This window comes from Pipra filicauda, unplaced genomic scaffold (assembly GCF_003945595.2).
Source record: "Pipra filicauda isolate LSUMZ 115617 unplaced genomic scaffold, ASM394559v2 scaffold99_size2403431_pilon, whole genome shotgun sequence".
NCBI classification, from domain to species: domain Eukaryota; kingdom Metazoa; phylum Chordata; class Aves; order Passeriformes; family Pipridae; genus Pipra; species Pipra filicauda.
Window position 1 is genome coordinate 335,068 of NW_024105197.1, and position 144,179 is coordinate 479,246.

Genomic DNA, 144,179 nt, shown 5'->3' on the forward strand with positions numbered 1-144,179 from the left:
GTTGGTTCTGGACCCGTGTGACCAACCCTCTCTGACATCAAGCTGCCTAATCACTTTCTGAACACATTTCTGTTCTGGCACCTAGAGCATCCTGTGCCAATGAGCTCCACAATTCCCTGCTACCCTGTGTGAACAAGCACTTCCTTTCACCTCTGCCAGTTCGGTGGGTGCACTCTGCCTTCTCTGCCACAGTGTTGTTCCTCCTGTTCATCCCTGTGCCATTCACAGATGTGATCAAATCTCTCCCCATTAAGTGTCTTCTCCAGGTGGAACAGTTTAAATCAGCACATCTTTCTTTACACAAGTGCCCTCTCATTCTGTGTTATCCTTCTCTGCACTGCCCTTTTTGGCTCCACCTGAGTGGATCAAGCAGACTGCACAGACTATTCAAGATGTGGCTCCTACCTGGATTCATTCAGTGACCTAACTACATTCACTACCTTCTCGGTTTCCTTTCCCATCTGTCCTAACCTTCCCATTGTCTTCTGACCCACTGCTGAGCACTGAGCTTGTATTGTCAGAAATCTGCCCACTGACCTCAACATCTTTCCTGAGAGAAAATAGGTCACTCAGAGCTCAGCACTGTATAATCAGAGTTATCTTTCTTCTGGTGGCATTTACCAATACCCACTGTTCTGCTGACTGCAGGCTCATGAGGGTGTCTGCAGCTGCTGTTTTCCATGAATATCTGAGGCTCCCAAAGATGCAGCAAGGCCAACCAAAAGACACGGGGCAGCTTTGAAGCTGGCTTCAGTTGTCGGGATGTGAGCAGCCAGTAGTTGGTTAATTGATTTCCTGTTTGTTATCTGAAGACACCATCCAATTCTGGTTTATTGCATAACAATACAGCACAGTTACATTACACACAACAGAAACACACACCTTTTTCACAAGGCAGCTTAATTAGTTAGTAGGCAGCAGAGCACTTTGAAGACCTAAAGCACTACGAGAGTGCTCCTTATTATCCTCGGGTCTACTTATCATTAGTGGCACAATGTGAAGGCTAATCTTCGCCCTATACTCACCGGGGATGTGCTGCTGCCATTGTCAGCAGCACCAGTCCCACGGGGCCGGGCTGGGGATATGAAAGCCCGAAATTAGGATTAGGCTCAGCGTCAGCACAGGCTCCTGCAGAGTTAAACTTCAGAGACGGCAGAAAGCCTCAAGTATGCAGGCGGCTGCCAGGCGATGGGAGGCTGTTCGCTGCGGTTACGGAACAAATATTTTTATACACAGATTCCTGGAGAGAATGGCTGGGAAAAGGCATGCAAGCCCCTTTTATGGAAACCAGCAACATCAGATCCAGGAGCCTGCCTCGCCAGCACCCTGGTTAGCCTTTTATTACTGACTTTGTTCCTGCATTAGCAATTAATAAACTGCAGTTTGGTCAGGAGGCTGCTCCATGAACTCTGGCTCACAGATAGGCACAGAGCAGGCAGCTGATTCCTCCCAATGCTCCAGCAAGTATTCTGCTTCCACTTAGTACTTGCTGAACTGTTTGCTCTGTTCCCTGCTTTCTTGAATACCAAAGCATTTGCTCTTGCACTCCATCTCTCCCAAGCCCAAATATTACATTTAATTTTTGCATCTTTTGCATCCTTGTTCTAAGATGGAGCAAGGCTTTAAGTTAGTATTTTGAAAATCTGTAGGGCTTCAAATTTACCTGGAAGAGCAAGGCAGAAGCAAGGAAGATGGCCCCCTCATTTTCGGCCTGGAAGAGTAGGATTCTTAGAGTCAGAAAGGTTTGAGCAAATGCAGGTGGCAGTCAAAAGTCAGAGCTGCCCTGGTGTCTTTCCCTGCAAAAGCCTTCCATTAGTATCAAGAAGAACTGGGGAGAGGGCAGAAATCTACAGGAACTATCCCCTGACACAGTTACCTGCGTGAGAACAGAAATTGAAAAGCTATACCAATGTCAGAGGAATGAGCCTACCTACATTTCTGCACCCAGGGTAGGCTTTACCCACCGGCTAGGACACTTTGTAAGGAGACATGGATCTCCTCCAGCTGTGAGGGAATGCCAGGGCCCGAGGAGGTACAGTTGAGGCTAAACACACACCTGCCCTGGCTCCATGATCTCTCTCACTGGAAACTTTCAGATCTCTGTAAGTGTTCAGGAGCTGATTTTGACTCTGATTCTCTGATTATTTTGCCTTAACATCTTAACAAGCTGCTCAGGGAGCTGCAGTAGGGTGAGGTAAAAATAAGACCATCAAAGCTTTTATTTTGTTATAATGACCCCAAATTACAAAGATTATTCATCATATCTCACTGACTGATACAGAAACAACAAACCTTTCATTCTGTCTTCAGATTATGCATACAAGGTAATCTGAGAATGCTCAACTCCATGGTAGAGCATGTTAGAGCATAGGAAAGATTTAATTTCACCCTAAATCACTCCTGCTCACTGAGGCTGATAAGGAAATAAGGAATACAAAACATTTTCACCCTGTTAGACACTCCTGTGCAGGGTTTAATTAGTTAAGGTCAAACACCAGTGTAGATTTTTCATTCCCCTGCCACAAAGAATGTAGTTACATTTCAGAACTTGGCAGTTTCTTCTTTGTGCCAACTGCTGTGAACCTTTACTAACACTTATTACATTCCTTCTTTGATGCTTATGTCCTGACAGCAGGATCAGAGAATGGACAGCTGTATAGCAGTGCTATCACATTTCTGTAACACACCATTTCCTATCGATAGGTTACAAAATGTTTAACAAAAAAACCATTCAGGATCTAGATGGGAAGTTACTCAAGGTCACTCAGCAAACAAGCAGAAGAGCAAGAGAAGGTGATACCTCTTCTGAGGCCCAGCAAAATGGGCTTGCCTTGAAGCTACACTTCTTTCCCCGCTGACAGATGAAGGGTAATCCCGGGTAAAAGATCAGCAGTGACATGGAGGGAATTGCAAAGGTACAGGTGTCCAAATGCCGTGTCTTTACTGAATGTTGAAAGCTGTAATGCTCACATTAAATCCTTCCTGCTGAACAGTCATCCAAAGAAATGAATACCTTCATTTTTGCAGACTTCAGAATAATTTTATATATTTACCTCGTAGGCTCTTCTGGAATTCATAAATCACACTTAATGAGAAGTATTAGCACACACTTACTGCAATTACATGATGAATGTTTGATTTCTGGCTTACAGCCTGAAAAATACATAGATTTCTGTGATCTCTAGAAAGGTAGAGATGAAACCTCATGTTTTAATTAGGGGCTAATAGCTTTAGTTCACTGTAATGCAAAGGCCTTTGGTTTTTTAAAAGCTTTCTAACCCAGCTGAAAGTCTGCTATTCAATTAGTCTGGAGTTATACATCAGCTGATCAAGCAATGACAGCCTAAGAAGTTATTGCTTTCTCTGTAAGAGCTTTTACTTGGGGGAAAAAATGCATGGCTTTTACATCCTGTGGCTGCACAAGTGCTGCTAAACTGCTGATGAAGACTGAGCTCAGCAGGTCCTACCACTGCAGCTACACAGGATCAAACCCCTGAGCCTGCCTGGATTTCACTAGTGAGCACTGCTGGAGCTGCTGCAAAATTTAATCTCCACATGAACCTGCAGCTTTTAACAGAAATATTAATATTGCAATAAATGATGTATGACTGGAAGCATGTGTATGTGAAAGCACCAGAACAACAATTAACAGAGAGGCCTATCTGGACAAGGAGGGATGCCATTCCATCAAATGGAGAATGCATGCCTGCTATCCAGCCCTGGAGGCCCCACACTGGTGAGAACACAGCACAGGGGCTCCTGAACCAGACCCTGCACTGACAGCAGGACAGTGGTGGAGGTTTCAGCAAACCACATGTGCCAGTCCTCCTTCTGTCAGCCCATCAGGCTAAATGGCTGACAGAAGATTAACAGGAAGGCAATAGCAGTAGGATGTAAAAGATTTGCCCAAAAGGTTAGCTGATCATTGACAATCAAGAACAACCCAGGAGATGAACGAGGATTTGACTGGTCCTCCATGCACAATCAATCCTGGCCAGAGCATTTGAGCAGGTATGCCATGAGAGTATGGCTGTGCAAAATCAATTTGTTTAATAACTATGACTATTACAATCCCCTACCCCTTCCAGAAGATCTTGCAGTGAGTTTTGTAACCCTAATTTCCTATAAACCAACCAAAGTGAGAAAAGACTGACCACCAAAAGGCTGGGTTGCAATCATCAGAGGTATCATCTGAAAGAAATGTGGACACACTGGGTCTCAGTACCTTTATGCTGTGTGTGCTAAACAGAATTTTGCTTCAAAAGAGCAGCTATCCTGGCCCACCTGAGAGCTCTGAAACACAAGGTTTCCTCCCTACAGACGGGAGTGTCACTGGGAGCAGGTGACAACAGCTATTCCACCCCTTCTGTGCCCCACACCCTGAACCACATATGGCAGGAGCTATAAATTGTGACCTATGAGAGGGGAAAGCAGTTCTGCCAGGGCACAGTGGCCTGTGATCAGGCAACAGTGGACGGTACAACACACCACACTGCCAGAATTACCTTAAATGATATGGTGAGAAAGAATCAAATAACAAAATGCTGGTAGTATCACACCCCACTGTTACCATCAGTCAGCAGCCACCACCTCAGACAGCCCCCCATCACCAGCTGGGCACTGCCCTCACCAGCTCACATAAGAGCAGCTGATGGGGAAGCTGGGTGACTGTCCAAAGACACCCAACAAACGACTGCTGCAGGAGATCTTCTGGTTTCCTTAAACAAACTGCCCATAGTCAGGCAGTAAAGCACCTCTCCCACCCTGCCTGCACTTCAGAGCAGGACAGGCAGGGGACAGCAGCCTGCAGAGGAGCCTCAGCCTCTGGCTGCCCCTGGAAAGGAGGACAGAGGTGTGTGCCCTGCACAGATGGTTGCACAGCACCCCCTCCTGCCAGCAGCCCTCGGGAGCCCTGAGAGATTGAGACTGTCTCTTTTGGGGACGTTCTTCTCCAGCAAAGCTCCTCCATAGGTGTGGGTGTGCAGCCCTGGAAGGACAGAGGAAAAACTGCCCATGAAATACTAATCCCTGTTACTTTTCATACTGGACTACAAAGTGAGAGATGATGTGACAAGTACGACGTAAACAGGCTCAGCCACCAGACCTTCCTTTCCAGGGGCATATTTCACTCTGCAGAACCTCAGCTCTGAGGTTCACAGCAGCTCTGCCTGCTCACCTTTTGGGCAGATAACTGATGTTGGTGAGGTTCTCACTGCCTGCTGCACACTCAGCATCAGCCAGTTAATGGGATCTCAGGATTGCTTCCAGAGCTCTTGTGCACTCTGGAGGCAGGGGGTCAATACAGGATCTCACCACAACCCTGTGAAACCTCCAGCTAATGAGAACTGTAGTATCTAACCAAGCAGGGAGATGTGTACCACACCAGCACTGTTCTCTGTGGAGTCATAGAGTATGCTGAGTTGGAAGGGACCCATCAGGATCATCACCCAACTCTGGGCCCTGCACAGGACACCACAAGAGCCACACCATGAGCCTGAGAGCACTGTCCGAATGCTTCTGGAACTCTGTCAGGCTTGCTGCTATGGGGAGCCTGTTCAGTGCCCAACCACCCTCTGGGTGAAAAACTTTTTCCTGATATCCAACCTAAACCTCCCCTGACTCAGTTCCATCCGTTTCCTCGTGTCCTGCCACTGGTCACGAGTGAAAAGATTGGTACCTGCCCCTCTGCTTCCCCTTCTCAGGACAGTGAAGACCACAACGAGGACTCCCCTGTCACCTGTTCTCCAGGCTGAACAGACCAAGTGCCCTCAGCATCATATGTACTCCTCATACAGCTTCCTCTCTAGGCCCTTCCCCATCCTCATGGCCCTCCTTTGGATGCTCTCCAACAGTTTAATGTCGTTTTTATATTGTTCAAGGCCTCTGCTGCAGTCCTCATGCTCCTCCAGAGGATCAAGCTGGGGAGCCCCTGCCATGCATTGGGAATGGGGCCTTTAGGAAGTCTGTGCTTTGACAGTGACTAGCAAAAGATGGGATTTCCTCAGCCCTGCAGGATCCAGGCGAGCAGCAGTTACACCTGGGCCACTCCAAAGGCTGTGTGGGCCCAGGCAGAGCTGTTGCAGGTGCAGACTCGAAGGTGATAGAACTGAACAAGGAAATGCAGCCCTCCAAGAAACAAACTCCTCTCTGGCTTGCCAATTCTACTGTGGTCAGTCCATCTTTGCAAACTGGCTGCTGCTCAGCTCTCAAAATCCACTTGTCCTCCAGTAATCAAAAAGTAAACCGCCCTCCTTTGCCTAATTTTGTATTTTCTCACTATAATTAAACGTGACATGCAGCTGCAGTAAATATTTGTGCTTTCATAGCTTACATATGATTATGACCAAAAGACCAACTTCAGCAGGGAATGCATATAAATTCTACTCTAGTCTGTAGCTGGGCTAATATTTGTAGTCTAATACAAATTCACTAAAGCCAGGAATTTGACAGAGTAAGAGCAAATAAAGAACTTAATTTTACTTTTCATGGAAAAGGTAACTGTTATCCATATACTGAGGCAGCCTTGAAAGGCTGAGTTTAAGAAATAATCTAATTGCCACTAGGTGGCACATCTCAATTACTAATCTATATTTGAATTCAGGATTGCCTTTTAAAAACATATATTCCCTCTCTTTGCTAACATAACACTCTGTGTTGCTTTCTATTTTGAAATCAGAAAGCTTAAAAAAAAACACATAGAAAAAAAAGGAATTGTAAAATAAAAATACACCAACTGCCAGTAAAAACCTAGCTTGGTTCTGTCACATCTACAACCAAACTAGGTTAATAACCAGCATCACCAGATGGTTTCTTAATATAAATATGTACATCTCCCCATAGTGACTCTTTCAGCTGCTTCCCAAAACTGCTGGCACTGTTACCTTGTTTCCTTGGCAATAGCTGTGCCTTACGCTCAGCCTGAACATTATACATCTGGAATGGATTTCAGAAGATGCCATCCCCTGCCTGTGGCTGTTTCCAGCACCAACAAGGGATGCAGGGGTGGACAGCCATGTCTTTACCAAAGACCAGCAACAGATGGATATTAAGACATTCTTGTGCAGCTGGTCTCTTCCTCAGATGATCAAATCTGCTGAAGGGTTTTAACTTGCCCAAATTCCCACATAAGGCTACACACCAAATATCATGGTGACCTTGATATGGTAGCACAGGGCTGCAGACAGAGCAGTAAAGGTACAATTTGATCTTTCTGCAGCATTCAGCAACATCAATTGTCATAAACTACTAAGACACAAACAACAAAACCACTGTGGGGTGCCATGCCCGTTCTCCATCCGTAGTTAAGTATCAGGGTCTCCACAATCAAAAGTCATTATTTCCTAATTCTCATACGTCCAAACTCACTTGAGATGAACACTTGAACTCATTTCTCCTCTTCTGTTACCAGCAGTAAAATGTGTCTCACACCAAGCTCCAAACCTATTGCCACCACTTGGAAAACCTGCCACCTTCCGAGAAATTTCAAGAGCATCAAACCCGTTAAATAATGATACAGAAAACAAACAGAATCCAATTCATTTTTTCTGATTCTACTTAAGGCATCTGAAAAACTCTAGAAGTTAAATTTAATATAATGACTGAGACCATGCCACTGTGGCACGGAGTCTAAAGCTTCTCAGGAGCTCAGCAGCAGTGGGGTTTGACATAAACTAGGTTAGCAACTACACGGACATGATTTCTCTTGGTATCCATATGGCACATACCCACTTTATACCACAGTAAAGGCTAAAAGATTGTAGTTCTTGCCAGTTTATAATTTCTATGGGGGTAATAAAAAGCATTTCAAGGAGTACTCTAAGAAACAGAATAACAAAGGAAAGCAGAGGCTGAGACTCACATGATGACAAGTTCCATCCACACTGATACAAGTGATAAAAATCAATTCACTGCTTATGTTTGGGCCCAAATTTATGAATACTTGTAAAATGAAGGTCATGATATTGATGTCTGAACTACTCTGAAACTTGTAATGATCTCTTTAAATACTAAATACTATCACAGATGAACTGGAAGCCCCATCTTTCCTATGGCCTGCTCTACACTCAGATGTCAGCTCCTCATTCTGGGTTTGAACAGCTGAGCAGAAGATGGCAAGTTCCATCCCACTGGATCATTCAATCATCTGCCACTGTTAGCAGTGTGTTATTTTGGAAATACTAATTTAATATGTGACATAACCAGAAAATTGCAAATAGAAGTAATTCCAGTCATAAAAATAGCATTCTAAGATGGATATACAAGGTTTGTAAAATCTTGAAAAAGCTACAGTGTGTGTAATCTGTCAATGAAACTGAAAACCCACTGATTTCAGACTTGGCATTATGAAACTGTGACAAGGTTAGGAGTGCCCACTTACCATTCACTTCCTCTTTCACATCTCTGAAAAAGTGAGAACAATCACTGCCCTGCACTCCACTGAATTTATCAACGGCAAATGGTACCTGCAGAAGCCAATTAATCAAATGTATACAACAGCGACTTCTGAGTTCAAAGCTTTATCATTTAAACCTCAGCTTCTAGAAACCTCACCACACACAGAGAGCTAGACCTTTATTTTAGGCAAAAAATGAACTATCAGAGCAGTTTCACTTTTTTTTACATAAAAAGAAGGCACACCTGCACAATTCTCTACTTAGAAACTTGTTTTACAAGTGCCTTGAAACCAAATGTGAACAACTGGTTGGGACATTTAGCAACATGGCATTTGATGCTTACAGTAATAACTGCAGCTGGCACATCCCTCCACCCCACCACCACCACTGCTGCCAACTGCTGGCTGCCCAGTACAAGCCTGGCTTAATTCTTAAAGAGTTCATTTCATTTAACACAAAACACAGATCACTGTGATGCTTCTTATGAATATTTTAATGAAAACAGAGGACCAGCTGTTCAGATTCAGTCAAGAAAACAATGCTGAAATGACAACCCTGATGCTGGGGCTAATATAAAACCAGCAGACTCAGCTCCCCATTTTTTGAAAAGAATATTCTTGCCATGCTTTCCCATTCTAGGGCACCAGGAACTCGGTGAAAATGAAAGTGAAAACTGAATTGAAATTGTTCACAGTTTGTTTTCCTGTTGCTTGAAATCTTGTTTAGGCATTTGCTTCACTTCTTACATAAAGAAATAAATAACTCAAGAATTGCAATAAAAATGTGACAAACAACAAAGTAATGATTGAGTCCTTTGAGTTCACAGTAGAAGAACATATCTTCTTATAATTTCCCTTGGCAGGACTGAAACAGTAGGTAAAATCTTTTGAAGTGCCCTAAGCTACTTTGGCACCTTATTGTCATTCACAGAAAAAAATTAAAGCACTTACACAAACAGAAATAAATTTCCTAAATAAAACACAATGACTTTGAAAATTTTCACTAGTGTTACATTAACATAAGAGAAATATAATTCCCTTCAGCGATTTGAATCAGTCCTAGTGCAGAGTAATTCAAAATTACGTAGGGAGTCAGTGTCAGGTTAATGCTTCAATCTAACACTATCCTTAAAAATCCACATAAAATAAAAATAATAAAAAAATCCCAAATGCCAAAACCCAACACCCAAACAATACTTAGATCTGCCTATATTTATAATTGGTACTGCTAACTAATAATTGCTATGTTGCAGAATCACAACTGCCAATAAAACCCACTACGGTGTAAAAGGCCTGCTCTGTAAAGGTTCATTCTCCGTACTCTATCTGTGCTCTCAGCTCTTTGGAGAGATAATTGACCAGCACCGCTGTGAGCTTCTGCTGCAGACCAGCATTGCCCATGACCAGAGCAGTCAGCTGAACAACATCCGTCCAGTCTAAGTGCCTGATAACATCAACAGCTTCATCATAGAGTTTCTGCTGCTCAGTAGGAGGCAATTCCAACAAAATCTGAGGGACTGGTTTGAACTGTCCAGAAGTCATCCAGGCACCAAGCAATCCACCAAATGCTCCACCTAGAAAAGACAGAGAGTTGTTAGCCTTTACCAGTTAAAACCTGAAATCCCATCCACAGCCTTCATCAACAATGTGTCTTCTTTAACTAGGTTTATACACAATACTCAAAGCACCAAGAAGGATTTCTAAGGCACTTTACATTCACAGCAATCACAAAGAAACTCTTTACATAATCAATGGTAACAGCTTCAAGCTAGAAATCAGAAACACAAGGACACTGGTCTCTTTAGGATAAGTTCTACTACTAAATAAAACCACGCCCTAGGAAAACACCAGACCAACAACTGTCATTAACACTACTCTTACTAGAGATCACCAGACTGATCCAAGCTTTCTGCTTCTTTAGAATCACACACTGCAGCCTCATACTCCCATGAAGTCCAGCCCTGAAGATGCTCAGAGACTAAACCATTGGACACGTTCATGCTTTCATCTACTAAACCCATGGCCCACTCACACCAGCTGGACAAGACATGCTCGGGGTAAGTAGAGGGTTCCAGGTCATCAAGGTAACAGCAGAGGGATCCTCTACAGCTGCTGTGACTGTGGCTGCTGCTGAGAAAGCAGCCTGGCAGTCCTACACACTGTTCTCTGACACCACTCTGACCTGCACCACAGCAACTCACACGACTGACACCGCTGCCCAGAGCACACACCCTGCTGGAAGGAAGGAGAACCCTCACCATGGAGAGGTGTCAGAACCCACCCTGCCCCCAAAACTGCCACCCCCACAATTGCTCCTAAAAAGTCATTTACGCACTCACAGGGATGCAGTTTTTCATTAGACAAAAATTCTGTAATTTGCAGCTTTTACTCAGTTGGCAATTTTTCCCATGATACCACAGAAATACTTGAAAGCCTACGATGGCTGAATTCATCTTCAAGGGACTTTTATGAGAACATCAATACCTGATTTAGGGGCACTTAATGCAAAAGGCACTAGAAGTATTGATGTCTAAGCTCCACATCCATTGGCACAAGATTTGTTACACATCACACTTTTCCCCCCCAGGCAACACACCCACAACCCATTCTCAGAGCAAGCAGTTCTTAAAAAGCAGGATTGCTGCAAGTACCTCCATTTACTGTTGCAGATGGAAGGTAACTCATCCTCTAATTCTTCATGCAAGGCAGCAAGAAGTACAATGCCTGCTACCCAGTCCCACAGCCATCCAGGCTGTTTGTGTAAGTGAAAGTGCTCTTGACTGCAAATGTTTCTCTAACTGTCCTAAATACTCAGGGTTGTTTATATATACTTGGGACTGGGAGACATTATGAAGGTCTAAACAAACACTTAAGAGAAAACACATCCAAGAATAACTTCAGTGTTTCTCATCACCTCACTCAAGAATCAGGCCACTTACATTATAACATTATTATCTTTACTTCTGATTTTAAGCTTACAAATCTCTTACAAAAGCTTAATTTCCCTTCTTTGTTCCTAATAGCTTCAGTCATGTTTGTCGAAACACTATTTTGGCTATTAATTAAGCTTTGTACTTGTAATAGGAGTAAATACACAGCTTCACTTTGCATTTTCTGTTATCACTCCTCACACATTATTTCCTTATTTTTTTGTAACTCAACCTTGCTAACCCTTACCCAGGAATATTGCAGTTCACTCCAATACCAATAAGCCTGTGAAATTGCTGGAACTGCCTGCAGGACTAAGGAGCATTCAAGGACCAGGACTGACAGGACAGTGGCAAGGCAGCTTTTAAACTAGACAACTCTTAATTCAAGAGTTATAGAGGAGAGACAGCTCTTTACTATTAGACTTCGGCTTTCCTGTAATTTTCCATGCCAGGAAAAAAACCAAAGTGACAGGGAATAATGAATCCCAGAGGACAAAAAAAAAAAAGTTCATCGAGAAATTAATAGCAGGAACTTTTAAAATAAAGAAATAAACATAACTTGTAATAGGATCGTTTGGAAGATGCTCCTGTCTCGTGCTAAGGCTAAGAATGCTTACTCACCTCACTCCACACCCCAATTTTCATTCTTCTGTGCCACCAGGTACCAACATCCCCCTGACTTCTACCATCATCTCTGGGCTCCTTCCTCCCTGTCTCACCCCTCTCCTCTTTATTCCCCACCAAGGCACGAAATCTCAACACTGAATGCTCTTTTCCTTCAACTTACACCAACTACACAGACTTCCTAGTTTCTCCACTCAGGGATTTAACCACCCTCTTGTTCCCAAAGCAAAACACACTTACCTACAGCGATTCCAGGGGGACCTCCCATCAGACCCCCAAGAAAGGCTGTGGCACCTGCCAGCAGTGCTCCCCGACCAGAGTGTTTGACAGCAGCTTTCATCCCCCTCGCCTCAGAGACGTGGCAGAGCAGCTGCATCACATCATCAACAGGGATGGGCATCTTGGCGAGTTAAGATCCTGGAAAGAACGTTTTAAGTTAGCATTTGATCACTGTAACAGAGATTAAATCTGGCTGCTAAATGAATTTTAGGAATAAAACCAGTGTTCGTGAGTCTGTAAGACAAAAAGGACAGACACGCAGAAAATACTGTGTGCAAAACTGCTTTCTCTTTCACTTCTTGGAAAACTAACCCTACTGGCAAACAGCTGAAGGTTACTGAAATTGCAAATGAGACCTCAGAGCAGACCAGAGAAAACTGGTTTCACAGAAATTTCACAGAATATTCTGAGTTGGAATGGACCCACAAGGATCATCAAGTCCAGCTCTTAAGTGAATGGCCCATACAGGGATTGAACTCACAACCTACATGCTCTAACCAGCTGAGCTAACATGAGAAATTCAGAGATTCTACAGTATGTAGTACCTAATTCTACAGTACATTGCTTTTGCCTTGAGCAAGTCCCATGTGTGTTCAGCATCACGCAACCACTCCGAGAAAAAGACAAAGCAGAGCCTCACTCTACCACAACCAGCAGATTGTAAATGACAAATCTATCAGGTATTTTCTCCCTGTCCTAATTCTTGCCACAAATCAGTTGGTTGTTTTCACACACCAGTTCTTCTCCCTGTTTTGTTACAGGCTTAAACACTTCCATGCTGATTTCTGAAGGTGGTAGGCTCTCTGTAGCAACCAAAGAGCCTGAGGAAGGGAACAGATTTCAGAAGGAGTCAGAGGAAAAACCTGGGATTGGGAAAAAATGCTCTGGAGACAGGCCATCAGAAATGCAGGGGTGTATGTGTACAGCAGTCAGGACTCAGAGCAGACACACCAGACAACTCTCATGTATGAAGAGGCAGAAACATGGGACTCCAGCCCTGTTACACACTGTGACATGTCCTGAACATGGAGCAGAGACCTGTCCCTGAGAGTGACCCCTCTGAGACCAAAACTTTTCCACACCATTCACTTGCTGCTGCTGCTCATTTAGCAAATACCTCCCATCCTGCACACCAAATGAGGAAAGGGCTTGCAGGGATAAAAAAAAAAAAAGTATTCGATAGGATTAAAAATATAATAAATATAATCACATATACTCAAGTAGCAGATTTCTTGTTGTACATGTAATGTCAGCACTACAGAACAGATGAGCATTTGATTTTCAGCCCCTAGAACACCTCTTATCCCAGAGCATGTGCAATATATTCTCAGCCCATGCCAACTTGTCTTCAAGTCTTTCTTGAACAGATCTCAGTGCAAAGTGAAAGTGGAGCGGTATCACACCGTTTTTCATATTAAAAATTAACTACTGTGACAGCGGAAGCTTTCTTTTGCAGTAAAATGGCTGACTGCAAATCATCCATGTCCCTGCAGTATCCAAGTGCTGCTGACACTAAACAAAAGTCTGGGTTTTGGGAAGGGACCGCTTATGCTCCATAGCGGCAAAGAGGCACAGTAGGAAATTCATCAAATAGTTGATTTCTCTCACTACTTCATTCATCTTCGTGCCAGTCTAAAGAAAACATCCAAGTGTCATCATTTTACCACCGTTGCTTTTGGGTTTTTGGCAGGCTGATGACACAGCAGTGGATCAGCATGGCAGTGTGTGCTGGTTAGAGACAGCAGAGCGACACGCTCTGCTTCCAGAGTTACACATCATCTCATTCAATGTGATTCAAGCTCAGAGTAATAAAATAACAGCTGCTCTGTCTGACCAGTATGGGAAAAAAAACCCCACCAAATATACAACTGGTACAGCTCACACTGTCTGGGAATGATGGCAAATGAGACGATTAAGTGTTTGTCTTTACCTTCCTAGCAAAGGGTTTTGCCACTCAAGAGTAAGCTTCTCACCGGCACCAGGCAGCCTGAAGTGCTGCAGGATTCACTTCCTCCCTTCAGTGAGACAGAAGCTCAATTGTGCCTGTCCAGCACCTCCTTAGCATGCCCTAGGACTAATCCAATGTGCTGAAATGAATTTTCATCTCCTCTTTGGGCTAAATCCAACAAATGTCTCACATGAAGCTCTACAACATGAAGGCTCTGCAGCACGGGTGGGACAAGACAAGTTGGAGAGCTGACAACACACACAGCTCTCTCTGAGAGTGATATCATCTGCTTTCCCCCAGTCAAACCGATGGAATTCCACAGTTTCCTAAACCAATCTAACTGTAATAGATGTGAAATGATGTTTTGTGAGCAGAGACACCCAAAGCTGAAGCCCCAGGTTCCTGCAGCAGGCCAAAGCTGGCTGCCCATAGAAAACAACCATGGCCAACACCAGGACGTGTCCTTACGCTGACCTTACACTGACGTGGCATTGCAAGCAGTGCAAAGGCGATCAGCTCTACCCTGGGGTTCCTCTGAATAAATAAAACACCCTTTCACCACCAGCTTCAAAGTGGCTTAAAGGGGAAAAAACCCAGACCGTAATAAAAACAGAAGTCACACTGCTTTCTGGTGGTGTACAAAGCGTGGCAAACACACAAATTCATAACTGCCTACTAAGGTAAAGCAGAAACATGCTGGAACTCAAGCAACTATAAGTAGCCTTTCCATAGTAAATTATTTTACAGTTTTACTCCCCTCACAACTTCCCTGAAGGAAATCTCCACTCGCAAAATTAACATTTATTTGGGTTTTTCTGGCTTGACTGAATAAAGTTCTTGGCATAGAAAAGCCATTCCTGCTTAATTCTGGATGTGAGCAGAACACTCAAAACTCTCAAAGACATTACAAGCAGCATTCATTTTCTCTCAACTCTTGTAAGTATTTCTATGATCTCTTAGCATAGTCACTATATTTTAAGTCCTGCAGTGAACCTTAGTGAATACAGTAGCTGATGCAGAGCACATACAAGTTGTCTTTTTTAAACTGAACATACAGAGCACTAGTGGGAGCCACTGAAACATAAACCACGTATTACAACATGTAAAGTAATCTCAGATTCCTACATTCAGCACAAAGACACAGATGAGTGGATCAACATCGTAGGGATCTTTTGCAAAGTCATAGCATTACAAATTTCTGAGAAAATTTCAGGTTTCAATGAAGAATCAAGGTGCTCAATGAGCCAATTTTCAGTGAGCAGTACTTTTTTAATCATACACTGCAGGCCATCAAAGCGGGATATTTTGACAATACAGTAACAGACAGAATAGAACAAACGGAGCTCTAAGTTTGGTGTGTCAGAGGTAGAATCCCATGATAGCCAAAAATATTTATAGACTCTGATTGTGTAAGTGACAAGTAAACAAAAGCACAATTTGATCCTATTACCAAATTATTCACTACGGAATTCACCCAGATGTTAAGAAACACCAGGATCATGAAATACTGGATTTGCTCTAATGGAGAAACAGAAATGTCAACAACATCCTTAAGACTGTGCCCAGCTTTCAGAGGTGCTGAGTCCCCACAGCTCCTACTGACTTTACATGGCACTGAGAATCTTCAGCACTTCGAGAAAAAACCAAAACCAAACCCAAGAGTTTTGGAACATGAAGCCACTGAGAAATCAAGATTTGTTGTTTAATTGACCTTCCTTTGTTGTTCTACTGCATTCCTTCTGTACTTGTGGTCTCCCCAAATACTCATCTGAGGTATTAGACTCTCTACTTCTCTCTGACTAAATTAGATGATGCTCTCTCTTTCACCCCAAGGATAGGGGATCAAAGTGAACAATGATCCTGCTCTCCCTATCCAAATATTATGTGTTAGTATCTCAACTTTGAACCTACAATCAACAGGTTTTCCTAAGAAGAAAAATGCCATGTGAAGAATTAAAATAACATTGTACCCAACTCACTCAAAGTCCTGCTAATGCAAACGATTAAAGAGGGTCCCCAGATTACCCTGTGGTGTGAACCTTATTTCAGCTCTTCTCAATTTTACACTCCCATCTCATCATCCTACTTCCCCCTTTACAGAGTGATGACTTTAGACAAGCAAAAGCACTTTTAATCCTTGGGCTCACTGTCCCACAGGAGATATTCTAACACAGCCTGGCCCACCACCCAGCTGTCCTCACTGCTCCTTACAGCCTCTTACTGAGTTAATTCAGTAAACTCTTCAGTAAACATCCCTGCAAATGTGCACAGCACAAAAAAACACCCACACAACAAATTCCAAACCTAACAAGCGATGAGGACATAGGACTAAGTCCTCTTACCTGCAGCTATCTTTATTGTGGTGGACACCATTTGGTGATAAGCAAGGATGTGAGGTGAGAATCTCCACACAAGCGCTAGAAAGCATACAAGTGCTCTGTGTAGATCTTCAAACTGTTTCACTTCAAGGGCTCAGCAAACATTTATACAAGCCTGTGTGTCCAGGAGATCACACAGGACAATTTCTTGTCTCAGTTGTACAGCAACAGCTCTATCTGTAGTGCAACTTCTTACAAGGAACATCAGAACAGCACTGGAGCAAAACCAAACACAAGGTACTCAACAACTGAGGCAGACTAAAGAACATGACTTCACAAACAACAGTGTGCACAGAGATGTGACCTGATGATTGACCAGGCCAGAAGTTCATTAATTATTTCAATAAGAGCAGGTGGACAGACAGTGAATCAACATATTCCCATCCACAAAGGAGGACTGTCTCATCACTGGTCCATACACATACTGTTGGCTTGAGGAGCACCTGTGCTCCTAAATCATCACTTTCAGAAAATCCCACCTTTAGAGCCCGGTCTAGTACTTGATATCTGCAAAGCAGGTGGTCTGTCTGATTTAAATCATGACTGGCATTAGCAGCCAGTAAAACTTGGTTTCAATACATCAGTTTTAAACCTGCTCTGCATTTGTAATTTTCAGTTATTTTGCTAAGAAGGGTTTACTCCTACTTAGTGGTGTAAAGATTAAAACATGCTGATTGCCATTCTTATCTCAGCTTTTGGTACTCTTCTTTCCCAACTGTGAGGATTCACTACATCTACAAATATTTACTGTAATAATATAATTATGTTGCTGACTATACATTTATTCAGATGTTAAATTTTTTTAGTTTCAATTATATTAGGAGAGGGTAAAAAACTCTTGTATTTGTTAGACAATCTGAATTCAATTGAAATGCATAAAAGAGCATTTTAATATTGGTTTGTAAGAACTGGGACCCTAAGAGCATGGCTTACTTCTTCTGTGTATTTATCAAAGCATTTAATTGGTTTATTTAACACAAGAGACAACAAATTTACTCATTAGATGAACAAACTACTTCTAGGAACACAGAAGCTCATTGTACAAGGCTCCTGGATGCCTCAAAATGCAGGTAAATATTCAGTGGGAACTATGTTATTCCACTGAAATAAAAGGAAATTTGCCACCTAACCTGTCTAGGCACTTAGGGTATCCACCTTACCCGGTCTGCTGAACTACAAAGTATCTGTGAAAGACTGGCCATAACTCCTTCCACCCCTGAATTTTTATAGACCTATTCAATGTCTTTCTAATTTATAACTTAAGAGTGATTTTTTTTCCATTTCCTAGCCAGTTTCTCCATCTTGAAGGCAGTGTCCAACAAAGTTACAGGCCACTTCCATCAGCTAGCTGATAGTGGAGCCAAGGATCAGACTTATAGTCAAGAAAGAAAAGAGAGATGACACTAAGAAAACACAAATAGCAGAGCTGTTCCCCTGTAGAGGTAGTTGGCACAGCACACTGCACTGGTATCTTCAAAATCTAAACTAAGCCTGAAAATTAAAGATATTTTCCCTGACTCACTGCTAAAAAACATAAAACTTCACCTCATTAAAATTAATCAACATGTTCTGAATGTTTCAAAATTTATTAAAAACGTTATGACTAAAATAGGCTGAGCATAAAATGTAATTATGAGCCCTTTCAAACAGACGAAATTTAATTACATTACAGCTAGTTTTTTATTTATTTTCCTACAGCGCCCCATTCCAGGTTTACTATTGCTGAAGAGACACTCCGGCCTAAACGTGACTGGGGAAGAGAAGGGGAAGAGAAACCAGGAGTTCACTCAAAACCCACCAAAGTTCCTTCAAAACAGACCGAAGTTCCTCTAAAACCCACCCAAACCCACCCGGGGCGTTCCTGGCTCCCCTGCTCCGGGTGACCCTGCCCGCGGCCGGCGGGTCGGGCTGGGCTGCCTCCCAACCCTAATGGTTCCCTGAAGCCAAGGGGGCGCTCGGTGGGGTCTGAACGTCTTTAAGGATCTTATCCCTGGATCCAAAGGATGCCCCCGGCTCCAGGGGCGGCCCCGGGGGCTGCAGCGGCTCCGCGGCCCCGCTCCCCGCAGCCCCGGCGGCCTCGCCGGGCCCTCCCCGGGGCCGCACACGCGAACCCCGCGGGCCGGGCCGGGGCTGCCCGGGGAGCGGAGCGGACACAGCGGGGCCCGCTCGGGCTCCGCTCCGTCCGCCGCGGCCCTTCCCTCCTCCACCTCCTCCTCCCCTCCATCCTCCTTCCCCCGCCTACCTCCGCCGGCAGCGCCCGGCTCCGGGCCCCGGCCGGGCACGACACTGCGGCGGCGCCGGAGGAGGGGCGGCCCCAGCGCAGCCGCGGGCCCTGCCCGCGCTCGGCTGGGTTCAGATGGGCTCGGTTCGGCTGGGCTCGGTTCGGCTGGGCTGGGCTGGGCTGGGTTCAGATGGGCTCGGTTCGGCTGGGCTGGGTTCAGATGGGCTCGGCTGGGCCGGGCCCGGGCAGCAATCCCGGCCCCTCCGCGGGTACCGGGCTGTGGAGCCGCCGCCTCCTCCCGCTGCCGGCGGCGCCTCCGGGGACAGGGCAGGCGGGCCCCGTGCGGGGTGTGACACTGTCACGGGGGCAGGGGACAGCACCGAGGTGCTCACAGGGATGGAGCGCCTCTCCCGCGAGGAAAGGCCGGGAGTGATTCAAATAAACCTTTGAACAATCTGAAAAGCACTTTTATTACGGCCGGGGAACGCGAAGTGCGAGGTGTTTTTCCCCGGTGCACTCCACTGAGCAAAGAAATACCATAGCTTTTTATACAGTTTGAAAGTAGCAAGTTTAAAATTATCTATACACACACTCTTTTTGCAGTCTGCCTTATCTAAATAGACACTTCCTATTCTTACCCTTATAGAGTAGTTACATAAAGTTTTATCATTTCAAACAGTTTCAGATTCCCCACCCCTTTTTACCTGCTAAAAAGCCTTCCCTATTCTTTAAGCTATTTTATCTTAATTGCCCACAGTTTGGGCAGAAACTTATAAGCAGTTTTACATTTTGCAGAGTCACACTTACATAGCTAAATAGCTAAATTTTATTTCATTTTCTATTTCAGGAGGATTGAGATTGTTGAGACGGCTTAGGGGTGACCTAATTGCGGCCTTCCAGTGCCTGGAGGGAGCCTACCTGAAAGATGGAGAGAGACTATTAACAAGAGCCATAGTGAGAGGACAAGGGGGAATGGATTCACACTGACAGAGAGTAGGTTTAGATTAGATATTAGGAAGAAATTCTTCCCTGTGATGGTGGTGAAGCCCTGGCACAAGTTGCCCAGAGAAGCTGTGGCTGCCCCATCCCTGGAAGTGTCCAAGGCCAGGCTGGACGGAGCTTGGAGCAACCTGGTCTAGTGGAAGGTGTCCCTGTCCATGGCAGGGGATTGGAATGAGATGATCTTCAAGGTCCCCTTCCAACTCAAACCATTCTATGATTTTATGAACCTGGTTGTGGAACAGCACATCCCAATCCCAGCTGAGCTGGGATACAGGATGAGGAAGAGAGGGGCTGTTAGGACATCCTTGACCCTGCTCTGAGAATTTAATCTCAGAATATTTTTGTGTGCTTTTCACCCGGGTTTGTTTCAGTCACCAGCTCAGTAAAGTGCAGCATGCCAGCCTGATAGAGCACCACGAGTAATCAAACAAGCATTACAACAGCTGTGCCACATATGGCTCCTGAAATATCACACTGGTTCATAATACCAGTACAATCTTGGAAAAATTACTGCCTAATGTTAAAAATGCTGCCATTTCCCCAAGAATGGATTATTAACAGAGGTTTTTGGTTTTGTAAACTAAGCCTTCATTATGAAATCATTTCTGATTTAAGGTAAACCATCTCCCCTCTGTTTCATGTTGAAAAGACAAAAAAGCAGGATGAGGAAATGAAGGAGAAATACAACTCACAAGAAATTTTTGTCCCTTTCCTGTGGCTGCACTGGGGACTTCTTAACCTCCCCATGCTTTATACAACCACATAAAATAACTCTCTGTGTAACAACTCAAAATGTTACAGGTCTACTGGTGCTCTTGATTTTTACGATTTGGATGTAAAAGGCAAATGTAATTCCTAAAATGAACAAAGAACCTAAATGCCACGTATATTTTAAAAAGTAACACCCCAAATTCCAGCTGTAAGCAGCCTTCCAAGGGACAATATTAAAAGCAATGAAGTTTGCCAACCAGCAAAGGAGGGAATTTTTATCACTCTATTCCAAAACTGAATCATTACTTGACTACTCCAGTTAAAAATAAATATACAGGTTTTAGAGCTACATCAGCAGGTATTTATTAGGTCTATTTTTTTAATATGATAAAAGTTACTAAAATGAAAATGTAAGATAACAATGGAAAGTGTATCCTTTAAGGATATACATAAATCATGCTACACTTATACAAACTCTGACTCTGTCAACGGGAATGTGCTGCCCGGCGGCTCCACCTGGCGGCTTCCCACTCCTCGGGAGCATCTCCTCACCTGCAGCCTCAGGAAAGCCCGCACCTCCTCACCTGAATGCCAGCAGGGACAGCTCTGCTCCGTGTATCTCCAGATATCTGCGTGTTCTGCCTGGATCTGTCACTTCTTCCACAGTGTATTTATGCACCTCAACACGCACCTTTCACAAGTTATTAGTACCTGAGATAGATGTTCACATGCTTTTTAATTCCAAGAGCTGGTGGAGTGAGAGCAGTTCAAGGTGGTCCTGCTCCAAATCAGATCCTGTCAATCCCTCACTGTATTCTCTGTATATTAAGGGACTGCAGCATCTCTCTTATGAGGAAAGGCTGAGGGAGTTGGGCCTGTTCAGCCTTGAGAAGACACAGCTGAGAGAGGACCTCATCAATGTGTAGAAATATGTAAAGGGGGGGTGCCAAGAAGATGGACTGGGCTCTGCTCAGGGGTGCCCAGCAATGGGACAAGAGGCAACGGTAGGAAATGATGCCCAGGAAGTTCCACCTGAACATGAGAAAGACCTTCTTTCCCGTGCAGTGACTAAGCACTGGAAGTGATTGTCCAGAGAGGGTGTGGAGTCTCCCTCACTGGGGTAGTCAAGAACTGTCTGGACACAATCCTGTGCCATGTATGTGCTCTGGGATGACACTGCCTGGGCAGGGAAGTTGGACCAGATGACCCACTGAGGTCCCTTCCAATCTGGCCCATTCTGTGATTCTGTATTCACTGCAGCGTGCTGGGCTCTTATAAGTACTAGATGTCATGCTCTTCCTACATCCCTTTTATCAGCACTGATTCACTATTTAATTTCCTGTATCGGGATGTTTTACATATTTTTCCTCTTCAGGTTACTAGGAACTCCATGCTTTTAAAAACCAAGAGAAAAAAACACATTCCCTTTCATTCCCCCAAATCCTCAAGTCATCTGTCAAAGGCAGGCATCAGAAATCAACCACAGCAATGCTGCACTGGCATTCTGGTCTGATGAACCACTTGGCAGGTTTCTGTCAAGTCCTTCCCTAACATATAGCAGAACCCAAAATAACTGCAGGCCCATTCAGCCTGTCCTCAGTGTGCTGCGTTCACTGCATATTTTTCACAGCTTTTGACATACTAAGAGATAGGCCAAGGGGCACCAAGAAGGATTTCAGCTGGAGATGGACTGTTGCCACCAAAACAATGATTCATTCTGGCTTTCAGCTTGCTCATTACAACATCTCAAGAAAATGCCTATCAGAAGCAGGCTCAGTCTAAAGGAACTGGCCAGAAACACCTGATCCAATTACCTGAAATACCTACTACCTTCACAGGAAACCATGACAGATTCTTTTTTAAGATGAAGCACTTAATCTTGTTGGACAGAAAGAACCTGTTTCTCTAAATTTTCTTCCATGCTAGAGATTCACAGAGAAACCAGGAGGATTAGGCAACTGTATGTGACAGGCTTAGTTTCATTGCTTCACTTAGTTACACTTTATTTTTCTTAAAATCTTTGGTTCTTTTTTTTAATCACAATGGCAGGACAAAAGCCATTCCAAACTTGGGGCATGCATTAAGTAATATTGATCCATTTGCCTAAGTTTGCAAAGCACCTAAAAATACCCTTGAGGTTTCCCTTTGGTATCAATGCATTGCTTGGATATGGGTGAGGATGATTTAATTTACAGTGTTAGATCAAACCAAGGAGAAAAGAGGGGAAAGGAAGAAATGTCATATGTTCTCCAGAACATGTTGTGGGAGTGGTTCACGGAGAAGAAAGGAATGGAAGATGTAACAAAGCAGGTTTCTGATCACATCTGAGTTTAGAAGGGTATGAGGTTTCTGTCATTTTGCCCTGAAATGTGGGAAACCCTCTGCTGCAGTGATGAAAAGCTGTTTTGCTTACATCTTTCTGATGTCCAGGGCTCCAGACAAGCTCCATCTCTCCCTTGGTGCTGTAATGCCCTGGTATGTGTGCTCTTACAGAGTCACAGCCAGAACAGCAGCTCTTCTGGAAGGTCTGCTTCATATTATAGTGATAATTTGAACCTTTTCCTTCCTGACAACACAACAGTTTTGTAACTTCTGAGTTCCTCGTATTATACTCTGGATTGCCAGGAAAATGGCGAGCCTTCACAAGATCAAACGAGGCACAACTGTATCAAAAAAGAAAATGAATATGAAAGTAATGCTGCAGCATTTAAACCCTTAAACAGAGCCACTTAGTAAGGAAATTTTGCAACTGCAGAATGGGTGATTAAAAGGAATGAAAAAAGGCAACATTTCTAAAAGCAGGAAAATAAACTCTAATTGTCACCTATTAACACTCTTCACCTCTGAGCTCGAAGGTGTAAATAATGCAGCAGAAATGACCAAATCACTACAGGAAGACACAATAGCAGGTTACTGAGACCCACTACAAGCAAACCATATGCTTGATGGCAAATCTTTTCCCCATTTCCTACATTAGATATTCATCAGGGTCTGACTTCTAATTGAATGCAAATAAAGAATATAACAGGTTTTTGCATATGAAGTGAAGCTATAGAACATCTGCCTCTTCACAGCCTTTCAATGTACCTTATGTGACATTAAGCAAAGAAGAGGTTTGCCTCATCAGCTTGTAGGAAACTGTGAATTTCAAGAACAGTTTGACTGAACTAAATCATTCCACTGCTGCTGTAAAAGGTGTCTCTTTGATCTCCCAGTGCAGTCCTAGGTGATAAAATGCCAAGTTGGGCAAAATCCGTTTCAATGCCAAAAAGATGGACTACTGGTGCAGAAGGTCACAAAACACTATTAATTGCCTTATATCATCTCAGTCTTGAAAGATGATCCAGAAATATAGGCTGGTGCTTTGGAGTGGAGCACACATTGCTAGCTAGAGCTATCCAAGCAAGCTGTTAAAGGTACTTAAGGTATAACCTTACCTATCTCCTGCTTCTTTAGACTCTCTTACAGCAGTCTTTTATTCTGTTTTTTAACTTCCTCAGCAGCTTAATTCATTAATTGTGTTTACTGGTACAGAGTAGTCATTTTGTGACCTTTTCAGAACAAAAAGCTACAGTAATTCTGAATGTAAAATCAGTGTCCTGAAATTAGCTTACATGTTTATATATTATAACATGTATAAACACTGAAGTGGAAATAAAATCCTGGCTAAAAAAATAGCTACACAAAATACCTGCAAGGTTTCCAGAGAGGAGCTAAAAAAAAAAAAAAAACCACACTACAATCTCCTACAGCCACTCTTTTGCAGAATGTATCTAAGAAAAGTGCATCTGAGGTTTCTTCAAACCTCTAATTAAAGGGCATCCATAAGGTAGACAAATGTCAAAATCAGATCTAAAATGTCTGTTGTAAATTCAGCTAAGGAACAAAGCATTCTAGTGTCAAGGATGGATGACATTTGAAGGTGTCTGGAATAACAGCAGTGATACATTTCCATGCTTGGTACTACTTGTGTACTTGGTACTACTCAGTGGCGTGAGAAACGTGTACCATAATGTGTATTGGTGCTTGTCTGAGAATAGTAAATGTTCAGCTACGTGTAATTCTGGCCCCAAACATACATCACTTTGGAGATGCAGAGTAAGCACAAAGAAGCTGATTTCAGTCCCATCAAAATCGAGGGTCATTGGCTGACTTCACTTCCAACCTTACACCCACTCCATGGGTGCTGAATGAGTGCCCAAATTTTACAAAGGTCTTAGATAGAGTTTCCTGTTCTTCTAGGTACATAGACCAGTTCTCTCCAGCATTCCTGGGTCTGAGTTCTGATAATGTGGCAGGCAGGAGAGGAGCTGACAGTCAGACAGAGAGTGGGGTGGAAGAGGCAAGCCTGTACAGATTGCATTGCCTGATTTTTTCTCATATGGTAAGCTGGAGGCAGGAGGATGAAAAAAGTGATCCCATCTACAGTGATGGGCCAGACTCAAAGTTTCCAGAAGTCACTGCAAATACTCAAATGTGCTATAATGAGATTTTCAGACTTACACAGTTTATATTTTAATATTGTCTCCTGGGTCACCTCTCAGCATCATGTGCAACCACAAAAGTATCACCATCTGGGATCACATAATGTCTATGTGGCTGCAACAGAGTTCTCTGAAGAGCTAAGCCAAACGAAGAGCAGGACAGTGTTTATACCATATTTATAGTTGTTCTATAACATGATGTAGACTTTGGAAACAAAAAGAACTGGAAACTCTTTGCAAACTACAAAGGGGACCTTTGCTGGTTTTCTGTAGCCCTCATTTTGGGAACCACTGCCTTAAAAATGTTACAAATGACTGTGTCAGGAATAAAATTATGTGCATTCAAACCCAGTAACGGGCATAATTTATACAGAACAGCTAATGGCAAATGACTTTACCTACAACAGTATGCATATACATAATCACAAGAGGTAAGTGCCTACTGGAGTAGAGCGCACTGCCCAAGCAGATGACTGAATGCTAGAAAGGAAAAGAACTGGGCAGCCCTTTTTCTATGATAAGTTCCAGGGGATTCTTCATTCTGCCCTAAGCTGACAAGCATTAATTTCTCAAAAGTCTGTTGGAAAGACTCACAGCAGGATGTGCCAATCCAGCTATACCATGGAAGGATAAAAGGGCAAGATTTTGCTGCAGTCAGAATAAACAACTGTCCTTAATTCCTGTCAAACAGTAGCCGTGTCTCTGCTAGTATTTGAAACGTGTGTAACATGTTGTTAAGTTACACCTCCACAGCCAGCACAATTACTCTTTTTTTTTTTCAGCCTATATTCCCATCAGGCCTCATAGAAAAACCCACAGGGGACAAAAGAGAACCCTGAGTCCACACCCAAGAACAGAGCCCCATAAAAGCAAGAAATCATAAAGTCTACTGAAGAGATTTTCTTCAGGAAGATCACAGGTCTCATGCTTTAGCTGTGGCCCGTTCCTTTGGCAGCAGGTTCAGAGAGAGTGATCTGAGCGAGCTAAGTGATTTCTTTCACGTAAGCTGCTCAGGATGACTACGGAAACCTCAAGGATTACAGTGCACAAACAATGGGAGAAAAGCTGCTTCAAATAATACACCCAGACAATGGAGTTGCCATTATGGTAGCAATGCAAAATATAGACGGGGATTTAAATGAAAGGGGTGATATCTGTATGCTTTGGAGGGCTCACGTGTGCCAAATTTGGCAGCATGAGTGTTCATATTGCTTGTTGCTCCACCCCTTGAACAATGAGGCTAAACCCCATATGTGCAGGAGTTGGTAGAGCACAAGCAGTTTTGCTAATCATGCTGCATGCAAAAGCAAAAAGACAAAGGAAACTAGTAATGCTTAGACTAGCATTGGGGAAATAATTAAGCATGAATGAAATATTGTATGTGGATTTGAAATGAATGTTCTTGGAAACAATTGTGCTGTTTTAGTTGTGCTGCTTTCCCCCCTAAGTTTCACAAAGTAATTTGCATGTCATTTAAATAAATACCATAAATCACTGCAAACTTTTTGTTTTTTATTTATATAAAACAAAGTGCTCATTTCCATTATTGTTTGGATTACCTGACAAGAGTGAAATGCAGAGGTCTGAGAGGAAACTTGTCTCTCCCCAAAGTGTTACAGGTTTCTCATGCGTGAGAGAGCCAGAAAGCAGGACCCCATCTTCAGCTTTGCCTTACATAGACAAGGAATGCTCTGTACATAAAACAGATATGGGATCAGATCCCCCAGTTGATCCAAGCTGGAGCTGCAAGCTGGACAAGGGTACTGGTATCAGCTGCCTAGGTTTCATGGCCCTTTCTAACAGCCTCAGCACTGCCTGTCTGCTGGCCAAACCTGCTTTATCTGGGGTACCTTAGTTCTTTGCAGGTTAAGCACACACAGAAAACAACACTCCAGCCACACAGAACTGCCACGAGCCACCTGAGTGCTCAGCAGAGTCCACAGAGGATGCTCAGTACAGCTGTCACACACTTAACTTGTGTTTCTCTGATGAATCCTCTGCCTCTCTTTGAGAACTCGTATGAGAGTTACCTTCAGCCACCACAACTTACAATTCCATTATTCTGCACTATTCTCTGATGCTCATATTGCTTTCACTTTCTTTCAGTCTTATCCACACGTCACCAATTTGATTTCACCTCTGATAAATATTTGCCTTCCTTCTTGACTATGTAATTACACTTTCTCAGAGTCCTCCTCAAAACTGCTTTCTCCTCTCACCCCATCATGGGGTCAACAGCAGCCAATTCAGAACCCTTGATATTCTGTGTGTTCAGACAATTCAAAAGAAATCAAATGACTGAAATACACAAATCCAGGATAAAGTGAGGGCACAGTAGCCTTAAATGTTAGGAAGGTGCACATCCCTCTGCAGGATTATATGGAGCCTGTTGGCTACTGAAAACCAAATACAGGAACCACCACCTGAAAAACCAAGTGACCTAACATTCTGCAAAAGGGGAATTTAATATATAGAATTTTAGTGTTCTGGCTATAAGACAGTAAATGATCATTTGAGTTTCTGCCCTTTGAAGCCTCTCTGAGTGTTTCCTCCACAATGCTTGTATTTACATCTGGTTGCTCTCTCCAGTCCAAATGGGAACCCAATAAACATTCTCCTCTCTTCTCACATAAGTCTGGGCTGCTTTTCCCCATGATCTGTTGTTAAATATGTCAAACGTTGTAGATTGCAAGCCAGGTAAACTCATCATACAGACATTCTTTTCACAGAGGAGTTGCCTGTAGTCTCAATTTCTAAGGCTGTTTTTTGTTTTGTAAACTCACTTCCCATCTTGGATATGAAGGCATTTAGGCACTTACTTTTCTGGCTTTACTTACTGGAGTCCTAAGATGTGCTTTGACACAAAGGAAGTAAAATTGACTGGGTCTAACTTCATGGTTTCCAGATATCACTAGGGTGTGCTGTAGATCATGAAATTTCAGTAAAGCACAGTTAACAGGGAAAAATCTAGCTGCTGTACTAAATATTTTAAATTAATTACAAACACAGAAACAACACTGACTCAAATTCCTTTTAAAACAACATACACACTCAGGAGACATAATATAACGTTTTTAAAATTTAAAACATTTTTGTACACGGGCTTGGTCAGCACAGTGTGATACACAACAGAAAACTAACTAGAGCCAGGCAGATAATCACACACCTAAACTGCACGTAGATAACTAAAATTCAGGCATGCAGTCTGGTGGGAATTGAAAAATTGGGTCTAGAACCAATATCCATAACAAACCAGACAACAAGATAATAAGGGATCCTTTGTGGAAAACTTCCTTTGGAAAAAAAAAATTATGAGACTATATAAGCCACTGAAACACACAGAGGTGAGGCCTGGGGGTGCAGAGTCAGGGGATGAATTGTAACTACCTACAAAAATTGATTTATATAAGCAATGTTGCTGAAATTTCTAGCGAGGAGAACAGTGGGACTGGGCCAAATTCATCCCAGGAGACTGGCACCTCTCAGGTATCAGCTCTTAGTACAAGGGTGCCCAGACAGCAGCCTGAGGAGGAAGGAAAGTGCCAGCTCCCATCTCTGGGCTTCCATCCACTTCCAGCCCCTGCAGGAACTGGGAACACTTGGTACAACCTACACTCAACCAGCACCTGTGAGAAAGCACCTTCCTCTTCTTGCATCTGTAACCTCCAGCCTAGGGAAGAAAAACACACCCTGGCAGCCCATCCTTCAGGCCCATTGGCTCCCAGGATGGTCCTGGAATGATGGTGGGATCATGGACCCAGCACATTAAGGGCGCTGAATCACAAGGGGTTTTTAAGCACAGCTAACTTTAAGCACATACTTACACTGACAGCCGCAGACTCAAATGCAAATTTAAAAAGAAGCACCTATTGAAACATGAACAAAAGCTTAACTGGGGCCCCAACTGTCAAGACATATCCAGCATGCCACAGTTAGTGGTAACAGCAAACAGGATTATCAAGTGATGCTTCGGCAATCTCTATGAACTGAGTTTGGTTGTCTTACACCATGAACCACATATTCATTATTATAACAATTTGTATTACTATTTGTAGCATCTAGGGAACCCCAATCAGGGCTCTATTGTGTGACAGACTGTACAAGCACACAAAAATAGGATGGCTTTTATAATGAGTACATCACAAGCCCCACTACCATAATTAACATTGATTAGCATCGATGCAAACCGCATGGGAAGACAAAGATTGAGCCAGTTTGGAAGCTGAGGTACTCTCTCACCCTTTAAGGTGGCTCCTCTGGTTCCCAACTGCAGAACAGAGGGGAGGCTGTTTCACTGGGGAAGACTGCAGCCTCCAGTGCTCCCAGCTCCCAGGAGCACATTCTAGGACCCAGGATTCAAAGAGGCATCTTTGTCACTTACTAATCCAGTTTCTACCACAGGCAACTACATGGCAACCACCACCATCAATTCTGATCAAAAAGGACAGTTGGCAGCCTCTGATATACTCAGTGTATTAGAAAAGACCCCAGAAAGCCAGATCCACTTAAAACAAAATCTCAGAAGAGTGATCTTAGTGGACATGGGATGTGGAGCTGCATGTAATAAACTTCCTCCCTCCTATAAACAGCCCTTGCTAGGTTTTAACTATCATATGCATCTTCTCATCCCAAGAATATAGGATATTGAATATGTTGTGTTAATGAAATTACCTTCACTAACCAAACTGAGATTTCAGACCCAAAACCTTCCTAGGAACCCTCCTCTCCTCCAAAATGTTTCTAAACTTTTTCTATTGCATAACGTGACAAAATAGAGACATCTGGAAATTTACTGCCATATTCAGCACCATAGAAAATATATCCACAAAAAATACCTTCACAATAGAAATTCTGTTGAGTTCCCCATGTCATAACCTAACTTGCAGTCTGCTGTCTCTTCAGACTTGCTGCTTGTTTCAAGAATTCTCACATGCTTTAAACTGAACATGTATGTAAATATTTGCAGGATTAAACTGTAGCCACAATTTCAAATGCAATCAGGATACATTTGCGTGCTCAACTGTTATTGGGGTCCAGTGTTTTACTATTTTTTTGCTGTTCTGCTAAAGTTTCTTAATTTTTTTTTTTTCCTAAGATACTTCCTACAATTTCACTCACAGGGAAATGAAACATAATTCTATAAAGCCTAAAAATAAACTTGGATCTGCTAAAAAATTCATCATTTCACTCCCAGGCTTCAACCAGCTGGGCTTGTCTGCTTTAGGTTTGACACCCCTGAGAGCTACAAGAATGACTTACAAAGATGAGCAAGTTTACATGAGAATGATGAAAAGATCCAATTTTTTTTTTTAATCTTTACCTTGCCAAAATACTGTCCTGGGCACTTATTACTTGAAGACCTTTATTTTTGGCAATTTCTCACTCTCCTTTAATATGGTACTTCTGTTATTTGCAAATTTGGAGAGGTAATATCCAAATACATATGCTGCCTTACATGTACTTCTTTCAGGTTTGCTCATTACATTCGTTAAACTATTTAATTCTCAAGGATCTACTGGAGATACAGTGAAGACCCCCTGAACACCAGTTAAGAATAAACCAGTAATGAGAATAAATTACACACGCATATCAATTGCTACAAGTCCTGTAAGGAGTGAGGCCTTTCTACATCAACATCTGCTGCAGAATTAAAACTGATACATTAATAAAGCTCTCCCCATCCAAACCAAACAATGGAAGTGTAACAGTTACCCAATCAGTTAAAAGAATAAACCTTTTAAATAAATAAATTTGCGCTTCACCAATTTATGTCACTGTGGTACTTAAGGCGAAACCTTTTAAAGGAATAGATTTACTGTGCATACAGATCTCCACTGGGTATGTGTAATTATGCAAAGGAAAGGCATTACTTTTAAAGTGGATGAATGGCTGATACTTTTTGATTTACTGCTAGAAACAGAAAAATGGTAATGGCATGAAATAAGCATTTGCAAAACCGTTGTGGCAGACGGAAAATGTTTGATTTACCTAGGGCATCCATCAGGTTCTATATTTTAGATCAAAGTAGATAAATGGAAAGGCAAATGGATATTTGGAAAAAAAAAATCTACTGCTTTTCTGTCAGCCCTGCAAGTAAGTTAAATGTTTGGATGAGGAAAAAGCCCAGGGCTCTTTGGATGGAAGGAAGTAATGATTCATCACTGCTCTGGCAACTACAGCTTTCTGTATTTACCTGAAAAGGTGACATGGAAGTCATTGTCACTGTCTCATTCTGGGCTTGGTTCTTAGAGGTGGTTTGAAGGCAGCTGGCAGAGCTCAGCATTTCCACCTGACACTGGAGACAGACAATGAGTATCCTGGGTCATGTTTTCCTCTCAAGTTCTAATTGTTCACTTTCTTTTTCTCTCCTCTTCTGTTTGAATTTACATTAGTGAAGAAAATCTGTTCCAGTTAAGAAACACATCCCCAAAATTGAAACCCATTGCCTTCTCAGATCCTGCTGAAGTCTGTGCCATAGGAAAGCACACTGAAGGTGGGGTAAGGCTCATGCACAATTACCTGTGACAAGTCAGAAGATAAAAAAAAAAATCAGCTTCTTCCTATGGCAGAATTCTTCCTAGAGGTTCCCAGTGAAAAGCATGATGTCTGATTGTGCCATGATCCTGTTCTGAACTCCTGCTATACCACAGTGCATCACCAGGAGCTGTATAGTGTATGCATTGTGTCCAACCCTTAAAGCATCACCAGCCCGGTGGTACATGTGTTGCACAGATGGTCTGAAACATGCAGAGTTAATCCAAAATGTTTGGGACACATCCAATTTGTTGTGCTTGTGCAAATCCACAGGAGGGTACATGCACAGGAGCCCCAGCCACATGGGATGCACTGTGAGTGTGCACACCACGTGCAGTGGCCATTTCCAGTTAGTGTCAGATTTGCTGTTCATGCACAGTAGAAAGGATTTGCTCATGTGCTGAGAAAAGGCTGGGAATACTAGACATCTGGAAATCTTGACAAACATACATAATCCTTGAACATAACCCTCTTGACAAAATGTCTGGTGTGGGAAGGACACATCTGGAGAAATTAAACATATGTCCCTCTGCCTGCTCCATCAGGAAATAATGGAGAATAGGGTGTGGCCTCTCCAGCTCTCTCCACAGTATTTGGAACACAAACAGCAAATCCATCAGCTACTTTTGCATCAGTTTATTCTATGGAAGGGTCCCCCAGCTCTTAAAAAGGCCAAAGACTAATCAAGACTCACATATTTTGCCTAGACAGGTAAAAAGCCAGCAGGACTTGTAATTACACAATAACAGGGAGCTGCTCTCTAGGATGCTCATTTCATAAAATTATCATAACAAAATAAGCAGACTTCTGGTCCCTGGTGACTTACATGGCCTATGTTTTTTAACTCAGTAGCTTATCCTTGACCACTGAAATACTGGAACAGGTTATGCAGAGAGGTTGTGGAAACACCATCCTTGAAGATATTCATAACCTGTCTGGACAAGATCCCGAGCAACTTGTTCTCATCTGAAAGTTGTGCACTTTGTCTGTAGAAAAAGCCATTGAAAGCTTCCATGCAAGGAACAAAATAAGCATTAAAATACTGAGCTGGAAATAAGGCCAGACCATATTTCTCCTCTTGTAATAAATCAGCACTATATGTATATATTAAATCCAATCCCTTGATGTGTCCAGTTTCAGTGATAAAAACTTAGTGAGCAGGGCAAAAGTTATTGGGTAGAGATCAATATTCTTGCTTGTTGTCCTTGATTGGCAATAATGTGACGCTTTCTCCTTGACTGTAAGAGGCGCTTTTGTGATTTGGGAGCATAAAGAAATTCTGTACTTGACAGATTTATATAGTAGGAATACGCTAATGTCCTTTGACCCGCTTAAGAATAAATACGACCTACCAAATTGTCATTTTTATGGGTATTTACAACTGAGGCACTTTGTAAACCTTAGAACTAATATTTCCCAAAGGAAATCTGTGCTCTCGAATCTTGATAAATTATTGAAAAATACAAGCCACTACCAGCCCTACAAATTTCCTCTTCTATTTCTCCTATTTTTAGTTACACAGGAGTTGTCAAGGCAGATTGGACCACTGAATTATTTCACCAGGTATGTTGCTGCAGCCGTGGTTAGTCAGAGGAATCCTGTAATATTTTTGGCCATTTGATCAAGGCAGTGTAAAAAACAAACCTATTTCCTGAAACTTGAAGGTTTTTTGGTGTGCGACTGAAATACTAGTTGTATAATTCTTTAAATTCTCAAATTACTGTTAGAACAGTATTACAGACTCTAATTTCCACAGCTCAAATGCCACCAGCTGCATTTGCTGTCATGAATGCCTCAGCTGATAAACAGGAGTAAGAATAAGCAAGGAATAGAATAAGTCATCCCAGTTCACCCAAACTCCAGTGCTGTCTCATGGGTGTTGGGCAGATATTCCATAAATTTATTAACTTGTTGCTGACCAACTACATCCTTAGTCTGCAGGATGTAAACTTAACAAAAGTTAAGTAAACGACTTAACTCTGCAGGCCAAGTGACCCAGAAGCCTTCACTTGACTTGTTTGGTGTATCTCAGCTCCATTTCACCCCACCTATCCACCCACTTGCCTCACAAATTTCTCCCACTACCTTTATGCTGTCTCTGCCCACAAATGCTCTCAGAAAAGACAAACTAACTCCCCACAGAGGAGAGATGGAAACTAATGAGATGAAGACCTCTGCCCTTCATAAGCCTCTTCTGGAAGATGACAGCACATGACTATACCTCTATTGCTTGGTCTTAAGGAAACAGAAGGTTTTGACACAAAACTGGTTATTAACATTGTCATCCACGACAGAACAGTTGAAAGCTATTTCCTTTTATCCTTATTTGTCATCTGAAAGTTGACAAAAGTCAACACTACTCCGGGCAGCGTCTAAGACACGAGACTTACAGAAGCTTATTGTTTCACCTCTTGGTTATATCCCTGTACAACAGTACAGAAGTTCTCAAAGGTTTTCAATACATCAGATTTTGACTAAAGCATCATGACGTGGCACTCAGCTCTACTTTTACTCCATTTCTAAGGGCAGCTGCTTTTCTATTTTTCTTTGCGCATCTGTGGACAACAAAATCTTTTCTCTCTCACAAGAATGTCTTCATTAAGTCAGTTTCTGCCTTCAGCTTATTCTTAGTCTTCTGCATACTATAATCTATGTATATGCACAAGAAAGGCTTGAGAAGCAGACTGAATAAGCAGGAAGCTGGAATGAACAATGAGGCAGGAACTGCAGGAAACTTAAGCATCTTTTCTTGCCTTTACTGCGCTGCCTTCCTTTTCATCCTTGTTTACTGCTGAATTTGGGATTCCTCCCACATTTGTATGAAATATGATTTCAGTGTCCTCTGTTCTGTGACCTCTTTCTGGCAGCAGCATGACATGGCACATCTAATAGAGTGACTGTGGCACAACATCAAACAATTCTGAGTTTACTATCTTGAACACATGTTTTCATATCAGATTTGGCAAATTTAGATATGTAAAATTTCTTGCACACTTAACTTACACTTTTACACTTTATGTTGTTCACTAAGTAATAAAAAGGTCCTAAATGCCCACTGATTCATCAGCTCCTACTCCCTACACTGGATATTCCATTTCCCTTTGCACAGGTAGTAGGACAAAAGCAAAAATTGCATTTTAATAAACAAAACACTCAATAACCCAGTAATCCATGCACCTAGCAGCATCTCTGTCCCATTCATTTCAAGAAGAGTGACGTCCTTTGAAAAAAGAAACTATGAAACACTAACATTTGCTGACACTGAGATTAATTTGTGAAACAGTGAAAATTTGAAACACTGAAATTAATTTGTGAAAAATTTGACAGTGGCAGGAAGGAGAGGAGTTAAACATAGATAGGGAATAGTAATTTTAGCCCAAATCAGCAAATCCCTTCTTGACACCTTGAAAAATACCTGATATAAGATGAACAAATTTTTTAATCAAGATAATTACTCTCACACATCTTTTCCTATCCTTAAGTGTTTAACAAGGAACAGCTTAGCTCTACTACTTCTAAAGATCCAAACTGTAAGCAGAGAAACAGATTATGTCGTGAATTGCAACCCTTCTGCCTCATGAGAAAGGCTTCCCTGTTTGCATTGCAGAAAGACTTTTTTCTCCCGAAAATTATCTGTGCATTTAAAGATTAGGGTGAAAAAGCATCTACTACTCTTGAGATTTCACTAGAAACCATCTGGCCTTACTTTTAGTTCAGCTGCACCAGGGAAGGTTTAGCTTGGATATTACAAAAAGTATCTTCACCAAAAGGGTGGTCAATTCTACTATACACCATGGCATTTCAGCCCAGAACAAAAATATCTCAGCCAAATTCTCCATCCTTTCTGAGAAATACATCCTTTAGGTCACAGAGACAAGCACTGTCAATGTGCAACAAAAAAGCCATGGCCAGTTGTGCTCCTAAACTCAACTTCCAAGTTCCTCAGCACAGCAAACACTGTCAGGGCGAAGGCACAGGTAGTGAGTGATCTTTAAAGGTTTCTTTTTAAAGATATATACATCTAAATCTGTTCTTGATCCACGGAGCTGAGAATTCCAAGCCTAGATTTTTCTACAGGTCTCACCTCCCATACTGCCATAATTATCCTGCGAAACATCAGCTTTCACTCAGGAAAAAGTGTCTCCCAAGCACACAACAACAGGGATGATCTTGGAAACACAACCCAGGTGCAAACTCACAAAGTCTTAGCTGAAGAGGCTGCAAGCAACCTGAAAACTACAGCAAACATCCCCATTCACTTCTCTCAAGAGAGCCCTGCAATGCAGCAACTTGTCATGGACTTCAAGATTTTGCTAAGGCCAAATATTTTGGTTTCCTTTGCCCTTCCTGCTCTGCCAGGACTTGCCCTCAAGTTCTTTACATTCCTCAGTCTCCCCATAGTGAGGAGTGCATTGGAATAGGTGCAGCAAACAAGAATTGGACTCTGAGTTGTCATTAGGGAGTCTGCTGAGTCAAAATAATGGGATGAAAGAACACCTTAGAAGCTGGGTAAGTTGCCAAAACGGCACTTAAGAAAATCTCTGAAAATAATCCACAAATCATACAAGTTTATACATTTTCAGCACCAAAACAGGTAAAAATCCATTTGTCATATTAAGTACAGATAAAAACATTCAAGTTTTATGGATGGAATGAGAGTTTATGAAGATTTATACATTGATTTAGACCACAAAGTCTATTATTACCAGTGAGTTTTATTTACCTATAATTTCATTAAAGAGACCCCATTGTACTAGGTATCTTTCCCGTTGTAAAGGTGATACTGAATCTTCATGCAAAGTCATTTTGCTACACAAATGGACACTTATCTTCTCTCTGTTGGGATTATAAGTGAACGGCAGGAACCACACCTGAAGTTTGGGCGGGCAACTACTGTTATATTTTCACAATCTATTGCTGTTTTCCTTTCTGCTCAGCACAGAACAGACAGAAGTAAGAACAGAAACCATGCAAGAGCAAACTGAGAGAAAGAAGAGATCCAACAAGAAATGGAGGCTACTGACATTTTAAAAGGGCAAATTGAAAGCAATCAACACCCAACAGAACTCAATGTAAGATGAGGTGATAGCTTAGGCTATACTTAGGGTAGTGTAATGAGGCTAACAAGTGCTGTGTGTTTTAATGTAAATTAACACAAGATAATCTCTTCACATATTTAAGTGATGCACTTCAAGTTAATTAATACATATTTAATAGAAGTCTTCTTGAACAGCTGTTATTTACTTCTGGAGTTTCTACACATTAGCACTGCCTGCTTTGTTCTGCTCTGAAGTTGTTCATGCTCCAAAGTACTTTAACAACTTGGGCTGTATAAAAATTGAACAGTCTTCCCAAAAGAGACAGCCTTTCTGATAACTTAATATTTTCAAGTTAAATATTCAAACACTTTCTGAACAAAAGGTCAAATTCTACTTACAGCATCTGTGTGAAACAGGCAAGCAGATGCTTTATGCTGCTAGACAAATACTTTTGGCACAAAGAATGATATAGAGCTGGCGATCAGTCACATTTTCAGGCTTTAAAATCAGCTTTCCTTTACTTCTGTTCCCTAAATTCTGCACTTGCCATTCATATGTAACAATACAGACCCAAACTAAGGCCTCTTTCCACAAGTATTACACAGTGGTGTGTTAAATGAAATCCTGACAGTGAAAGTGCTGTCTACAGCACTGGTTGCATGTTATGAGTATTACACCAACTCATTAGGGCCTCTGCCTTAAACAACTGCTGCACATGACATTACTGCCCTTACACCTTGCATACAGCACTGAGGAAGTTCTCACCCCCGTTATTCAGGTGAAAATCCATTTGAGTTTCAAGCACTTTTGAGTTTTTAGGAATAAGTAGAAACCGGTTCAAAAAACATGCTGGTAACACATTTTCCCTTTTGACAACAGTCACCAGTTTCTTTGAAAACAACTATCATCACTGAACAACTATCAATACACTGAACAAGCAGTGTATCAGTTGTTGTTTTCAGCAGACCTTGAAGATTTTTACTCTTCTCACGGATGGCAAGTGCTCATTGCTTGCATGTCAGCCTTTCCAGCTTACAGGTTTACTGAAAATAACTTTCAAAACTGGCAACAATTGTATTAGTACATACCTGCTGGGACAACCTTCATTAAATCTTCTGTGCAATGATGTATGGAAACCTATACAAATTGTGAAAGGCCCAAAAACAGTCCTAAATGCACAAAGATCAAACACATTTACTCACTTAAGCACACTGATATTACTGGTATCTAAATTGATTTTTTAATTTTATGTGGTCTTTTTCACAATAGAGGGCATAAAATGGCACTCATTACTCAGGCTAAGGATTTAAAGACTAAACCAAATCAATGTTTTACCTGGTAAATAAGCTGAGGCTGAATGAATGTGTGTAAGACAGATTCAGAAGGCATCTTCATGATCCTTAAATAATTTTGCACCAGTAGCCTGGAGTTAGAGTTGCAGATGCAAGGAATGAGGAAGATGACCTAAATTCTCCACCCACCACTCCCATGAGTGGGGCTGGTACAAGACTGGGTTGGGTGTCAGGTAGAATGAGATTCCTGACCCCCATAAGGCCACAGGAGTGCTCCTGCTGGCACCAGAGGAATGGTGAGGACAAGTGCTTGGGACCAGATTAAAATGCCTGTCAACAAAACAGCAACAGCCACAATAACCAGGCACCTGAAAGGATTTCTAGGCATTGAAACTGTCAGTGTATTTAGGAGGAAAAGGGAGAAAAGCCATGGTTGTCACAAGGTCTAAAGAATCTCTTTTCCAGCAGGTCAAGACACAAAAGACATTTCATTGCTTTTGATGGGAGTCGTGTGGGAGACTGACTGGCCCAGAAAACAGAAACCTGAGAAGACAATCTCAAACTGTGGTGCTCTAGAATCACCATTATGTAAACAAAACTAAATTTCTTGGAAATCTTCTTGCCTTTGGAAGGAGGGGATGTATCTCTTGTTCAGAGCAGCACGGGCTCTCCGCCAGCTGACACAAAAACCTGTTCGTATACTTGCTTTGATATTTACAATATAACTTCCATCAGCATCAGCAGAAACTTGATGCATAGACAAAGGAAAGAGAGAATTCCCAGAGGACAAACTTCGCTCCAAGTCCCAAGGAATGAAAACATTTGCCCACATTTTATACAGCCATGACATAACAGGTATTCTTTGGGTTCTTTGACTCTTCCTTAGAGCTGAAAGATCAAATTCATGAGGAATCTCTTACAACATACACAGTGAGAGTGAGACTAATATTTTTCCTCCACATTTTACAGGAAAAATTAAAATCTGTGTTTACCTATCAGCTTTGGTAGAAAGGTTTCTATCATACTTATATCTCACGTATTGGAAGGAACCTGGCAGTTTTTAACATCACTAATGCTAGTCTGGAAAGGCACAAAGCTGGAGGCACTTGCTGAAAAATAATAAACTTTTATTAAAATTTCCAGTTTTTGCAAAAGCATTTTGACTACATTCCAACTCTACTTAAAATATAATTAAATATTTACATTTATTCTCTAATAAGTATTGTAAGTAAATCAATATCCCAATTATCTTAAACTTCTGTGTTTCATACAATTACTTCATTTTTGTAATAAACGCACAATTTTAATGAAAAAATAATGATCTTGAACTTTAAAAGAGCCCTTCATTTGAAGAGATGAAAGTGCTGTACATCCAATCATTCATTATGTCTTACAGCCCCTGTGTGATGCAGGTACTATTATCGTTTTACAGATGGGGAAACTGAAAGGCTAATTAACTTGTCCAATTTACAATACTTTTAGCTGTAAACTTAGTGCATCCTATTGTACTTAAAGGCAAAACAGAACTCAGCTCTCCTGTGATGAATATTTACTGTAAATTCTTTAACTCCATAGGCATTTCAGTTATAGGAGAGGACATATCACACAAGCCTTCAGGACTGGGTTTGCATTGGTGATGGCTTTGAGCACCACAGAAATGTGCTGCCTAGAAACAAACATCAGAGCACCAGTTCACTGCAAAGTGTCACCACGTTTCCCAGCTAGTTATGTTGATTATGTGCATTTTTATTTGATGTTATTCACCATTCAGCCACACATTTGTGCTTTAATTCTGTACAATGTACCATACTGCATTTATACACACACACAAGCAAGTACTGTTTACTGACAAGCTCATTCCCTCAGTGGACTTATGTGCTCCATAAATTTCTTTACTCGGTCAGGATCAACAGCATTTGCCCAATAACCTTCTTTCTTGAAATACGAACCAATTATCAGAGCATCTGCATCCAAGTAATTCCCCACATTCTCCAGAGTCACTCCAGACCCAATCAGCACAGGAATCTTCACAGCATGCTTAACCTCTGAAGAGAAGAAAACCAAAATTAGGGTTAAACCCTGTCTTCGAAACTCTATCGATAAAGACTTTAATTTGCCTAGTTTTTCAACAAAAAAAGGGATCAACAAATTCATGATCACAGCATTTATTACTTTGCTACAGAATGAAACAAGTTCTCTAGAAAAAACACCTTTAGCTCTAAACAGGTGTTAAGAAAAAAAAAACCTCACTTTTTACATTATGTTCTATGAAATACTTCATATATTTGCTTGTATGAAAAACAGCTGTGATCATACAGACACCAGTGACAGCTCCAACCAGTGTTCCAGAAATCAAAAGCCAGAAAGACAAGTGGTCTTTATCACTACTAGGAATGTCATGGAACAAAAAAGCCACTTATTTTTCCTTTATACAGTGTTATTTAATTATCTGACCTTTTACCTAGCTCCAAAAGGAGAAATAGGAAAAAAAGAGGCTCAAAATATTATAGATTCACTTCATCTGTCAGGCAGAGGGGTGGATCTCAGCCCATGGTCCTGGTGACCATGTTCACTGTGAAATGTGTGTGTTCTCACAGACCTGACTGTGCAGAAACTCCTCCATGGCTCAGTTACGAGAATTCACATCTTTTGGAATAAAACCAAAAAGGGATGGTTGTTTTGAGCATGGAAAGGTTCTCCATAGATAAACGAAATGTTGTTACAGTATTTGCTGCAGAACTTGGGTCAGTACTAGCTTGAGGGGAGGGAAGCCCAGTTTAAGCATCCTTCTCATCCTCTCATTTCAAACTGACCATCCTAAGAGTCACTCATAGGGCTGGATGCTTCATGCCTTAGAGAAACGCTGTGAGGCATTATTTCTGACCGTTAAAAACATATAAATTGGCTTAATTGGTGATTATCTGATGGAAGGTGGTTATAGCTTGAGGTGACGAGAGGAAAGTACATAAGCAACAAATAAAAGTCTGCTTCAAAACACTGCTTAAATGAAGTTTCATCAGAAGCCTAACTTATTAATTATGTTTCAGGAAAGACTAATTATTTATCACCTTCCTACTTCACTGAAGAAAGAGGATCAATTAAAATGCTCTTGAATCTCTTTTTAGGTCATATGCCCTACCATTTTTCCATCTAGGAACAATAACCCCTTCTTAAAAACATTTTTACACAAAAATGAAATCATTCCACACAGCCCTTCCTGAAAATGTAAAACAGATCAGATGGATCATGCTAATATGATTGAAACTTTAGTTATTTCTATGCATATTTGATATTCTTAGTCATTCTGCTTACAGCAACAAAACAATTCATTTTTAGTTATTTATAGCATGATTACTGATATCCTGTTCTAGAAAAATCAGATTTTTCTTTTGTATAATATCTTTATGCTCTCTGAAATATCCTATCTGCTTCATACTGACACCAATGCAAAATTAAGGTGCTACAACTGACCACAGATTTGTGCAGCAGTACTTCAGTGTATCCCCAGAGGAACTGGGCTTCAAGTCAATATTTGTTTTCGTGACAAGTGCGTAAGGCACATTAGCAGGTAGTGGATTCGTAATTATTTCACATCAGCAGGAAAAACGAAGAGCCAAATAATTAAACAGAGCACGTTCACATGGGTCTGAGGCAAAGACTCAGCCCCACTAGGCAAAGGGGAAAACCCAGTGAAAACTGAGACTGATCTGAAACTCTGAAACACCCCAAAGCTTTCCAAAGTAGCAAGGTATCCAACTGCTGCTGTGATCCACACATGACACATGGAGTCCACACACATCTCCTGTGCTGGAGATTTATTCAGACTGACAACGTGAAGGACGGCAAAGGGAGCGCTCAGTGTGCAGCGAGACTGCGTTACCTCATTAGGAATGCTACAGATGCTACTTTAAAGTCCTTTCCAAGCACATCAAGCCTAAAGTTGATTAGTAGAAGGTGATTTGTCTATTGGCTGTGTTAGTACAAACTCTAACCTGTAAAAGAAAATAAAGCAACAGCAGTGAGATGTGCTTTCGTATGGCAATGTTCAGTCACTGTCAAAATGTCTCTAAACACAGAGCTTTGCTTTAAATCTCTCAGCTTTCTTGGCGTTCTTTTTCTGGTTTGTTTGTTTGTTTTTTTTGACACAGTGAGAAAAAGGAGACAATTTTGTGATGTTACAGTAACAAGACTGAAGTTTACACAACTCGCACGTTTCTGTTTCAATGGGCTGTAACTAGAGGGCACTGTGCTCTTTCTTGTGGCAGCACAGCTGCAGATAGGTCTTTAATAAAATCCAATGAAATAGTGCTTGGTTGCAAAGCACAATGAAAGCATTTGAACTACGGTATGCACAAGTTTCATGAAATAAAGGCCAAATGCTTCTAGCTTGAAAACAATGACAAAGAGCAGTGTAAAAATAAGCACCACGGTGCCAATAACTTGCTCGACTACTCTTCTTTAACAGCTTTTTCATTGCAGTGATCACTGTACCATACACAACACTATGTTTATGGTAATGCTCCACTGTAACACATTTTTGGTTTTTAATTCAAAGGACTTGTTCTCTGCCATTAAATCTAGGGCTTAGAAAAAGTACTGATCACTCACGTCTCCTGTTTATCTCTGAGGGCACCACAAAGGCAGCAGCCTCTATTTTGACCATCAAAAGGTGAGAGGGTGAATCAGTCTTGATGCCCCTTTTATGAACAATAATTAAGGAGGTGACAGTCATAGCCAGCTCTTGGATTTCATTATGTACCTGTCTTCCACTGGTTACTCAGCTGAGGCACTTTGCTTTGTGCAAAGAGATAACTGAGCAGTCATTACACAAAGCTTTGGTCACTTAAAATACAGACTGAATGCAAAGCAGGTATTGCAGCAGTTATATCCAAAGGAAAAAATCTGGTAGATTCACACACTCCAACCAAAGAACATTCCACAAGGCAGCAAACTGGAACAAACTTTTACAACCTCTTAAATGAAGAGATGGTTTGTTAATGAATTACAATTGAAAACGCTCAGCTATAATTCCTGCTCCTTAACAACATGAAGTCTGGTTTACAGTCCTCATACTCCATGGACCACTGGTGCCCTGGTGTGCCCAGGCAGCCCTGGAGCAAAGCCTGCCAGCCTCTGCAAGGAGAGGTGCTGGAAACTGCCTGCGAGAAAGCAGCGGCACAAAGTACCAGCAGAGTTCTCTGGCTTGACAGGGAAACACTCACTTCCCACAGCCCATCACAAGTCAGTCAATTCCACACAAAGACACAAAGGCAAAACCACTTCTGTATTACTGCACAACAAAGCTGAAAAAAAAGACATGACAAAAATCTCATCTGTCTCTCGGTTCTGCTTTCAAGAGATGCTTTGCAGTGTGATGAAAGGTGCCCAATTGTGTGTATCACTAACACAGCACTTCCAGGGCTGCATAAATTCGTGAAATGCAAAATTTCACTCACATCAACACCAACTTTGTAGCATGTAGATCTGATCCCTTTTAAGAATCTCCTGACATAGATATGCCTAATTTGTCATTTCCTTATACTGTGGAATATTGATTTTTAAGTTATTCTCTTAACTGTTTTAAGACAACATCCTTCTCATGAGAGGGCCTGCTAACATCGAAAACGCTGTGATCTAAATAAAACAAACCCACGATCTGCAGACTCTTGCTTTCATAACACAAATCCAAACACAAAATTAATGTGTACTTCATTACAGCTGCCAACTCTGATTCATTTTGTTCTTTGGATCCAGAAGGAGAACAAGACAGAGACTGACATGTTTGTTCACATGAAAGAAAAGCAGAAGCCATGGTACTGTCTGGTTGAAAGTTCTGTGACAAAAAACCTCTGGGCCTACAGGTCAGGTTTTGCTCTGTGATGCAGCAAATCAGTGGAGGTTCCACATACACATGTGAAAGCAGAACTTAACCTAGGATTTTGCCCAAAGACTTATCAAATCCTTTTTAAAAATTATTTAATCTGCATTAATACATTAACTGCAGGCAAGTCTGGAGCTCTAGATTAAGGAAATTTTTTAGTCTCTAAAGGATGCTTAGCTTTCATCATCACCTGTTCAATGTATCAACATTCATTTTAAATGCTCTTAAGCACGTATGATAGATATTAAACCCTGAGAACACTGAAAGATTTCATGCTTGAGGTCCAGGTTATCTATGGCAAATAAAGTAAGTTTTTCGTGCTGATCTGTTAACAAAAATTGAATACAATACACTGCACTGGAACTTCAAAACTTTTTGTGTTAAAGCATGTCAGAAAGAGTAAAACCTTAAAAACAGACATTCTATTTTATGTAGTGAGACATTCAAATTCAAGCCATTAATCTAAATTAAAATTAGTGATGAAAATTAAATGTCCCCATGATGGAACTTTAATTCTAGCATGGGAGCGATACAGTTTCATAAAGACAGGCCAAACTTATGCCAATATAAAAATATGAAGAATCACAGCACTTCTGCAAAGGTCAGAACTCATAGGTCAAATGAGTCTCCCTTGATAAGAAGTCCACACCACTTAAAAATTATTTTGATGTTAATATCCTCCTATCTACCAATGAACTTGTATTCTTTCTGAAAATCTTCCAAGCAGTACTTTCCCTGGTATTACTGTTTGGAATGCTGCCTGATCAAAATGCCCCCTTCCTCGCAGGACTTTCATTTTCACTGTGAAAGGTTAAAATGCTCACCTCTTCAATGGAAAGATTCATAGTTAGTTAGATTCCTAACAAAGCTATAAAGTAGCTTTTTCTTCTATTAGGACCTTTTAGGAATTAAATAGCTATTTTTTTTTCTTCAATTAAGCTTCAGCATCACACAAAAGCTTGAAATAACTGTCATTTTTGTCCTGCCAAACCGCTGTTTAGAAACATACCACAGCCAATCTGAATTGAACAGCAGCTCAAACCGTGTAAAACCAAACCCCACAGTGAAGAGTTTCTTCTCGTTCCCCTTTTTCAACTCCCCTCTTAAGGAACGTGCAGGTTTCCCCTTAAGTGAATATATGGATTTCTACACGAATTCAGAGTTCAGTGCCTGCCGGGCAGGCTTTGTGTGACACCCCTCACCTTGCAGCTCCCGGGGCTCCGCAGGCAGAGCCGTGGCCGTGCCGGTCAGCACCACCCCATCGGCCAGGAAGAGCTGGGCAGCCTCGGCCGTCTGGGCCACGCCGACATCGGCCGTCAGGGCGTGGGCACTGCAAGAGCAGGACCTGGTTACTGTCAGCACACACCTGTTACACACACCCTGCAGCACGGACTGCGTTTCCAACAGAACAACCAAAGGCAGGCTTTGCGAGCGAGGGCAAGTGTCCTGGTTTAAATCGGGAAGAAACGTCACAATCCAAGCAAGAGTTAAAAAAACCAACCTCAACAACCATTTCCATCAGGGAAGCAGAACTGATGGGCCTGTTGCTCCGGGTCTCCTGCCTCTAAAGAGTGATTGCTGAGTGTGAGCCACCAAGTGTCAATTGAGACGGCTGCTTACACGTCGAGCACCTGTGTTTCAGAAATGTTGAGCACACAGAGCTCTCTGACTTCAAGTGGGAGCTGTGGTTGTTCATTCATAAATCAGATCCTGTTGCCTAGAACAGAATCAACAGCCTCCACGTCATTGCACAAGTCCAACTAACTGAAAGTATAGTTATTACCTATGATATAATCACAGGAATCATCTTACACAGCAATTACAAGCATCAATTACCTGCAACCCAGCTGTTCAACAGCAGGCTTTGATGTATGGGTGACACACTTTGAAACCTATAGCAATAGCAGCTATTAATTTAAACAGTCCTAAACTTGGAAAGAATTCCAGCCATTGCTGGTTCAACATCTGACTGTTGTTTCTGTATTTCCATCTAAATAGAAAACAGCAGCTATGGCCAACATGTTACACTGCTGAGTGGTGAAGGCACCAACCTCCTCATGGATCAGTCTGTATGGACAACACTTGGGTCTGGCCATATTCAGAGGCAGCACATGTGGCAGTGTATGGAAAAGGAAGTAATTCCCTTTCTGCAGCTGGAGAAAGGCAGGCCTAAGTACCTAACACATACAACGACATTGAAAAAGGGCTGAAGAGTAGTTGGCATCTTAAAACTCACACATGGAAAGTGGCTGCAACACAGCAAACAGACTACAAAAATAGTCTGTCCTCATTTAAAGAACAGGAACATAGCAGCTCTCAGTGGCAGGTGTATTTTTCTACATTAAAAACCTCAACCAACAACATTTTCTTCTGAGCTTATGAATCTGCCAGAAACAGGAACCTCTTCTCCTTCCTTAAAAAGCACACCCTTTGAACAATGGGAAGTATAATCCAAATATCAATTCACCAGTTGTCAAGACTAAAAAAAAAAAAAGTGATATGATGAAATCAATTTCTTTTACAGAAAAGTCTAATGAAATGTATTTTATTTATGTATATCAAAAATCATTAGAAAGAAAACACCCTGAAAGTACCTGAAAAGCTTAATTTGACCACACTGCTTGTTTACTTTCTATTTTGAAATTTACTACTTGCTTATTATATATTTAAGATCTTTCAGACTTGGCTATTCTAATGATTACTCACATACTACACACAAACATTTTAATTAGGTTATTTAGCATGTATAATACATAGCACTTGAGCAGTTCTTCTGGGAAAAAAAACACAAAGAGTGACATCTAAATTGCTGAAAGTACCATGTGACAGGTAAGATAAAGTAGCAGTAGAAAAGAAACTGGATTCGTTTGTCATAAGTTCCTTCTGTTTGATAATCACAGAACATAACCTGTACATAGACAGCACTGATTTAAGTAGAAGAAATCAGTATTATTGGCAGGAAAGAAAAGAAAGATTTTTAAAATGCCAAAATATTATGATTTGGATGCTTTTATATGGCACCTGCTTACATGACTAGAAAATAACCTTAGATACGTAACCTCCAGAAACAAAATTTCTTTACACATAATAGGCATATACACAAGTGTATAAAATCTCACTCAATACCAGATGCAAGACTTTTACAGTCTGCATTTTTAAATCCTAGAGGTTAAACAACTACGAACTTCACAGACAGACCAACCAGCAACTTACAGGTGCAAATTTATTTTTAAATGTATCCCTTAACAGCACTGCAAGACCTTGCTTAAATAATAAACTCCCTATATCATTAATGGTCCTGACACTAAATTTGCGCTAATAATCAGAAAACGGGGGAAAAAATCACAATTATATTCATATTTACGAAAAATATTGTTTATATTTACCTATGTTTCTTTTTAATATCGGCAAAAATCTGAATGTTCTCTGCTCCAACTTGTTTTCTGTATCGTAGCAGGTCACCTGCACAGGCATTTATAATCCCTTCATCAGCCACATGAGAAAACACAAACCCTTCAGCCCGGATAAAATCAAGACCTGAAAACAACCAAAAGCAGTATTTTAAAGACTGGAAACCAGAAGTACTAAATCCAAACAAAAATCCACCTTACTGCCCTTCTTATTTGATCCCAGCACAAGTTCCTCCATATGTTCTAGGACTAACCAACGTCGCTTTTCCACAAATTTAAGTTTTACGTGCTTTATTTTCACCCATATTCTGACCTCTTTCCATCTTACTACTTTTAGCTCTGATCTCTCCCATAGAGCACACCAATTTTCTGTCTATCCCCATGGTTCCCTTCTTTCTCAGCCCCTCAGTTTGTTCCTGAGTGGCTCAGAAAAGGCAGCTGCACACCCTGCCCTGCCTCTTGCCCTGACGTGCCAGTGGGCACACGCTGACAGAGGAGCAGGTAGGTCAAAACACGGCTCCTTTGTCCTTTTCTCTCCAAAAAGGGTCATTACCTTGCATCTCTTCCCTCTTTCAAGAAACTCTTTCACTGTATTACGTCTTTCCCAACATCTACCCCCCTGTTAAATGTGCCTCAAGTTGGCCATCAGGTGAAAAACCATCAAGGACATGGACACAGAGGAATAGCACTGTCATCTTTCTTTATGAAATTAGGCACGGAAACACAGCCTGAAACACAACCCATCTGACTCCATCTCAGTGTAGCATGTTTTCTACACAGCACCACATCAATAAATTACTTGTAGAGCTGTGCCAAAGGTACGAAAAAAGGTAAGGTTTGGGAAGAGCAAAACGTTTTCCACTGTACTCCAAACTTACCCTGATCACCAATTCTACCATGTCTTAGCAGCACGGCTTCCACCATATTCATTAATGTTTTGCACTAGGAAGGTTTTGTGGGGTAGATATTTAAGAGGAAGATTACAAATAATAATTATTTCACACAGGCCATTCATTGACTATCAGGGACCCCTCCCACAGCCTTGAAATATCCGTGTTGTAATACTGAAGCCTTGGACCACAATGTAATAAGCCTGCAGTTGTAAGGCACAAGATTGAATCCTGATTCCCTTATTCCACTTCCCTCTTCTCCCAAGTCTTTCATAGCACTGAAGTTTATTTCACCTGTCACTTAACATCTGCACAGAAGCTCTGCACTCATCTTGTGCGGTTTTGCTGTTATTCCAGTTTGCTTTAGAGGGCTCTTCCAAGCCCTTCTGAAGCTCTGCTGCTGCTCCAGCTTTGGAATCAGCTGCACGTTTAATTAGAGCTGACATCATACCAAGGAAAGCAATGCATGTGGAAGCAGCTATCGAGAATGCAGTCCCACCCACCAGAGAACTGAGGCATCACCCTAGCATATTTCAGATACAAACAGAAATGATCTTGAAAATGTATTTACCAAATGACAAGGTGCCTGTTTATTTTAAAATTTCAGTTTCACTCCCAAAGCCCTGAAGTTGCAGAAACAGAAGCTTATGCCTGATAGAGAAGAGCCTGTATTGCTTAGCAACACAGACTCCAGCTAACAAGAAACATCACAGATGGATGCCAAATGAAATGCAAGCTGTCCTGTGCCTTGAGATTAGCGGCTGAAAAGCGTGGAATATTCTCAGGATCCAAAGTCAAGAGTGTGGCACAAGTACAGCTACAGGTGTTTGTAGACACTGGGTAATAAACACACTGCAAACAGCCTGATTGAGACTTCTGCATCTGGGAACAAAACCTACAGATTCTACTACAACACCCAAGCTTACAGAACAATTCAGAGTTAAGTAAGAAAAAATATTTCTCTAATCATAAGACTATTGAAGGGTCTAGAGACATGTTACACTTTCACAGCAATCAATGTTTAACTCAAGACAGGAGCTATTCACTGAGTAATTTCATTTATTAAGGTCACTGCTTACATGTTTGTTGACACTTGGTTTGTGTTTCCTTAATGTAGTAATTTAAGACTTTTTGCTGAACATTAGTATGGTACTTAGTTTAACAAGGCTGCACTCTTGATCTGGGTTTTTAGAGGCCATGAAAATACAAATTTTAACCAAGTGTAATAGGTGCAGGCACCATATCATTATCCTTCTGTTTTATGAAGCCATAATCAGATTCCACTAATGAATTCATTTTTACGCTCATAAAGTTGTGAGAATGATACTACTGCTTACTTTCACATTTGGCAAGCTGAAAAGTAATAGCTGCTGAATAGTTACTAGGCAAGTCCCATTTCTGACTTATATGGGAACAAAACATTTTGTAATCTCACTGGAAAACAAGAGCAGGAAGTTTCCAATGAAACCTAATAAACAGAATTTTAAGATAATGTTAAGAACATGGAATCAAGTAACCAGCCACAGCAAAGCCTGCTCAAGGAACTTGAGCTTATGTCTTCCTCAAAAGCGAGTCCCCCACTATTCTCCTACCATTGGCCCACACCTTTGCTGAAGCACCCAGCACAAACACAATTTTGCTGGCATTCCATTCTTTAATGCCTAATTGAATAAATAAATGTTTCCTAAAGAATCAAATTAAATGAAAAAAAAAAAAAAAGAAAATCCCGACCTCCTCAGATGCCTCATCCCCTGATTTATTACTGTTATTTTCAGATCTATCTGCCAAGCTGCTGGGAAAATTCAGTAATTTCATCTGTTACTATTTGGCTACCCACAACACATTTATTAGCACAACCACATGTTGCTGAAGTTGAGCTTCTAGTCACACTGTAAACCTGCTGATTTTCTCCTGCCCTTTACAAAATAAAATCATTACCTTCTCCTAGAGACCATTTATAAATTCCCTGTGTGGTTCTCTTCAGGGTGGTTATTTCTACCAAAGACAGGAATTTCCACAGGGAAAATGAAATGACTGCATAGTAGTCATAGTACAAGATGCTACATATGCTTTTTAGCTAAAACACCTTTAGCAAGTTATTTTTGTAGTGAAAGCACCCAGGACTTGCTTTATTAATATCTACCTATTAAAATTGTATTGACACTAAAGTCACTACTAGGTTCCTACAGAAAAACTACTCAGATTTGCTGCCTACAAAGTAGCACTCACTTTACTATGATTTTGCTTAAAGTGATTTTTTTTTTTTGCTTTCCTGTTCAGTGAACTTGAGACAATCATTTTTAGAGAAGTGCAACGAAATGCATTAAACACAGGCCCTTCCTGGCTGGTGTTCTCCAGTTACAGAGCAAATAGTGCAGAACAGTAGTAGAGCTGAGCAAAACTCAAGCCCTCCAGGAATTCTCTCCCTCATTAATAATTGCTGAGAAGAGAAGTGCATTGTTCCCGCACTATATCCCTTATTTAGTGATGATTTTTGCTCCTCAAAGGACGCATAACTCGTTAACAATCTGACCATTCCTTTTAAAAATAAGGTGTGTACTATTTTTGCAAACACCTATGTCCCTCAAGTATCCTACATGAATGCAATCTCCAAAACAAACTGGATTCTGTTAGCGTTTTTATTTTAGGTTTTCATACAGGTTCTGCTGCAGCAATAAAAATCAGGTTTTGTCAGTTTGTCAAGTGGCTTATAAAATGGCAACTTCCGATTTCAGAGCACACAAAACAAATCTGAGACCAAAACACATCTACTAACAAGAATGTAAACCTTTCAGAATATATTTGGCATAATTAAAACTGTCACTGCAGGTAGGTTACCCTATATTATTTTACCTGAAGTGTGGTTTTCAGTTAACACCAGCATCTTCTGTCTGGTTCTATAAAATTTTTACATTCAAAAATGTGCATCCTTACTGCAACCACATAAGCAATTTGGGCAAAAAACATGCATTAACCCTCAATTTATGAATTTAGGAAGTACAAGCTTTCCACATTAAGCCAACCCCCATCTTTACATCACGGAATGTTACATATGAAAAACTAAAATTACTTCAGTAAGCAGTAGGAGCAGAAAGGTTAGCAAGTCTAGGATTCATGCAATAAAGACAGATTAATTTATATTTAATTCCCCCAAATGCAATTTAAGTAGTTTGGTTATCTGTACATTCATTATTTGTTATTATATAAAAAGCTTCATTCCATCCATTCATTAAAGGAGACAATGAAAACTTAGTTTTAATGGATAACAGTAGTAGCAACAACATATTATTAGATGCTGAAACAGGATGCTTAACCACAGTGGGTTAAATTGATCCTCAAATACAATTTAAGTGAAGTAAATAGAGTTACACCAAAGGTAGCTTTTAGACACGAGTAGGTTTAAACCAATCACTACATTTAGACAGGTTTCACCTAGAAAGCTGCTGCAGCGGCCTTGGGATTTTCAGCTGCCTCCAACTGAAGCAGTGCACAAGTATCATCTATTACAATCAAGCAGGCATCTTCCTCAAAAATCTAATTTCTGCTTTTTCAGGGTACAGTGAGCTTTTCATGTCTCATTTTTCATGGTATCTATGTTAGCACAATGCGCAATTTGCGGAGAGTAAATGCCATGGCAAACAGCAGTAATAACTGATGAGTCATTTCTATTTACCTGCAGCCAGAGCCACTGCTATTGCCTGCTGGTTTGCAGCACTCAGGACCTGGACACCCAGTGGGAGCCGGGGGCAGCTCTGTCTCACTGCAGCACCAACCACTGTCATTGCTGCCGTGACCTCTGGCCCGGGACACACCGTGTACGGGAGGTCGTGCATGTTTTCCACTATCAAGCCATCCTGGGGAGATTGTTATACAAAAATACGATCACACCGCGCAAAAAGGAACTTTAAACACGTGGCTAGTTTACCCTCATCCTGTTTTGCATGAAGAGACACGCAAGTTTAAGGGTTTTCCTTCAAAGGCAGGACTACCTGCAGTAAATTGTGTTGATGCGTTTGATGCACACGACCACTTACAAAAAGTGCTTTCATCAACAGCACGGTATTCGCAGGGAAATCATGAGGAGAAATAAATGTGGTTTTAATTATGCATTCATCAATTTGGTTTCCTTTGATCCATCCTAAAATGTGAACTATGGGCAAATGAGTTAAATCTTATACTTCATTAAAAATAGTGTAAAGTCAAATTTCAGTTATCCAAGGGGAATACAGGATATTGAGTATATTTGGATAACGGAGGATTTGGAGATAATCAGGGCAATTTTCAATTCAATTAATGTCAGAAAATAAGTGTTATTTTGGATAAATAAAGGAATTTTTTGTTTATTGTGTGTATTTGTAGTGCGTCTAACACCGAAGTATTAACTATTGATATTTCTCCCATTCCACATTCAGAATTACTGGAAGAAAGATATTGCTATTTATTATCTATTAGACCTCTCCTTCCACATGGACATACTCTCAGCAAACACTGGAGTGATGATAAAATACTCTGCTAATACAATTTATGCAATTTATTGAAAATCTTTGTACATTACCTGCTACCATGCACTTTTCCAATCATTGTATTCCAGAAAGTTTGCAACAACAAATCACATATAATTTTGTCAAGGACTAATAACAAAAGTAAAAATATAGTCTTGAAACATATTCCAGGCCTGATATTTTGCACTTGCAGTGAGAATATTAAAAGAAACTAGATATTTGTCATGAGCTTCATTCTAAAAATTCAAAAAGTTTAAATGACAAACTAACTGCACACATAGAAAATAAATTCTGCTTTCTGGAATCTTATTACACAACTTAATCCTTTAAAATGAGAGCTTTACATTTCAAAGATACTTAACTGAAACAGAATAGAAAAAAAACATTTGAGGGGGCGGGGAGGGAATACAACTAGAGATCAAACATAGCATCTTGGTTAATAATAACACAGAATGAGGAAGAGGAAACAAAATAAAAATATTTCCTTTTTCGTAAACTTTCATATGTAATGCTTCTCTAATCTTTGTTGTAGTGTAGAGAAGCCCTTTTGGCAGGTAAGACAGTATATAAAATGCAGTCAGCATTTAATGGCTGAATTACAGGCTGAGCCACAGACATCATAAATGAACACCTAACACAGAGGATGAGGAGAACTTAGAATGGACATAATCTGATGAAACAACATGGTCAGCCCAAGCACGTGACACACATATGTTCAGTGCACCAGGGCACAGCTGCCTTTACCAAATTACTTACAGTTGAATATTTAAACACACAAAATACATGCTACCTAAAAAACAAAGGGACACAACCTATTAATGGGCAAGGTGACCTGCTATGATGAGCACTTCACATTAGACCTATGCACTATTTGGTGCTTCATCAACATATTTAATTACATAATTCCAGTCCAAAAAAACCCTGAATTAGGAAAAGCAGATATGACAAACAACCAAAATATCTGTCCTTGACTTTGTTTCTACGTCCAATTCAATATGTAACACCCACACTTCTGCACCTGTGATGGGAGGTAGCCATGTGACAGAGATGACAACCTGCCCTAAGAAAACCCACAGCATTTTCAGAAATTGGAAGAAAAAAAAAAAAGGACCAATTTTTATTCAGTTCCTCTAGGCTGAAGTCAGGGCTGTTCCAACCCAACTGAACTGACCAAATGGTCGTACCTCAGGAACAACTACAGAATCCTTTGTGTACCAACAGAAAGAGAAATCCCACGGTCTTTTGCCCTCTTTACATATAAATAATCAGGTCAGGCTGAGCAAGAATACAAAGTTGGTCAGTAGTTGAATGTGGCAAAAGGATTAATGCAGAACTATAATATTTTAACAAAACAAATTAAAAAAATGCAATGAACCATCAAACACAGGTAATTCCTTGAGACCACAAAATCTGGAAGCCTTCGGCTTAAGAATGATCTGCTTGGCAGACTTCACCTAAATCTGGTTATCTGGGAAACTCCAAGCTTATCATGAGGGCCAGGAGCTAGGATCTGGAGCTAGGATCTGCCAAACAGAAGCCCCAGGCTTTCAGGCAGCCAAGAATCCACCTCAACAGGACACACAGGAAGAAAGGTGACTGGGAATGGGACTTCAAATGTTCAGATCCCAAAGAGCCACACAGCAGCCAAAAAAGCAAGAGAATGGGTTGGCAGAATTCCATAGCAATTCCACAGTGAAACGGAGCTTTCTGGGAGTTGCTCCTGCTTTGATAGTTCAGGATTTGCATAAAGCAAATTATTCCATTAGATACGTTAATGAATTAATTCATTTAATAAATTATAAAAAACCTAGCCATAGTACTATGCATAACAAGTATCTGATTGAATTCCAGCTCAAAATGCAGGCATATGGGAGGATTCCAAAATTTCTCTCTTCTGCCTCAAACTTACTATCTTCACTTTTCAGCAACTGTCTCTTCCTATGGCCTAAAGGTCCACTATTACAGTGAATATTTTTGGTAGTACTTAAGAAATGTATTATTCTTTTAGTACCATCCAATAGACTATGTTCTTTTGCATAGTCTGTTTTGTTTAATTAAAAAAAGAACAACATATGTTCTGCAATACAGAAAGCTGAATTACAGAGGCATTAAGTCAAAGCTTTCTTTTACATTTTATATAAAAATATAACACCACAGATTTCTGTGTTTACTGAATTGATATGTATATAAGACAAACTTCTGTACTATCAGACAGCTAATTAAAATGGGGAGGAAAAAACAGTTATGCCAAATTAAAGTTCTTCGAACTTAAGCTTATAGTTTAGAAGTCTGTGGAAACAGCTACTGCATTATATCCTCCAAAGCAGAATTTATTTAGATAGTATGAGACAAAACTCTAGCAAATACCTTTTGTGTTCCTTTTTCACTCAATATTAAGATAACTTAAGTGTTGCTTATATGTAATAGCATTATTATAAGTAATTCTCAAACCATATGTTTCCTTTTTAGGTTGAATTACTTCTAAAGTGCTACATATGTGTGAAGTGCCCTTTGTATCACAGTCAGCAACTGAAAAATAGGTCATCTAAATAGCTCTCTGATTATATAGAGAAATAATTTCCTTAGCTTTATTCCACTTACAGAAACAACCTCTTAAAACACTTCAGCCCCACAGGCACCACAGAAGAAAAGCCTCAAAAATAGCCACAACATTATAAACCACAACAGATGCAACAGTTGTACAAGTTTTAACTCAGCATAGACTTAACATAACTTTTCCCCAGGGAAACTTTAATCCCAGTGTTTCCCCCAAAAACAAAGGTTTTACCTGCAAACACGTGCACACCAACACACACCTTCGCAAGCTCAACAGCCCTACTCTGTCCTGCAGGAAGGAGAGGGAGAGTTTGCACCACACCTCTTATTCTACAGGCTCAGGTGTGTAATAAGGCTATTACAGCTTTTCCCCCACCACAGACATGTGCCCCTTATAAAGGAAATCAAGTGCCTTTGCAGAGCATTTAATTGCTGTATCTAAGCACAGCTTCCCAACAATTCCTTTAAAAACCCACCTCCAGAGCAGATCACTGCCTTAACGGAGGTAACTATCTTATGTTCTCCTGCACATACCATAGGAGGCAGCTGTGAGGAGGTTTGTCTGCTGTTTTATTTTACTGTAATATAGTTAAGATTTGAAATGTTCACCTCTGTAACCCAAGTGATAACTACCTATATTCTTCCATACAGGAATGCTAGTTTATTCTGTCTCGACTGTTATTAAATTCTAAGCATTTTGAATTCCACTTATCACTGTAGTTATAAGAGTAACAGGCTTAAAACTCTCCATTTTTTAAAAAAATATCAATGTAAAACATATGCTGGCAACTGTTTTTAATGTCAGCTACTCAAGTAGCTACAGTTAGGAAACAGCAACCTGTAGTCAAATAATCTTTATCACTGAAATCAGAGGCAACTTGTGCTCTATTTTCTGGCTAGAAAGCAAGTGCCAGGCAGGTTGAATGGAATTAATAAAAGTTAACTTGAATATATATTGTGCATCTTTCTTAAACAAAAGCATGTAGAAATTGGAGGGATTATAATGCCCCATACTCTGCTGCTTACAAAATTTTGTCTAGGGAATTTCATTGTTTAGCAACACAGAAGTACAAAGCATATACATTTTGAGCACAGATGGCTTCCTAACTGAGCACTCACTTGTTTTCATTACTGTGCTCTAATATCGCAAATCTTCCATATTTATTATGTTAAGCTGCTAATGTGTCAGACAAGTCACCTTCCTCTGAATATACCAGGATTTACTTCCAAGTGCAATGCATATGGAGTGAGCAAGACCACATACTTCCTTTCTCCACGTTAACAGCAATTCAAGCAACTTAAAACAATATGTAAACATCTAATAGCAGCAAATGGTTATGTATCTTCTTAAAGGCTACTGTAGGCAGCATTTGGAAACACTGTCAGTAGAAACATCCATGGAAAAAAAAACCCTTTAAGTTTTTCTTCCACAAGAAAGACAGACAGTTTAACAGTTCATTTGGAATACTGAGCAAGAAACACATAAATATTCTCACTACAAAAGCAGGACAGTTTGGAAGAGTGGTGATCTCTGTGCAAAAGCTGGGAAGGTCCTGAAATATTTATCATGAAAACTCACATTTCTCTTAAAGTACCAGAAGAACTAAAGAAGTGAATTGCAGAAAGCATTAGGCAACCGTACCGAAGTTACAGAAGCTCCCCTGATTATCTCTGACATTTATAGCATTAATAAAGGATTTGTTTGTTATATTGCCGTAACACTATTCTGTATAGACCTTTAGAATGAAGATTGCTGTGGAATGCATAGTGCCTTTTACAGGAAATAAACTAAGCATAACTTTAAGCCCTGAGTTTGTCCAAATGTGTAGAGAAATGACTGCATTCACCTCATCTGACAGGTAGGTTTAAAAATATATTTAAGTTCAAAGGATTGCCCAATTTATTACAACCGTTGAAAAGACGAAGTTTAAAAGCCAAAGTAAAGTTTTGTGTTAGTACTGTTTTTAAAGCTTGTCTTAAAGCTGCTCCAGCTTTGTGCAGGCCAACAGTGTAAGTAACTGCTTCTGTACCCTCCCTCACCTTCGGGTATACTTGGTGTCTTCCCCTTGCTGCTCTAGGATTCAATGTGTAATTATTACATAAGGGAAACGGGTAAACAGGCAGTGGAATGTGGGGCAATGGCTTTATGAGCTATAGATTACTTGTGCAACCACTTCTTCTGACACAGGAAGACAGAGACTAGTATTTGCCACTCTTCTGACGTAGATCAAATCACATTATACCTCATGGTGATACTGTAACAACAAAATATGAAGTGACAGTACAGAAAACAGAGCTATTTCACACCTGTTCTTTCAGCTGGCATGAAAAGGAAGAAAACTTACTCATTCTGTTCAACTTGCAGTTAAAGACTATTCTAACTGGGTGGACATCTTGCATGTGCTAATCTGGTTCACAGGCACTGAAGCCCACCTATGTAAACATCATTCTACCAGAAAGCTGCTTGTCCTTTCAAAACAATTCTATTCTCAGCATTCTTGCCTAATTTAGCCTTACTAAGTGCTCTGCCCATAACCTACTTTGTGTGACTCGTCTTGCATTTTGACCTGGGTCTTTTATAATTTAGACTAAGCTCTTGCATTCAATTTTGTTCCCTCTGTAAAGTATCACTCTAGTGATACATTAAATTGTTTCAACTTGCCTGTTATTGAAGTTTTGCTGAAAACAACAGCGACTGCTTGTTCACTTAAGACATTTTCAATCTTGTACACCACCATAAAATGTTCACAATGCTGTGAGCAGGTCAAAGAAAAAGCACATCAACACCCCTCGACAAGGTGTAATGAAATGTTTAAAACATATCTGACCTTTCAAAAGGACACACACCCTGTTAAAATCTACTGACCTATGAACATTACTATAGCACTTAAGGTCCAACAGCAATTCTGCCTCTTCTTGCCTCTAGCTGAGACTGGCCTTTCAGGCCTTCTCCTCTGGATGTGCAAAACAGAGGCATATTTGCTACTGGGGGCCTGAAGAGTTAAAGAGGGCTGAGAAGGGCCTAAGCTTTACCTTTTTAGTCCCTGAATTATCTGTGCTGTTTTGATACAGACACAAAGGTGGGGTGATCCTGCACCCTACAGGTGCCTGAGCTATGGATGCAGTGTATCCCCTGTGCACATGGCAATCCTCCAGGACTCCCTGAAACCAGAGTGCTGTACAGACCCCAAAAATACAGTTGCTTGTCAGACTGGATGGATGAAGCATTCTACAGCCTAGAATGCCACCAACAATCCATGCTGCAGCCCACTTTCCTTTTTTTTCTTCTTACCCCTTCAATGGACTTGACTCTTAGAAGTTGACAGTCATTCAACTTAACTTGAATTGTACAATTTTAATCTAAACTTTTTTAATTATTTTGGGTGCAAGTGATACTTATGTTACGGTTTTCTTTGTAATCTGGAAGGCCTACTTACTATGTTGAAATAAAAGACGTGTATTTAAACATCTCCCTAAACCGTGTGGTTTAGGATGCTTTTGATGAAGTACAGGACCAATTTAAAATATTGGCTATGCAGAAGTGGTTTTGTTCAATGGCTGCCACAGGAAGAAAGAAACAAAACTTACAATTCCAGCATCCCTGTAAGCTTCTGCTTCTTGACAAGCTTGATCAACGATCTGGGTCAATGGAAGAGAACTTCTTGGTGTCCCTGCAAGAATAACGCTGCATACTCCAGGGCACAAATCAAACACGTGGGCAGGGACAGCTCTTGGGTAGGACAGCTACAGGGATTGGCAGGCTGAAATAGGGAGATACAGGGTAAACTTGCTAAAAGGCTGCTCTGTCTCCTTGTGACACACCTTAGTGACTTCTCTTTCCTTAGCTGAACTTGGCACATCTGCTGTAACCATTTAGCTCCTAAATCTAATTCATAAACTTGAGGAACGTCTGTTATAATCCCTTACTGCACCAGGTCTGCTCTTAGCTTGCTATTCGTGCACTTATTATAATTTATCCTGCATTAATGATGTTCTGGACAGTACAACCTATGGGCAAGACCAACCCCTAGGTCTGCAGAATACCTGTGCTAAACACCAGTGAGTTTAAAATCAGTTAAAGCTATCTTGAATCTGCAAGGCTGATCATATCTGACCTTCAGCATTAAGTGTTCCATAGCAGAAATGAACACACATGGATTCTGTTGGAGTTCCATGAGTTTCCATTAAGATCAACTCCAAAGTAGCTTCTGATATTTAGGATCCTAAATCAGGCAGTGAGAGTCTGAAATGGGGGCTGTGCTGAGCCCTCTGACAGCTTTGTCAGATTTCACAGCATGGGGAAGGCTGGACAGTGCCTGGGGGCTGCTGCTGGGAAAACGTGGATCAGGGTGAGCTCTGGGCACCAGCCCGTCAAGGTTGCTGTGATCAGCTCCACTCCCTCTGAGTCCTTGGAAAGGGGGACGAGAAGGCCAGCAAAGACCTGCCTGCTGTCCGAGCTTCCCACTGTGGCAGCTCTATCCAACCTGCACCCTGTCCTAATGCTTATTCGTGCAATTCTCTAACCACTGCTTCTTAAAACACTGAACTCATCAACACCAAACCTTGGTTTTCTCAGCCTGGCTCCTTACGGGGAACCGTCTCCTGCCTTCTTTTACCTCTGAAACGGGGAGATGCCCAAACTTAGGGCACTTCACGAGCGGCCCGTGGCGGCGGCTGAAGGGACTGAAGAGGCTCCCAGCGGCGCGGGCTTTACTCGGGGAGGCCGCAGCCGAGCCAAGGGGCGACACCGGCGAGTGGGGACCCGGTCCTGGTCCCGCTTCGGGTCCGGGTGCGGATCCCGCCGGCCGTGCCGCCCGCCCAGCGCTTACCTGGCAGCGCTGCCACGTGCACCATCCCAATGACCGCCGCCTTCAGCCGCCCGAACAGCGCGGGCCGCCGCACGATCTGCGGGGAGGGGAAGGAGGGCGTGAGCGGAGCGGGGCGGGGCCGGGACCGGGACCGGGGTCGGGGTCGGGGTCGGGATTGGGATCAGGATCGGGATTGGGATCCCGGTCTCGTCCCCGCTACGCTCACCCCGGACATGTCCCACGTGCCGCGCCCTCCGCTTCCGGGTGCCCGTCGGGGCCCCGCCCCCTGGCCCGCCCTCTTCCGACACAGGCCCCGCCCTTCTCGTCCTTATCCCCGCCCCTTTCTCCCCGGCCTCGCCCCTCTCGTTCTTGGCCCCGCCCCTTTGGGCCGCGGCCCCGCCCCTCCAGCCCCGCGCGCGGGCCCCGCGCCTCTCCCGCGCGCGGGCGGCCCCGCCCCGCCCGTCCCCGCGCGCGGGGCCACGTGCGCGGGGGGGGGGCGGCCCCGCGCCGCCGCCGCGCGTTTAAATGTCCCGCCGGGCGCGGCGCGCGCTGCGCGCACGGAGCGGAGCGGCCGCGCCGTGAGGGGCAGGAGGCGCCCGGCGGAGCCCGCCCGCCCCGCGCTCCCGCCTCGCCCTGCCCCGCCGGCTCACCCCCCGCACCCGCCGACCACCCGCCGACGCACCCGCTTCCTCCGGCCGGGAAAGGGGCCGACGCGGCGGTGAGTGAGCGCAGCGCGGGCGGGCGGGGGGAGCCGGCGGGGCCGGCCCGTTCCGCGCCTCCGCCACCCTTTGTGGGCTCCGCGTCCCGCCCCGGCCGGGCCCGGAGGGCACCATGCGCCGGCAGAGGTGAGTGTGCCGGGCCGGGCCCTGCGGGCCGAGCGCCCCGCGGGCACCCCCGCGAGGATTCCGCGGCCGCTCAGCTCCCCCTCTCTCGGCAGTGACCGCGCGGACGAGAAGGGCCCCGCCAGGGCGGACGGCGGTGGGGACGGGGCCATGCGAGCCCGCAAGAGAAAAGCTGATGTGGCCACGGTGAGTGCGGGCCCGGCCCGCTGCCCATGGCTGCGCCCGGGCCCTCGCCGCCTTTTGTTGGGGTGCGGGGCCATTCACCGCGCTGGGGGTGCGGGGATGTGCCCCTGGGGGACCAACAGCTGCTGGTCCCGCGGTTTGTGCTCCGGAAATTATATACTGCTTTTTGTAGTTCTTACAGGATCCCGATGAAGAAATTGCCAAGATGGAGCTGACTAGAAAAAAGCAGTGTGCAAACCAGGTAATTGATTTGGCTTCTGGTAATCTTATTTAGCCCTGTTATTGTTTTGCAGTGCCTCGTTATTATTGCAGACGTGGTGAAACATGTACGCAGCTGCCACATGGTGCATAGCAGTGGGCAAGGGGGACTGTAGGCCCTGGTGATGGAGCCTGCAAAACACTTCAGCTCATGCACGTTGCTTTGGAGTCTTTGCAAGAGACAAGGCCTGGTGTGTTGGTCTGAAACATGATAATACTTAGGTATGTTTAAATGTCCTGGGATTGCAAGGGTGCACTTGAGAGAAGTCTTTTTATGCATTTAGGCCTACTCTGCCCTGACTTCTCTAGAGAGTTGGAAAAGTACAGTGGTTCTCATATAGCTTGCTGGCCGAACAGGAGACACTTAAGCACGTAAACAGAATCATCTCTTGAGATGGTTTTCTTTGCAGTCACTTTGTCACCTGGCAGAGTGAAGATTCCCATTGACAGGGGTCATTATACTGACAAAGTTCCTGATTAGAACTTTGAAGTGTATACTAGGTGCTAATGACATGGTAAAATAAGCTTCATTTCTCTGTAGAATGAAGGGATAATTTCTGTAAAGTCACCGGGAAAATCAATCCTGCAGTGGAGGTTGATAATGACCATTGCCAGTTCTCTCAGTAAAACACTTGGAATGATCTGAGTTATGAACTGAAAACTACCTTTAGGGGTGTCCTCTAGTTCCTTTTATGTTCTTTCTGTACTCTTCAAAGCAGAGATGCTTTTGGTATCTGTCTTGCATGCCACGTTGGTGTGTGGTATTGAAAGCATGTACGTTGAGATGCCCACTCTAAATAAAACAGAGTAGCCTGTGTTCTGGAACAGGTTTATTCGTTTATTCCCCTCCTTTTTTTTTGTCTGCATGCACACACAGGCTCGCTCAGTCACTGTCACTGAGACTTCAGCCCGTCACTGCACACACAGGGTGATACTTAAGTTGCAAAAGTCAGGACCGGGGTGTGCAGGCTGCACTCATTTGGTACGTGAGGCTGTGCATAATGTGGCACATCTAACCAGAAGTGGCAGCTGGAAGTTCTAAGACTGAAGTGGTACCATAACAGATGGGCATCATTGTTTGGAATGGCCTCTGCTTGTTGCAACTGCGTACACTAGTTATCAGTCAACATATTAAGCAGGGCTCAAATGGTGAGCATTTAATGAGGGGATCTCTCCTTCCCTTCTGTCTTTCTTTTGCACAGTATATTAAACTAATTTCTCACTTCTGACAAGGAAGAGCTGCCTGTCCTTCACCACAGCTTTCTCCTTCACCAAAAGATTCATTCTGTTTGAGCTCAGCAAGGCCTTCTAGGGCATATTTATTGCATAATAATAAGGTAGCATTGAAAAAATCTCAAGAGGGACTCAATTTTACCTTTTTCCTGAAAGACAGTGAAAAGCAACTTGAAATATGTTTTGCATACATTGACCTTCCACTTTGAAAGTAGATAAAGATTTCCAATTTTGTCTTCTTGTTTGTGTCCTTGGCTTGGTAGCCATTTAGTGATACTTCAGGAGTGATAGGTAAGCTAAAATTTATATAATTTAGGTGGTAGGCATTAAAAATGTTTACTTGGGAATTTTTTGAGTTAACCATAGGATGCTGGTGGGATTTGACCCCTTGATTCTGTAAACCATAAATAATACGGGTATCTGTGTATCTTTCTCTTCATAGAGAAGGGGTTTTTTTTGTTGTGACAAAGTAGCCAGATTGTTACAGATCTGGTTAAAAAAGCTAACATTTGGCTGCACAGCAGCAGCTCTTCAGTCTATGGTGTGACACAAGCTATTCTCTGATATAAATTGCCATGGACCACTAATGAGAATATGTTTACGGTTCCAGCAGCAGTATAGCAGGCTTGTATGATAGCCAGGGTGATAGTTATTCTGTTGAGACATGACAATTCTAAAATGCAAGCAGCTATAAATCCACTGCAGCCCATACCACATGACTTGTACATTAAATAAATTGTTTACTGACACTAGTTTATCCACAAAGCAAAATATCATGGTCACATCCCACTTTATGACATCTTCATAGTCAATTCATTAGTTTGCTTCTGTGGAACATAAGGCCTGAGTTCTTAATTAGGATGCTGTTACCCTTTATGTGATGAAGGGTGGCTATATCATCAGGTCTGTGACAGCAGAATATTGCATAAATTCTGTGTTTGATTTTAGAGAACTAGCACTGCTGTAATTCTGCTAGCAATTCTCATATTAATTCTGGCTGCTTTCTGTGGATGAGTACACTTCCAAGGCTCCATGTAAAACAAAATTCATCTAACTAGATTAGTCTGTGCACTTGCGATACAACTTACATGGCCACCTCCATCTAAAGTAGAGAATTGAATCTGGAAGTTAGTTTGTTTAGATGAAACCAACTAATGTTTTCATGTGTAAAGGTGGAGTAATAGGAAATAGTGTTGATCAGTTTCTCACTAAATATTTTTCGGAATCTGATCTCAGTGTTGTCAAAATACTCCATCCAACTGGTTTGAAAGTATCTTTGACTAATGCATATTAACTTTAGAAGATCCAATTTAAAAAAACAAAACTTGCAGACAAACAGCTTACAAGTCTTCAGACAAACAAATAAAGAATGTAAATACCCAGGCTGAGAGCTTGACTTGAGCCTAATCTGAGTCAGGACAATATTGTAGTAGAAGTTCCTGTGCCATTGAGAAAGAATTAGAACAACTTAATAATGTCAGTTGCTCTTCTCTCTCCTGTTTATTAATTCTGGAATCCCTTTCCGATGGCAGAGAAAAACCCAATACTTCAAACTAATGCATCCTGTGAGTGAAAAATGACTGGAATTGTAGGTCTTACTATTTCTGATGGGCAAACTAGGGCTGTGGTCTAGTGATCGATACAGATGTCTCTGTTACAAGGTGCTGCTTTTAGGGTGAGATAAACAGGCCTGTCCATCTCCTGTTCCCCTGCCTTTGATTTTCATGCTGAAAATCCTCTGACTTAGCTGTTTGAATTCAGTTCTGAGTCATCCTCTTCCTCTTCTGCTGCCCTCCTTGACCTGGATCTGTGGAAGCTGCTTCTGGTGGCTCCTGGCTCACATTGAGACACACGAGTGTCTCAGCAGCTTGTGTTCTTACAGTGGTTTCTTCACTGAAGGCTCTGCCTGGCCTGTAAGCAATGACCCCAGTGGTCATGACCTGCTCTGTTTTGTGTCTGTCCTATATCCTGAAGGTTGCTCCTAAGATGTGTTTCTATGAATGTTTGATGTATCAGTGAATGGTGACATGCTGCAGAAAACTGAGGCCTGGTAATGTTTGAGCTTTAAAAAAACTTACTACTGAACTCTCACGTCTTTGTTGTTTAGAGCTGTATGGGCTTTACTGCTCTGATGGACTTCATGTCACCTACCTTCTGCCCTTCTTGGTGCTCCTTCTCCTGAGGAGCCTTCTCATGTGCTCAGTTTAATTTCTCCAACCTGTATCTCCGATTAATTGTTTCTGTATCTGGAATATTAGTGTGAGTGTCACCAAGCTTTCCTGCTGGGCTCCATATAGATTTGAAGAGTCACTTGTCCCCACTGATTTTTTTGCTTGCATCCTACTTCAGCTCCTGTTTGCCTCAGAAATAAGCCCAGGACTTTAGTATTTCCTCTGTTAGGCTGCACAGACTCTTGGTAACATCTTTGCTTTCTGACGGGTCCCTGCTTTCAAATTGGCTCTGTGCAAGCCTAGAGGAAGTTCTTCGTGGTTTCCTTACACCCTCTCCATCTTAAATTGTTTCTTTTTTTCAGTGGTGGCTCCTATTTCCTTACAGTTACGGTGTGATGTAATGCAGTTTCTTGGTATCATGTTTTTCACTTTTGATTGAATGTCTTGCTAAATCTGCTTCGGAGGCTCAAGAGTCTGATAATGCTTGTTCCCTCAACCATAATCTGTGCCAGAGTTATGGTGTTCCTTCACCTACACTAATTCAGACTCCTGTCACCCTCCCCAGTAGCCTCTTTCTTTTGAGGGCCCTGTACATTAGTTTACTTATTGTCTCTAGCTAAGCTATATACTTTTTGTGTATATAGCATTTTTTCCCTGGTTGTCTTGTAAAGTGACATTATGTAGTCAAAAACTTGGTTTTCCCCTTCTTCTCATAACACCTAAAAGGCTCTTGACCTTTACTTCTGTTTCATTGTAGAAGATTGAGGGTGGTGAAATCTTTTCAGTAACTGTTGTTGTATGTGGTGTGTGAGGTGTCAGCCTTGAGAACTTTGTGGAGCAGATCTCCGGTCCTTCAGAAGCTGCTGGTGTAGTAGGCACCTTTAAATAGATACTATACAATATACTGCTTTTCTGTTGGTTTGCTGATTAACTGATAAGACAGCACTTCTGCAAAGGCTGTTGGCAGCTGGGCTTGCTGTGCAATTCGGAGAACAAAATGTGACTAAAGTCTACTTAGGAGGGAGGACAAAAATTAACTTAAAGCAATGCTGATATGACACTTTGATTCAAATTTTCTGTTTGTAAGGAGTCTGTAATTTTTAATATAAAGATTCTATTCCCTCTTCTTGCCTTCCCCCACTCAGATTCAATTGTGGCATGGCTGGGTTTGCATGCAGAACTCTAAGAAGAAAAAGGACTGATCTGTGTGTCAGTAACTCAAAGTACAAAGCAGCCCTAGCTGTGAGCAAACTGTGAAATGTGGTTTTGGTTTCATAAAGCCAGTGGTTTCTGTTTTTGAAGCTGGTGCAGGAGGTGGCCATTTTGCTGGAAAGTGATGTCATTTGTAGGAAGGACAGGGCAAGAATCAAGTGTGGAAGCTTCTATGTGAGAGGCAAAGTTTCATGTAGTATTTTGCTTGTTAGCACCTAATGATTCTTCTGATTTTTTTTTTTAATTTTTTAAAAGCACATTAGAAATCTTGTCAGGGAGTTCTGTCCTTTTAGTGGTGCAGAACAGATCAGTTTGCAGCAAAATGGCTGACCTCACTGTTTAGCAGAAATGCCAGATTTTAATTTGCTTAGGCATGATGACATGGTGCTGGCTTTGTATTCTACTGCAAATAAAACCAGTAGTATTTTCCCGGGGAACTGCGTGACGTGTACAACTGGATCTTGTTTGAGTTAGGCAGGAGAAAAAGCAAACCTAAACTTAAGTTTTAGTCCAAATAAAAGGACATGGCAGGTGAAGAGTTGGATGTCTGTTTGCAGACCTTAGCAGAATTCTGCGTATGAAATTGTCAACTTGATAGTTTAGTGGCAATTGCTTAACATGCACTTTCTTTATTCTGAAAACAGTCGGATCATAAGTGCTTTGGTCTTTTATTTTAACACTGCTAGATGAATAAGTAAGAAATTCTATAAACTACTATTTTTCTGTGTTCACTGTCTGAGATGGTTTACATGTAACTGTGATTTCAGGCATCCTATCTACATGTTCCTTACCAGAAATCCCAACCTCACATTTGGGTCTTAAAGTTCCATCTGCTTGTTCTTTAACTGAGGGCAAGTATGTTTTTTGTAAAAACAAAATGCAGCATGACAATAGGAGACTCTGACTTGGATATTCTTCCATGAAACAGTTGTGGTCCTTGAAAAGGAGAGCAGGGTAAATGTTCTTCAGCTTTAGTTGCAAACTTTCTCTACTCTAAGCAACACCCAGCTACTCAGCAGTGGAGAGGCCACACCTGTAGTGCTGTGTCCAGTTCTGAGCTCCTCAGTACAAGAGAGACTGGAACATACTGGGAAGAGTCCAGAAAAGGCCCACTAAGATGAGTCAGGAACCAGAGCACCTTTCCTCTAAGGAAGACTGGGAGAGCTAGGACTGTTCAGCCTAGAGAAAAAAGGCTTATGGAGGTTGTATCAATTGTATATAAATATTTGAAGGGAGGATGTAAAGAAGATGGAGCCAGGCTCTTTTCAGTGATGGGACAAGAGGAGGTGGACACAAACTGAAGCACAGGAGGTTCCCTCTGAACATCACGGAACACTTTTTACTGTGAGGGTGACCAAGCATTGGCACAGATTGCCCAGAGAAGTTGGGGAGTCTCCATCCTTGGAGATGCCCAGGACCATGTACAGAAGGCTTTTGAGTAACTGGCTCTTGGTGACCCTGCTTGAGCAGGGGGGTTGGACAAAATGAGCTCCAGAGGGACTTTGCAGCCTCTACCATTCTGTGATTCTATGCAATTTAAAGAGGTAATCATAGTGCTTGTCATAGTTTCATACCAATGTCTTTTCTTCTACTTACAACTAAAATTAGTATCTAAAAATGCACAGTGTCAAATCTTCTATTTCATTTATTAGATGTCCTGGAATAACATTCACGAGAATATCCATATGCTAATTCCTACTCCGGATAAAGATGATGATCCAGTTAGCCTTGATTACTCTCGCTTTGTACATCTGAGTGCTGTTCCAACCAGAGCCACCCCATTACCAGCTCTAGGGTAAGTGTGCTGCTTTCTGCTGCTGCTCTACCTTCCTCTTGTCTGATGATTCAAGACTAAACCTTGATCTATCTTAGCTGGGCAAACAGGGACGACGTATGGAAAAACATGATAAACAAAGAAGAGACCTATGTGAGAGATAAACTTTATCTGCAAAGGCATCCTCAGCTACAACCTAAAATGAGGACAATCCTTCTAGACTGGCTAATGGAGGTAAGCTTTCCTGTGGTTGTGAGTGTTTCAAGTGTGCTTTTGTTGAAGTGCACTAATAACTGTCACGAGTGCACTTCACGATCTTTGCGTTTAGCTCCAGATACTTGTATTCATCTTAAATTTTGTCAATAAATTGCACCAAACTTAAAGAGTATATGATGTATTGAGTTGGTTTGCAAACTGACAATATATTCTGTTATTCATTTAGATTGATAGTGGATAATAATCAATTTTTGCCTAACACACTGTAAGCTTCTTAAGGTCATGCTGCAGATAAAAGTTGGACAAATGATTGTGAAAGTCACTGTAAGAACGAAGGTGGGGTAGGTTAGAGATCATCTCACAACCTTTTTATCGGTTTTTGACATGTGGAATGTGCTACACCTCCTCTCTGTGTGACTCTTTTTTGCTGTCTGGATGACTTGGTGGCATCATCTCTTACTTCTAAAGTACTCTGAGAATTTTCTCTTTTGAAATGTTAGAAAGATGCATCTTTGCAAAAAATGAGGAAATAATGTTCTGACATTGTTGGAACATGTGCTTGCATTTCCTAAAAGGGTTTTCTCTATGATCTATTTTTTTTTCTTGCAAGTTTCTGTAGTGGCACTCATCTTTATCCAAAGGAAACTGTTTAACTCATGCTCTTAGTTAACATGTTACTTCACAATAGCAGTGAAGCAAAAAACCAGTATGAATTTTATGTCTATCGTCCTTTTTTTTTAATACATCTGTAGCATCTGTTTTTGACTCTTTAACACTCCTCTTGACCTTTGCAATCTCTGTTGTCTCTCCAGGTTTGTGAAGCCTACAAGCTTCATAGAGAAACTTTTTATTTAGCACAAGATTTCTTTGATCGGTTTATGGCAACGCAACAGGATGTTGTAAAAACACTATTGCAGCTTATTGGTGTCACTTCTTTATTCATAGCAGCAAAGCTTGAGGTAAGTATCTCCAGCTTTACTCGCACATAAAAATGTGGATGCACACACAGCACACTCATTGTACACTAGGCATGTTTCGGCAGATTTTATGGAGTTTGTTGCTATGTCTTTTTAAGCTGAGGGATAGGAAAAAAAGACCTTTATTTTCAACACTCCTGTTTTTTTAGGAGTGGGTAAAATTATATTGTGATGTTAGCTAGTTTTATCTCATTAGAGAATTCAGTGCTAGAATAAAGTTTTGACTGCTGTTGCTAGATGAATTTTTAACTGGCTGCTGTATACAGAGACCACTTGTTGCAGTTCTGTTGTCAGTAGAATACCTACTGCATGGTAGTCTGAGCTATTTTTTAGTTACTGGAACAAATTGAACTATTAAAATACACAGTGCTTTTCAGGTTCTTACTGTTAGTCATTTAGGAGATCTATTCTTCAATCTACTCTTCTCAAGCAAGAGATAAAAGGCCTTTTCTTCAGGATGTTTAAAAAAATCTGGATGTCAGTTACGATACAGTCACAGTGGTGCTGTAGTCAAGCATAATGCAGGTTGTACTGATCCATCCAAAGTGAAAGTTGAAGGGTATGATGAACAAAAAATCTGTGTCTATTAAAGGTAGAAGAGAACATCAGGATTAGGAAATGGCAGGTGGTTCTTTCCCATCCCCTGCTCTCTTCTGAAAGGTTGAAGCAGTGGTGGGCTGTTCTTTTTATTTCTTTTTTAATTTTTTTTTTAATTTAAGATGAGACTAGTTACAACCTATGCCGCAAATTAGATACATGATCTCCTGTCTTCCAGGAAATTTATCCACCAAAGTTGCACCAGTTTGCCTATGTTACAGATGGAGCCTGTACAGAAGATGAAATCATCAGTATGGAGTTGATTATTATGAAGGTACTATTTAAAAGTGGAATTAGTTCCACTTCAGTTTTTAAAATGTATAGCATGATCAGACTAAAAGCAGAGCACCTCAGTTAATGTTATGTGGCGCTAAGAGGTACAGTTTCTCTTATTCATTAGAAAAGTGTTTTCTCTAGGTAACAAGTGATCCAAAGTATCCTCTGGTATGTGTGTATTAACAAAATGATTTGATCCCTGACCCTGTCAGCAGGAAGAGGTACAGGAGAGGATTTGATTAGTGTGTTTCAAAGATCCCTTAACCTACTGGGATTAGAGCTTCTTATCTAGAGTATACAAAGTTGCATGGTTTAAGTTAGGAGCTCTTTATTGACACTGAAGTCTTGTGTATGTCTACTCTTTCAGGCTCTTAACTGGAACTTAAATCCACTGACAGTTGTATCGTGGCTAAACGTTTACATGCAAGTTGCATATTTAAACGAGCTTTACGAGGTAATGCTGCCACAATATCCTCAGCAAATATTTGTACAAATAACAGAGGTGAGACTGATTTCCTTCAAATGCTGCTTCACCTGGAAAAAAGTGTTCTTGTGCTATGCTCATTAAACATCTATTGTCTTGTAGCTCTTGGATCTCTGTGTGCTGGATATTGGCTGCTTGGAATATACATATGGAATACTTGCAGCTTCTGCTTTGTATCACTTCTCTTCATCTGAGCTGATGCAGAAGGTTTCAGGTACTGGCATTTATAAACTATGTCTGATGTACTGACAAACATTATGTCTTCCTTCAGGCAGATAAGCATGTGCCTTGTCTTCCAGGCTATGAATTCTGTGAGATAGAGGAATGCGTGAAATGGATGGTCCCGTTTGCGATGGCTCTGAGGGAAGTAGGAAGCTCCAAACTCAAACACTTTAGCGGAATAGCTCCCGAAGATTTGCACAATATACAGACGCACATAAACAGCTTTGATTTGCTGGTATGGATGATCATGATGGGGACAAAATCTGTCTGTGAAATCTCTGAAGTCTTGTTTCTTCTTTGGTTAGAACATACAGTAAACTTAAGTGAAGTATTATCAGATTGATGCTGAGTGTATTTGGATGATAAAAGGCATAAGGTTGTACTCCAGTTCCAAATTTCTTGGGACAGAGACTTGTCTTGGGACTGACCTGTTCAGTATTTAGTTTAAAAAGAGGATTGTGATTTCAGCCTCTCATCTGAAATGTCAGATAATTACCCTGGAAATCAGAAACATATTTCTACCCTTTAGGATATTTTAAATACCATGTGTTAGACCCTTCTCTATAGGAAATACGGATAATCCAATCTTCTCTGATAAAGAGAAGAATAAAGACTGATCACTTGAGACTGATCTTGTGGGAATGTTGTGCGACAGTGGTAGTTGACAAGCAGTTGAGCAAGAGTGGTTTTTCGTGTGAGAAACTTGCAGAGGATCAAAATCTTGTCCAACAAATTGTGGTTAATCTTAGCTGTTGCAACTGTTTTTCTCATTGGATTCTTTAATTGTAGTAGAAGTTAAAGTTCGTCCTGTTCAGTTTCTGGATTTTGCTTCCTTGAAGGTACCAGAATGTTTGTATCTTATGAATACCTAATGCTAATCATCAGATTCCAAAAGTTAATAATGATCTCTTTGAGTTGTACTACAAGACAACTACAAGTCACTATTTTGTACTATATATGATTTATCAGTTACTGTTAGGGGGGTTGTTACAAACAAATGCGTTTCCAGATGGGCAGTCTATCAAGTTATGAAACACTGAATTATGTTGATCTGTTGCATAGACATACCAAAGTAAAGATTTCTTTTTCTCTTTTTCCTGTACTTTCAGGACAGAGCTCAAGCAAAACAAGCCATATTGGCTGAGCAAAATAGGACTTCACCTTTCCCTACTGGTGTCCTTACACCACCACAAAGTAGTAAGAAACTGTCTTCTGGACTACCATCAGTATGACTTTAGAAACTGTTGACAAACAGTTTTGCTGAAGTGCCTGTTCTGCTGGTTTTCACTCCTGCTCCATTACAGAAATGCTGCCAGTGAAGTTCATAAGCTTTCATGGAATCTGAAAAGGAAACCTTGCTTTCATGTGACAGAAGAGTCTCTCTATTTGAAATAGTTTTATTGAATGTTAAAATATTTTTAAAGAGATGGATCAAGTACACCAGCCACTTGAAAGAACACCGAAGTGTGCTCCAGATGCTGCTACGGAGGGTGATGCTTGATCAACCGTTCAGAAAAAGGGCTTGAAGTTTAAATTAGTTCCTGTCCCAGGTTGTCCTTTGGGTAATCTGTCCCCTGGTGACAAATGGGCAAAAAATGCTGTGGAAGACAACATTTCAAAGCCTCTTTTTTGAATGGCTGGCTTACAACTTGATGCCTTTTAAAAAACTTTTTATTGTAAAAGCTGCTATGTGTCTGTGTATTCATTTTTAATAAAAATGCTGTCTAAGACAGCTGATTTTATGTATACTTTTATTTTTCTTTTAATTATGATCAGCTAAGGTTTTTTCAGACTGTGACCACTAATAGTCTGGGAGTTGGGGATGAATACTGTGGTAACTATTGTTTTATTTATTTACCGCTATTGGCTTATCAATTGAAACTTTCGTTTTGGATACTAAGGTAAAATTGTCATGTTGGGCTACTTGGATTTTTACTAGCCAGATGCAAGAGGCTAGGGAGGGGATAATAAACATGACAAGTATATGGGGAATCCTTCCACAACACACTTGTAGTCATCAGCGTATTGGGAAATTCTTGAATCATTGTCTGGCTTCGTTACCCTTTTGTGATGGTTAGTGAGAGGTGACCAGCAGGAAGAGTCTACCTCTTAAACATAATTATTTAAACATTGGGATTTTGGCATAGTATCTGTGAAAATAATCATAATCATCTGTGCAAAATGAAATTCTGGAGAGCTGTGTGCCTTTTTTACAGGAAGGTCCTTGACCTTTGCAATGTCTGAGAACCTCAGAAGTCCTAGCAGGACATTGTCTGGAAAGCCATGGTTCTGGAGAAGAGGGGAATACAGAAATAAATGGTTGCCTGTTTTTTCTTGTTGTGTTTGCTTTGAAGGACTGTTCAACAACACTTAAAGCTGTTATGAGACTACCAGGATTCATCATGACCTGCTGCAGATAACTTAGGTGCTACAACACTTAATACTTCAGGAAGCTCCTACTCTGTGGGTTAGTTTTTCTAAACATTAGTTCCCAGCAAGCCTGCTTTTTATTATATTTTTGTTATTCTCCTTCTTTCTCTTCCCTGACCCAATATTCTGATAAATGTTAAAGCTTTAATGTAATAAAAATGCCTATGGTAACTAATGGTAAGCAAATTATTTGGTGCTGCTGGCTTTTTTTTTTTTTCCTTGCAATGAATGGTTGTAAGTTCTGTGCTAACAAAGCAAGTGTAAATGTGAGCTGAACAAGTATGCTCGTTAGGGTTTAATTTCTCAGAATTACATGTCCTAGACAAGGAAATGTATTTGTCAATTATTGAAAAAGTTTTTAATACTGAAGGACTTGTCAAGACACATTTTGGTACTTTGTCCTTAAATTTAGAACACAAAATAGGGGTGGGTGGGGGAAACAATGACCCTCCTGAAAGGTAGTCTCTAGGTTTAATTCCTAAATCACCAGGCAAGGTTCAGTACTAGTCCTTTTGCTGTCACTTTAAAGTTCTTGGTCCCTTTCATCTGTTTCACCAAAAAAAGTGGAATTGTAACTGGCAGACTAAAAATGAGGATTGCATTTTTAACTTTTAAGAAAGTATTCTGTAGTAATGTTACAGATATGGTGAACTCTAACTTCCTGTTTATGCTAAATATTAACTATGGTTAATACCTGTGCAAGAGTGAATGCAGGTGTTCCATGTGTTCTCTGGGCTGTGTGGGAAATCAGGATCTGAGATACATAGATATATCCATAGGAATGAAACTGTTCAGAAAACAGGCCTCTCTCTAAATTTGATCTCTGCTTCAGAGATCTGGCTAATTTTATAACTCTTTCTTTTCTGAAAGGTTGACTTGCTTTTATTCCTATGGGAAGCAGTCTGTTCCGAGCATGGAGATATGGGATTTGCAGCTTCCCAGGTAAGAGTGCAGTCACGTGCCAGAGATGCAGCACTTTCCATGTGGGGTGACTTACCTTGAGAGCTATTTTCTTACTTTCTCTTTAATCTCATGTTTAAGAATCTCCATTTCTGGTTGTCTTGCAACACACGTGGATGCTGTGTCTGTCTGAGAGTGGTTCTGTCTTTCTACAATAGCTTAAAAAAAATTATGCAGGAGTTACCACAGGCTGAGAAACACTTTAGGGAGGAACAGTGCAGCTGATTATAAGGAAGATAGTTGTCCCTACTGGAAAAAAACAAACAAGAAAAAAACCCAAGCAACTGATCCTGGCCCAGTCTGGCTGGGGGAGGAAAGGGGGCAATTGTGCCTGGCTAGGTAAGAGAAAAGGGTTTGGTATGTTTACAACTGGGCTGAAGTTTGTGCAGCAAAGATGAGCTAATATCAAATGATGTGTTCCTGCAAGCTGTCTCTGACTCCTAAGTGTGTTACCCTGAGAGGTGGGAGGGGGCTCCAAGGGAGGATGGCCCCAGGGTGATGAGGGAGGCTCGATGGCACTGGGCAACCCTGAGAAAGCAATTTAGCTGAGCAGTGCTGCACACTCCAACTGGAAAATGTCTCTCTTTAATAGCTACGGACCAGCATAAAGCATGCTCCAAAGTAAATTGAATTTCCAGTAACCCAGGTGGCATATGATTATCTTCCTCCTCCTGAAAGGTTTGTCGTAACGATGTATCAAACCCTCACCTTGGTCTGAAAGCTGGGGACATTGGAGAAGCTGAACAAGAGAAATGAACCCAGTGCTAATTTTGTATCACTGCTACTATAGAATTGGAAGCTGGTGGTGGCTGTGTCTGTACTGAAGGAAATGGCCCCAAATGAGCGAGCTGAGGCTGCAGCTGGGGAGGAGGAGTGCTGGTGGGCAGAAATGATGGAGGTGTGGCAGTTCCCACTATGAGTCTGCCAGAGACTCTGCTGTTGTACGTGCTGTAGCTACCTAACAGTAGTTCATGGAAATAGTTCTGCATAGCTTGTCTGCTGTAAAGAAAGAAGATGGTCTCCCTCTGGCTGTCTGTCCCTTTCTAGGTCTCAGGTCAGCATCTCCTCTTGGTTGTCAGGAATTACAACACAAGGGGTTTGTAACACCCTTGATTGCATGAGGTGGAGGCAAGCAGCCAGCCCATGGGAGCTGCAGGTCCTGCAGGCTCTCTGGATTTCCCTCCGTTCTTGGGTGCTGTTGTCTTCCTGTTCAGCACAGCTGCCTTCTCTCCCAGCAGCAGCAGCCTGAATTCAGGCTGGGTGGAACACTCCCTTTGACCAGGCTGTGACATTGGACCCTGGGCAAGTTACAGCAGCATCCCCTCCTGGGGGAGGAGTCAGGGCACCTGAAGGTTAGTTTGGGAGTTGCCAAAGGCTACAATGGGCTTTCTGCCAGGTTGTAATGGAAGGAACACCCACTCAGGGCACTGCAAGGTAAAAGTCTTAGCAAATAGTTCGGGGGGTCAATGTGCAGTGCAGCAGGAGATTGGCAAGTGCACAGGTTGACATTGGATGGACCCACTTCACCTTGTTTGTTGGCATAAATCTTCTCCTGTTCTGGGAATTGCTTCCTCTAGGTGTTTAACAACAAGCATTTAAAGCATCAGATTACTCATCCTCATCTTCCAAAACTTCCTCTCCCCTCACAAAAAGGGAGACACCAGCACATACTGTGAAATAACACGGGTTAGCTCAGACCTTGTCTAGCCTTGAATTTGTTGGGGATTAAGGCCATCTCCTCCTTGCTGGCAAGGCCAAGGTCAGCTTGTATTCTCTCTGGGGAGATTTTTTGCTCAGATTTGGCATGTAAATAGGTGATGCAGCTCCATTATGTGCTGCCTGTGGCAGGAACCAACACAGCTCTTCCTCCCTCTTCTGGTCCTCCTGCCTTCACACCAGCCACAGGGTGGGCAGTCAAGGTGGAGTAACTGAGAGGTTTGGGGGTTTTGTTTTATTTTTTTGTGTGTCTCTGAGATGGCAGGACATAACTGTACAAATGTGAGAAGACTTTAATATCTATTCTTTGTTACAACAATTTGTGAAAGTTCTGTGCTTTGAAGTTAAGAGCACAGCACTTGCTTGGCTTAGGATATGTTTGCCTGGAATATAAGAAACAATTAAGTGCAGAGCTTCTTCTGTCTGGTGCCTGTACAGTGAGATGTGCCCCAGACCCTGCTCCTGGGATGGAGGAGAGCAGGTGCCTGACAAGATCTGTCTTTGTCTGAGGGAAAGGATTTTCTTTATCAGCATGTACTCCTGTGATGTCTTATTAGTCTCAAATGTTATATTTCTGCCTTGGCTTTGGCTAGAGAAGGAACTCTTAAATTCCCATGAGCACTGGAAAGAGGAGGAGGTACTGTGTTTATGGACAGTGGCTGTGGAGAGGAAATGGTTCTCTAAATGCACTTAATGTCTTTCTGGCAATATTGCAGTTGGTCTACACTTTGTTTAAAAATAAATATTCAGCCACATATACATTTATACTATAAAGGCAAAATCAAAGGATCAAATGTTTGGGTTTCTTACAAACTGTATATGATAACATTCCTTGAAACTGAAACGATAATGGATTTAATCAAGAGCTAAACAATTTTCCTGACAGAGAAAAACAACAAGCTTAAACTTTTCCTGTAAAATCATGCAGCTAATGGCCACCCCACAGGCATAATTTTCCTGGTGCTAAAAGCATAGCTGGTATATCATATTTTCTTCAATTTGAGGCAGATTATTTTATTTTCAGGAGGTTCAGGGGCCCAAACTTGTGTACAGATGTGAGTTTCTGGAAAGAAACTGTTGATGGCGTAAGGATGCAAAATCCACTGAAGTTGAGAGTGTGAGACTGTAGTTGATCTGTGTGAGCAGGCAGCATACACTGCTCTGGATCTAAGATAGTTGCTTTTTTTCTTAAATTGGGATGGAAGAGGCCTCACGTAGAACTAAAAATAAGTGGCTTGACCGGAAATTAGGCATTCACCACAAAGAGAGTAAAAATGTAATAAAACTGTAGGAACGGGTTTGGGCTCACCCCTCCCAAGGCAAAAAGAGAAGTAGGGACAGCTGTGATTTGCCAGGTTATCGTGTTCAGACTCCAGTTACACGAACTTACCTATGGCGTGCTCTGTGTGTAACCAGGATAAATGGGCTGAGTGTTCTTGGATTGAATCCCAGAGCAGCAACATCAGACAGAGAAGAGTAATACGGTGCTTTATTTTGCAGTTCTGTGTAAGGTGTTTGGATTTATTTTCTTTTCTGAGGGGGGTACTCTACCAAGACACCAGCCTCTGCAGCTCAGCACCTCAGCCCAATTCTTCTGTGTGTTAACAGTTATTGATCATGACAAGAGTTAAAAGATAACCTTTCTCTTTTCACCCCAATATCCATCTTCCAGTACTTACCAGATGCCAGTGTAATATTTGGACCGTACGTCTCACAGTGAGGTTTGGTTGTTACACTTGGGTTTAAGATCAGTCTGAGAATAAACAAGTTGCTTTCTCACCTCAGCCAGACCTGCCAAACACTGCTGTCTGACGAGGGTAAAGCTGATGTTTCTGGGCTTGTGGGAGGCATCTCTCTTACCTCTGCCAGAATGATGATGATTTTATTTGAGCACAGTGGAGGGCAAGTGAAAACCTTTTACATGTCAGATTGGGAAGTCTGGTTGTCAGCCACAGGCTTGTGAGAGCAAAGAAAAATGTTTTAGTTTTGCCCAAAATCTTGCAGAATGAAGAATGCTGTGAGGAAAGGTTAGCTGATCCTGCATGGTGTTATTAGTATTCTGGGCTTCAGTCAGGAGATTAATAATAGCCACAGACAGTGTCTCTTCATATTAAAGTGTCTTCACATGAGTAGTTTGGGTGAGTGCAAAAGGACTGCAAGGCACAAGCAAGCTGTCTTGTCTCGCCCCAACTGACAATGAGTCAACACTTTAATATAAAGAAGAGACAGTTGGTAACAGTCATTAACATAACAAAGTGCCCTATAGATCACTCCAAATTCATCTGACTGTTTTTAAGCAAATGTTTTCCCCTGAGAAGTGGCAACGGAAGAGTTTGTTGAATGTTTTGCTGCCTGGGCCACCCTGTTCTGCTGGGAGTGGGAGAGGTGCTGCTGTGGGATAGCTGGTCTGGAAACCCCCCAGCAGGGAATGGTATCTGATTGCAGTGACAGTGCGCTGATTTTTTTTTTTTTTTTTTTTTAGCCTGATTTCCTACCAAAGCTGGACTCAGGGGGTGCTTTTTTCTTTGTGGTTCCTCCCCCCATTTCCCTGTCTGTTGGCTTCCTCCACTGGACAACTTAAAGGAGATCTGACTTCTTTTTATAAGGTAAGAAGAAAAAAGAGTCAGACAGGCTGGTGATCTTCTATGTGAAGGAGAGGCATAGGCTCAGCCACTCTGCTCTATCCTTGGCCAGACCATAGGTGAGTGACAGCAGAGGCTCTGTGCTGGCAGGAGGAAAGGTGGGAAGAGAGGAAGAAGGAATTGGGGCAGTCATGTGCATCTGGCATTGAAGAGGGATGAGCAGAGGCTAAGAGTAGCTCCAAGGAGGAAGTGCCATGCACAAAAACAGGTCTGTTACTGGTCCTCATGGAGAAATTTGCTTGACTTCTTTCCCTACCATCGTGCTGGGACGATGCATCGAATTCTACATACCAGGAAGCCATTGTGCATCTGCCCAGAACAACCTGGTTTTGTTGTTGCTGTAACTTCCATGTGCTCCCCAACTATGGTAGGACTCCAGGTTTCTCCTGCCATTTCTGAGGGCTGCCTGCCAGTGGCAAGAGGGCTGAGGTTGCTGGCTGCTGCAGCAGGTTTGGATCCCGCTGCTGCCCAGTGGACTTTGCTCCCTAGCTGCCTGCCGAAAGAGAAACCACCTTTCCTGGGGCTGATCTTATGGGAAGGATTGACTCTGAGGAAGGGAAAATACAGGAGTCTGGGATATGTTGCTGGCTGACAGCTGAATGGCACCATGAGTAGAGATACTGGAGCAACCCAGGTGGGAGTAGCTTTGAGAGGCATCACTTCACCACCATAAATGCTCACATGACTTTGAGTGCCCACAGATGGGTCGTCACCTCGAGGGCAGCAGCAGGCACGTGGGACACTGTTTTGGAGATGGCTGTGTGTGCTTTGGGACTTGTTGCTCACAAGCAGAAGAGAGAAACCCCTGATTCTCCCCAGCTGTTGTGTCAGAGGGGACGTGGAGGAACCCCTTCCATGCGGGGTGTCCGTGGGTGCTGGGCGGCCATCTCTGGGGGCGTGTGAATGCGTCCCTTTGTGGGGGGCTGTGCCGGGGCCGTGAGCTCCTTCAGGGATGAGGAGAGCACTGGAAGATGTCCGTGTGGGACGTGGCTGTGCGAGGGGCAGTGGCCGTGGCGGGAGCAGCTCGGCGGCCCCACGCTCATCGAGTTAATTGGGGCCGCGCTGCAGGGCCCGAGGAACGCAAGATGGCCGGGATTCTCACGGCGTGGGGAGGCCGCGGCCACGGCCGGGACCCCGCCAGATCATTAACGTCAATTAAGTACAGAATGTGTAGATTACTGACATGTTATTGTTAGGGCTCTGAAGGAAATATAATTAATAAACTCCCCCCACCCTCCAAGAGGCAGCCCTTTGTGCTCCCTGCCGGCAACGTCTATCTCCTCCCGCAGCCCCACGCTCCTTTCGGCAGCCCCGGACAGCATTAACATTTGAATTAACATAAAATCACTTTCTGAAATCTGTTAACATTTATAATGTTGCTGTACTTTGCCTGATCATTGCGTTTTTTCTGTCAGTTTGAGCTCAGCGAGTTTTTTTTCAAGTGATACCAAACATAGACCCATTATGCTGCAAAAATCGCATATTTGTTTAATGATTTCCCATTGGTATCTTTGTTGCTATGAACCAAAGCATTAAATAGAAGCCAGCACGTTAATGCTGTGTTGTTCTACATAATAAATTTGAGTATCCCCAAATGAATATTTTTAACAGGGGTTTTCTGAATAAAATGCATATGTGCCAGGGTATTAGTAATTACTTAAAATCAGTTTTTGACATTTAATGTTGACATCTAAAATATTTCCTTTAATTTTTGGTTGCCTCTGCAAACAGAAATGATGGCATTCGTCCTAAGGAAGGCTGGATGGACAAATAACACTTTTACTCACAATGAAATGAAAAGCAATAAAGAAAATGTGCTAAATGTCAACAGTAAAGCATATCTTCTCTCCACGTATTATGAGGAGAATATACCCCAAAATATGCGTACACACACAAAAATCCTTCAAGTGACTTAATATGCTTGGATATTAATGGTTTGAGCATTAATCCATTGCGATGGTTCCATTTTTTGAAAATTGGCTATTTAAATACATTATTACCTCAATAAATTCTCTATGGTCACTGTGGTAGCCATAGTATGAAAAATAATCATCATAAATCTGAATTTACAAAATATCTCCAAAATTGCACAGTTTTGCTGAGAGAAACAGAAGATGAAGTGTATATTATTTAACTCGATATATTTTGTCCTTGCAGGAGTTGCTTGTCTAAAAAAACCAGCAGATGGAGTCTGTTGGAGGACATGAGGGTCTGGCAGCAGCCTGAGAAACCAGCTCGATTTTGTAAACAAGTGATGACTGAGAGCCTTTACTGTGTGAGATGTGGCTGGAAACCTCTGCTGAAGAAGTCGGTGGATGCTGAAGCCCCTGCCTCTGAAGAAAGCAGCTTTTCTGGACACTCAGGTGAGTCAGTATGGGATCCCCACAGAAGGGATCCCGGTAGCAGGATTTGGCAGGGAGTGGTCAAAGAGGGCTTGTGCTGTTGCTGCGTCTTTCTGCTGCATGGTGGAAAACCCAATGGGCTTTGATGTCAGCCCAGCCAGCTGGTATTTTTCAGTGTTAGCAGCTCTGCATTAAACTGCACAGCAGCACCAGAGCAAGGCCATCTGATGCTCTGGGCGATCACTGCTGGCCCTGTGGGGCGGGAGGGAGGCTGAGGATGTGGGATGGCTCATCTCCATGGGCCCTCAGGGGCAGGAGAGGCCAGGGCAGAGCCCATGTGCCAGGCTTGTGTGTGCCATCAGGTGGGCTGGGAAAGCCCTTGTCTCTCCTCTTAGATTTCCCTACTTTTTTGTTAAAATAATGATGAAGAAAACCATGAAGCACCTCTGCACTTTTGCATCCCTAAGCGTCTCTCATTATGCACAAACACACATGTTGGTCCCTGAATGTCCTGGGATTTTTAACAGGGAGAGCCTTGTTATTTGCAGTCAGCAGTTGCAGGGATGTTCCTTGGACAGAGCTGGCTGTTCAGACAGCAGTGTGGGAAAGGGTAGAGGAGAGGATGCTGTGGTTCCTGAGTGCTCCCCTGACACTTTGACAGGACAAAAGGAGGCTTGTGATCTGGGACTTTGCAAGCAGTAGTGGTCAGCAGGGCCTGCAGAAGAATCGTGGCATCACTTGTGTCCCAGAATGGTGGCATTTGGGAGGTTACACGGTAACAGCAGTCATTTTTAACAGAATGGGTGAAGACTGCTCCATCTCTGACTTTCCCCATTCCCAAGATACCTATTCCTTATCATCATTTTCAGCTTGTGCCCCTTCAAGACTGCTCTCACCCACACCTTAAGATCCTTGTGCAGGGATGTGGGGATGTCACCTGCTTTTGGATTTCTTTGGCTGTGTTGTCACTCAGCTAATGGTGTTCAACAAGAGTAGACCTTGGTGAGCCAAAGTTTGCAAAGGCTGCTGAAATACTGACCCTGTTAATCAATGGGAAAGTTTTGTCATTACTCTTTTCCCTTTCACTCAAACTCTTACAACCGGAGTAAACTGTACATACTGTCTTAGAGGATGTATCCAGGTTGTTCAGCCACACACATGTAAGGACAAGGAAAGAAAACAAGAGACTCTCGAGTCCCTCTTGAGCCCCAAGACACTGCAGCAGAATGTGAAGAGCATGCCCAGGCAGCAAGCACAGCACAGACACCCCCTTTCACAGGGGGCAGAGTCCAGACCTGTGTATGCAGAGACCAATCGCTGCCTAGCTCAGAGCCAGGCATCTCTGTAGGTTTAGGAATGTAGCAATGGGATTAGCTTTGCTGCTAAACCCTCAAAAAGCTGAGCAGCCTATGAATTACAGCCTTTCCTTTCATATCTGCAGCTGAGTTTGACATGTGTAGCTGCAGCTGGCCCTACCTCTACAGTTTTATTTGATAAATCTGATTGATGGGGGTTTTTTAATTCCTCTCAATCTATTTAAATTAAAGAAAAAAAAGAGAGAAGTTGAAAAGTGCTGTAATTGCGAGCAAGCACTATAGAAACCTACAGCCAGCAGGCACACTTCAAAGGGAATGGGGCCAGCCTGGACCCTTTCGTTGCTGGCTAGGGAGGGCTTCAAATATGCCTGCAAGGTAGCTGTGTTTTAATTTTGATCTGTACCAAAAGAGCTTAATTGGAAGATGCCAGGTGGGTCGATGCACACGGCCTCTTCAGTGTGATGAGTAGAGCCTGTTGATAGAGCAGATGCCAGAGGTGGATCCCTGACATGATGGAATGGGTGTCCTGGCAGCTGGGAGCCCTCTTTCAGGCTCCCTGTGTGCAGGCAGTGTCTCCTCTTCTGCCTGTGGAGCTCTGTTTTGTGTTTGGTCAGTAACAAGGAAAAGTTCCCTCCTCAAGGAGCATGATGCATGTAAACCCTTGATGGTACAGAGCAGCCTGGCTGCGCTTCGTGACACTGGGAGCCCACCTCCCTCAGGTCCTCAGGCACAGGCCGTGTGCTCTGAGCTCCCTGGGCAGCAGGAGGGGCACTGCTCTCCTTGGCACTTGTACCTCACTGCTCTGTGCCCTTGTGTCCACTCACACAGCGATGTGGCCACTGCCTGGGCTTCTGGGCACGCTGAGCCAGCAGCCTGCACGCCCCTCTGCCGCCTGGCTGCATTAGCACTGTCCTGTCCAAGCCTTCCATGCCTGAGGAATGGGGCTTGGAGAGCAGCAGCCTTCCCTGGCTTTCCCGCCACCTTCCCCAGCAGGCTCCCCTGTGTGGCTGGTGAATTAAGCAACTAATTTTCATCAGTGTCAATGCACCTTGCACCTAACTCCAAACTACCAATTAAAGTTATCGATTCTGACCAGCAAAGGTACTAAATTCCCGCTGGAACTGACAAAGCAGGTACTAAAATGTACAGAGACAGTCTGTTTAATGCAACCACAGATTAAAACAACTGATTCATCACCTTTGTACCTTTACAAACACTAATCCTTGGGATGTGAGTCTGGACACACTCCAGTGTGTTTGGAGTCTTCTCACTTCATCTGACCGGGACAGGTTTGAGCTGCAAACCTCCAGCTGCCCCAACAGCTCCTCAGAAACAGGTTGGATTTTTTTTTTTGGTTCAGCTGATTCATTCTACAGGATGATTAATTATTGTGTAAAGATAATTTTATGTTTATTGGTTTGGGACATGAGAATTTATCCCATTATTTCCTGATGCTGCAAACATAGACAGTAGCAAAGGGTTACTATTTTTCACCAACCTCTGCTGTGGATTCTTGTGTGGCTTTTCTCAGCCTGCTCACTGAGTTTGGTCTTTAGCTTGCATTCTCTCCATATATCTGTGCTCTGGAGAAGGTATTTAAAATTTTTATGATCTAATTTCACCTGACTGAAGGTTGCATCCAAACCATCATTGATAGGATAATTTGTCCTGGAATATACAGAAAAGATGTTTCATCCTCTGTTATTCAGTCTGAGTTGATTCAAGATGCAGGAATGTTGGCATTCCTCTGCAGCAGGAGTGACCTATGTCTGCACAATGCATAGCAGTAGTTTAAAAAGGTAATAGTGTGTTTGAACTAAGAGTGAGGAGAATAGGAAAGAATATTATAATTGTGCATAACAGAAATTTCTATAATTAAAAGTGGAATTTTCTGGCATTGGAGCAGAAATAGCAATTTTCTACCCAGTGAAGCTCCAAATTATTTTAGAGGGAATTAGATGTATTCTCCTGGACTGTGATCACTCTGAAAGATTTTTTTGATGCTAAACTGTCTCTTAATATTGTAAAGAGCAAACTGTGTTGTCCTCACCTGCTGCCAGCTTGGAAGTGGAAACATCAGTGTCAGAAGTGTCATGGCTTTTGGATTTGTTGTACAGTTCTCTTTGCACATGATTATAACCTGAGAAATATGTTTTATAGCCACTATGTATTTCATGCACACACTTTTTCACTGTTTGAGCTGAGACGGCTATTGGCTTTATATGCAGCTGCATCCTGAGGAGCTACTTTTATGGATTAGTAGTTGAAAGATGCAGGAGGTTCTGTGCTCAGGACAAAGAGCTCTGTGTGAGCAGAGACCTTCAAAGCAGGCTGAGATAGCAGAGTATCCAGGAGCTGTGTTGCCCAGGGACTCCCAGATGTGCCATCTCAGTCCCTCCAATGCAGTGCAAAACTGAAGAACAGTTTCTTTTTCTGGTTTTTTTTCCCCCCCTGTTTGTTCAGAATTGGCTTGTGTTGTAATCAACCACTTCAGCACAACACCCAGTACCTTTCTGGCTTTTTTTGGCTTTCCCAAACTTGATCTTCTGCATACCAGAAGGCTGGCTAGATGTGCTCTGGGGATAACGGTGATGAAATATTTGGGATATGCCTGTGTGAGCACTGTCACTAGGTTGCCCTCTAGTTTTATTTCCACTGCAGCTGATTCAAGGCTGTTGCCATCTAGCCCAGGTTTGTCCCAGCAGTGTTCCTGTGTGTCTTCCAGACTGGGAGCCTCATGTGGTCTCACATCAGGTATCAGCCCTAGGGTAAGCTACATTTGTGTGATTTGTTTTACTGAAGGGGGAAAAAATTCAAGTGTTTGCTCACATGAGAAAACACCCTGCAGGCTGGCTCTAGCCTGGTCCCATTGGTATGGAATGCTGGTTTAGCTCCCCTGGATACGGCTGAGCATCCTTTGGAAAAGTGGTGGAGGGATGGGCTCCTCTGGCTGAGCTTGGCTATGGTGTGTTTGGTGTAACTCATAAGACAGCGATGAGTGTTTGCCTCCATTAGCTCTGATGTAAATACTACTGCTCTACCCTGACAATTGACAGCATTTTCTGCTCAGCAGCCCAGTGCCAGGCGCTGAGAAGCTGTTCCAGAGCAGAGGCTGCCTGACCTGGCCTCTGACCTGCTGCTGTGGAGAAGATGGTTGACTTTGTGCTTAATGTACTGGGTGGGCACCCAAGGCAATTCCTGGTTCTGCCACTAACTTCTACTGTGACCTAGGATAAATCATTTAATCTCACTTTCTCTCTTCCTTAGTCTCTCTAGCTCCCCGTTTGGGGAGAGAGGTGGGAGCAGCAACAGTAACCTCCTTTGTCTCATCTTTAGGGCTATATTTCTAATGAAGTGTGGCACCAGACATCTTCTATTTAAAGGGCTGCCTTCTGAAAACAGCTCTGTTTTTACTTGGTTGTGAAGACTGAAACCCACACTGACCAGGGCTTGTACCTCTGTTGCATTATTAGGTCTTTGCTGTGATGCAGCAGGTGGTAACACACATTGCTGCAAGAGCCTGGTGGTGCTGCTGGTCCCTCCACCTCTCCCTTCACTGGCTGTGTTCTGCTTTTCCCAAGGAAACTCTCCAGCTGTCCTCTAATGTCTGTGTTAAAGCAAGAGCCAGCTAAAAAGTGCCCTACCTAACAGCATGAGGAGGTCAGGCGAGGGAACATATTTTTTCTTGCAGAGCTGACATAATTGTTTAAAGCAAACAGACAGCTCAACATTTTTACTAACTTAGAAAATCTGGCATCTTGGGAGAACGTGTTTGGACTCAGCAAGGCCATTTTCACAGGGAAAGCATTGTCATTAATCTGCATGTTTGGCATTGCTGCTGGAGAGCCTCCCTTTTTGCTTTGAACGGGATGTATATTCATGGCCTGAAAGTTGCCTGGTTTTGTTTTCATGCCGGCCGAGTGGTTCTGCTGGGGAGGGATGTCCGTGCGCAGGCACTCGGCTCTCCCAGCTGCACCAGCACAAAAGCTCTGGTCACTGCTGCTGGATTGTCGAGCAGAGTGTGAGCTGTGATTGTATCGAGGCCAATGCAATCATATCACCTGCCAGTCTGGGGAAAAATAGGGTCTAAATAAGATGACAAGTGAATGATGTGGTCAGAATTAAAAGGATAAACAGCATCTTTCCCTTAATGAGCTCTGTTTAACATGTGAGAAGCCCACACATGCTTTATCTGTATTCTGACCAGCGAGGAGCCTTGCCCAGACTTCATACAACAATTCATCACGGCTGATTTGTGCAAGGCATATTTGAGATGTGAGATGTGTGACTCAACCTCTTTTATTCCCTCATTAATTTTCTATTCTGCCTGAAATGGGTTCTTAGAGTGCTCATCACCAGGGTGTAAGCTGGTGAAAATGGGGCATTAGGACTTCTGCTCTTACTTTTGTCACTGTGATTAGATAAAGGGGCAGATGTACAAACACCTGGGGTAGGACAGGCTGGGCACGTGTGTCACCAGCACCTGCTTCCACCTGCAACTGCTCCCATGAATGTGCAAGTCTGAGAACAGGGGCTGATCACTGGCGAATTGTTGACAGCCTTCCCAAGAAAATTGGTGGCTGAAAAGTTGGGAGTTTGAAGTTTTTATCTCAGGTTGATATTTTTGAAGACCTCACCTGAAAGTGCTTGAAGATCTGGTTTGTTTGGTGAACTCGTGTGTACATCTGTGTCTCTCACGCAGATTTGCTTTCCTGCTCTGGTCCTTCTCTCCCTTTCAACGCTCCTACACATGCCTCTCACTGTGTCTTTGTGTTGCATGCTTTATATATCACTCTGCTGTGATGTGTATTAACTACTCAGACTCCCAAGGGCCTCAGAAGATGAATGGCTTTATCTATAGGATTCCAGTAATAATCCATTTGTGTATGAAATGTGCTCCTCAGTATTAGTGCATCGCAGAGGGCTGGCATTATCTGATAGCTGCAGAGGAGGCTACGGGCAGCAACTGTGTTCTGAGCAGTGCCTCGGGCTCTCCCGATAACTCCTGACAAGTCACTTAAATCCTTTGTAGTTCACTGTATCCAAAGGCAGATGTCTCTCAGCTCCATGGATATGCAGGGTGTTGTGGCTTCCCGAGCTAACACCTGTGAAGCACCTCAGCCTCTGGGGAAGTGCAACCAGTGACTCCAAGCAGTGAATCCAGATACCTTCCTGGGAGATGTCGTAGTGTAAGAGGGCTCAGTGACACCCAGGGCATGTTAGAGAAGAGCCCACTTCACCCACCCTCCTACAAATGCCCACCTCAGATGGAACTGGGCTTTTCCAGTCACTTCAGGCAATGCCTGTAGCAGCATGGCAGCTCGCTCCAGTGTGCAGGGTATTGTCCACTGGCTTCAGATTTAATTTCAGATGATCTTAGTCCACCAGGCAAAAAAATGCAGCCCATGCCAATCAAGAAGTACAGAGCACACAGTAAGCACAGTTCAAAAGCTGCATTACCCTTATCTATTAGTAATGATCAATTAGCATGAAGGTCAGTGGGCAGCCTGGAAATGAGTCAGATAAGAAGGGCAGAAGGAGGACTTGAATGGAAAGGAAATTTTTGATTCATATTCAGCGTTTAAAGTCATAACTCTGTAACAGGGGGGGCGGAGGGTAGCGTTAAGTAGTCCTGCTGTCACACTGACTCAAATAGAGTGTAAATCACGCTGGGAGAGTGCTGTGGCTTTTCCCTGGTGCTAGAGCATTATATTGTATCACAGAAGGTATTGCAAGTTGCAAGAAGTCCTCCTTGCCCTCCAGCTCACCCTGAAAATCCCTGGCCAGTTTGACCACCCTGGCATGGCACAGCACCACAGGGCTGGTGGCTGCCATCAGTGCCACCAAAAGCTTAAACTTCTGGTCCCTGGCTTGCACCAAAGTGAGAAGGATTGACAGTGAAGGATGGTGCAGGACAGGGGTGGTGCCTCAGCGGTTTCCTGGGCATCATCCAAGCAGAGGGTACCATTCAATGCAATGGTAATGTTTTTGGGGAAGAAGAACAACTTGTAACTGATTAACTTGCATTTTTTGCACAGATGATCCAAGTGTGCCCCAAGCACAGGAGCCTCCTGCCAAGCCAGGTAAAGGGGATCTTCCTGATAAGATACATCAAAGCTGTTGCTGAGAAAAAGAACTGATGTCTGAAGCAGCTTCTCTGCATTAGAACAGACAAGCGAACTGTGGCACTTGCCACAGATTTCAGACAGCGTGATACAATCTTTCTTGTTTTCTCGTGTTTACGTATCCCAGGTTTTCTCTGTTGCTGCAGGGCAGGTTGGAGGATGGGTGGAAATCAATCTGTCACTTTCCAGTGTGTGAAGTTTATTTCTTCCTCCCCTTCTCCCACGCACACGGACACTTGCCTGCGTGCCAAGGCTTAAGGAGACACCGCACCTCCCTCGGCGCTGGGTGTGCACAGGGACACATGTGCACTGTGCTTCCAGCTTCTGTTCCTGAAATACCATATGGTCTGGCCCACGAGCTTGAAATATCCTGGTGAAGCGATGTTTTAAAGCATGAGACCGCTACATGCAAGGTTTCTTCTGTTTTCTGGAGGCTAATTAACCCCTTAAACAGGGAGACAGTAGTGAAATGGGTGATCCTGGTACCAGGCAACTGCACTGCCTGTTGAAGTTGATGAAACATAAGTACAAAAGAGAACAGGTAGGGGTAGGTTAAACCCGGTGTTCCTGCCTCTGACAGTTTACTTTGAATGCACTCATTCACTCAGCCTCACCATTTGGATCCTGCATAATCAGAGATAACAGGCGGATGGTTTGCATGAATAACTAAGTTTGTCATGTTTAATTTTCTTTAAAAGAAGAAACAGCAGTTGCTGTACCCTCATCCTTCAGGCCCAATACATATTTATAAATTGTCAGGGAATGAAAAGCTTTTTAACAGCACGCAACAAGCATGCAAAGCTACCAGGAGAAATAACTGGGGGAGCAGTGAGTGTGAGGAGCAGTGCAGCCCACCTGCAGCTCCTGTGGGCTCACCTCATGTCACCTGGGAAGGTGGTGTGGGCAGAGGATGCTGAGCAGGCTGTCTGAATTGTTAGGAAGCGTAGCACTGATACTTGTTTTGTGTTCTGCAGACGCTGTCTTCTGACAACTTGACACTGTGCATCAAGTTGAAACTGAAAAATAGACCTGTGTTTGGCAGTTAGCTAGCTGGCAATTCAGCATCTGACTGTGCTGCTTAATATTTGATAGGGTGCTTGCTTTATTGTGCCTATCCCATCACTGACAAATTCTTAAAACCTACAGAAGGTACAGCTGGAGTTTGCATGGAGCAAAATGTTGGAGGAATGTCCTCTGTGGAGTGCTACTCCCAGTAACCACATCGTGCCCTCCAGAGCTGCTCTGGGAGCTGTGCACAGAGGAAACATGAAGGTGAAAGGACTGACTCACTGCTGAGATGGCTTTGATCCAGGACCAACCCTTCCCAGCCTGTGCCAGGCATAGGTGTGGGCATCGTGGCTGCTGTTGAACACTGCTAATATTACAATTAAAAAAAATCCAGTCTCTTCATTGAGCAAATGATTTCTGCAGAGAATAGTGTGATATATTAAAATGTCTGTGTAGAAAGCTCCCAAGGGAGAAATTCAGAAGAAGAAAGATTGGATCACTAAAACTGAGAGGGAAAGCAGGACTCGCTAATGTGACGCTGAAAGAAGAAGGCCAAATCTAGTTAGAGGGTCTTCTAACCAGCATGGCTTTTTTCATAATCATCCTATCAAGATGATCTTTGCAATAGGCGACCTCTGACTTCAGTACCAATATATATGTCACCAGACACAAATCCCTCAAGAGCTAACTCAATGATATTTCAAGTAAAAACTACTAGGCAGAAGCACAATCTGATTACTGGCGTGTATGCAGCCTGGGAGGCACGGAAGATCTATGAATGTTGAAGCCAGGGAGAAGCACAGGGGCAGGATCACGTGGGGCCCCTGGCAGTGGTCCTGCTGGCTGCCCACCACTGCCCTTCCACAAGTCCCACTGATGGCATGTGGCATGTTACCACAGATCTCCAAAGAAAAGGATTCTTGAGCTGATTAGGGATCCCCCTGCTGGGTTTTAATTTGACTTTAGCATCATTTAAAATTATCTCAGAGTTGCTTTAAGTTACAGTCACTTCCTGAAAAGCCCCAGGTTGCTGGTGGGGTGGGTGCTGGGATTGCTTGACATCCTTAGGGAGCCAAAATCCCTTTTGCCCCACCTGTGTGGGCTACAAAACCCCCGCTGAGCAGCCCAGTGTTGAAAGGCATTATGAATGTGTGCTTGAATGCATACTGGATTTAATGGTAAAAATGATAAATCTTACCAAAAATACCACTGAGGTGAAAAGTATGAAGTGTTTGCCACTAGTGGTTGTCTAGGGAATAGAGAATAATGAAACAGCAAATTCAAAACCACAAGGGCCTCTAAAATGTTGTTTCCCTGCTACAAATATATTACAGAAAAATCTTTAAAGCATCAGTCCCCCTCACTTTTATAGACCATGTTTCACCAGGCGCTTGTGCATGTGCTTGGTTTCCAGCGTGTGAGCTGTTCTGGATGCTCTGGATGCTCTGGGAAGAGCGTGGGCTTAGAGTGCTGGCATGTGGTAATGTTTGGCTGGATCAGCCTGCGGGGAACGCCCGTGGGAATCTGGCAGAGGGTGGTTCTGTGGAGCCTGATTCTCATTTACATCAAGGTGGCTGTACGTGGCTCCCTGGGTGAGCAGGGCTCTTGCAGCGAGCATAAGTGTGTGTGAACACTAAACCATGTAATTAATTTAAAATCCCCTCAAGTTAACCCCAGATAGTCCCATATAGACATTGTGGTGCTGGTGGACCACAGGCAACGCCCTTGTCCTTCCCTGCAAAGGTGCCAGCAGGCATCCCACAGCCAGAGTGGGGCTTTCTCTTGGTGCTACCTTCCCACCCTGGCCACAATCCTGTACATGACCAGAGGAGCCACATCCCACCCCTCCTTTCTGAGCATCTCATCTGCTGTCTAGACTGGAGAGCCTGGTCTCAAACAGAGACGTTAACATTTCTGTTAATAGGGATCTCTGTGTTGCTACATAGTCTGAATTGGCCTCTATTACTTATTAATGAAGATCCAAAAGTGCATGTACTTAAGACCTTGCTTAGCTAAGGGGAGTCTTCTAGGGCCAATTTGAGTCCTATTTAATGACTAATGGCTATTGAGACATAATGTCCACTAAGCAGATATCACATCCTATTTAGTATTTAATGTTTAAATATTTAATTAATTAAACACTGCCAAATATTTAATTAAACGCCATCAGAGCCATCCCGACACTTCCACTATGCATAATGCAAAGGAAATCAGGGCTGTCCTTACCAGCCCCACAAGTGATGCAGATTCAGCCTTACTCAGAAATAGCTGGGGTTTGTGTAGCCAAAATACCTGCAAACATACACAACACAGAGGGTGGGTTTTTAAAAACCTCTCTTTTTTATTTTTTCCCTTTTTTTCCCCCAAATGAGCTGAACTAAATGCTTTGCTAGTAAATCAAGCTCTGAAGTGACATGTAAGGCAGAGCGGTGGTACCGTGTGCCGCACTGCAACAAGAATGCTATGCTTGTATATTGACTTTTAATTATTTAAAAGTAAATGATTGCTACTTAGCATGGCATACCTGCCAGCAGTTTACACTAGTTTTGCTTAAATATTTACTCTGCTATTCAATAAAAAATGAGTCTACTGAAGCAAAAAATGAGAACATACCGTATCACGTGACCCTTCTCCTACCTGTGGCATGCCAACTTCACAAAGATTTATTCACAAAGAGATGCTAGATTTTGATGGTTTTCCTGGACTAAGCCAAAATACGGGTTGAAATTATCCAGTTTGACTCCCAAGTACAGCCGGGTCATAATTATCAGCTTTTGACATTTGATTTCATATTTACCTATGGAAACTTGGCACTTAGAAATATAAAGATATTTAAATCCCAGTTTCAGAATCTGGACACCCAGCAGGTACAGAATCATTTAGGGCTGAATTGCTTATTTGAATATTTTATTACCAAGCTCCATCCTCTGATGCATGCTGAAGCTGCTAGGTCGTGTTTCATCACTCCCAGCCTGTGTGGGGATGTCTCACTTTAATGTTCCCACATGGGATCTCTTGCTAACAAGGAATGTGGCTACCAGTTGGAGAAACCATTAAAGTCACATCGTTTTTATGCTTGGATTCAAGCCATTTATTAGTGAAATGAGAATACATATTTTGGGCTTTCTTTAGGGGATCTTACATGACCTTATTGGCTGCCCCAGACAAATTGTCTTTCACTGTAAAGAGCTGATGCTCCAGTTGCTCAAATTGGGTTTTACTTATATAAACACGAAAAAAAATTGGACTCAATGCTGTAAAAAGCCTCTATTGTTAGGGGACCTTTATCTCTCAAGTTCAGTGATGCTTTGCTTTGTCCATTTGCATTTATTGAACAATCAGTTGCCTGAACAGCCAGGAGTTTGCCTACATCTACAGGCTGCTGGGATGTTTTGAATTTTCATGTTCTCCTGCCCACTCAAGCAATAACCTCAGATTCATTCCTTTCACTTCTCTGCTCCTTACAGTCTTTTAAACAAAGTTATATTGCTACCCAAGGTATGGGGGGAGGAGGTAAAATGCCATTGTGCCCATGCTTTGCCCAAAAATAAACGCTAAAACTGAGCAGGATGCAGGACTTATCCACCTCATTAAACGTGACAGGCACTTGATGGTCTTGCTTGATGTAGGTCATATCTTTTAATTACCTTTTACTTTATTCTCATGCATGTACATGTAACCTCCTCAGCTCATTTAAAGCCGACAGTGGTCTGTGTATTGGAGACGCAAAGGGGGCAGGGGAAGTGGCTGCTCTGAGCAGAGAGGGGAGAGATGGGAATGTTGGAATGCTTGGGTCTTTGGGCTGGGTGGGAAAGCAAGGTGGGATAGATGAGGGAGAGGGCACTGGCTCTGGTGAGAAAGCCCAGCTCTTCAGAGACCAGCTTCCCTGGCAAAGCCGTGGGCTGGGAGCGCTCTGCCAGCACAGCGTGTGCCTGCTGCGCTCACCGCAGCTACGCGGGGACTCTGTCCCAGCTGCAGCCCAGGCCTTTCTGTGCTCATTTATTATTCAGCACGTCTTGACTGCTTAATTGAGGAGATGTGTAGCAGTCTCTATCAGCGCGTGAGCTCTTTTGGGGGGAAAACCAGTGTGGACGGCGATTCCACTGTCTGCATTCTCGGTTTATAAAGAAAAACTCCTTCCACCACCTGCCATCACCCCGCAGGTCCCCGGTTACGGGTACCAGTCGCTGAATTTTGATGGTGCCCTCTCTGGGTTTGCGTCGCTGATCGTGCCTTGTGGCTGCAGCCAAAGCCAGCCCCACTTGTCGCAGCCAGGGCCGGGCCCTCCTGCCTGCTCGGGCCGTGTCACAGCCCCGTGTCCCGCTGTCTGTGCCGCCTGAGGACACGGCTCCCAGAGGGGTGGCTAGTGCAGGGCTGGTTGGTCCCTGGACACACTTCGTGGGAAACGTCTTAGTTTTGCCCCAGCTGGCAAATAAAAGAGGAAAAGAGGAATCTCTTTCTGCCTGTGGCACATGGGGTGGGTGAGGGACCATATAAACCCCAGCGTCCAGCTAACCCGAGAGCCTCTCAGGCTGCCCCCCGTCCCCCCTCCTCCGAGGGTCTGTTCTCGAGAAGTAAAGGTATTCCAGGTACAATTTTCTCCTGTTGTGACTTTTAAAAGATCTCAACAACGAGAAATTCCTTCTCGTACCGGCAGCCCCGCAGCAGCTGCGCCGAGCGCGGCAGCGGGAAGGGGCATCCCGGGGCGGGTGGCAGAGGGGGCTGGAGAGCGGGCAGCGCTGAGCCCCCCGCGGCCCGCAGCGAGCCCCAGGGACCGCCTGGGGATGTTCCCGCACCGCCCCAGGGACCGCCTGGGGATGTTCCCGCACCGCCCCAAGTACCGCCTGGGGGTGTTCCCGCACGTCGCCAGTACCACCCGGGGATGCTCCCCACCGCCCCAGGTGCCGCCCGGGGTTGCTCCCGCACCGCCCAGCCCTGCCAGAGGACCCCGCCGGTCCCGCTGCACCGCGGAACCCCCCGGGAGGCGGCTCGTCCCGCGGGGCCGCCGCTCTCGGCGCGGCGGGGGCCGGGCTGTCCCGGCAGAGCCCCCGCCCGCCGCCGGCCCCGCCGCCGCATTCCAAAGGGTCTGCTGCCACCTCGTGGGCCGCGCCGGGCCCCGCCGAGCCCCGCTTCCTCCCCGCGGCACCCGCATCCCCCCCGCGGCACCCGCAGACTCCCGCCTGCGCCCTCACCGTTCCGTCCCCACCGCCCCAAAATTACAAGTTTCTCGTGCAGGAAATTGCCCGGCCCCGAGAGCCTCACCCGGGGCCTCCGCACGGACACCCGGGAACTCTTGGTCTCTGACGTGATTTTGTTCTCCACGTGAATGAAGTTTGGCGTGAAAGCAACTCACTGAGGCACAACCACTGCGTCCATTAGAACAGCTGGTGCAGCTGTGGATTAGGATTCTCCCCATTACAGTGACTAAACCAAACCACTGTGTCCAGTGTCAAAACACAAAGCTCAAAACCACTTGGCTCAATTGGGGTTCATCTTTTCTTTTCCTCCCAGGTATGTGAACTACTACTGCAAACACAACGTTTTTGGACATATTTGTTTATGGTCATTGTTTATGGATTTTCTGCTTGCATAAGGACTTAAATAAATGTGTAGATGGAAAAGGCCCTTTTTTTTCCCCTCCACGGTCTCAAAATGTATATATTACATTTCATTGTTTCACATAAGATTTTATCAGGCATGTTGTTTTCACTGCACATCCTGACTTAATGCAATGTGGCCTACAAAAATTAGTCATAACACAGCACATCAGCCAGGAAGAGACAAACATTTCCATAAACTGCATGTTCCATCAGTGCGTCAGTGCAACCTATAGGCAGATGGTTTTGTCCAAATTCAGAGGAATCACATGTTTTCCAGATGGCTCCATGTTCACAAATAATGTATTCCCATACAACTCTGACCCGGACATGGGTCAAACTCAGTCTTGAAGCAAAGGTATATTAGAAACAAATGTGCTGCTCTTCCTCCCTGCCCCATTTCTGGGTGAGCACACTGCAAATTGTTGGGGAGAAATGTCCTTAATCCCCAAAATAGGCTTTAGAGTAGTTGAAGATTCACTGGCTTCCATGCTGACTTGTTGGTTAGTGGCTCCTGTGGTTGTGCACAGCGCTGACCACACTGGGCTGTGCTGCAGGGGCTGTGCTACCCCTGGGCTGCCACAGCCCCAGGTGGCCCCCTGACCTCTAAGGACAGGGTGAGCTCTTGGTGGGATTCAGCCAACATCCCATCACTGTGAAGCACATCTGGCCACAGGTTCCTCTTTGCCCTAGGGCAGTGCTTTCCACGCACAGTGCTCATCTCCTGGCAGGTATTCCTGGGCACTCGCCTGCCCTCCGGCTTTGTCTCCCCTTTTCACAGAGGCAAAAAAAGAGCTGGTGAGCTGCTCTGGTCATCACTCACCACTGTGTACCCTGTTTCCCAAGGAAGCTGGGCTGGTGCCCCAGCAGGGCCAGCAGGATGTCCAGGCAATGCTGGGAGGGAACACGGGAGCCAGCAGCTGTGGCCCCCCATGCCCGACCCCCCGTGCTGTGTTCTGCGGGTCAGCTCCACTCCTCACCGCGGAAATGATTGTCAGTTGATCCTTCACTACTTCAGTGATGCTGATCAGCTTTTGAACTGCTGCAAATGAGGCCAATCAGCATTACTTTCGTTTCATTACTTCAAGAGCTTACTCATAAATTTCCTCTTATCCTGCTTCCCCTTTGGTCTGGAATTAGCCACAGCACTTGCTACAAGCTGCTGTACCCAGTTCTCCTCCACTGGAGCCGTTTGATCTTTCCTAGGTTTAGTAATCAACTGGCAAACACACCTTATCTTGTTTGACTTAAAGCAATACACCTTCTTGCCCATTTTTCTGTGCACTGCACATGTGGTGCTGCTGGGGAAGCGGGGAACTAACTGCAGCACTCGACTGACCTCAGTATAACACGGGAGAGAATGAATTGGCAACGAGTCCATAAAATAATTAACAACATCTTTCATTTAGCTGTGTGAATTTTATTACTTGGATGTTAAAAATGGGGAGGATGGATTTCATTGCAGATGAAAGGGTAGCTCCCCCTGTTCCTACCAAGCAGCCCATGGCTCAGTGCGCAGTGGGGATGGGTTTGACAGAAACACACTTCTGGGGTGAAAGTCAGCATGTTCCTGAAATGGTACAACTGGAATGTAACATTTTCACACTATTTCATTGGTGTTGGGATAAGTTGAAACAAGGCGATGGATGGCTCCAACCACGCTCCAGCCCAAAGTGTCCCTTACTTGGATGGTTGGTCCAGTGAGCTGCAATCGCTCTCCCAGCCTACAGCAGATAATTAAAAACACTGTGGGTGTAAAGTAGTTGTAGCAAATGCAAAGTCCTTCAAATATGTTTCCCTGTCAAGAGAGAGCAGAAAAGGGTCATTTTCAGAGGTATTTTGCCTCAACTTTCCTGATATGTAGAGTATCAGGAAAGTATCAACCTGCTTTCCACAGAGAGCAAGTGGCAACTCTTTCTTTCTAACAATTAATTTTTCATAAAATGCAAGTTAAAAAATTAGTTGCTTTTATGATGTGAGAGTCTCTTTTAAAGGTTGACGAGTAAAGTGAATATTGAAACTGCTGAGACACGTAAAAGGCAGCAGGGCAGACTATCTGTGCAGCTGGTGCTGAGCCCAAGCCTCCCTGGCTGCCGTGGGCAAGAGGGTGAGGGAGCCCTGGGGAAGCACCCACTCCCTCCAACCTCCATCCACCTGCCTTTTGGGATGGGCCATTTCCTGATGAAACACAAATAGCTCCACCTGTCATAAATTACAGATTTTTCTTGGGATGCTGAAATTCATGGCACCTGGAGGGAACCCAAGGCATAAAAGAGTCCTGTGTGCATGTGAGCCCTTCTGGGGCTTGAGCTCTTGCCCTACACCTCTTTGTTTTCCAATCCTGGCCTTGGAGTAGACCCAAGGCAAATAATTATTGCTTCATGCTGTGCTGCTGGCTGGAGAGGTAAGGTGAGACCTCATCTTCCCTTTGTGTGTGGATCTGCAGGGCTGCAGGGATCCTCTGGGGCAGGAAAGCAGCAAGTAGCAGCCTGGTGCTTGGCTGTGTGTGAGGGCTGGCTCTGGTGGTATGTTGTAATGGCTGTGAAGTTTCCCACCTTTCTGCTCTTGTAGTGTGATGGTTTTTACCAAAAACCCTCTTTTTCAGAGTAATATGATGCATGGTGCTGGAGCCTAGCCTGAGGGCTCTGGCCATGCTGTTAACAGTGTGCTCAAGGGAAGCACATTCTGGTGACTCCCGTTTATCATATATAAAATGGGGATAATAATAACCTATGTCACAGGGGTGTTGCAAGACTTAATTAATTAGTATTTGCAAAGAGCTTTCAGATAATTGGATTAGAGGTGCTATATTAACACAAACTGTTATTGTTATTATTTATTTATTATGCACTTGTAGAGTTCATATGTGCTGGATGTTTTTGCTGATCTAGCTTGCAGATGTAAACAGAGGAGATTGCATTGAGTTAAAGGGAGCAAAAGAAGCAAATTTCTATTCCAGCTCTTGCTTGTGACCTCCTGACGGCTAATCCACACCCAGAGGCTGAGCAACAGTAACGGGGAAGTTTTGAGTGGTGCCTCCTGCACTGGGAGGATCTTCATATTTCTGGAAGATGGCCAGAAAATGAGTGGGGAAAAGTTCCATAGCCTGAGAGGCTGTTGTACAACATGTTCCAGGTTTAGCTTTCCTTCCTAAGCACCTTTCAGCCCCTGTGTGAGGCGTGGGATGCTGATGTGAAAGGAGACTCGTGAGGGATACCAAGACGTGTCCCTATCCCTGAGGGAGATTCACAGCCCAGCAGCAGCAGGGTGTGGGAAGTGTGGCACTGTGACATATGCAAGTTATTGAGGTTGGGTACCCTGGATTCCTTTTTTATTTTGGAGTATATTTTTAGGGCTCATCTGAAATGGATAGACATGAGAATAACAGAAATGGTCAGAAGAAGCAGCACTGTGGGGATCTGGTGCTCTGGGAATGGTTCCTGCCACGCTGGGTCATGGCACAACGTGCACCAAATCTGCACTTGTTTCCACAAAATGAAGTTACTGGTGAATATGTAAAATAAGCTTCCTAAAGCTGCAAATGCTTTTCCATCTGACTCCAGCTTCTCTAGGTAATTCACCCCTGAGGTGAAGACTTGGGTCAGAGTTAAATACAGCTGCTTTGGGATTTTGTGGGTATGAAAACAGACTAATTTGGTGCATAAGTCATTTTTAGTGCACTAATTTCCTGTTTTACATGCAGAAATGGTCCATAAATGGCACAAAAGTCTTGAGGAAACTAAGCCTAAAGCATCTTGTTCAGATAGACTGAATGCTGGAGTCTTCCTTAAGAGCATATTATATGAAAACTCTTGGTGCTTCGCTTCTTACTAGAGACCAGCAAATCTTTATCAGTTTATAGCTCTGCATAGGTTATTATTTGTCTCAGGCTTGCATAGCTCTGTTTTCCTTCATTAATATTAGGCTTTTAGCCTTTGAATTTTTTCTTTTTGAAGAGCTCCAAGTCCATAGCTGAAGATCTGAAGTCTTCATTAAAAAGAACAACAAATACAGTGTGCAAATGAGATATTTAGGGAAACAGAGCAGAAGCTGCTGTATCTGGATCTGGTGGCTCTGGAGTGGCTTTTCTACAGTGTCTCCAGCTGCTGCAGCATCTCTCCCTGGGCCCCGAGGCTTGGTGCCCCCAGGCAGGTGCTTGGTCCTGCAGGACAGCAAGAGACTGCCCTGCAGTGCACCAAAGCTCCAGGCCTTGGGTGGAAATGCACCAGTCTAGGTTCAAATCTACTGAACTGCCTTAAAATGAGGGCTCAGTCTCAACTTCCACACCTTTGGCTCAGGATTCCCATAAACTGTGGACACTTCTTGCCTTGAAGAAAAACCCAGGAGGAAGGGACTGTCCTGGGGGAAGGTGCTGAAGTCTGAAAAACTTGTGATAAGTCTGAAGCACAGCCAAGCCTGTATGAAAAACTTCAGCATAACGTTTGTTTCTAATTGCTGGTGAGTCACCAGCACGGGCAAGCCTTTGGCAGAGGCCTGGGGTAGGATTTCACGAGGTGAGACAAGCAGCCTTCTTGGAGAGGTGCTGGCTCACCTTTTGGGTTGCAGTTCCTCTCACCTCCGTGCTCTGGCCGTGCATGACTCTGTGCTTTCCCCAGCCCATCGTTAGAGCTTTCAGCCACGCTGTGCAGCAGCCTGGGATGCTGTGACATAAAGTAGCTGTGTAGATGGACCCTGAGGGCAGCAGCACCAGCGAGATGCAGGTGTGGAGAGCTCAGGGGCTGGCTTGAGCACCAGGAGGGCGGGGTGGCAGTGAGTCCACAGCAGGCTTGGCAGTGCCCAATTTATGGCTATTTACATGTGAAATTGCGCTGATCTAATTTGCATATGCAGTCATAGTAATCGCGGGCCAATTAAACTCGTAGTTCACAAAATCTGGGCCTGAAACCTTTACAATTCTTACAAACATACTAATCTGAGTGTATATATCACTTCATCAAATTCATGAAACCATAAATTGTCCCTGTCTGGCATCACCAGCTGCATGTGGCAGTCACTGGGGCTGGGCTGAAGGAGCCATCGGCCCCATGCAGCGGCTGGGGAAGATATTTTTAATGAGCTCTTCCCTATTCAAGGATTGAATCAGAGCTGTTAGGATGTCAGTGTAAGATTCATTGCAATATCTATGGGAGATTTATCTCTATTCTTCCATTTTTAAAAAAAATAGTTGTCCTGGAGGAGTTGTTACAATGTCAATAAATGTGCTGTCTACATTTGTTAGTGCAAATGCAGTTATAAAATGTCAGAGATTTGTTTCAAGTTTTCTATTTCTACCTTACCACTGAGGAACAGAAGTGGCCTCAAAATGGGCAGTGTGATGAGCTTGTGGCTGTGTGAGGAGTGAGCCTCTTGCCATTCCAGCCCTGGAGATGCTGCTTCCCTGCTGAGGCTTGGACAATGGGGTGTTTTGGGTCTCCAGCCCCAGGACGGGGACAATGAGGGAGTGTGGAGGTGGTTTCCAATGGCAAGTACAGCTGAGTGCTGCACTGGCACCCTCCCTGGCATGGCACCATCCCACTGGCTGCTCCCAGGAGCTGCCTCTTCCCCAGCTGGAAACCTCTGTAAGCACCCAGGCAGCGACAGACCCCTATGAGAACAGATTTTAAAAATTTAGTCTGTCTCAGCTTTAATCATCGTTTTCCTGACCCAGTGAGACACATGCTTAATACCTTCTCCAGCCTTCCCAGAGGACACCTACTGTGTCTCCACTTACCCCTCTGTGCAGTTCAACTTCTCAGGCACATCCTGCTAATTTAGCAGAGCATCTCTGAATAGTTGGTGTTAGAGCAAGGCTTTATCATAGCCAGATGCTGTTGATGACTTGAGGTTTGGCTTTTGTTCAGTGAGAAGAGCTCTAGCTATTGAAGCACTAAGTCTGAGGCTGGCTATTGCAGAGCCAGATGGTTTCATTCCAAATGTTTAAATTCTATAAATCTTTAATCTATAAATTCTGTTGTCACTATGAAAATGATAGGTTAAATTTTGCAATCCTTGTAGATAGTTACCCTCTGAGTAGATATCATCAAAGATTAAAAAGTCATTATTTCTTGGCTTTTTATATATTTTTCCTTCTTTGTAATTTTTGTATAAGTTCCTACGGGGGAAAAAAAATTATTCTAAGCTCTGAGTTTGAAGAACATCAGAAATCAGCTTCTCTGAACTGAATTTGAAAGATTTTTTTTCCAATGCAATGCTCCTCTTTGGTCTAGCTGCAATGTTGAAGGCCTTGGTGTATTTGTGAGGTTTTTTGCTATTTATATTCTAGCCAACTGCAGATTTTATTCTCTCAGTGATGTTTTACACATTTTGTAGAAAAGCTGTTACTCTGTGTTTACCCTTGTTTTCCTGGTTTCAGGCCTGTAAGCAGCACTATTTTTCTTCCCCCTTAAATCTTAGTAGGCTCTGGTGTTGTTGCTCATTGTCCTTGGATGACTGATGAGGTTGAAGGTTGCTGATGTCAGGATGTGCAATGTGGGTATAGGGGCTTGTGGCTTTCCCTGCCAGTCCTGCACTGCCCTGCCTGCTTGCTTTTGCCTGGTGCCTTAAACCAGTGGGATGGTCCCTTCTGTATGGGACAGTCCTGCTATTTAGTAGGTTATAGCATAGGATTAGGGAGCGCTTCTCTGGCTGAAGAGCATGACTGAGAGCCACCAAAACTGAGGCTTTTTAAAGCAATCCCATAGGCTTGCAGCAAATTTTATACCTGATCAGGATTTGAGAGATGGAACACACGTTGAAAAGAGAAACAGTTGCTGGGGGAGTTGCGAGTAGGTGGACTCGCAGATCTGACCTAGAGGCTTAGTCCAGGGAAGAAAGATTTTAACCTGCTCCAGTATAAATTTTCCAATGTCAAATCACATTTCTGTATGTACCTGAACTCTGCTGCTCAGTAACTGCTGCAGGTAGTGTGAGGTTGATCAGCTCCTCAGGGATGTAACACTTGGCTCCAAAATATGGGAGCGAAACAGCACAGACTGCTCTACACCTGAGAACTTACCTGCAGTCATAAAACCAGTCTGGGCTCACCGAATGGTTGCCTTGCCATAGCCAGGGCTGTGCCCATCCCTCCCAGGTGTGCTGCCAGGGCAGAGCCCAGCCCTGCTCCCTGCCCACGCTGCACTGGTGGTACTGTGTAGGGAGAGGAAAGCCTGTCCAATTTAACCACCCCCCAAGGCAACAGCTTGCAATGAGCTCTTGGTGCTGGCGTTTTGCTCCAGCATAACTTTAAAACTGTTACGGACAAAGCTTTCAATGTATTTGCCTGAGTTTATGCAAATGTATTAAAATGAATGCAAATTGCAATCTATTGATTTTTTTAAAATGATATTGGCAGGCATGAATGAGACAGAAACACACCGCACTGATTTTTCACTATCTTGCATCTTTTCAAGCACTTTTCTCTTGTGCACAGTGAACAGAAGTGTCTGAAACTCTGTTTTATGCTCACTTCATAGAGGCCAGAAATCTGAACACACAGTGGAGAGAAGCAGAGCCCAAAACCATTAACTATTTTGAAACTGAAGAGGATTACTGTCACCAGATCCATGTATTGGTGAACAGAAAACACATGTGGAGGGGAGCAATTTGTGCTCAATGTGTGAGAGAACCAGAAGAGCAGTAACTTGTGTACGCTGGCAAGAGCGAGCTTGGGAAAAATCCCAGGAGGGGAAAGAGGTTGGGGGAGGCTTCAGCAGAGGTTCATGGAAAGCCAATTCCTACGGCAGCCCTTGGGGTGGGCGGCTGTGGGGAGAGCTGTGTGGGGAACCCCAGCAGTGTTTTGGGAACCCCAGCAGTGCGTTGTAAGGCTGGGAGTGGCAGCAAAGGGCCCTGCTGAGGAGAAGAGGCAGCTGAGGAGTGATGGCAGCCTGCCTGCCTCGGGGCCAGGGCATGGACTTGTGGCTGAGCTGCCCAAACCCAGGGCTGGGCATCTGAACCAGACTGACAGTGCTGGGGGAGCCCTGGGATGCAGGATATGGGCTCCCCAAGACTCTGCTCCTCCTTGGCTTGTGCAGCAGGAGAGATGTGGCCCTGGCCCCCAGCTGCAGCTTGTACTGAATGACTTAGTGGTTTATTTTTGAATTCCTTTTTAGTTTATAACAACTGGCCTGAACCCTTTGGGTTCTGCATCTCCTATCCATGTTGTTTTTTGAAGTCTTTGTTGTAGAGTAATAGTGTCTATCAATACCACATGGTTTTTATTTACGTGAGTTTGTTAAAGGATACACAAAAAAGGTGACTCTTGATCTAATGTTCAGGACAGGCAGGTTGGGAGGGTGCTGGTGGGAGGGTGATTGCTGCCATGACTTAGCTGTGTGCTGAAGGATGTCAGCCCTGTGCTCTGTACATAGGGACAGGGTTAAAGCTTTTTGTAGTTTAATTTCAGTTTCTTTTTGTTTGTTTGAAAAAGGGTCCTGTGCTTTCTTTATAAGGTAGAAAGAGTTTTCCTTGCAGTTAGTTTGAAGCTGAGGGCTGGAAGGCTTGGGAAGGTACAGAGCAACCCAGCCTCTTGTGAGAGTCCTCTTGGCAGCTGCAGTGAGAAAGCTCAGGCAAATCTGGGGGGTCACTGGCAGAGGCTGTAGTGCAAAATCCACACAAGTGGAGTGACTCTGAGGCTGGTGCTGCACCCAGAGGCTCAGCTCAGCATCAGATAAATATCTCCAATTGCAACTTGAATTTGTTGTGGCAGATGTTTTTTCCTTTTGGAAGTCCTCATTGCAGCCTTGCAGAGGGAATGGGTACAGAAGTCAAACCTCTTTCGTCTGGATAACTGCCTTTCAGCATCAGGGCACTACAGGAAAGGGAGGCTTGTCCTGCTTCCAGCCTGCACAGGCTCCTGTCCAGGAGTTTTCATCATCACTAGACTTTTGTGACAAGCTGAACTCAAACACTGGAGGGAAAGAAAAGCATAGGAGGCATGTTTGGTGTCCTCAGTGTTATAGATAACTGCTGGACATGGTGAAAGTAACGTGATGAAGAAGAATTGATGACCTCTATCAGAAACATTAATGGAACATTTCTGTTAGAATGGAATTACATGGTCATGTTTGTATGGCTTTTCATAGGAAAATATTTCATATTAATTGGCTACAGTGCAAATCTTAGGATAGAAAATGTCTCCTCATGTCTGGTTCTATATAGAAACCAACGAGGTAGAGCAAATTTGTTGCTAACTTGCAGCTTATATTGTATTGCTTTATTGGGGAGTCTAGTTAAATCCTAAACCCGCTGTTATATACCCATTTATGGAGCAAACACCTGATTCTCTTCTACTGTTTTAATATACTATTTGCTTAATGGGCCATTGACATAATCATTTGATATAGATTCCAGTCATACCACGTTACCAAGCCATGATATATTAATATAGCCACATATTAATGGTGGAGGGCAAGCATGTTATATTATTATCCATGACCAATTAGTTTCTGGCTATCTTAGGGACACAGTTTCCTAGGTGTTAGTCTTTATGGACCTGATTTTAAAAAGTCTGAGTATTCCTAGCTTCCACTGAAATGAATTGTGTTTCCTGATGGATCCATATTTCAGGGTTACTCGAGGGCCTCTGTCCGATACAGCCAGTGAGCACTTCACTGTGATTGTATGTTTCCACTTGCAGTTGGAGATTTTTGATTACTGTTAACTGTTTTCTTCCATTTTTATCCAAAGGGTAATGGAATAAACCTTTTTCTTTTTGACTTTCTGCTTGATCAATCAGAAGATGCCTATAAGGCCAGCAGGACTGCTTACGTCAGGAAAGCGTGCACTGCTACAGCTAAGGGAAGAGTGGCTGGAAAGCTGCCTGTGGAAAAGGACCTGGGGCTGTGGTTGGCAGTGGCTGAACATGAGCCAGTGTGTGCCCAGGCCAATGGCATGCTGGCTTGTGCCAGCAATAGTGTGGCCAGCAGGACCAGGGCAGTGATTGTCCCCCTGAGCACAAGCCTTCTGAGGAGCAGCTGAGGGAGCTGGGGGGGTCAGCCTGGAGAAAGAGAGGCTCAGGGGGGACCTTCTGGCTCTCTACCTGAAAGCAAGTTGTAGACAGATGGGAGTCAGCCTCTTCTCCCAAGTAACAAGCAAAAGAACAAGAGGAAATGGTCTCAAGTTGCTCCAGGGTAGGTTTAGGTTGGATGTTAGGAAAGATTTCTTCACTGAAAGGGTGGTCAGGCATCGGACCAGTCTGCCCAGGGAAGTGGGGCAGTCACCATTCCTAGAGGGATTTAAATACGTGTAGATGTGGCACTTAGGGACATGGTTTAGTGGTGGACTTGCTGGGTTAACAGCTGGACTCGATGTTAAAGGTCTTTTCTAACCTCAGTAATTGTGACTCTGTGATTGGTATAGATACATTTAGCTGCTTACAAACAGGGTTATTGTGCTTCAGTTACAATAGTGAAGAGCTGTACAGCAGAAAATATGATCCTTTCTCTTCTGTCTTTCACCCCCCTCATGCTCAGATTATTAATAACAATATGAAAATACGAGGGACCAGCATGCAGATTCTGCTCTTTGTGGGGTGCCTGCAAAATTAAGTGATCATTATAAATAGGAGGCAAAATTGGCATTTTATCTGTCTCATACGCTGTAATTAAGTAGCTGATTTCTTCCTGATGTAGCAGCAGTAGTGGCTATGGAGAGAAGGAGAAAGGGTAATAGTCTTTCCAATCAGTTCTGGGAGGCTGCCTTACACAGGAAAATAAAGATATAAAGTAGGGAAAGTGGAGGTCACAAAGGAACAGAACAGTCAGTGATAAGGACTAAAATAAGAGTTTTGATTTGCAGACAGATTGAAAAGGATGTTGAAATGTTTAGGTGGAAGAAAAAAGGGTGGGACAGTCTGGATACCTGGGGCACTGGAGGCAGTGTGTGTGAGCCAGAGGGAGGACAGTGCTGGAGGGGAGAAGCAGGGAACTCGGATGCGTGAGGAGTTCATCCAGCTGTTGTGGAGTAGGTATTTTTAACATTCTGGACTGGTTTTAACATTAAAATTCAGATGGAAAAGTAAAGGAACAGACTTCTTGAAGAAAAGCAGGCAAATTTGCCTGGTAGTTGCTGAAGAGTTACCAGAGAAACCACCATCCTGCCCATCTCACCTGCTCTGATGGTGATGCTTGCAGGGAGCACACAGGCTGCTCTGTCACCCCATGCTTAGCCTGAGTGATGAGAGGCACCTCCCGTGACTGTTTTCTGCAGTGTGAAGACTTTCCCCACTGTTTCCTGATAAAGTCCTGGCTGTTTTCCCTAGGGTATAATGGGGACTTGTAGGAGCATCTTTAGAAGAGGCTCTGCCAAGCGTGGTAAATTGTGTACTACTGTCATGTGTAGATGTACATGTTTCATACTTGCTAATTCAGACAGTGTTATTCATGAGGATAATGTAAAATCCTATAGAAAGTGTAATATGGGAGAATATAATTAAAACTATATGATGTGGCTGTACCAAGTAACTTAACTGAGGTCTTGAAGGAAACTAGGTTTTTTCACCAGTTTTTAACTTTTCATACTTGCTTTCTTTTTTGTAGCACTACCATTTCCTTAATGTTGGTGTTTGCAAATAACTTTTTAAGCTTCTTAGATGGAGGAAATTTCCTCTCCCTTCCTTCTAGAGTTGTTCTGCACAGATAATGTTGAAGGAAAATGACATCCTGAGAGAGGTGAGGCTGCTACAGCTCTATGCTCCCAGGTCCAATGAGCAGCGAGGCTGAAGATGTATTGCCAGGAAGCACATATATACACTACATAAAAATAAATATATATATATACACACACATACACATAGCTGGTGACAAAGAACAGCAAGTACAGAGTGCTTGCACAAATTCAGGAACCACCTAGAGCTTTATTCTGCTCTCTTCTCTGGCTAGGCAGGATGGATGTCTGCTAGTGAGAACGTGTGTGTGTGTGTATATATAAATAAAACATATATACAAGGTGCAACCCTGCAGCAGCTGTGCTCAGACACCCAATCTGCCCATCATCTCCTTTCCCCAGGAGATCTGTCTGGGTTCCTGCCATCCTGCCCCTGAGCTCCTCTGGGCTCGTGATGGGCCAATGGCCCTGAGGAGCTGCCACTGCAGGGGGAGACTTGGCACCCTTGCTGACTAAGAGGAGACACTGAGGACTGCCCATGGCTCTGGTGCTCCACTCTTGGGGCTGACTGTCCCCTGAGGTTCTTCCTTTTACTCTCTGGAGTGTCTGGCATCTTCTCTCTGAACCCTTCAGTGGGTCTCACCTGGACAACTCACTTGTAGAGTCCTCCTGGACCTGTTGTGGAATGGAGCAAAGACAATTGGAGGCCTTCTCCAAAAAGTCCCTGCAGAGGCTGGGGGAGGAATAAGGATGTGCAGGAGATATTCTGCTCGAACTTGGACAACTGGCAGCCATATGTGTAAGCAAACAAAGTTTTACTGCCATCTCTAAAAGAGATGGTTTTAAAAGCTTTATATTCTTGCCAGTTGGCTAAGAAGCGAGCAAGGAACAATAGATTCAAGCTGAAATAATTTGCATTTATGATGAAGACAAGGAATATCTACCTTGCATTTTCCTAAAAAAGAAAAATTAAACCCCATTTTTAATTAACTGATAAACTATTAATCAAATTTTTGCAATGTTAGGTGACACATTATTCATTTAGATAGAATGACTGTGAACTTAAACTAATCAAATCTGATTTGCCCACATATGCTTGATTGAAATACATTTTAACTAGCATATACAAAGAGAAAATCTTGGATTTCTTACCTAATCTTCAGAGTATACTGCTGAGTTAATAAGGGCAGTTTTTTTTAAATGAGACCACCATTTCTTAATCTGCATATCAAAATCAAGAGCAACTTAATTGCAAAACACATATTCCTGAAATCTAATCATTATACTGCTTTAGGGTATTTTATTGAAGCATGTTAAATTATGGACAGAATATTAATGATGAAGCTAATCAAACCCAATTAGTCACTTCTAACAATAGTCACATAAATATACAAGTCAGGTACTAAAGTACTGTAGGTATGGTTTTAAGGTTTTTTTTAATATAAAATTTATGTGGTATATATGAATTATATACTCGTTATTTTTAATCTAAGAATCTAGGACAAGTCATTTCAAAGAAAACGCGATATGCCAGAAGACAATGGGACCTGTCCCTTACCATTAGAACTGACAGTCCTGATTTTTGAACACATAAACGTCGCTCTGACATGAGGTTGATGGGCACATGGTTAATAGGACAGAAGGGTGGATCTGCCCGGGCTCCCAAATGTGGGAAGTTGGACGTGCACGTGCAGTTTTCTGTTTGCTTGTGTTGTGATTACCCCGACTGCACAAACTAGTTGTCTGTGTCTACAGTCTGGTCTCGGGCTGCATGGTACAAGATTTGCATATGCTGCTATAATAACTGTAGTATATAATAATTACACATGTATTGTGTCTGCATTAAAAATCAGCGTCTTCCTTTAAGCTTGGAAACAGCATCTCGTAGAGATTTAAGCATAGTGCTTATCTTTATGCTGATTCGTTTGTCTGTACTTTGATATTGATATTTTGGGTGGCTTTCAGTTTGTTTCAGCTTCCTACTTGATAATTACGAGAGGGCAGCTGTCATCTTACTTTAGGTCTATCTACCCCATCAGAAAATCCACACAATGCAGGGGTCACAGATGACCTTCTACTGATGTATCTTTTGAAAGATAATGTGTTTTGAAAATCCTTTTAAACTGCAACTCTTACAGCTTCCATAATTATTCAGGTCACATAAAAGAATGACTTAGCATATTTATAACCCCTCTTTGCACTTTCAGATTTAAGGACATGTATTTTCTAATTTGTAATCATCTAATTTTAAAAAGGGGTATCCATAAATAATAGGTATGGTTTTAGTGCCAGACAGGGAAGCCCTGACAGGATTTGCGATGCCGCTGGTGCCAGTGGCTGTGCTGTGTCAGGGAATGGAGCAGCATTTTCCTTCCACAAGCCACGATTCCTGGTGGCTCAGTCACGTCACTTCTGCTTGGCCCCACGCAGGGCTGTCGCAGGCCAGGCGTGAGGGCTGCCCAGGGTGCTGGGGAAAAAGGGACTGGGAAGCCTCCACTGCTAGATTTCATGGAAATGGGTCTCCAGTGATGAGCAAGGAGAGCAGCTGTCACAGGTGGAGAAGGGGAGAGCAGGGCTTTCACAGGGAGCTGTTGGGCACAGCTCCAGGGGCTGGAGCCACAAACGGGCACCAGCGAGGGCAGGGATGGATTTGTATAACCATCACACGGCTCTGTGGCAGGGAGCAGGCTGCTGTGTGAGGGGCCACCTGGCAAACATCTGTCTGGGAGCAGCTTGGTGGCTGCCAGAGGGGTGGCTGAGGCACAGCTCCTGGGGGGTGCTCTCTGTGCCACCAAGGGTGGAACTTTCTTTTCCACACGGATTCCTTCTTTAAAAACAAGATCATATACAGGTGCTTATGCCAGAAACCAGCCAAACCACACTGGCTGCTGCGTCCAGAAAATAGCTCTGTGTCAGAGGTCTGTGCAGATGCTGGTGGGGGGAGCAGCCCCTGTCCATCGATGACTGTGCTGGCAGCAATCAACGGCAAGCCCTAGCAAATGGTCTGTAATGACACTGGGATCTGCAAAGGGTTTTCTCAAATCAGTGTAAGATTAGTTGAAATCCAATTCAATGAAAAAAAAAAAAAACTTCAGTGAAATAAAAGCTGCTGTTAAAGTAGCACTAGAGCTTTAGATTTAGACATGATTTACATTTCTACCTGCCATGCAGTTCCAAATTAGTTTGTCATAGTGCTCATGTCCACAAAAACAGGCTGAGGGACCAAGGGCTATCTGAGCTGATACATGCTTACATGCTTTTTAATGGGAGTATATAGCTTTTCCCAAAAGGAATAAAAAGCTTCTGGCAAGTTTGAAAAGGGAGATGACTGATACTGTATTGTAAGTAGGGAAATTAAGACTTCCTCTACTCCTTCATAAATTCTTCTGGAAAGCTGCCTATGCTCTAAAGGCCGCAGGCTGTTTTATTCTATCTTTCATTATAAAAAGAAGATTGAGAAGTGACTCAATTATAATGTATAAGCACCTTCATGGGAAGAAAAATACAGGGTGTAAGGGAGCTTTTTCAGCGAGCATGGAAATGTGTCGAAAGAACCGGTGTCTGAAAACTAAAGTTGAAATTGGAAATTAAGCTGCCGTTTCAAAGTATCCACTGGAACTCTCTGCTGGCATTCACGATGGGTCCTGCCGGTCTGGGTGTCTTCAGACCATCACAAGGTGCCTCTGAACAATATTATTTAGCTATGTAGAACCTGTTAATCAAAGTCTAAGCATTAAATTCAATGCAAGGGTATTTTGGTCGTCCAGAAGCTTTTGCTGTGTCAGTTGGGATAGCTGATCTAATAATCCTTTCTTGCCTCAGCATCTCCAGACCTATGCATTATACTTCCTTGACCATCACAGTTGAACTTCAGCTAATATTTGGTGCTGTCTTGTGAGTGCAAGAGGAAATTACTGGTTCCTTGATTTTTCTACCATTTCAGCTGCATAACAAAGCATTGTCCCAACCAAATGAACACGTGCAACTAAAGAATTCAGTGTTTATTTCCTCTCGTTCACAATAATATCTGGTTGCTCCTATTAAGGCTACATTAAGAGTTAATTTTCTCCAAAGTCTGAGTTTGTGCAATAATTCAAATGCACTGCAGCTGTGTGTACTCTGTGGTGGGCTGCCTTCAGCCTGGCCTTTGCCAAGGGGACAGTGAGTGTCTGTGCAACCCCTTGGACAAGGACATGCCTGTCTCACCCAGACAGCTGAGTGTCTGTGGGTGTTGGAGATGTAGGAGAGAGAAAATCAGCTCATAGTGTATGGAATCTGAAGGAAGACCAACCATAGCTTGCTATCCTGTTTTCTAAGAATAAATGCAAACTAGCTAAAGCTTATCAGCTGGGTGGTTATTATGTCATGCCTATAGTGAAAAAAAAACAAAAATCCTCTGCTCTAAGTAAACTACTTGAACATGGCTCGAGTACACCTTTGCTCCCACTGTGTGACTCTTTGGACCCAGCAAGCTGCATATAGTGGTATTTGAATTCATCAGTGTTTCAAAAGAACATTAAAATTTAACAAGTACATTTAACTAAAAAATCTATATCTAAATAGCATGGAGGTAGTGATAAAAAGGAGGTAATTCAGGCCAAGATACTGCATTAACTTCCCTGTGAATGAACCTTTCAGACAGCACGGAGCCAAGCTGGAGTCACTGAACTAATGCCAGGTTCTTTACTCAGAGCCCAAGGAGCCTGTGCCTTGTGTCAGAGGGGTGTCATAGCCTCCTTTTTAACATATGCTTGGTTCCTTTTTTTTTTTGACAGAAGTTCAAAAAAACTGAAACAAAAAAAAACCCTCAAAAACAAAACAAAAAAAAACCCCACTTTTTCTCTGGTTTCTGTGCTAGTACTATAAAGTACTTCTTACTAGGATAGTTTTTCTGGAAAGCTTTTATCTTCTCCAACAGATCCACCAAAATGGGGCAAGACCATTGCCAACCCATGTATTACTCTGACTCTCTTAACATTAGTTTCTATCTCTAATAACAGAATTTGGTTTCTCTTAGGTGAGATAGAAGTCCTGAAATAGTAGAAAAAATATTAATTCTATGTAACTTTGTACAATTCCTTAAAAGTGTCTACTGCAGCAAGAGTGATTGAGTCTGTCCTTTGCTACCTTCTTCCCACCTTGTGCTGAAACATCTCCAAAATGCTACAGAAACAAAACCTGAATTCTTTTAATCGTGGATGAAATTAAAATGCTTCCACTATATTGTAGAGTACTCTGCAAACACTTAGTCACCACAGTGAGTTGTCAGTTCTCCTATAAAAATTACTGAAAATCATTATTATGTGATTTATTTTCCCTGGCAGTTTATCTAAAAATAAAAATCGGACCCAGATTTCCTCAAAGCCTCCACTTCTCAGCTGTTTCAAAACTGAAAGTTAACAGTGAAAGCTGCTGCCTGACAGTTTTAAATCCCTTTTCCTGTGTGAGCTGGGGGTATGCAGCATTAGCAGCTCCCAGGGTGTGCAGGAGCTGGTGAGAGCTGTGAGCGTGGCCATCTGCACAGTCCATTCCTATCTGGCAGTTCTACACTGTGTGTTTCCCCTGCCTTTCACCTCAGAAAAACATGGCAGAATTGGAGGTTGAGGTATTGTGGAGCAACTCCTCTTCTGTGAGAGTCTCCTCCTTGGCTCCTGGATTACAGCAAGGTTAACTGGGAGGCTTGGCTGTAAAGAAGGGCTGGAGAAGGGTTTGTTGCTGTTCAGTGTCCTGCTGTTTACAGCTGTGTGGTGAATGACACTTCCTCCTTCTGAGAGCTGGGAATTGCCACATGTTTGCACCCGAGTTTCCAAGCTCTACAGGTTGGGGCAGACCTGGCTGGGCTGTAAAGATTCGTGCATGCTCTCTTTTGGGGACATATGGGTTAAAGCAGAGACTCAGAATAAAAGCCTGACTCTACTGAAATGAGTGGCAAAACTCCCATTCACTCTGGATTGTCAAAGCCCCCTAAGATTTGTGTTCTGTTAATAATTATTACTTGTACATAAAAGTAAACTTCTATATTTAAAACTTATAACTTGGCAACCACAGAATGCACATGTCTGTAATGAATAACCATGTGAGCCTATTATTCCAGCTCTCCTACACTCTCATCCTGTTCTATATTTTACCTGCTATTCATCTGTCCAAATTTTAGACTGTAAGGTCTTCTGGGCAGAGATAATTTTTTTTCTGCCAGCAGAGCAAAGCACCTCTGTGGCTCTGTGTTAAACAGGGCAAGTATTTTAAATCTGGGGAAACAAATGTTCCTGCGTTTGACAATTTCTGAGCGTGAACGCATGTGATCAGGCATGCGTGTCTAGAGATGTGCTTTCTACATACACATATTGTTTCCTTTTAAAGACATCTGCATCTACTGAATTCAGTCCAGAATTTGGCCTAGAAGTTTACCATTATTATGCCTCAATTCAGCAAAGCGTGACTGTAGGGAGACTTAAAATTAAGTATACATGTAAGTGCTTTGTTGGATGGAGGCCTTTAAGATTCTGTGCATTTATGCTCTTGTAATTTTAAAATGAAACATATTATTGAAAGTCTTCAGTTCTTTATGCTGTCACTTCCTCACTTATTTTGATTTATTACATATAAATACATGCCTCCTAAATTCTAGATGCTTTTGAAAACAAATAAATTCAAAATACATTGAAATCAAATGTAAAAGTAGTATCCACTCTTCACTGAGCTACAATAATGCCCTCTGTTCATGAGCATCACTTTTGTATCTAAACAGCATCCTCCCTATCAAGGCCCTCTTATTTCAGAAACTTGGCTTTTAGCCAAGAGAAAAACATGTCTGCTCCAGAGTGGGGGGTTCTTCATGCACAAGCAGCCCTACCTTCTTTGCTTCCTGAGGAGGATAAGTGTTGCTGCATCTGCCCTTCACTGAGCTACCATCACCGATCAAGAGTCTTGTTGAGTGGGTGTTTAGAAGTGCTGCCCTTCCAGTCCTTCCACCATGGGTGATGATGTTTGGGCTGTTGGTTGGACTTGCTTTTGAGGTAGCTGTAATTTTCCATGCAAACTTTAAACCATGGGAATGCCAGCTCAAGGGAGTCTGCTAGCAGTTGCTGTAGCGGAGTGGGCCAGGTTTGCACGGTACTTTGAAACACAGATCAGGTAAGATGGCCAGGCAGCACCTTCCTTGCAATGTAACCCAATAAATATGTGTAAGCAGGCACTGATTAAGGCTTGTCATGTAACATGATATGGTGCCCAGTTCATTGAAATGATTGATTAAAATAGTTGATTAAATGGTTGATTAAAATAGTTTGAATGTCCCCAAAACTATTAGGCAACTGGGTCAATTACATTTGATATGCCAAAGGATATGGAAATACCTATTTATGTTTTTCATGGAAGGAGTCTAATCAATCCTGATTTGTTGTGTTTTATAAAATCAGATCTATTTGTATATGTATCCTGAAAACATAGACTGTATCTTTGGAAGCATTCTCCTCTTTGGGGCCCATGGCTGCTTGTCTAAAGGGCTGGGGTCATCTTAATGAGGTTTGCTCAAATATTTGTAGTTTACATCATTCCATAGAAAATATGCCCTTAAAGTCTTTAATTTTTTTCTTTCCCTAAATAATGACCATAAACATCTAGTGGAAATCTTCAGGTGTCAGAAAACATGAAGACAACTGACTTTGTTACGTTTCCTTTGCTCTGTGTAAGTTCAACAAGAAGTGGATTTACACAACTAAGCCTAAAGATCTCCATTTTAAGTGCCACCTGCAGTGGTGGTTTATGAGATGAGATTTGCTCTCCTGGAAGCTATAATGAGACCACCCAGCCCCAATTACATATGCCATGGATTAGAATTCAGATGGTAATAATTTCTCACTATTACCAAGGCCAGATTTGATCTGGTTATGCAAAAAAGTTCCAAGCGTGCTATGACTCTCCTCAGTCTACAGCTTCCAGAGAAACTCCTACTTAGACAAGTCAACTGAATTTTTCTCCCTTGAGGAGAGCCTGTGATCATGTAGGTACTTTCCTTGAAGCCACAAGGACTGTCTCTGTAATTGGAACTACATGCTTAAGAAAGGACATGCAGGAATGAATATGCTTTTGGTTTGTAGCAGCAGAAGTAGAGGACTGTGGTTTCCGGCTTCCTTCAGTTTGTCATATTCCCATCCCAGTTGTTTTGTTAAAAATTAATGTAGTGCTCAGCATCATTTGGGATTTTAGTGAGAGGAATTAAACAAAACGGATAGGATATCTGGAAACCAAAGATGTCCTTAGCAACCAAATGCAGTGTTTTAAAGTAGAACAAATGTCAAGAAACAAACGAAAAGGTGAAGTGAAAGGGAAGTTGAATGATAGGGAAACAGACCTAAGCTGTCAGGGAAATGCCCTATTTTCATATGAGTACATTTGTTAAAGTGTATAAATAAGTATATGTAAATATATGTAAATAGTTCCCCGAAGTGAATAAGAAATTACAATTACGAGGATAGACAAAGTTATTAATTGAAAGTAATGATAAACTCAACCTTTGTAGTTACAAGCTTTACTTCAGCCACAAAAACTCTGGTAAGACGTTTGGGAAGCAATTTGGGGCTGCCATGCTGACTTGCTGCAGTGCAGAGACGAGAATCCGATTATTTGGAGAAATGCCACTTGATCTCTTGGAAAGAAGGCAGTGTGAATGCCCAGTTAGCAAGTGCACCCTCCTTTGGGCCTGCAAACTGGAGACCAAAGGAACAGACTTTCTGAGACTGGCTGCCTCCCCTACAGCAAAAAATAATGGTGTATAAGCTGCTCTCAATCAATAATGAGCAGAAAAACATATCCAGTAACAGAGTATTTAACAAGGCCACTTCTGGCTGAGAATTCTCTGTGGCTCTGGCCCAGCTGACTCGTGCCTGGACCTGATGCAAGACCTGTAATAAACACACTGTCACGGGCCAAAGTCTGGCAGCTTGATTTTAGCTTGCGAAAGTGAAGTGCAGGCCTTCACACAAAGTTTGTGTGCTCCCAGCTTTAGTTTGTGTGTGAATGTTTACTGGTTCCTATATCTTTGTTCTCTCACAAAGACAGTTTGCGACCCAAACACTAGAAAAGAAGTTGTGCATTTGTGGTGAGGGAAACCTCTAAATTTGCTTCTTGAGTCTGTATAAGGGCTGCTCTCATGCTGCCAACCCTCATCACCACCAAATGGGTACAGGTGTAAATGGTTTGGGAGAAAGACATCCTTAACGTTACAATCTTCTCTTTAATGGAAATGTGCATTTGGTACTGTCTGTTTAACAAGCTAAAAGAACAAAATTCATAGTATCCCTCATACAAACCCCAGAACTTGATTATCCTTTCACTAATGCAGGTATAAATCACTACTGAAGTCAACAGAGTTATTCCAGCTTTAATTCTGGGACATATGAGAGGAGATTGAGGCCCTTAAGGTATTTGGTATCTAGGCTATCTTTACTGATACACTGCCATGATCAGAAAGCTCTCCTCCTTTACAGGGAAAAGATGAGGAGAAAAAGCAAAGTGACACTAATCTTTTCCGAGTCAGTCTTTCCTCTTGGGTGTGACTACATGCAGAAAAGCTGGGATTTCCAGGTGATACTAATCAAAGATGGCAGAAGCAACTACAAAGCATACAAATAAAGCATCCAAGATTCATGCACTAAACCAACCATGACAGCACTCACAGCATAGAACAGTCAGCTGTGTTTTTGTGAGGGGCCTGGAACTTTGCTGCATGATAGTAACATGAAAAAAAAATCCTATGTTATTATTATTATCAAACACATAATAAGATTAAAGCATAATGCACACTGATAGATGGTTACCCTGCCTTCCAAAGACACCATGTATTTTACATAGGTGCCTTTTGTATCAGGAAAAATATCATTTCTACAGATGGTCCTGCCAAAAAGCTTATAGTCTGTCCTAGTTTTTTTAAAATAGCTGCTCCCAGATGTGTGTGGTAATGTGTATGTGTGTCTGCATAGGTATGGGTGATTTCTGACAATTTTCTGTATCTTGGCTAAATCCAATACGCAGATTCAGACTCCTGGGTTCCTTCCAGATTTACCAAAGGAGGGGGCTCATGGACCCATAATTTTTTGCAAGAGAAAGCTCGAAAAGGTCATATCTGCAACCTAAAGAATATTCATTAGAAAAGTTAATAGTGGTCTTGTTCAGAATAAAACTTCTGGATAGAGAAAATATTCAATTATTGCTGGTGGAGCGGAGACAGTTATTCTTAAATATTTGCTGGTGCACTTATCCTTCTGGCAAGTCACAGCAACAAGGAAAGGCTTTTAATCTTTCAAAAGAATTTAGGAACCGCTAAAAGTTCACAATGAGAATGCAGAGTGGGTGTTACAGCCAGAATTGTATACAGTTCTAAGATGGACTTGGTCTTATGGCATTTTGATTACAAGTTAGCTTTAACATGAGGATATTGGGTTTTGGGTTTTTTTTGTTCCAACTGCAGCAATACCTTTCATAAACTGCCCATTAGAATTAGTGCTATGCCTTGATCCTAGCCTTGTAGTCAGCCATGTAGATGGCAGGTTGACTACAACCACAGTGATGTACTATATTGTAACAGCTGTGGTTAAAAAAACAACAACAAACAAACCAACAACAAACTACTTGAAAACATTTAGTTCAGAGTCAGATCTAAGAAAAACTCAACAGTTCTAGCATGTGCTTTTCATGCCAGAAGACTGAGTAAGAAATTTCCCTAAAGCAGATCAGGGAGCCTGCTGTTGGCATGGGGAGTTCATTCACTATTTGTGTTATCAGATTGTCTCCATGTGCTGACAATAGAGGTGGTTACATCTCTGACCACATAGGTCATGTTTTCTTTTCCAAAGATGCATTCCTCTCACAGGAACTCTGTCTCTGGATAACTTATTCACTCACTTGATAATGATGAGCTCCTTCTTGTTGCTTTTCCTCAGTACCCATTCTCCAGCCAATCCCCACACAACTGCTGCTCTTAGCACAGCTCTGCATGTATGTGCACACATGTGTGAGCTCCAAGGATCACTGGGTTCTTAACCCTCTTGACCTCACTCACAATTTTTTTTGCAATCCATGTTGGTGTCATGGTTTCACCTTAGTTTTTCTCATCAGAAAGACTGGCTGGACCATTTTCTCCCACCTGCCTCTTCTTTTTGTTCTTTTCTTGTTTTCCTCTTCCCTTGTGACTGTTCTCTTTGCAGAGTGGTGGTGAATGACTTTTAATGAGTATGGGAGAAGGCACAGACTTCTTTGCCAGAGAAGAATGTCTTCGAGCCAGAGCCCTGGTGGGAGGTTCTCTGCTGCAAACTTAACCTTTACCAAACTTTGCTTCCAATCCTCTGCTCTCACAGTTAGAGCTGATGTGTCCATACCAAAACCCAAAAAACATGACACCGATTTCTCATTCTAAAAGCTGATCCAGCCAGCTTGGGGGTTGGAAGGAGCTCTGCCAGCAGCCCCAACTTCGGCTGCAGTATGGGCATATCTGCTGAGTGCTAATCCAGCCACTTGGAAGACAACGTGTAAGCTTTGCTTATTTGCCTTTGCCTTACTTAATTACAGAGAGTTCTCCAGAGTTTTCCCCAAGGTTTTATGAAAAATCATCTGGTACGGCATCTAAAAGATTTAATGGAGTAAACAAGTAAACAAAAATCTGCAGCTTAGAAGGCCAAATTTCAATTTGATTTATTTTACATTCCATGGAGTTTCACTGATGACAGTGGTTTTGTACAGGTTATAAGTGCAAAAGAATGTGACCCAGAGACAGGCTCCATGCTCTCTTTGGCAAATGCTGTATCCCATCTGTTTGTCACTATTAGAACATTTCTTCATTGGCAGATGAAAAACAATATGCACAAAAGGATGCAGTAAACTATTCCATACTATCATCAATACAACCAAAAGCAAGCAGTCATTGCTCTGATAATGATGTAGCCTCTCGCTTTGGCCAACTGTCAGAGGCCTTCAATACAACACATTCAGTGACTAAGTGGTGTACTGGAGGCACATGAAATGGCAAAGTGTTTGGAACAGGAACCATTTAGAAAATAGTGCCTTGTGATACAAAAATTCTTACTTTGTGGCTCCTCCTGTTACTTAAGGGGTTTTTTTTGTTATGTCAGGCAAAAAATTAAAATCTTAAATAAGGTACTGTATCTTCATGTTGTGCATCTGTTTTACCCTTCAGTAGAAATGGGATCAACTGAAGCATTTAAAATGACCCGTATTTGTGGTATCTTCTCTGTGAGCCCTGAAGTCAAATTCAGAAGATGTTCTAAGCAGGCTGAAAGGGAGTTATTTAAAATGAGCATTTAGAAGGACCACAAGATTCATAAAACCTGTTTAAACTTGAGATATCCTTTTTCTGGTGAGCTGTTTTTTGATGACAATATATAGATGTCTCGTCCATCCAAAGGATCCAGAATCCCTCAGTGACAAATACATGCCAGAGATTTTAGCTAACTTTCAATTATTCTTGAAGATTATGGATGTAGTTATTTCAAAAACCAAACAACCCAGCTGCAGTTGCAAATTTTTATTTGCAATATTGGAAGCTGTATTAAAGTCTGGCTAAAAGCTAACTTCCAGCTTGAGTAACCATGCTTTGAAAATTGTTTCTAAATTCCTCATCTGTAGAGCTTTAACCAGCTCTTTAAGGGGGATGGGAACCTGAATTTAGAAAACCTCATGGCACATACTATGTCATGTTTATAACACAAACAGTTGTTCTGTGGTGTTACAGGGTTAGTTCTGCTCATGGAAAGGAAGTGTTGATTCTTTTGCAGGAGAAGGAAACCCCTGAACTAAATATAGGGAAGATGCCCATTTGTACCTTTGTCTAATGACAGCATAAGCCCCTCTGCTCTGCTGGCAAATATATATGCAGGGTGTCCACTCAAAGGAAAGGTGCAGCAGTAAACACAAGATCTATGACTGAATGCACCCACGTGGTATTTAGAGTGTAGAAGTTAAAATACACCTGCTAGAAAGGCATCAAGCACTATATGAAGCTGCTCGGGCCTCCAGTGGCACTGTGAACCAGCACACTGTTAAAGCACGGCTCTCTTCCATTACCAACTAGTAATGGTGTTACCCTGACGTGTCTAAAGCCATTCACAAAATTAGCTAATGAATTTACTGCACATAAATTACTCTGTGGTACTCCAAGGGCAGCTGTACACCACTCATTTTGCATGTAGGCAAGGCCGAGTGCTGCTCTAAGGTATTTTAGTGAATGTTTTGCAATCCCCCAGGTCATGGCAGCCCACTGTTGTGACAGGACAAGGAATAGTGGGTAAAAACTGAAAGAGGGGAAATTTAGGTTAGGTATTAGGAAGAAATTCTTTACAGTGAGGGTGGTGAGACAGTGGAACAGGTTGCCTAGAGAAGTTGTGAATGCCCCAACCCTGGAAGTGTTCAAGTCCAGGTTGGATGGGGCTCTGAGCAACCTGGTCTGGTGGAAGGTGTCCCTGCCCACGCCAGGAGGTTGGGACTAGATGAGGAGGTTCAGATTAAATACTAGAAGTTTTTTCACTGTCAGGGCATTGGAATACCTTGCCCAGGGAGGTGGTGGAGCCACCATCCCTGGAGGTGTTTATGAGGTGTCTGGATCAGGTGTTGGGTGATGTGGTTCAGTGGTTTAGGGGTTAGAGTGGCAGTGGTGGGTGGACAGTTGGACTTCATGATCTTAAAGGTATCTTCTAACCTTGATTCGATGATTCTGTCTTTAAGGTCCCTTCCAACCCAAGCCATCCTGTGATTCTGTGATTATTCACCACCAGCTGGCCCTGGCAGTGCACAGTCCTCAGAGCTGGAGGGCAGTTACGGTGACGGCCCCTCCAAAGGACACACAGCCCTGTCTGCGCGCGGCTCTGGGATCAGAGCAGGCCCCTCTCAGCGCTTCACGGCCGCTGTTTCCCTTCCCGACGCCCAGGCCTTGTCGCCCGGGGCCTGCGGGGGCACCGTGGGCTGCCGGGGAGCCCCGGTGCGGGGCGCGGGGGCCGGGCCGGGCAGGGGGTGTGGAGCGCCCGCCTCTCGCGGCTCGCACAGCCGGGTGCCTCCCGCGGGCCGGGCGGTACCCAGAGTGCAGCAGGCGGGCGGGCGGCGCGGCCGGGACCCACCGCCGGCACCCACCCACACCCACCCCAGCCCGGCTCTCCCCCGGCAGCAGCGGGAGCCGGGCCCAGGCGGCGGCGGCGCGGCCCAGAATGCGACACTGAGATGCTTCTTCCCCCGGCAGCGGCGGCGGCGCCTCGGGCCCAGGCGGCGGCGGCCCCCGCGTGGATGCGGCTCTGGAGCCGGCGCTTCGCCCTGCACAAACATTTCTATAGGACTCATTCGCCCTGCTGAGGAGATCGGCCCGGACCGGCCGCTGCCCACCCCTCCCTTCAGCCCGCCGCTCCCCCGGACACCGCCGGCGCGGCCCGGCCCGGCCCGGCCCGCATGGAGGCCCCCGGCGGCGGCGCGGCGCCGCTGAGCCCCGCGCTGGTGGGGCGGCTCCGCCGGGAGCACGAGAAGGTAACGGAGGGCAGGAGGGGCCGGGCCGGGGGCGAGGGGGGGGCCGGGCCGGGCCGGGCCGGGCCGGGGGTCCCGGGGCGGGGGGCGGGCACGTGGCCGCGTGACGTCACGGGCGGCGGGCCGGGGGCAGCGGGGCTGAGCCCCAGGGACCCGCGGGAGCCCCGGGAATCGCGGGAGCCCCGGGAATCGAGGGAGCCCCGCGGGGGACGGGGAGCGGCGGCGCTGCCGCGGAGCCCTCGGGGGACGGGCCGGGAGGCGGCGGGAGCGGAGGCCCTGCCCGCGCCCCCCGGCCCGCCCTGCGCCCCCCGCCAGCCCGTGAGCGCGTGTTCGCTCCCTGCGCTCGCCTGGCCACGGTGTCCCCGCCACAGTGACACCTCCCAGCCCTCCCGAGCAGGGCCCGGCCGGGTCTGTGACCTGCGTCATCCCAAAGGGCTCCCGGGCCAGGCTGAAGAGCGGGTGTATCAATGTTGGTGGTGTTTGAAATGAGTTGGAAAGAACCAGGCTCTCCTGCAGAAATTATTCCCGAGAGTTCGGAGGCTGGTTCCACCTGAGACCATCGTGCAAAACTCAAGATGCTTTTCCTGTTTGTTTGTTTGTTTTTGTTTGTTTTGTTTGTTTTTTTTGTTTGGTTTGTTTTGGTTTGTTTTGGTTTTTTTTTTAAGAATTACACTCGTGGTGTAAGGCAAGTGGGCTCTGATAACTTAGCGAGTGCAATTCTGGGCTTGTAGGTCTCAGCCTTACCCTGAACTCTGGGTGGGTGCAAGAGTCACTGTGAAACTAACTCATGGTCATGTTCAATATTTTATTGACACAAGTACGTTTGCCCAGTTAGCCCTTCACCTCTTCTGCTCATTTTTCTCACATTATTAAAATTTTTTGTGCCAATTCTAAGGTGCACAGCAGAGCTCCTCAGTTATGACAGAGGGCTTTATCTTCAGCCTGTATTTTATCACATATTGGTTTAGTTAAGAATAAGAAAACTGAATAACACCTGCATGGTATAAAAATCTGGAGTATTGTGTGCAAAAACATGTCTACCTTTCAATAGCCCCCTAGATCATTTCTAAAAGATCTGTGTAGCCAACTGACCATTAATGTGAATGAACAGTCGGAGGATCTGCTGGAATACTCCACATCGTCCATTCTGCAAAGAGAGTAACCCATTATACCAATAATTGGTGATAGTGGCTTGTCAGCTTGGGCTTCTTCAGTTAATTTTCAAGGTGGTGGAATCTGGTGAAGAACAATTTCCCTGGTACATTAGTGTTGGTCAGGCCCGATGCCTAAGCACATGTCTGTCATAGCCACTTACAATTATTCCCAGTTCATGGGTAAGACCCCTCTGTAAGCAAGTTTAAGACTCTTCTTAAACAGATCTGCTCCAGTGGAAAAGAGGCCCAGGAGACCATTAATTAAGCCTCTGTTAGGCTGATGTACTAAAGTTATATTTTATCAGAGGGAAACTTTACATAATTTCTGCAAATTGGCTAAAAAAAATGGAACACTTCAGCTTCAATATGAAATTATACTAAAGAACTACACATCTTGGTTACAATGGAGTGTCATGATGAAGATGTAGTAGACTTTCCCTCTATGCAATGAATATATATAATTGGATTACAACACTATTTTCAGTTACGAAAATATTGTATTTTAAGATGGAGGAGGTCTTTTCATTTCAGTTGCCTCTTTTCAGAGATTCATATGTTTCTCATAAAATTACTGAAGTTGAAGGCTCATGTTTTGGTTTCAGCACAGAGATGAGGGAGAATTACTTATCCAGCACTTTGATAAACTAGTAATTATAGCGTGAGAATCATAACAAATAGTAAAATTATTTGGCCAGAACAATATCTCTATATACTGGCGTTTAAGCGGGCAAATATATTTATTTTAATTAGTGTGATGTTGTGCTGTCCCAGTGACGCTTGATTAGGTATAAAGACACCTATTTATTCCCATTAGCCTGAAGGCAACCTTAAGTGTAATAGTGGAATAGAGCAATATCTATTGCCCCATTAAGGATAATATTTTAATCATAGTTGATTATTTTAACACTCGGGCCATTGTACAACCCTGGTTCAGCTATAGTCCTGAGCTTTTAAGTTCTAAAGAGCTGCTCTGAAGAACTCGTGAACTGAGGCTTCCTTCCTGTTTGAAAATATTAAAAGAACAGGATGTTCATGACTTTCTGTCTTCAGTTGGATTGAGGCTGCAACTTCCAGGTTTAGGACCCCTGGTGAAAAGTAATTTGAATTCTTGTTTAGGACTGCTTGCCTGTTGGACAGATTTCATCTTGTTAATTTGTGGTGATAGTAAGACCAAACTATTAAAAGCAATTTTCAGTGCTCCTACTAAAGGCACTTTGTATAAAAACATGACTTAGAATGTGTATCTTGGGGATAAATTATAGAAGAATATCTAGTAATTTTCATGATAAAGACCATCATTGTAAGCACGGTGCCTGCGTAAAGTTTTGAATATTTCTGTAAGAAGAATATAATGTATGTATCATGGATTACTTGCAAAAGCAATATATGTTAGCTGAAAATACTGTGGTAAATCTGTTGCAAGTTGGTACAGGAATTATAAAATGAATATTTAAATAGGAGGGTTCTCATGCTATAGACCCTGCGTTTGAATATATTATTTGATATACATTTATTCCTGCAATCAAATGGGTTGGGATTACTGATAAGTAGTTGACGAGTCAGATCTGTATGATTTGGTAAGACTTGCATAGACAGTGAATTTACAGTGGGATGATGTGTTCTATAGTTTCTGAGCAACGCAATGACAATATGCGTAATGGGAGACATTACAGAACCAATTAGACCCAAGAGACATTGGCAGAGTGCAGACACAGCCATGGAGAATCTAAAGGACTCTAGTATTAGCTGGCAATATGATTTTTTTTTTTTTGGTATTGCACTGGCAAACACATTTTTTTATTTTCCTTTTAGGGAAATTAGGACAGGGAAGTGACTCTCCTGTCACTCATCATGACAACAAAGTAGAATTAGATTGAGTGCAGCTCTTATCGTAACTCACTGGCCACTGTGTATTATGGCATATTCTTAATTTTTATGAATTTAAATGGTAGAGCTGTATGATCTTTAATTTCCAAGTGGTTTTCAAGATCCTGAGTACTTGCAGTTTTTTAACAGTTAAACAACTTGTAGGTGGGTTATGGGGAAACAAATGGCAGGATCCCAAACTTACACTCTTTTAAATTGTTTTCTCTTCTTACATGAATTACTTCTGGGGCTGACTGCTTCTGCTTAAGTCTTTTTCAAGTAATATCTGTGCTGTGAAAGCAGCAGCTTGGCAGTTTTAAAGTTGTTTCTGCAGTTTGAAAAACAGCAGTGAGACTGAGTAGGGTCTTGTACATTCCATGCTACTGCAAGGGGTGTGGACTCACATGTGAGACTACAGATGAGTGGGCTTTCCAGTGCAGTTTCTGCCATGGTTTGCACTTTTTCCAGCCTGTGTCCAAATTAACAGAATCTAGAGAAAGCCTGGGTATGAGACACCAGTGCAGTGGGACTTCATTTGGCACAATAATTGTTTGAGAAAAGGGAAGAGAGTGTCTGAGGCTTGGTCTGATCTGCTTCTCTTGAAGAGAACCTATCTGAAGCTTTATTTACCATATTCTTTTTTAAAGATACCTGGACCTTTTCAGAAACTTATGATGACAATACACTCCATCCTGTCCAGTGGTTCCAGTGATGTTTTCTCATGTGCTGCTCTCAAGTAAAAGAGCTAATTCAGTCATTATCTGGAAGCTTTCAATGGAATGCTTATTGTTCCTCCAGTGTTAATTGATCATCACTTTTACTTTTTTAGTCAATATTTGTCTATGTTCTTATTAGTATGAATTAAATACTCACTAGTTTATATAGTGTCAAGACTTGTGAAATAAATTAAGGGATCTTCAGTAGGTGTTTTTTTAATGGTAATTGAAGGCAAACTATTCACAAAAGAATTTAAAGAGCATTGCCTTTATTCTGGAGTGGGCAAGCCTGTGTCCATCCAACCTCATTGATAACTAGAACGTGTAGATGAGATTATGTGCACAAAATTTAAAAGTGACTAAATTGTGCTGCTCCTGTAGGTGTCTGTAGGTGCTCTGAGTAGATGCAGTGACCACTGTGCAGGTGCTGGTTTTGTGGTTCCTCTTGTCTGTTGGCATAGGCTGCAGAGTCACCATCATAAAAAGGGTGAACCCTCCACAACTTCTGTACTAACACTTGGGATCAGGCTGCTGTGGGGTGAGAGGAATCCAGTAACATGTGCCAGAATGGTCATGGCAGATGCCAGCACGAATGTGGCAGGAGAGGCAGTGATGGGGAAACTGGACTGGCCCTTTGAGCCGTGGTCAGGTCAGAGCAGTGTCAGGTCAGAGCAGTTGTGAGCAACAGGCTCAGACACTTGTTCAAAATTTTCGTAAATCATCACATGAATTGTCCACATGACTTTAATTTGAACAACTTTTTAATCTTAGCTTTTTTTTATTATTATTTTTATCTGTGTCTGCTTTTTTCAGCCTTTTAGCAGTTTTAGGGTGACACATTTGTGACACTGCTCAGTACCTGGGCGAGGATTCAGAAAACCAAACTTAGTTGTTGATCTTTTTGCTTTTTTGTTTCCTCTTTCTGGAGTACTTTTCAGCCAATGTGGGACCCTAATGAGGTTACAAATGTCTGCCAGCAGGTTGTGTCAGGTTGGAAGGGTAAGACAGTGGAACTGAGTAGCAGGAGACAGGGAGGAATGATGCCTGTTTACTCAGGACTGTGGCTGTGGTTGAACCACAGCCTGCAGGTATGTCTGTGAGGAGGTGCCACAGCTCATGGCAATTTTAAGCTAGTTAAGCTCAGGTATTGCTGGCAGCACAGTTGTTGCACCATAAACTACATCCAAGCTTGCAAAACCTGCTTGATGTGTTCAGTTGCTTAGATTGTGGGAGTTCTGTGCTTGTGCTGCTCTGCTGCTCCCGTGGTGCCTGAGCCAGCCTGGATATGGTGTAGCCACAGGAATATGTTTACCTGACGTAAGCTAAAATATAAAGTTACGAGTTCCTTAGCTGGGTGTCGAGATGAAGTTACAGGACATGGCACTGACTTGGTGCTCGTAAAGGACAAGACCTCCAGTTTGTTCCTTGCTTGCACCAATCCAGTTGGTTTGGAGCTATTGAAACACTCGCTTAGCAGAACACGCCCTGCTGCCTTTGGGATTTTTGCTCTGTGGGATTTTTGCTGTGTAGAATTTTTAAGCTCCCCAAAATCATTTCAGTCAGAATTTAGTCTTTATTTATTAATAAATAATACGTATATACTACTTTTTCTACTAAACTGGAAGATCCACGTGGGGGTACACAATTAAAATAAAAATAGTAGATTTCACTTGTTTTCTTCTAAAGAAAGGTAAAAATTATGGTTATACTTCTAAGGAAGATTTTTTTCCTGTAGTGTTTGCCGTGATTCACATTTCTTTCTCTTTTCCTTCAGTATTCTTCCCAAACGCATTTCTTCAAAAGGCAGAAGTTTCCACCCAAGGGGGGATTTATGTAAATAATTTGTTGAAATGTAGTGTTTTTGAGTAATATGATTTAATAAATTAATATGAGAACTCAGAAATGCTTTCTTTTTTTTCCATTAGATCATACAGTGTGCCAACAGACTGAAGAATTTTTAATAGTTTTATTTCATTTTTTGATTGAAAATGGGGCTCTAGGAAAAACAATTGTGCAAATGTTAATTCTGTCTTTCTCCATCAGTGATTGCTGTGTTTTAGGCAAGTACTGTGTAGTTTCCTAGAGGAAAAAATGAAAATTCATTTTAAATGTTTATTTTGTGTGTGGCTTGTTACATCCTTGTTACTAAGAGATTATTAAATATTTGACCACCCAGTAGTGTTCTTCTGTAAGATAAAGTTGTACTGTGAACTTGTTATTTCATCAGTAAACTTTTGGGGTTTAGGGGTGCAACAGGGAAACCCTGTGCATGAGTTGCATGGCAAGAGTGGGTTTTGATACTGCAAACATTTAGAGATGGAGGCAGCTCATGTGCATGTATGAACTGCAGTAAATACTTGCATGTGGAAGGTTAAGCAGTTAAAACTCTGCAGAGCTGGAGTCTGCATTTCAGGAAACCAGCATACACTTCCACTGTGGCTGGTGGAAGGTTCTGAACAACAGAACCAAGCTTGAAGCTGAGATATATTCACAGTCCCAAATGGCAGGGACAGTCTCCTGAAGGCAAATCATTGGCTTTAGACTTTATTAGACCCTTACTTTAATTACCACCTCATTACTTGCTTTGCTTCCACAAAAAGTATTCCATACTGTCATTTTCCCTAAGTAACTGGAAATGTGATTGAAAGGGATGTTTAAAGTGAGACTAATTCAAGATTAAATAGTCACAAATTATATTATTGCTACATGTAAACAAATTACTTGCATATCTGATTTTATTCAGATTACTTTTCAAGTGGTAAATAATGCTTTATCACTTATATAGTGCTCTTACATCTTTAGAGTGCTTTTCTCACATTAATTAATCATCATTAAACACTCTGAGGTGGGTAGGTTAATACTATTATCCCCATTTTGCAGATGAAGAAATGTAGACTGAGAGGCTGTGATTTGCTCAAGGCCATATAGAAGAAACAAAATCAGAGCTGGGATTAGATCTGTGTCCCTAGTTTCTAATTTCAGAAGACCAGCTAGATTGTGAGCCACAGTTTTGAAGCAGAATACTCAAATGTGCATGTAGAAACAGCAGACACTTGCTTGGCCTCTTAGATACCTAACTTGAAGTTTGTTTGAACAGCAGCTTTGCTTTTGTGCCGTGCTGCATATTTCCGTGTTCATACCCACCAGTGTGGAAATGGCCTCTTGTTCATTTAGGACCTCTTCCTAATCTGATGGGGCATTTTTGTTTTCATCATTTTCATTGAAATTTACTTTCATCTTAAAAATACCAGTTTCTACTTCTTTGGACTTGACCATAGCTGCATGACTTGGATACAGCAGGTTTAGCATTGGTACCCCAAACTGCCAGCAGATGATACCAGTACCAGCTCTATTGCTTACAGTTTTTTTTCATAAGCTGAGACATAAATAAGATTCTGACTTGGCAACTTGCCTACTTGCTGTTCACAAGAGATGAGAGAGAAGAATTGCCCTCAATGTGCTAAACCCAGCACCTTTGTGGGCAGTGAGTGCCCAGCTTCTTAGCAGAGAGAAGGATTCGCACACATGCACTTCACCTCGGAGAAGTGCCTCAATAAAACAAAATAGTCTTGGAATGGAGAGGACAGCACTACTTGTGCACCACTTTGATAATCAGAAGCACCTCAGATAATTATATTCAGCTGTTAGTAATATCCAAACAGAATCAACAGGTAAGGAAAAATAAGATGTAGGAAAGAGGTGCCCTTGCACAGAAGGGTGAAGACCTGCTGGGGAAAGGTGGGGTAATGTGGAATAGGTTAGAGACCCATGGGCACGTACAGGTAAGAATCTGCTTTGTGCTCCAGTATCCTTCTGGCCTGTTTGTCATTGCCAAGGAAACATTGCAAGCGATTGTAGTGCCTGGCTGCTGAGTTAGGAGCTCTGGTTTCAGTTCCCAGCCCTGAGCAGTGTTAGTGGTTAAGTTACTCAGCCTGCAGAACCAGTGCAGTGCTTCTTTAATTCATGGAAGAGATTTTGAACTCTTCAGATGGAAGATCCTGGAGAAGGTGGAGTATAAATAGGTGGACTAGAAAGAGAGAATATGTTGCAGACAGAAGGAATTTTTTGTCTTTGGTCAGCTGATTAAGTCTTTGGCTGTCTGATAGGAGTTGCTTGGAGGTGAGATTTGGAGTTGGAGTCTGCACCAGCCTGCAAAGTGCCCTGTGATCAGATTGGCACAGTGGCACTGGGGCACATGTAGGAAGTGATGGTCTGAAGCTGATCCTCATGTTCTGCTCGTAACACTTAGAAACAGGAGATTCCCTAAAAGCAGCAACATGGGTTTGCTTTGAAATAGCTCAACCTAGTAGCAGTGAGAGCAGAACCAGCTCATAATCTCCAGCTTTAATGGTCCAGTTTTCAATCCAGGAGGAATTCCACGTTGTGTTACGGGTGCTTGTGGAGCTCTGTCCAGTCAGGGGCTTGAGAAGCACGAAATTTTAACAAGTTGCTGTTAAAGGTGGAAAAGAAGGAAATGAGGTGTTTGCCCATTTGCTTTCTTTTAAGACTACAGAATGTGTTTTCCTACAGTGTTTTAAAAAGCAGACCCATTATTTGGTAGTGTTAAGTTTGCTGCAAGAATAGTTTAATAAACATTTTAGTATGCAGATAAGCCACTGATAACCATGTGCATTCACAAACTTTTGTACACTTTTATGCCTAAAAGGGCAGAATTCAAAGTTTATTGATACCACTTCCACCACAATGTCTTAAAAGTAGTGCATACTTGGTGACACTAGGTTTCCAGGTAAATTGAACTCAAGTGAACAAACAAACAGGTCATTTATTTTATTTACCCTAAAGGGGATTTTCATTCTTTAATTGTAACGCTAAATATAAATTATGTGTGGAAGATAGACTAATGATTTTCCTGTGTTTGATTAAAGGCAAAGAATCAAAGATTTGTTTATATATTTAGCTATTTGTTTCTTTGCTGTGATAAGACCAGTTGTTATCCAAACAGTGGGACTGACCTAATAAAGGACATATGCATAATTGATCTCCATCTGTTTTTCAATATTTATTCTCTCTATTCTTTTAATAGACTTCAGTTCCAGAAGTGCAGCCTGCAATATTTTTAAGGTGGTATATTTTAGCACTTCTGTAAAAGGTCTCGTGTTATGCTGGCCACTGAAACGAAAAGGTTTGTTGTTGGTTCCACCCTTTAGTATCCCTTCAAGAGAGATTATATCAAAGAAGAGGAATTAAATTAAAATTGATTGGTGTTATTGATTTTTCTCTTTTTTTTATTTTTTTAAGGGGGATAAAGGGTGATGGAAACAGCATATTCCCCTATGCTCTTTTACTGATGGGCTATTTTTTAAAAACGTAAAAAGCATATGTGCCCAATTTACATATTTACTAATTAAAAAAAGCTTCCTGGAAACATTAAGGAGACTATCTTCTGTAACCTTTAACATTGTAGCTAATGGATATAGCCTGGAAATTTTCATAGAAGGTCCTCTAAATAATGTAAATGATTATGAATATGTAACTAGTTAATATGCAGCTACGAAAGGATTATCATGTAGAGGTTAATGAACATGCTGCTCTTATGGTTTGCAGGGCTTTTCTTTTTGTGCTTTTAGCTCACTTCATGCATGGAAAGTCATGTATTGAGAATGGAAAGCTTCCTGTCTTTTCCATCTTCATCTGTAATGGGGCAATTAAATTGGAACTTTCTTAAAGGATTTCATAAACATTTTTGTATGCTAAATTATGTTGTGTGCTCCACAATCGCTGCCAAATGTGAAAGGATGAAGGATGTGGGTAGAATAGGCTCTGACTCTTTGACTTGTCAGTGGTGGGCTCCAGTGTGTGTTAGCATTGTTATCAGATGTTGCTGTGCTGTGTGATTTGTACCTTCTGCAGAAACTTTACTCTTAAAATGGGCTTAATATTAACAGTACAAACTAGATTTCTGGGTTGATGTCCTGTACAAGTCTGTATATTTACTCTTAAGCTTAAAAATAGTTAGCTTGCACATTAAGAAAGATATTTGCTAGGCATTTGATTTGTAGGAGTTTAAAGCAAATGATAAATTTAAACTTGGCTTATGTGGGATGAGCTACCTGGGCCATCCTGATGGATTATGAAATACCATAACCACAAATGTAGAGCTGATCCTTTTCATTTAAGAACTTTTCTCTGTTTAAAGAATTATTAGCTCACAAAGTAGTCCCATTTTTTTACTCCTACATGAGTAGAAAGTGCAGGGTCTGAGATCTGTTCTGCAATAGCTGCACATATGCTAACTGAAAAAAAAAATTGTCTTTCATTCTGTTGTTTCAAAAAAAAAAAGAATTATCTGCTCCAGTGATTTCAGTGATACTTGAATGTATGTTATTGTTTTCTCTGCAAATTTTCTCATTAATTGCTTTCAAATGTTAGTATTATTTTGGCTATAGGAAAAATGAAATTTGTAAAAAAAAAAAATCCAGAAAATGCTTATATTTAGAAGATGTCTAGACATATTTAACTGCCTCATGGCTTCATTGCATTTCATATAATTGAATGAAATTGTTTGTATATTTTTGGTAACCGTTATTCAGAGATCAAAATATGTTTTGAAAGGCAAAATCTCCACATAATTGTGGCAGAGAAGGTCACAGGTTTCAGCATCCTGTCTGTTTGGTCTATATTTAGTTTAAAAAATACAGTTAAAAAAGAAAAAAAGTATTTAATTTTAACAATGTGCTTTATTTTGTAATTTCTTTTGTATCTCTTGGGAAAGCTTGTGGCATAAGGAAGTAAGTGAAATATTCATATTAAAACTTTGCTTTTTTGACATCCAGCAAGAACAGAAGGAAAGCCAGCAGCCCATCATGGTGTCAAATATCCATGTATTTATACAGCACAAAGTTAATTTGTGCTTTTTCAAGTTAAAATGGCCAGTGGAAACATTTGTTGATGTACTGATAGAGGAAAAATGTTTTTGGTGCTGTGAGGTTCATTTGTTTTTGTTTTTAATGACTGAGTGTGGAAGTTACATTGATGTCTTGTTATAATTTATGTTGTTTTCTTATTCTGCAAACATGTAACACTGAAAATAGATCGGCAGATTGCACAAACTGCTACTTATCTCAGATGGTGTGTCACGTAATAGTTATGGAGCAGGTATTGTACCAAAATATGGAGTGAAAAGCTGTAATTTTTTTCTGTGGTTATCACTCTGCATTAGTGTGTGATAAAGTGTGCTGCTTAAGAACGACCATTCACATGCCTTTGCCTTGACAAATAAAAATGTATATAGAGGCACCACCAAATCTGTAAAGCTACTGTTCTAGTTTCTGATGCATTGACATTGCAGCTGTGTGCTTAGCCTTGTTTTTTCATGAGTAGTTATCTGTTTTAATGACAGGTGGTCACTAGCTGCCAAGAAAAAATCCAGCACTGGTAAGTAGAAAATGTTTGATTACATGCTTAAAATACTGATGAGTAACCTAGTTATATTTTAGTAAAGTACTGCTATTTATTCAGATGAGAGTCAAATCCTGCTAGCATGTTTTGGGGATTATAGTTAGTGATAGCTCAGAATTGTTGTAATGCACTCTCTTTAAAATGTATATATTTCTCACTGATGTCATTAAATCACAAATACAGTGAGCTTTAGTGTTTATACTTCTGCCTTAAATACCCATCTCATTCGTCATTTTTTCCCAAGTAACCTTGTGGGATGAGTGCTGAATTTGCCTGATTGGTGAAAAAGTGCTCCTAGGGTAGAATTATTCTTGTTGTTTTCTAACTATGGAGCAAGTAGGGAAATTCTGCTTGCTCCCCTTCATGTGGTAAAACAACGTGAAAGTAATGTTTCACTGTTCCCTCTCCCCCCCCCAGTAAAGAATGTGCCAAATCTTAGTTTTTAATACTTAAAAGAAATGGTTTGTTATGTAAAAAAATTATCTCTGGGCACTTTTTTCTCTGTTGGCAATCTATGGGTAATAGAAAACATGCCTAGTAAATAATAGTTTTGTATGGCATCTGAGGAAAATGTACATTTAATGGTGAATGAAATCTTATATTATGAGTTACTGTGAGATATAACAGTTGATCTTACAGATATCAAATTACGATATATCCATGCTGTGTTTACCATGATTTTACTGAGAGAACAACAGGAGCTGTCTTGATTATTGTCTGCAGGGTTATTGCAGAATCACAGCAACTGCCCCTTTAGTGGTGAGATTAAACCTTTGGTTATACACCATCAAGCATATAATATTTTAAATTTATTTTAAGAGGCTTTTTCTTCATGCCTGAAAGATCTCCAAGCAAATAATTTATATTTAGTGTGTATCAAATGTTTTTAGTTTAAATGCACATAGGCTGCAAGCCCTGGATAAGAGGGAAAAAAAATCAAGGCAATCTATACACATCATCATATTAAATTCTGACTATTGGCTCGCAAAAATAATCTAAAACTAATATGTTTCATTTATGCTTAAAATTCAGAGGCTGCATTAATTTTCAATAAGGGAAATATTATTGAAGTGCCTACTGGTGCTGCTGTGGTGAAGGCAGGCAGAATATCTCCAGCACATGCACTTTCTCAGGAGCTTTGCAGTGTCTGTACCTATTTGGTCCCATGTGAAATTCTGCCTGGACATTCTTTCACTGAGAGACAGTATTTTTCAGAAATAAACTGTTTGACAGAAAGCCTTGGAATTTGAGCAGATTTTTAAAAGTTTGGAAAGTTGTGACAATTATTTCCCCTTTTAAAATGGCAGAGGTTTGTGGAGCGGGTTGGGAGGCTTGGCTGTGGAAGGAGAAGTTGCCTCCTGTGTTTGCTTTTGTGCAAACTCTGGCCATGACCCCGTGACCTTGGGGGCTTTGGGCACAGAATGTCTAAAGAACAACCTAACTTACTGATATCTTTTATATAGAAAAGCAGTTTGCACAGCATCAGTACAATCTTCACTTTATAAAAAATTATTTAAAATTTAGTACCCTTATTTAGGTCTTGATTGTGCAAGAGCTGAGTGCTCTTGTTTCAACTGAGTAATTTGTTCATAGAAGACCTTTTAAGTAGTCAGTGACACAGAAGAATGTTAAATAGAATTGGGTGAATAACAATAGGGTTTTAAAATGCTCAGCTTCAATATATTTCCATTAAATTATTTTCTTTTTAATTTTTTCAGTGCACTTTTTGAAGTATATTTCTAAAGCATGAATCCAGTAATGGGTCTGGTATGGGATTAAATATCTAGACATGCATTTCCCCTGCTAGGGGCATGTTCATAGCTGTAGTCCCAGGATTATTCCTCCCTGTTCACTTTAGTTCTCCATTTCCTGGGACAGAGCGTAGCACTGGCACACCCCAGAGCCTGTGAGACCATCAGCTGTAGGTAAGGAGGGAGGTCAGCTTCCTTCCTTAAGTAATGTTCTCTCAGGCCAATTAATTAAAAGGATTAATTTTAATTTTATCTTGGTGGTCCAGTTCAGGATGTGGCCCTGCTTTTAGAGATTCCCATGGTGGAGCTTTGCTCAGCAAAGGGCAGCAGTCCCACTGAAAAGCAGTCCACTCTCCAAAGCAACGTGGCTTTTGTGGCAGCTGATTTCTCCTGATTTCAGATTATTCAGTAATGGGCAGCAGTCAGACCTTAAAGGCAGTGTCTTCTTTTCAGATTAATGAAGAAATGTTGAGTGACTTTCAGCCGTGAAATGATGGGAATGTTTAATTCTGCTGCGAATGGGGGAATTTTCATTCCATTCTCTTGCCATGGAGGCTTCTCTCTGCATTTGAGACATGGGACAGGATTGTGTTTGTTTTTCAGTGAGTGGTTGGAGTCCATTTCTCAGATCCAGATCTCTCTGAGGCAAAGGCTGGACTCTGTAAATAGCATTAAGTAATTGATTGTTATTGTTGACACCAAGTTGTCATTATGTTCCTTCCTCCCCCAAAACATCCTCAATGATTTTTGTTAAGATTCATGAGTTTGTCCTTCTCCTTTGAAGGAAGTGAATTATATTTTCACTCTGATGTGGGCAATGGACAGAGAAACTTGCCTAAAATGTCTGGGAGAAATCTTCTGTCAGAGCAAAGCAGTAGCAAGCATCTTTTGTAAATCACTTCTTTGGAGTACGTTTTTAATGTCCAAATGGCATAAAAGCCTAAATTAATTTATTTCGGGACGAGTTCAGCAACTTTAAATAGGTATAAAGTAGGATGATTACACCTAAGTTAAACTTTGAAGCAAATGAGTCAAAACATAAGAGTATCAGATAATTTTTCATAACGAATGCTGAAAAAGATTTCACTCAGCTTATGAATCTGAGAAAATCGATGGTAATATTTTGAGAGTTGTGTTATCAACTATGACATTCATTTTTCAGCACATTTATAGATTGCTTTCCTGAATCATCCCCAGAAAACCTGTAATTTGCATCATGGGTCAGCGTTGTTAAGTGTGCTGCTCAGTGCTTTCAGTTGCCTTTTATTGCAGAATTTACTGCCATATATATGTTTACTATTTTGAAGTACAAGTAAACAATATCATCAAACCTGACATTTATATGCCAGCTCCTTCGTGCAGGAGCTGATTTCTGACCATCTTCAGAATGGCAGTGGTCCATTAAAAGACTTTTTCCAGACAAATTAGGTGTTTAAGAATGTCTTCACAAAAAAAGGCTTTTTTTTGGAGGGAGTGTAGTTCCTTGTTTTGCACACAAAGGAAAATCCCTGCAGCCATCGAAATGCTGTATCTTGCAAAGTCCTGTGAAGAACCAGGTGTCTGCCCTGGGAATACTTTGTCTCAGTTCCCCAAGCCATTTCTCTCCTGAGTAGCAACATGTAGTGTGAGCCTTATTTACATTTTGGGTAGAGAAGTAGCAGAAGGGACACTCCTCACCTGTATTGTCCCTTGTCAGGGGCTGAAGATGGGACAGAATCCTGATGGTCGAACCATCTTTCAGGAATGTTGACTCTTGATAGGAACATGAAGTTCATGTGAAAATCAGAATTAATTAAAATGTTGCCGATTGATTCTGCTCAAACCGAGGTCATGAGTTCTTTATTACAACTGATACTTTGAAGAATTTGCCTCTTATAAAATATAAACTGGATTTTCAGTTATTTTTCTAGATGTTGGTGGTGTTATAACTCTAATTTGAACCTGGCGTGAGATATGTGAGATCCTAGTGAAAGAACTGATTCTTTGTACCATGGAAAGTTCAAATTCAGAAAGAGACCTGCACAAACTAAAAGAATCATGTACCTATCTTAATACACATTATTAGAAAATAATCCAGCTATTATGTTTGTCATCCCATGTCTTTTATAAATAAGTTATTAATCTATCAACTGCATGTGTTTAAGAGTAAAGTAGTTTATTTTTCTTGTGTTGTTGATTTTCTAGCAGAAAAAAACATTAACTTTGTACTTTGTCTCTGAAATGGAATCAATTTGAATTTGTCAAACAGGAAGAAGGTGGAGAGCGATTATGAAGCTCTTCAGGAACGACTCCATACATTGCCTGACAAACTGTCCTATGATATCATGGTATGTAAAGTGTAGAGGTCACACAAGAAAATGGGCTAGAACTGTTAGTAATGGGGTGCCTGCACTGCTGGTGAGGTGTTACTACTTAGTAATGTTACATTTATTATGATAATAGTGAAACCTTTGCTTTTGTTTCTTTCTCTTTTCTTTGAAATCCATTATAAATCACAGTGTTACTGACAACTGAGAGCTGATGACATAAACGCTTAACACAAAACCTGACATGTTTGATATGTAAATCTATTGTATAGAAAACTATAATTATGACTGAATTACGGTACTTAGTCATTTCCTGAGAAGAAAGTGGCCGTAGTATTTCCTGATTCATGGAAATAAACCCTAGAACATTGATTTTTACATAAAAAGGTGCTGCTAATTTTTGTTCCACCGATCTTCCTATTGACATAGCGATCTTTTTCTGGTGCTTTGAATCTTCCCTAACAACTGCACAGCTCCCTGTGTAAAATTTGCCTTGTTGGCTTGAGCTCACCAGAATTTTGTACAAATTGGCTTCTCTCTCTTTCTTGTTTCCCTCTTCCCCTCTCAGGTTCAAGTCAAGATACATCTTTGAAGGGAGGGAAGTTGTCCTGTACATAACTGAGTGGCTGATTTCAGCACACAATGCCTGACTGCTGTCTTCCTTGGCAGTCTGGCTCAGATGTAGAGTTGGGTTGTTAGTAAGAAGGCGTTGGAGTACACTTAGCATGTGGGAAAAAGAAGTGTTTCCCTTTCCTGTGCTGATGATACAGCTCTGGATTTTATGTGTGTAATCCATTTATCATGTATGTACGTGTGGCCACATGATGTAAAGCAGAAAGATTGTGTTGTTTCAAAGCACAGAACCCCCCCCTCTTTTTAAAAAAAGCTTGATAGGGCTTATTCTAGTTAAAGCAGCAATATCAACTCACATCTGTTATTTTAAATGTATATAAATAGTTCCTATCCTGTTAGCCAAATATTTTCATATGTTTTCAATTTTGCTTTCATCATTTTGGAGAAAGAGTGAACAGGCAACTGGTGCAGTCTGCTACTTTAAAACCAAGTCAAGGAGAGTACACGTGTAGGAAAAACACATTCTGCACAGTCTTAACATCAGGGTCCTGCCTGCTGGAGAACTGTTTCAAGCATTGGTACCCTCCTGGATATTGAAGCTAGGGAAGATTGCTTTCAAAGGAGGCAGACCCACTAGGCCAAGTGCTCTGCTTCAGCACAAACATGATGAGAAAGCAAGTGGCTGTAAGGAAATAAAAAAGGAGGCAGAGGAATAAAGCAGGAATAAACTGTCGGAGACAGATCTCTTTCTACCCTAAGAAAAACTTGATGTGGATGCAGTTCTTACCTTTTTGCCTCATCCATTTTAAATTTAATTGTATTTTGGTCTCCTAATCTCTTTGATGGAAGCCCCAAAGCAGCCAGGCAGGTGACCTGAGGGTCAGATGCCAGGGAATAGTGCAGGAGACAGGGATGAGGATGGCCAGAGCTCCTCCTCAGCCATAGGACTTGCCCAAGCCCTGTCTGTAAAGTGTGGCTGGTAGAAGGTGTCTTATGTACAGGGCACTGGTTTTATGACTTTACAATACATGTTAAAATGGGGCCAACACGTTTTAAGAAGCACCTATAAAGTTATAAAATGTGTTTATTACCAGTGTACTCCTGCCTGAAGTGTTCTGCTTTTATCTGTTTTCCGTGTGCCTGGAGAGCTGTTACAGGATGAGTGATGTTGGAGCATCACTGGGAGGTTGAGGTCTGTAAACTGTTGAATAACACAGCAGAGTGACATTAAGCACTGTCTGTGGTCCTGCTAATAGCCCCACAGACTTACACTGGAGTTTGTAGGTACTTAATATTAGCAGGACAGATACTGAGAAAAGCGACTCTGAATTGGCCATACCTGTTCAAGTATTTTAAAAATTTTGGCAAACCTAATCAGGCAATTAGGAAATTAATGTAGTCTGCATGTAGCAAATAAGTAACTCAAATGATAATAAATGTATTATCAAGGTTGATATGTTTGCATTAAGTGAATTTGTTTTCCATGTGAGCATTCAGCTATACTATAGTTTTATGTCACAAAACAACTTGTCTGGTGAAATACAACTTTTCAGATTTTGTAAGTACAATACTAAGTTCAAATGGATCTTGTCATTTGAATATTTCTGAAGGGTTAGTCATTAAATAACTTCTGCAGAATTTTCTTTTAAACTCTATATTTTACTTCTTAAAAAAGAACCCAAGACATGTATGACTGTCTACATTTTATTTTCATTAGTGATTTTCAGCAGTTTCTTCTGTGTCTTTGACAGGTACCTTTTGGTCCTCTTGCCTTCATGCCAGGAAAGCTTGTCCACACCAATGAGGTCACTGTTCTGCTTGGGGACAACTGGTTTTCAAAATGCTCAGCAAAGCAGGCCATTGAGCTGGTTGAGCACAGAAAAAAACGTATGTATGCTTCTGAACATAATTTAATAGTCAAAATGATGTATCTTTGTATTGATATATAAAATTAGTGACATCTACGCTGTTCACTTTTTTTGGTGAACTCACAAACAGGAGTCTCATTCAGCTGTAATATCAATTTAGCACCTTATTTTCCGTCTTTACTTGACAGTTGACTGAATACTTCTAATTGGAAAGGCTAAACCAAACTAAAAAGCACCTTTCACTTTTCTTTAATGTGACAAATGCTGTGTTCTCTTCCAGAGAGTGGACACCATGTAGTGCTTTTTTTTTCTTAGTTAGCTTATTCCCTATATTCTGTTCCCTTATCTCGTTTCTTATTTCTTTGCTGCCTTGTCCTCTGTTTTGGTTGGGCTTTTTTGTCTGTATAATTTTCCAGCTTTCTTCTCCCTCTATACATACTTTCCTCCTGCCTGTTGGGGTTTTTTTCTCACTTGCTGCTCAGCTGTATTTCTGCTTCCTGCCCTTGACATTCCTGTCCATTGGTGTGGAGTGATCCACTGGATCTCCCCAGTTCAAGTGCAGTTGATCACTACCAAATTCATCTTAGGGAGCAGCACATCACAGAGGCAGACAGGCAGTTCCTGGGTTTGTTTCCAGCTCTTTTTAGCTGATGATGAGATCTTGGCTTTGAAGAGCCAGGACTACCAGCAAGTGCTGTGCATGGCACACTTTGCAACCTCTTTGTGTTGGAAAGAATGAGAGCCTAAAATATTTGATGTAAATGTCAAAGAAGGAAAAGCACAACAAAATGGAAAATAAATTGGTGCCTATTAGCCTTTGCTGTTTGCTTCAGATAAGCATTTGAGTTCATTTTTTTCATATTGGTTTTACCTGTAATCTGTCTCATTCCTGAGTGAGTGCTCACTGCAGCTTTGCCCCATGTATTTTACAACTACCACTGAATTTTTGTTTGACTTCAGCTGTCCATGTTGCTGCCTGCAGCAGAACACCCTGGAGCTTCCCCATCTGAATAAGTTTTTTTTTTCAATTTTGTGCAGGCAATATCTGTGTAAGAAAAGTTGGTGTTGTTTTATAAAAATTCATTTGCTGTATTACTTTATAATATTCCTTTATGAAGAGCACTGCCAAAATTATGTGATTTGTATATTTTACCTATTATCTTTCTTAATCTGGTTCTCATGGCACAACTTTGCAATTTTCTTTCTTACTGAACTGAATCTACATTATTTATTGTGACTCTTATGAGATCTCAGATCCACATCTTTTTCCTTGGTCATCTGATATTTTTTTCAGTGCTGCAGAATATTTTTGTCACTGTTATATTCAGTGAAATCATTTGACCTTTGCATAGTAGATGTTTGAACATTAAGTAGTCTGCTGGGAGACACACAATAAATGCTGGATTCTTTCCTTTATGGTCTTTTAAATTGCATTTAAAATACAAACTCAGAAATACTAATTTCTTTTAAAGCAAAATAGACATTGATGCTGGATATAAAGCCTCCATTCAGCTGATAGTTCACTTCAGCTGTGTGATGGCTGCCAGTGGGAGGCTCCAAAACACTGATATTAACTAAAAACTTTTTTTTTAAAGGACTGTTTTCAGTTTGGGATGATAAAAAACGTATTAGTACGTATGATTCTGAAAAAAAGATACTTCTTCCCTAGATATACTTTTCTCCCTTAAAAAACACAACTGACTTAAACTCTTTAAACCATTTTCATACTAAATTAATGCAACTTAGAGAAGAATACTGGAGATTTTATTAGTTCTAATCTGAAAAACAGTATGTGAAAGACCTGTAGGACACTGCTGTATAATATGAATTGGCCGCTTTTGGCACAGATGTGCAAGACTGGTGTTTGACAAGTGTTATTTTGTGTATTTATTGCACTGGAGTTATTTTCTCAGGTATGGCTTCTGATTTCACTGGCTTTTTGTGAGCAGAGGCTCTTCACAGTTTACAGGGTATATTGGGCATTACCATTACGTTGACACAACGTGATTTGATTTTTAGTACATAATCTTTTTGTTTTGGACATAAATTCCGTGAGTAGGTCACACCCGCTGGAAAGGAGGGCACGCTCAGTGCAGGGGATTACACTGCCAGCACTCCCCAGTGTCCAGTGTTCCAGGGGGAAGGTCCTCACACAGCAAAGCTTTTTAAGCATGTGCTTAAGGCCAGTGTGTGCTTAAAGGCTTTTGATATATAGGAATTGGGGTCTGAACAGAGCAAAGAAAGGCTCACGCCAAAATAAAGCTGGCAATATTTGTTGATGGTTTGCTTCTTCAGCGACCTACATTTTTTTTTTTTTTTATCTAATGCTACTCTATTTAATTTAGATGGGTGTTTTTTCATAAGTAGCTGGTCAAATCTGTTCAGATAACTGAAATGAACTTAATTAGTACAGCACTGGTAATTCAGTGCTTTACCAGAAATTAGGAGATATAAGGAAATAAATACAAGACACACATTTTCATTGCATGTCATATCTCGTGTGTCTCACTCTCCTGAATGGTGAGAAGTGGGAGAGCATCTGTTCAGGGTTTAAGTTTTCTGTTGGGACTGGCTCTTAGGTAGAAAAGGGTAAGAGATTCCTCTAACTCAGTTGTGAATTTTTTTCTCGCTGGTTCTGAGGAGTTTTCGTTATTGCCTTTGACTAATCTGACGTGGGTCTGCCCATTGGAGACCTCTGGCCCCGCTGGCCTTTGAGCACATCAGTGCCCCAACAGTTAATTTAATCAAGGCTCACAGGACATTTCCTTCACAGTTATATTCCTTCTGTGTGTGTTGGATGCATGCAAGAATGGAGAATATGAATTTGCATGCTTAAGCAGCAATAGTGCCAGATAAATCAAACAATATCAGTGAGTATAAAGCCTTGGAAGTTAGGGGTAGCAATAAGAGTGTACTATATATAAAAGCTTTAAATATTACTTAGCACTAATTAGGTCATCCTTTTTGTCTTAGTAGTTTTGTTAAATTTGCTTTTTAAAGGAGAACGAGTGAAAAAATGTTTGCTTCTGTGGAATAGAGAAATGCCCAGCCACAGCAGGTTAATTTCTTGGTTAAAATTTATTTAATTGAAAGGAATAATTGAAGGGTGACTGTACTGAATTTTGAATGCACTTTAACTGACATAGCTGTAGAAAGCTGTATTTTGGGGATACATTTGTGTTTGCTTAGCTTTTGATTTAGTTGCAAACTGTTCAGCACTGTGATTGGTTGAAATGTATTTGGTAAAATTTGGGACAGTCACTCATGTCAAATGTTACTTTTTCATAAAATATTGATCACGTTTTCTTGAATAATATTTGAGTTGCAGTAGATCTTTGATTTGGTGTGCATATTTTTGACATTTGAGAGGTTTAGTTACTCCCCAAACTGTTAATAAATCTAATGAAGTTTATGGAATTACCAGACATATTTTTAATTGTTTTAAAATCATTGCAGTTTGATAAACCAGGTAGTACAGATAATGGGAAACACTTTACACATATGTTTGTGTGTAAAAATGTGAAGAAATAGTGAAGTAGATTAAAGGATATGCACACCAAATTCCATTAAAATAAAAGAAATTAGCTTTTTAAGTATGTCACAGTTTAGCACAACAATAATGCAATTGTACTTTTTTTTCTCCTACAATTATCTTGCTTAAGGTACTTCATAATATTTCTGTTCTCCTCAAGGCAAGACTGTATTGTCTCAGTATTCAAAGAGGAAATAAAGATTCTTTTTGTGAATATGGGATTATATCTTTTACGTGTTTGTGATGATATAAATTACATTTTTTCTCTATATCAGTAATCGCATTAATTCTTTAAGATGGGAAATTTTTCATTACAATAGTCCCTGTGGTAGTTACTATAGAAAAAAATTAAATAGATTTTTCTTGTAAATATTTGTGGATTAATTCAGTATGCTAGGTATTCCAAGTGTCTAAACACTTTAAAAAGTGGGAAATTAAAACATGCACACAGAACTAGGAGTGGTTTTATTGTGTTAAAAATTTATCAGATTAAAAAAAATCCCACTTAAAGGAGAATTGTTGAACTACTTAGCAATTGTGTCTTCAGTATATGTAAGAATACCCTTGCAGTGTCATGCTGCAAATGAATTCATGAAATGAAAATACTGATTACATTAACATACAGTATTGTGATAGTACCCAATTGTAAATTGCAGTATGTAACCTTTAATACAAATATTTGTGTCAATCAAAATTGACCGATAGCTTGGTATACAGGGTTTAAAAGATACCATTGTTTTTAATAAGATGATCCGGGAGGATGAGGACCAGTTTGAATTTGTTCCTTATCAGCATTTCCAGAAAAAAAGGATATTGTCTCCAAAATACATGATAGGAAGGCTTTCCATTTCCCATCTGTGAATGAGTGAGGCCTTTAGAGGTTTCAGTGTTTCATCCAAGGGTGAAAATAACTTCCTTAATATTCTAAAGAATGTAGCACGACTCGCCTACTCATATTTTTGGGGGTAAAGAACAAAAAGTGCAGGCAGTGTTACAAAGAAATTTAGCCATTGCTTTTCTTTATTAAAAAAAAAAATAAATAATTTCTGCTCTTTTTCGTGCATGCCAGAGAATTCTGCCTCACTGTGCCTTTGAACTTTTTTTTAACCATTTTTTGCGATTATCACTTTTTAGTTTGATAACCTCCATCAGTTCCTTCCTTACCCTTGTTAAGTTAGGAGCTGATTCGGTGGAGTGCTAAGTGCTCTAAATTTGCTCTGCAGTTCCCAGGAGGTGTTTGGTTTCTCACAGGACCACGGCCTGGGTATTTTAACCAGAACACAGTGGAAGAAAGTAAGAAGCACAGACTCCTTAAGTTTTACATACTGTGATCCAAAGAAACCCTTACAATTTCACAGTTTTTACTGGACAACAGAGGAGTTATCTGAATGCCACCCTTCTTCATTTAGGAGGAATTCAAATATATTCACGTAATTCTAGCAATTACATAGGTGTGTGAACCTAAGAGAGAAATGTGGTGCATTTACTTAGTATTCTTAAGGCCAAATTGCCTATACAAATTTTTACAGAAGAAAATCCAAATGACTTTGGTTTTGATACCAAGGGAACATGGAAAACAGAATGAAAATTGTCTTTAAATGATGCAAAGTTCCTGCACAAAGGCTTGCATTGCATTTTAAAAGACTAGTGCAGTTGCTGTTATAAGGAATGAATTTATGTGTCTTGTTGCAAGTACAAAGAGAGCTTAAATTCATATACACAAAGAGCCATCAGGATTCTCTTTTAACTCTTAAATCCATTTCTAGAAAAATGAACAGGAAAGAATAGAAAAACAGAGAAGGGTGTTTTGAAAAGCTTTTAGTAGATCCTGCTTTCTGCAGAACTGCAGATCTTACTTGTTTCAAATAGCCTGTGATAGTTTGTTGGAAAATGATTGGCCACAAAAAATTCCGTTGCTTATTAAATATATATTTATTAAAATACATTTAAAAATCCTCAGATGATTGATCTACTTATTCAGACCCTTAAAAGCAAGAAAATAAGTAATGCACTTCAAACAGCACACCGTAAACTCAACCCATTAATAGTACTTGCAGTTGTGCTGTAGTGTTGTACTTTTGCAGGGAAATACCTTCCATGTCCAAAGGAATTCAGGAGTGGAGCATGTGCATTGGTTTGTATGATACTTCACCTCCAGCCTCAGTGCCATTAACATGGTCTGTTAACAGACTGCATGATAGGCATTCTTGTTTTGTTCAGGGGCCTGTAATAATTGGGCTAGAAATTGCTGATTGGATTCTGCATGCAAAATGCTGTTCTGTGGGTCTCCCATGTAACTTCCCTTCTGCACCTGGAGTGGGATGGTGGCAGCCCAGCATTTCCATGGTGGAAAATGCCAGCTGTTGAAGTACTGCCTTCAGGTTGTACCTCCAGGTTCTCGCTCTGGAGGAACC

General features: G+C 42.3%; 4 protein-coding genes across 11 annotated transcripts in view; 2 read left to right on the forward strand and 2 right to left on the reverse strand.

Moving 5' to 3' along the window:
- Positions 1-8,553: 8,553 nt before the first annotated feature.
- CUNH19orf12 (chromosome unknown C19orf12 homolog) lies at positions 8,554-58,745 on the reverse strand. Of its 5 annotated transcripts, none has more exons than XM_039378098.1 (3): positions 51,689-51,708; positions 12,187-12,363; positions 8,554-9,966 (listed from the first exon to the last, which is right to left on the reverse strand). In XM_039378098.1, exons 2-3 carry the CDS (start codon positions 12,344-12,346, stop codon positions 9,701-9,703), a joined length of 426 nt encoding a protein of 141 aa, XP_039234032.1. In that variant the 5' UTR covers positions 12,347-12,363; positions 51,689-51,708; the 3' UTR covers positions 8,554-9,700. The 5 variants fall into 5 exon arrangements, with proteins under 5 accessions (XP_039234032.1, XP_027585368.1, XP_039234031.1 ...); XM_027729567.2 differs by lacking the exon at positions 51,689-51,708 and adding an exon at positions 18,794-18,933; XM_039378097.1 differs by lacking the exon at positions 51,689-51,708 and adding an exon at positions 18,402-18,523.
- Positions 38,940-60,135, reverse strand: LOC113992357 (uncharacterized protein F13E9.13, mitochondrial-like). 2 transcript variants are annotated; one of them, XM_027729563.2, is made up of 7 exons: positions 60,108-60,135; positions 59,903-59,978; positions 58,662-58,744; positions 51,689-51,869; positions 47,102-47,252; positions 44,918-45,045; positions 38,940-39,879 (listed from the first exon to the last, which is right to left on the reverse strand). In XM_027729563.2, the coding sequence occupies exons 1-7, from the start codon at positions 60,114-60,116 to the stop codon at positions 39,689-39,691; spliced, it is 819 nt and encodes a 272-aa protein (XP_027585364.1). In that variant the 5' UTR covers positions 60,117-60,135; the 3' UTR covers positions 38,940-39,688. The 2 variants fall into 2 exon arrangements, with proteins under 2 accessions (XP_027585364.1, XP_039234028.1); XM_039378094.1 differs by lacking the exons at positions 59,903-59,978; positions 60,108-60,135 and adding an exon at positions 59,690-59,890.
- Positions 60,136-60,506: 371 nt separating this feature from the next.
- On the forward strand, positions 60,507-72,074 carry CCNE1 (cyclin E1). Of its 3 annotated transcripts, none has more exons than XM_027729598.2 (11): positions 60,507-60,726; positions 60,801-60,909; positions 61,079-61,147; positions 67,433-67,575; positions 67,653-67,788; positions 68,583-68,729; positions 69,523-69,618; positions 69,988-70,122; positions 70,207-70,318; positions 70,404-70,561; positions 71,436-72,074. In XM_027729598.2, the coding sequence occupies exons 1-11, from the start codon at positions 60,713-60,715 to the stop codon at positions 71,556-71,558; spliced, it is 1,242 nt and encodes a 413-aa protein (XP_027585399.2). In that variant the 5' UTR covers positions 60,507-60,712; the 3' UTR covers positions 71,559-72,074. The 3 variants fall into 3 exon arrangements, with proteins under 3 accessions (XP_027585399.2, XP_027585400.2, XP_027585401.2); XM_027729599.2 differs by having other exon boundaries at positions 60,819-60,909; positions 71,436-71,851; XM_027729600.2 differs by having other exon boundaries at positions 60,517-60,599; positions 60,819-60,909; positions 71,436-71,851.
- Positions 72,075-120,063: 47,989 nt separating this feature from the next.
- The window catches only part of URI1 (URI1 prefoldin like chaperone), a 41,664-nt gene continuing 17,548 nt past the window's right edge, over positions 120,064-144,179 (forward strand). The window contains exons 1-4 of the mRNA XM_027729544.2: positions 120,064-120,583; positions 131,677-131,711; positions 135,735-135,813; positions 138,117-138,252. Coding sequence (XP_027585345.1) covers positions 120,509-120,583; positions 131,677-131,711; positions 135,735-135,813; positions 138,117-138,252 — 325 coding nt within the window. The 5' untranslated portion in view covers positions 120,064-120,508. The remainder of the gene's footprint in view (positions 120,584-131,676; positions 131,712-135,734; positions 135,814-138,116; positions 138,253-144,179) is intronic.

Excerpts from the sequence above, each read along its gene's own strand:
- LOC113992357 (XM_027729563.2), bottom strand. Across the intron at positions 51,870-58,661 it reads CTTACAGGGATGCTGGAATT|GATGGCTTGATAGTGGAAAA; the intron begins GTAAGTTTTGTT and ends CAATCTCCCCAG. Across the intron at positions 47,253-51,688 it reads AGCAGTGGCTCTGGCTGCAG|GTCTTGATTTTATCCGGGCT; the intron begins GTAAATAGAAAT and ends GGTTGTTTTCAG.
- CCNE1 (XM_027729598.2), top strand. Across the intron at positions 67,576-67,652 it reads ACCCCATTACCAGCTCTAGG|CTGGGCAAACAGGGACGACG; the intron begins GTAAGTGTGCTG and ends GATCTATCTTAG. Across the intron at positions 70,123-70,206 it reads TATTTGTACAAATAACAGAG|CTCTTGGATCTCTGTGTGCT; the intron begins GTGAGACTGATT and ends ATTGTCTTGTAG.
- CUNH19orf12 (XM_039378098.1), bottom strand. The coding sequence starts at position 12,346 with ATGCCCATCCCTGTTGATGATGTGATGCAGCTGCTCTGCCACGTCTCT. Across the intron at positions 9,967-12,186 it reads TCCCCCTGGAATCGCTGTAG|GTGGAGCATTTGGTGGATTG; the intron begins GTAAGTGTGTTT and ends TGTCTTTTCTAG.